Source organism: Ips typographus, linkage group LG11 (genome assembly GCF_016097725.1).
Source record: "Ips typographus isolate SLU linkage group LG11, UJ_Ityp_2.0, whole genome shotgun sequence".
In the NCBI taxonomy this organism is placed as follows: Eukaryota; Metazoa; Arthropoda; class Insecta; order Coleoptera; family Curculionidae; genus Ips; species Ips typographus.
The window spans coordinates 6,180,532-6,324,710 of NC_138432.1; the positions used below are offsets into that span (position 1 = coordinate 6,180,532).

The window sequence follows — 144,179 nt, forward strand, 5'->3', positions numbered from 1 at the left end:
TTTTGATCTATTTTATGAAATTAACATAAAACTGAAAATGTTTAGTTTAAAAAACGATTTAGATTTTTATTGTATCACAAAGTAGTTAATACAATAAATCGGGTGCATATTGCCATCTATAAATGACTAATCCAACTTGCACTGTTCCTTTTAGCAGTTTCTTCAGTAAAACCGACTTTTTAATTTTATTTCAAAACTAAGTGTATTAACGTCAAATTAGAAGATTTGGCATTTTTTTGTTCAAAGGGTTCAGACCCCTCTGGCAACTCAAGATGGCTTCCAGAGGCATCTGGCAGCATTACAACAGTCTTAAAACAGCTCAGAAGCCTCTAGCAAATCCAACTGGCTTCTAGAAGTATCTGGCAACTCAAAATGGCTTCTAGAGGCCTCTGGCAACTTTAAAATAGTTTTAAATGAGTTCAGAAGCCTCAGGCAACTCAAGGTGGCTTCCAGACGCAGCTGGCAACATCAAAAAAATCTTATAAGACTTCAGAAGCATCTGGCAGCTTTAAAACAGTATTAAAAAAGTTCAGAAGCCTCTAGCAAATCCAATTGGCTTCTAGAAGTATCTGGCAACTCAAAATGGCTTCTAGAGGTCTCTGGCAACTTTAAAACAGTTTTAAATGAGTTCAGAAGCCTCAGGCAACTCAAGGTGGCTTCCAGACGCAGCTGGCAACATCAAAAAAATCTTATAAGAGTTCAGAAGCATCTGGCAGCTTTAAAACAGTATTAAAAAATTTCAGAAGCCTCTGGCAACTCAAGATGGCTTCCAGAGATATCTGGCAGCTTTAAATCACTTTTAAAAGAATTCAGAAGCTTCTGGCAACTCAAGATGGCTTCCATAGAAAACTAGGAGCTTTAAAACAGTCTTATAAGAGTTAAGAACCGCTGGAAAATCCAAATGGATTCTAGAGGACTCTGACAGCTTTAAATCAGTCTTAAAAGGGTTCAGAGGCCTTTGGCAACTCAAGTTGGCTTCCAGAGTTTAAACAGTCTTAAAAAAGATCAGAAACCTTTGGAAACTCAAGATGGCTTCCAGAGAAAAGTAGCAGCTTTAAAAAGCAAAACACTTGACCACTTCATATTAAACCATTAACTTAAAAGCTTCTTAATACTGTGGTGAATGCCTTATATGACCAAAAATTATTTCAAATAAAACCACATAATAAATAACAATAGAAAACATATATTTAGATGTGACACAAAGTGTTCAGAAACAAGCACAATAAAAACTAACAAAAACACGACGTAAAATTACACCGAGGCTACACTAGAAACAGTAATAAACCAGAAATAGAGAAGAAATGAGCATTTTAGGAACAAACAATCATTAAAGGAACTACAAATTTGAGTTCCAAAGTCCTTACAGAATTCACCTTTTAAACAGTGATTTCCTGATCCAAGTCACATTTTTAACGATCAAGGAAGGCGATTCAGACACTTCACTTTTATTATCAGCATCTTCGCCCTCTTTTGTCACATCACCGTTACTATTAGCGCCATTGTTGTTTTCAGATTCAGCATTGTTAATATCCACCACCAAACTTTGTCTGCATAGCGTGCTTACCACTTTCTTGTCCTTGTCTTTGCTTTTACGCATTTTCACTTTTCGAAATTTGCTTGCTATGCTTGAAAATGGTGAAGGTTTGCTGGGTTTGGTTTTGTTGTTGATCTGACGGGGTAAACTGACGTAACCCTCTATACAGATTGTTTTTGTTTGAGTGTTTTTTTAATTGAGTGAGACTTACCTGGTCGGAATTCAGGGTCTATCCTATGGTAAACGTCAGGTTCTACATTGATCATACCGGCTGAAGCTGATTTGATTAGTGCAGGTGATATGATGCAGCCTGAATCACTTTCAACGCTAATTTGACTCAATCTACAAACCAATTTACATTGGTGGGAACCGTGATTTTGGTTTTTCGAAATTCTTTACCGATTTCTTTTAGGGAATTCCAGCTCTTGTTTTTTGCCAGTAGCAAAACACGGTGCAGACACTGGAGTTCTTAAAAACTCCTCTTTGGCTTGTTGCAGTTTCCTCATTCGCACTTCCGTCTGCGCTAAAGTTATATCAACTTTTAAACTTTCAGGTCTCATTTGGATTGGTGGTAAGTTCACAGGAGTGATCAATGGTTTAGTTTGTACTGAAATCAAGTTTTAACTGCCACGATTCAATAAAGGATCAAAATAATCACCTGATGATAGTTGTGTAGGTTTTACATCAGTATCTTCTCTCCCTCTTCTTTCAGAGACTGGTGATTTCCAAGCAATAGGAGAGTTAGAGCCACTAGAGCCTCCAGCAGAGTGGTCCACGTTCTGATTGTACTTGGCAATTATCATCTTTATGTTAGGAGACACGTCTCTGTACACCTATATGCTGAGCATTTTTAGTCTGGGTCTTATAACTTTAATGCCAAACTTACTTTACGTTGAGGTACTGGTGAAGGTGGCAGGGGAGGTAATGTACTCAAAACGTTAGGTTTAGGCTCCAGCACTACACTGTCTGGATTAGAGCTGCTATCGCTTTCACCCACAGAAACAACCTTTCCTAAAGAAGCTTCCACAATTGGAGTAAACAGTTTTCTGGTGGTTTTTACAAAAAGCGTCACAGCTGATCCTGTAAGCACTTCAGGGCTGGGACTTCGGTCCTCGTAACTTGCACTTGGTTGCAGAAGCTTTACAGGAGTGTCACCTTCAGAAATCGACCTAGTCCGCGTGAGTTTTCGATGAAGTTTTACTGCAGGTCTCTCTTGATCTTCTTCATCTGAATCAGGCTGGTTTATAGTGATTTGTCGACGAGAGATTCGTTTTTTTACTGCACCAGTGCTAACTGACATATTGATGGTTCCTGCATGATCATATGGGATAATAAGTTACTAGCTCGAAAGAAAAAATAATAAGAATTACCTTCAGATTTTATAAAGTGCCTCTCTATTTCTGGAGACTTTTTTGGAGTAGTATGTTCCAGAACCTCTTGAGTAACTTCACAAGGTACTTTAGTAGATAGTTTCCTATTTATTGTTGCTCGATCACCAGCTGTGCAAACCTGACTCAAATGCCGTCGCAGCTCAGAAATCTTACTCCTAACCTTCCTGATTTGCTCAAACACCGGATCTTTGTAATCATACGGTCCTTGCAACCTTTCTGAGATTGTATCGTGCATTTTCCCCACCTGTAAAACGACTATGTAAGCATGTACACTCCTAAAAACTGTAGTAAGTTATACTTGCTGTCTCATGTAAACTGATGATTCGTGGATAGCCTCCATGGTATCACAATTTCGGTTTTCTTTCCCCAGGCTTTTTGTCAGAGAGTGGTTAGCTTCCTCCAAGCTTTGAACTGTGTCGGTTAATGTTTGGGCTGATTGGTTTTGCAGCTGATTTAAAAACTGCAACAACACCATCTTAACTAATAACCAAATAGATTATGCAAACCACTGTAATTACCTTAAAAGTTTTCAAGTTGGATTCTTCCAGAAAGTTCTTGGACTCTGCCAAAGCCCTAATCTCATCCTCAGTCACTTGGAGCTCTGTGAGTAACTTGGACACTGTTTCCATAAGATCATAGTTGACTTGAGCTTTCGCTGACTCAGATCTTCTCACTTTGGGTACTGCTATGGTCTCACTTTCGCTGTAACCTGCCAGCTTTTACCATAATCCCACCAAAAATTAACTACTCCCTACCACAAAGGTTTAAACTCCTCACGTTGGTAAACTGGAAGTTGATGTTTTTCAATACAAGAAATATGCAAAGGTTCGGTGGTTTCTTCTTCATAGTCCTCGACTTCTACAAGAACAGCTTCCGGCTCATCAGTTTCTGGATTGGTGTCGTCAAGAGTATCGTCCAAATCCAAATCTTGCAAAGATGAGTTTTTCGAGTCTAGAAGACTTTTCTCCAAATCATCCATATCGTTCAGAGATAGAGATGATGGCTGTCCTGAGAGTACAGGACGTGCTAAGTTTGGTATACTGTCCACTGACTTGGAGCGAGAAATGGAAGACGATGTCTGAGAATCTGAAACTGTTCTCTAGAGTTGTGCAAAAGAGATTTGTTTGAAGCAGTATTAACCTAAAGTTTTGTCGTTGGGCTCCACATTTTTAGGGAGTGTTGAAGTGGAGAGTAACGCAAAAGTTGAAGCTTCTGGGGCTATACCCTGAGACTTTTCCCATTCATACAGCTTCTGGGTGAACTTTCTGGATATTCCTTCAAATCTGTGGAAACCAGATTGGGTGTGCACTAGAATTTCTTTTTTCTGGGGATTACCTAGCATCGAATGGCGTAGTTTTGACAATCTAATACAAAAAGTTGTTGGTATTTAGTGCTGATAATGAAACTAGACCAACAAATAAACCTCTCTTCTCGTTCTATGTATTTGTGTCTCTCCCTCTCCAAACGTTGCTTTTCCTTTTCAATTTTACCCAACTCCTTCTCAAACCAGTGCAGTTCCTTGTGATGGTCTTTCCTCTTTTTGCTCTGCTTTTGAGAGCTTTTTCTGCTAAGTTTAGGACTGGGAGTTTTGTCTTTTTTCTTCTGCTCTGCATAGGCTGATGGTCCGCCAGCAGCTTTGATTTGCTTCCACTCATCCAATTTTTTCCGGAAATCGTCTGATATAGCCGGATATTCAAAGACTGGAGAGTGGTCTGAAGACCTTCAATTTAAATCACTCAAACAACCACGTAGATCTTGAATTGGTTTTAACTTACCTTGGTCCTCCTAAGCTTTTCCATTTGGTGATTTCGCCCAATTTTTTGCGATTTCTAGTGCTGCTTCTTGTACTGCGCTTTTTGATTTTTTCCCATTCTTGGAGCTTCTTTTTAAAGTCGTCTGGTAAGTCTTTTTCTCGAGTTACTGATATATGCCTGTGTATAAAATTATTTCAAAATAAGTGGTACTAAAAACGTTAAGTGTACCTTCGTAAATCATGAGGAGACTGCATTTGAAACTCTTCCATTCTTTTCATATACAAAGGATTGCGAGTTTCTTCAGAAAAGCTGAACATTGTCGGTGAATTGGGAGCTCCAGGGGAGTTCTGCAAGCATTAATCACATAAACCACACTCGTTTCTATAATAACCTTTCACACCTGTTTCATTCTCTCCCATTCGGAAATCTTTTCTTGAAACTCCAAACTCAGCTTCTTTTGCAAGTTTTTATAGTTTTTCTGTATTTCATCTTGAACTGTTGGTCTTCCTCGAGTTAAGCCAGAGCTTAGTTGGTTTGGAGAGGTTTTTCTTACACGATGAAAGTCATGTTCTCTGGCCAGAAAAGCTTTACGAACTCGTGCCCATCGGGTTGATTTTGGGTCCAAATCAGCCTGCTATATCAGATGATTTAAATGTTTTTGATTTGATAGGAAATACGGAAATACCTGGGTAAAGTCTTCTTTTAGTGCTCTTTGGTATCTTTCTACAACATCTGCAGGGATGTCACAACAACTTGGACTGTTGCTTGATACGCTACTGTAGACATTGGGTGAAGGAGATAGGGATATGTTTGTACCTACAAAAAAGTGTTAATGTAGCTGTCTCTGACATGGATTAACGCGTACTTTTGTTTCCAGTATCGTCAGTTTCAAAAACATCTTCATTGTCACTGCAAAATTCCACGTCTATTTGAATATCATCACTGGCAGCGGATAATCGATGCTTTTTCTTCAGACTGTTTCTAGGATGGTTAATGATGTTCTTCATTTTAGCCCAGGGGGTTCTGTGGTACTTGTGATGTGGTTTCTGACAAAGGAATAGTTATTTGGGTGATTTTTTAAAGGTTTGTGATAGTTACCTTAGTATACTGTTGAGGGTTTTCATCATCTGAACTTCGGAAACCATCATTAGGATGAATTTCTGGAATAAAATAAAAACAGCATGAAAAAGTGAGTAAAGGTATATTAATTGATCTAAATAAATCACAAATCAAAGTTAATTTTCTTCAGCTTTTCTCATTTCTTCATAAGCAGCATACAGCTGAGGTTGCGGTTGGTATTCTTGGTAAAACGTCAAAAACTTTCGGTTTGTAGGATTGATGAGCAAATCAGTCAATTCGCCTTGTTTTTGACACTTAATCCAATTTCTAGTTAGTACAATATCAGTTCTTTGAAAGGCTGCAATAGTACAGAAGGTCATCCAAGCACAGTCGAGCAATATCAAAGCAACTATCGGATTAACTCCGTAATGTTTAATGTAGAAAGATGGCCTGAAGAAGTTGTTCTGCAAGTGTAACGCTGATTAGAAAGTGATTAAGAATAGTTTTTTTCTGGAAAGCTTACCGGTGAGTCCCATTCTCTATTAAATTCCCACCAGCTTTTTAAACGAGAAGGTTTCAGTTTGACCATATTTGGAGACTAGAAATTTGTAATGTTTTGGAAACCAAAAAGTGTGTTAAGTTTGACTGATGAATTTCGGAAAAGTGACCGACATTGACGTGAATTGTTATACGCTTGGTGACATGTAATAATGGAAACTACCTTGGATAGTTTATGCAGTTTTTGCGTATTGCCATTAAACCCAATTCCGGAAATAATTTCGAAATTTAAGCAGTTACGGACCTGAAATTTACAGTGTAAGCACACCTATTTTGTAATAAAATCTTATGCACAGTTAAGATTGGTGATAACCAACCAGATAGTAAAAAAACGACATTAACTAACATGAAATTGTGTTTAAAAAGATAATTTCTGAATTTAATGGGTTATAGAACTGAATTTTGTAGGAAAGACTATTAGAAAATCTAGCCTTAAATTTCAGAAACGTACTGCACATTTCCTAAAAAAATCTCGTGAAAACTGAAAAAGAAACATTTCATTGTTGTTAAGCAAATTCAAGTTTTTATTTTGAAATTAAGCAGTTACGGCCCTGAAATTTACAAATTTAGCACACAATTGTTCGGACATTACAGAACCGTATTGCATATTTTTGTTGGAGTAAAAGTGGATTTTCCATTAAACACAATTCAAAACCAAAACCATAACTTATATTGCCATTTAAAACAGACAGCAATTTCCTTTGCACTGAACATAAAATTGAAAGGAATCAAATAACGTAAAAAAGTCAATCTAAAAGCTTTCAGCAAGGTTTTGCCATTTTCAGTAAACATTATAAAACGCCATAACTTTTAAATTTAGATTTTTCATTGATTTTATTGTAGATATAATGGTAGTATAAGCTGTATTACACATAAAATGACTGAAATAATATCAGATAAACTACTTTAGTATCATCTTCTACTACATAAGAAATACAGGATATTCTTTTCAATACAAGAAGGCAAGATTAGAGTATTAAAAGGATTTAGCAAGAAATTGTGACTAATTGTACCACAAATCATAAAAACAGTACAAAAGTTTTTAGATAATGTTTATATAAAAATGTTATGATTTCAGAATTTTCTATGGTTTTACACTGGAAGCAAATATAGCCTTGTTTTTGGTCTCAAATAGTTACTAAATCTAAATTTGCTTTGCTGCTCCCATATAGAAAGAATTTCTACATTTACATGAAATGTGATCTAACAAGCATAAAATAAGGAGTGCTTTCCTAGAAAGAATAAAGAAGAAGTTTGAGTTTGAACACAAAGTTTACTTGTAATCCTTCCTTATTAACTTAACTTATAAACTGATGTGGTTTTTTATAGTACAAAACATGTTAAATCCATGAAAAGTCTTTCCTGAATTCAACACGTCAGTCATCAAGTCAATCCAATGACGACATATTTTTATCAGCAGGCTCTCCCAGAACGGAAAACATACTTTTCGGGTAATCACAAGTTTCATCACTCTGAATATTCCACTTTTCTCCGAAATATTTATTTTAGATCTTTGATTTCGCGGTCTATATTTAACGAGAGACTTTATATTTACAACTAAATGTCTTGGAAAATTTTGTTTATACCGGAACGATTTACAAATTTAATCTACAATATCAATAACCTGGTGGTGGTTTTGAGTGGCTGCAACAAAGTTTATGAAATATCAAGACGAATTATTGTGTTTTTGGTTCGGCTTTCAATTTAATGTTACAGTTTACATTCGACCGGCTTAAAATTCAAGTAGTTTCGTGTAAACGAAACTTAAAAATAACATGTGGCCAATTAAAATTTATGTGTTTTTGTCCCAGACCGCAACTTTGTTAAAGTTGTTGTTTAAAAAAAGAAACAATCAAACTTTTAGTGGCTGCACTGTATACAAATTTGTTGCCAAGTCCAGATACCAAGGTCGCTGTTCATAAACCAATATCAACTTCTTATGCAGCGTTTCGCAAAAAAGATCAAAAATATTTACAGAAACCTTTTCGCGGCATGCAAACTAAACTAATAAAGTTTTCATAAACGGGAATATGTATGCTTTATATGTTTTTATAACAGAATGGGGTCAGGCATAAACACAAGCCGTCTATAATTAGAGAATATTCTCAATCAAAAAGTTACTTCTTACCCAATCTGAGTTCGTCGTTGGAGGACGCCGAACTGATAGTACCGGGAGTGGAAACTCCTGCTCCGGAATCACCAGCACTGTGTCCCATTTCGTCACTTGTTGATGGTACTCGAAGGTATCGAGCTACTTCACAATTTAATGGAACGTGAATTCCACTATCTTGAGACTTTCCCGTGGAATCTTCCACATTTGAAGCTTTTTCCCATCTGGTTAATTCAAACACTTGTTTTTTAACAGATGTTCAACTTACAATGTCCAGGTTATGGAAATAATAGTAAACTTACCTGAAAGCAGCCTTAACCTTAGTCCATTTGGAAACTTTAGATCCTTTTTTAGATGAAGTAGCTTCGTTGTTTTTTATTGGTGCGTGTTTAGCTGCCACTCCGCAGCTTCTTTTCTCTTTCAAAAACTCCTAAAATATTAAAGTCAAATTATGTTGTGAAAACCCAACTATTACAGAAATATGTTAAAAATAAATGCATGTTTCATCAATTCACTGAATTGACCCTAGTTGATTTAGTCATCAACTCCTTCCAGGTTTTATTAACACTCTAAATATTTTGGACATCCAATCTTCTTTCAAACAAATTAAACATGTTCATCCACTTTAGAAACAATTTATACAATTTGACCTAAAACTAGGAATTTAAGAAGCAACAAACAATAAATAAATCTAGAAACTGAAATAAACGCTGCAAAAAAAAATAGAAATTGTACACCACACTTCAAAAAGAAAAGGATTTGGATTGATCGCCAAAGACAAATGAGTAAACAGTATGCCAATAAAATGCCAGGCAGTGATTGATGCAAAGTAAACGGTGATTGAACTCATCATGATTAAATATAAATTCACTATTGTTGTATTGTTATTTTTTTTAAATCTGAAAGTATTGTAAACTGCACACAAACCTTATTTCTGATATCCTGAAGAATGGATTCTAAAAGAGCTTCTGATATTGCTTCATCTTTTTCCTCTAACTCTTGCTGTTCTTCAGCTTCCGCTTGGCCTTGTTGGTTTTTCAAGTATTCCAAATCTCGTATCCTATACCATATTTTATGAGAAAAAAACACTTAAAGTTTTTATTGTAAAATTACCTTTTCTGTAGCTTGAAGTTCTGTTGCTTTAACTCCAAAACCCTTTCAACGAGTTTATAAAATTTCTCAATGTAATCAAAGGTGTTTTCGGTGATTAGAGCCTCGACAGAGCTAGAGTCCAAGTCTTTCTGAAGTGACTCTATATACTCAAACATTTCTCTATCTTTCTCACTGACCGCACTCAGTGATCTTTGAGTTTTTCGTTCCGGTTTCCCTCCGTCATCGGGGTTGTCCAGGTCGGCTGGGGGAGTGGTTTTCAGGAAGTTGTCACACCCTTCTGGAGGGGGAAGGTTAAGGTTTTTGGGTTTCTTGGGAGGTTTCCTCGTTGGGTCACTGGTAGATGAGTGTCCGCTGTCGTTCATTTTGCAATGTTACGGCGTTGCCATTTAAGTAAATTTAGGTCATCTTGAACCAGGAAGTAGGAAGTTAAGTGTCACGCCTTCGTACTCAGTTACGCCACGACGAAACGTACATTTGCCATAATTTTTTTCTTATTCTTAATTTTACCGAGCACGTTGTTCTTTTTGGTCCAGTAAATATATTGGAAATTTTTTAAGTGTTCTATTTTCGTCGGTTTGTTTTTCTAAGTCGGAGTGTTTCGAACATGTTGAACGTCCGTATTAAAATATACGGCGTCGCGACGCGCGTCTTACCAGTGACTAACCGACTAACCGACGTCCAGCGTCGGTTTTACCACTTCTCCGCGGCTCTAGACATATGTCGGCTTTAATTAGCGGCCGCACTTAGAGCGAAATAAAACGAAAATATTTATATATCGGCCGTTTTCTATATGACCCGACTGGATTTTCTATCTTATATGTGTTTGTAACAACCTACTGATTTCCAGAAGAAGTTCTGGAACAACAACAACAACTCCTGGAAATCATCATGACGTCTGAATTACATATTTTCAATCTTGGAATATATAATAAATTGAAAAAATAAGCCTTACCATTTTTGGTAAATTATAAACTTCAAAAGTTTTACATTTACGTTTATAACTTTACAAGGTAATCAATTAAAACTTGTATAGCTCCACGTTCTGCCTGAGGCTAATTTTGAACAGTTATGACGTGGTTGACAACTGCCACGTGACATTAAGACACTTTTTAACTAGATTGTGACGTCACAACTGTCAAACACCCGTCCATAAAGTCCATAAAGTACATTTCGTCCAGCAGAATTCATAACTTTTATTTTATATGTTCCTGTTTGAGACTAATTTTGGTCAGTTGGGACGTCATTGACAGCTGTCACGTTACTAGAGGACAATTTTTACCCTAATTGTGATGTTAAAACTGTCAAACATTTGCCCATAAAGCTGTAAAGTTCATTTCATTCAACGGAAATTAAAACTGTCACTTTTACAGTTCCATATGTTCCTGTTTGAAGCTAATTTTGAACAGTTGTGACGTAGTTGACAAGTGACATTAAGACATTTTTTAACGTGACGTCACAACTGTCAAACACTTTTTATATTTTTTCAAATAACCGAGTTACGCTTGGTTGAATTTGTTTATCAGTGCTTTTACAACCTTTTTACCTGCTTTGGCACAGTTTTTAGAAATTATTTTCCTAAGGAGGCCCTTTAGGGCAAAAAATACCTTAATTGCAATCTTGTAGAGGATTAAATTCCCTACATAGGTCCATTGACACATTTCTTTCACCAATGGATTTCCAGAAAATGTTAGAAAGTGTAATTTCTGGTATTTGTTTGCCACTTTTCTATAACAAAATTTTCTATTCTGTTTAAATTTACTGAACGTATAATTTATTTAATAGTAATTAGCTTACCATAAATAGGCAGATATATTTTATTTTAAAATAAACATCACATTCGACGTAATTATATACGTACAGGGTGCTGCATTTTCGATGGTTTTACGGGGTACAGAGAAAACGGTAATAGATAGAAAAAAAGTAGCATACGCGTTCTGATCTCATTTTCCGAGCTGAGATGACTGGCGAAGAGTGGGCTGCGCAAACTTCTTTTGTTTCAAAGATACGGGGGGTTTTTGAAAAATGGTCATTTTTCAACCTCCTCTGTATTTCATTTGCTATAAAAGTTATTAAAAAAATAAAAACGGTATCTGGTACAACTTTTCACGTAGAATTCAATGACGTAGCCGGTTTTTTTCTATTACGTTTAGTTTTTGACATATGGCAGTAAGTTACATTTTTTTAAATGGAACACCCTATATATTTGTACGTCATTTAATTCTGTTCATTTTTACCTTTTCAACAGTGTATTACAACATATAAATTTGTAAAGGTTAATCGTCTTATTTAAAAAAAAAAGTCGTTTGCTGAGTCAAAAAAATGCCAATATCTAAAATACGAAACAAAAACAATCGGAAATCATATAAACTAACACATCATAAAATTCAATATTTTTAATAAATCCTATAATTAAAAAAAATCTAAATTACAAACAGTTCTACCGTCGCTTTAATAAGAAAAGTGGCCATTTCTATTTTCTACTATTTTTAAGGTAGAAGTTAAAAAAACTGTTTATAAACGACATGTAACATGTTAATATGAACATAGCCAGATTTTGTTTCGACTGTGGGTATTTTTATACATATTATTTAGCCCGTTTTTGTTAAAGAAACGCCTTTTTTCTAAATATCAAGATTAACATTTACAAACTTATATGTTTTAATACACCGTTGAAACAGTAAAAATCAACAGAATTAAATGACGTAAAAATATATAGGGTGTTCCATTTAAAAAAATATAACTTACTGTCATATGTCAGAAACTAAACGTAATAGAAAAAAACTGACTACGCCATTGGATTCTACGTCAAAACTTCTACCGGAAACCGTTTTTTCCTTTTTTGATAACTTTAATAGCAAATGAAATACAGAGGAGGTTCCAAAATGACCATTTCTCAAAAACCCCCCGTATCTTTGAAACAAAAGAAGTTTGCGCAGCGCACTCTTCGCCAGTCATTTCAGCTCGGAAAATGAGATCGGGACACGTATGCTACTTTTTTTCTATCTATTACCGTTTCCTCTGTACCCCGTAAAACCATCGAAAATGCAGCACCCTGTACAGTTTGTTTTGATGTGGTTAATTGCAGATTTTTTTAAATATTGATCGATGCAAAATATTAGTTTAGAAATTAAACAGATATTGGCCTGTTTGTTTTTGAGTGCAGCTTTCAATCATATTGACTCAACCTATTTTAAGACTTAAAATTATTATTATAATTTAATTTTGGTGATCAAATCTATGATGGTAAGTCCACAAGCGCAGTATTTGGGAAAATGACAGCACAGCTTGTAGTTGTGATTGGTCAAAAAAAAGCAGCAAGACCAACCACAAACTATCTATTGTGCTGAGATTTACCCAAATACTGCATTTGTGGACTTACTATCAAACTAAGTAAGTAAGTAAGTTTAGTGCAAAACTAATGCATCTCTATCCTGCTTCATTAGATGTTAGTGAAATGGTATGGCAATACACTGGTTTTGCACTAAACATGCCAATCAAAAATACCATCAATTTCACTATGTAGGTATTTAAGTGACATGCATACCTTTAAGCGTCAAAAATTGATAAGTGTTAACCAACTCTTGACACTCCAACATGGAGGTGCAGGCAACAGACCTTCATTTAGAAGATTTCTTGAAAGAGACCGGTAACCATTTTAAATTGTCTAAGTTGAGTAAAAGTAACAAGTAACAAGTAAGTTTCCAGGCTGGGGTCTTTTCTACAAATTCACTATAAGTATCGCCTGCCTCTGTCATATGATTCAGGGTGTGACTTTTGTGACGATGGCCTACACTGTAGCTCTTTCGAGCTGCACTGATCTGCAAATACCTGAAATCAACTCTTTGAGGATCTTTACTACCTATTTAATCGGTTGTTGTTACCATCAGGTTGTGGTGTTCTAGTATTGAAATATTGTATTTGAAGGAAGTGCTGTGGGAGGGCTGCTGGGAAATGCTTTTGCTGATAGATATGGCCGGAAACGTTCCTTGGTGAACAGTCTCATATGTATTTTTGCTGCTTCATTTACTGCTGCCTTTTCTTACAATATCTACGTAGTGATTGCAGCCAGTTTCATTCTAGGGACAGCGTAATTTTAGTGGTGTATCTCCTAATCCGTTATTTCCTCCTGTCTGATTTTAGACTAGAAATCAATTCCTTACAAGTCAAACTTTTAGTTGTGGAAGTTCTCGGGAAAGAGGATCGCGGATTTTGGATGGCATTTTGCAACCTTTTCTGGGCTGTTGGTTATGTGATAATCACTTGTAAATTACTTTCCACCTTTGTTAATTTTGTAACAACTTGCTTTTTTGTAGTATCAGTAGTGTTGTGTGAAACTGCCACTATTTTTGACTGGGACTGGAACACTCCAAAGCAACTGACTACGTGGAGGACATTGTTTGCTGTTTGTGGAGGAGCCAGTCTTGTATTAGCGTGTGCCTGCGCTCTATTGGAAGAGAGCCCCAGGTTCTACCTCTTGACAGGTCGAAATTATATGGCTTACTTGCTTTTAAAGCAACTGTATGCCATCAACAAATCCAATTTTGCAGACAACTTCAAGGTTGGTTTTCATTCTACTGCCAAAAAAATTATATTTTTCTTTAAACTTTTACAGGTCCAGGAAGACAACTTGACAAATTTGATACCAAAGTACGAGCTCAACTACCCAGAACCATCAAGTCTGTCAGAGAAAATCAAGTTTTTCTTCATCAGACTGTATAAAAGTGTTAAAGTCATTTTTTCTAAACCATTCAGACAGAGCACAGCTTTACTAATGGCACTAAAAACACCCCTTATTGTAATAGGGTAATCCCATTGCAACTACTTGAAAATGAGTTGCTGATCTGTATATCAGACTTTTTCAGTTAAACATCTGTTTGGCCAAGTTTCTCGTAGCCAATCCTCAACTGGAATTATCTGAAAAATTCAAAACTCTAGATTTTACATTGCCAGTTTTGGAACCAGAACTTAACTTGCCAGAAGAAAAGCTGAATAGTTCCACAAAAATGTGCACAAACACCCAAGCTAATATAACTTTCTATGGAACGGTTTTTATTTTAAGTTTGGCAGTGTTGCCTGGAGAAATCATTTCCATGATGCTGCTGGACAGAATGGGTAGAAAGCTGATAGCTTGTAAGTTTCCAGTTTGGGTAAAATTCAAAGTAGCAATTTTAAACAAAGTTTCAGGACTCCTAATTGCCAGCTCTTCCTTATTAGTGCTAGGATTTATCAATCAGATAGCAGTTCAGATGGTGACTATGTGTTTAGTTATGGCGTCTATGGGTGCTGTGGTGTCTACAGTGTCGTTGATCAATCTGGAAGTAGTACCAACAGCTGTCAGGTATGAAATTAAAGAGTTTTTACCTATTTTTACATTATTTTCCATCAGGAGTACGTGCAACACACTAAGCAATATTCCAGGATTTATAATAGGGGTATTATTCATAAACTTGATTGACATCGAGAGACAACTTTTCATTATAATATTGGGCATTATGTATTTTTGTAAGTGAAAAAAACTGTGTTTTTTATGATGAAATTTACCTTTTTTTGGCAGGTTTTTCAATTTTCACCTGTTTTCTGCAAGAAACGAAGAAAAAACCCATGGTGGAGTAGTCACAATCTGAATTAAAGTGTTTTCTAATTAATTATGTAATGAACTGAATAAATCTTTACTAGAACTAATTTTGAATAACTAGCACACAAAAAATACATTTTATCAAAATAAGTCTACCTTGAAATAACTATATGCAGGAATTTCCCATATTTTCATATCGATAAGAAGGAGTGCATTTTGTAGGTAACGCAATCGAAATAACCCTCTAGTGTGAAAATGAACAACATTCTCCTTGTAGTAGTGTTTTTACTGAAAATATGCTTTTCTGCAGACTCAAAATCAGGTAAACGTACACACTTTTTCTGCATTTTGCAAATATTTTACGATAATTGTAGATTTAGAATGCGGACGTCCGTTAGGCTCAAGTTTCATAACTCAAAGTAGTCGAATTGTGTCTGGATACGACGTGGGGTACTACCGGTACCCTTGGTACGCAGCTCTAATTCGTCATAAGCAAGTAGAGTGTGGAGGAGCTTTAATAGGGCCACGTTTAGTGGTCACTGCAGCCCATTGTTTTAAGGACGAACTTCAAAGTTCTAATAAGTACCAATTACCTAAGTAACGTTGAAGTTTTAGTAATGTTTTAGTAGTACTACAGGGATTAAACTGGAACAAATCTACACGGTACGACTAGGGATGTACAATGTTTGCAGAACTGAGAACACCACAGTAGACTTCCAAGTGGAAAAGGTTCAAGTGCATGAGCTGTATTTGAGCAAACAACCCTATTTTGATATTTGCCTTCTCACCCTTGCTAATAGTACCAAAGGTTTTGATCCTATTTGTCTACCAAGTGGAGGTATGTAATTTTCCAGTTCTATGCTTAAATTACTCAAACAATATGACTTAGTGGTAAATCCACGGCCACGAGATGGCACTGTACCAGGAATGGGTACTTTAAAATACGAGGGACCGATGCCTTGCACCCTTCACGAAGCACGACTTTTAATTTACTCTGACTCAGCGTGTGTTAAAATGATGAATGATGCTGGAAATAACGGCAGTGCAATTGTAAATGCGTTTTGTGCTGGATATTTAACGGGAGGGATTGACACTTGCCAGGTTTCCAGATTAGTTTAAAGTTTTATTTTCTCTTTAAAAATAGCCCTACATTTTTAGGGTGATAGTGGAGGACCATTCCAAATTTTAGACTCGCAAGGACGCTACACTATTTTAGGTGAATTTTAATTTCTTTTGGAACATAACTAACTGTATAATTTAAAGGGTTGGTGTCTTTCGGATATCATTGTGCTGTTCCAAACTATCTGGGCGTCTACACTGATGTTTCACGCTACATAAAGTGGATTAAAGAGAAGAGTGGATTGGATGATCTCGACTTTTTACAGTCCCTTGGGAATAGTAGTTCCGAAGAAAGTTCTAGTCACGAAAACGAGATAAACGACACAAATGGTATAAAATTGCAGTAAAAACCTTTTTATTGATTTTGCTCTACTTTTAATGAGATTACTATCAATTGGGGTCAATTAAATTGTCAGATCTAATAATAACGGTTTCTAGTTTCAGATAACAAGAAAAATAAAAGCCACTCTAATGGACATTCGCATAACCGTCCAATTACCATAATAATTTTGAGAAATGGGAAAAGTGCAAGGCAACCTATCAGGAAGGGCAAACATGCTAGACACAGGAAGCATAACTAGATGAAAATTGTATGTGTATATTATGTTAGTTAGTTAGTTAACCCCAAACCCAGCGTTAAATTAAAAAATCAGTAGAAAGTGAACAGATGTGAATTAACTTTTTGCTCAATGTCTTTTTTTCCCATTCCTACTTTTTGTCCCCTTTTTGCCCAGCTCTAGTAACCAGTCAAGTAATATTGCAACGTTGTCAGGATACCTAAATTGGTTTATTTACTAAATAATCTGAAACGTACACAACAACTAACTGAAATCTGCAGCAGTGGTTTAACATAAGAATCTCTCATACTGATACACAGTAACAGCTACTTATTTAAGCATATCATTCAAAATTTAAACATTTAATTTAATATGGTTGCATTTGGCAACATGGCAACGCAGCCAAATTCAAACCTGACAAGTGTCAAACGGACAGTGACAGAAAAACGTTTCTAACCTCAATCTTGCATGCAAGAAAATTTTAAATTTCAAATTTTAATACTTTTGGCTTGTTTTATAGATTTTTTCTTACATTTTTCATTTGAAGTTAGTGTAAAATGGCTGAGGGTACGTAGATTTACCTTAAAAACCCTAACACAAAAACATTCAGCGCATTTCCGTGCTAAACAGTGTAAAACTCTAAAAATCAATACTCCCAACAGCATTCCCAGATCAATCCCCTACATGTTCCAAGTCAGAGGACGAAGATTCGGATGGATGGGACGAAATGGAATTGGGGGGCGAACAGACAACGTGTCTGTTCTGTCCTTTACAATTTCACACCATTGCTGTGGCTCTAGATCACTGTCGAACAGCCCACAGCTTTGACTTACTAGCTTTGAAAAATAAATATAACATGGACTGTTACTCATACATTAAAATGATTAATTACATCAGACTGCAGAAACCGGAGCCCCAATTTCTGCTTGACACTCCTGTAGCTTTATGGGAAGATGACTGCTACTTGAAACCAGGAGAAATGGAACCCTGGCTGATGTATGGTTAGTTGTTTTTAGGATGTGATGAATGAAAGAAGTTTTTTACATGGTTTTTTAGATTTTGATGATTTGGGTAGTGCTCCATCAACACCACATTATGCAATTGATGGTAAAACTCCAATTAGTAATTTGAGTTTTGCAGATTTGCAAAGGCATATACATGATTTAAATTTACAGGTTGGTTTAGTTTCAATAAAAAATTAGATTGGTTGGTAGTTTATTTAAATTATTGATTAATAACTGATTTGTTGCAGTCTCTATATAACTTTTCATATTTTTAATTGTCTAAAGTCATTTTGCCCCCTAATAGTATTAAATAATGTGTAACTAACATGCTCTACTTCTGGTATTTTTGCCACCTTCAGATTTATATTAGCCTATTTTCTTTTATATTATGCCAGATTAAATAAGAAACTTCTTGACAATTGGTGAATGGTATTTTTATTATTTTTGAATCAGTACTGATAATGTATTGATTATAGTATTCACAAACACTAATTTGACTTATCTCACCTATTTGAAAAGTTACAATGCCTAGAAATATGTGATTTTCTCAAATTTATGTTCCAACTAAAGTTGTGTTTTTGATTAGTCAAGATTTCAATTCCAGTCACAATTTCTGGTCATTTTGGTTACAAAATTCAACTATAATAACAAGTTTAGGAACAGTTACTTTACTAATTTCAGGCTGCTTTTGAAAGAAAAGTAATTGAAAAAAATAATTGGAATTTAGTATGGTTTAATTCTGATTGTATTTGAAATATTTGAATTTTTATTTGAACTATTTTGTTTTTGATATTTTTGACATTTAGGTTCATAATTTTTATAGCTTTCAATGTGAATAAATACTGTGCTGTTTCAATTTAATAATTTATTAAAAACGTCACATGAAAACAACTTTTAATAAATTAGAATTAATAACGTTAATTGTGGTCCTTAAACAAATAAATTAGTTTGAGCAAAGATATAAAACAGAGTGCGTGTTATTTCGCAAGAAAGTGACACAAAAAGACATAAAAGGATAATAACAAGCAATGCATCTTTCTACTTATTGATTTCAGCACTTTACAATAAACTGACATTCACATTGAATTTTATGTTTGATAAAACCAATGCCGCCAGATTATTATCTTTATTCGTTTCTGCTTTTATTTTGTGTGGTAAAACCCATAAAAATAAAATTGGTATTGTATATAGAAAGATTTTGATTGAAGTTTATAGGAAGATTTTCAAAGTCCAACAAACTGTACCAAAACTGCTCAAATCAAATCCTTTTCCTAAGTTGTTTAGATTTGAAATACTTTTAAGTTTATAGAGTAGGTATTTAGTATTTACTCTGTTTCCAAATGTGTTCCAAACATGATCATCTCAAATTTACTTGAGGAACTATTAAAATGGGAAAACAAATTAGAAATTTGATAGTGCCACATTTTTGTGTCATATACTTAACTTACATCACAATGCCTGTTTCTTGACACAAATTTTAAGAACAACTTAAAAAAAGTTGAGGTTTGAATGTGACAGATCAGGTGCAAAATAACAGTCAAAATTAAACTTATCTAAGCTGTCTTTAAACTCGAATGTTGACAGACATAATTTGAATGTTTTTCAGCTTAAACAACGTGACATGTTAATTGACAGCTACCAGAAGGACATAGACAAAATGAAGCAGGTAACTAGAACTTTAGTGGTTGAAGGTGTGGAGGTGCAGTCATTAAGCACTGAAACGGTTGCCATTACTGAAAGTGGTGACTACTTTAACTCCTACTCCCACTTTGGAATTCACCATGAAATGCTCAATGTAAGTGATTTAATTAAAATTGTTCATATTGGGAGATGTGACGAATTTTAGGATAAAGTTCGCACTGAAAGTTACAGGGATGCAATTTTAAATAACTCTGACTATTTCAAAGATAAAATTGTTCTTGATGTGGGGTGTGGGACGGGGATTTTGTCTATGTTTTGTGCCAAAGCTGGCGCTAAATCTGTTATAGGTGTTGATCAGTCTGAAGTGGTTTACAAAGCTATGGGAATAATTCGGTTAGTGGAGTTTCATGGGTTTTGGGTTGAATTTTTGATTGAATTACTGTTATAGAGAAAACTCACTACAAGACACTATTCAGCTAATTAAAGGACAATTGGAAAAAACTAGTTTGCCTGTAGAAAAAGTTGATGTAATAGTATCAGAGTGGATGGGCTATTTTTTGTTATTTGAGGGCATGTTGGATAGCGTACTTTACGCTAGAGACCACTATCTCAATTCAGGGGGTTTCTTGTTGCCAAACAGGTGTACTATAAGTGTGGTGGGGGTTTCTGATCAAGGTAACTCACATTACTTCTCATAGAACAAAAAAGTTAAATATTAATTTGCAGAAAGATACGACAATCTAATAAACTTTTGGGACCAAGTGTATGGTTTCTCAATGAAATGTATGAAACCTGACATTCTACAAGAAGCTAACATTGAAACTGTACCCAGTGATAAGATTTTCACAAATGCTGTAGTGGTTGCCGACATTGACATAAACACGTGCACAACAACAGTTTGTAACTTTAAAAAAACATTCACACTGACAGCAACTAGGGCTGGACCATTGACAGCTATTGCCGGATATTTTGACACATTCTTTGACCTTCCTTGTAAAGTGAAGTTTTCTACTGGACCTGACAAACCTAAAACTCATTGGCAACAGACAGTATTCTATTTAAAAGATGTTAGAGAACTTAAAGATGGTATGTGTTATTTAGGGGGTTTTGGTTGTGTGTTAACAATTTGATTGCAGGGGAATCTATCAGTTGCTCAATTGAATGCTCCAGGTTAAGAAAAAATGTACGAGGTCTTGCTGTTACTTTAATGGTTGGTAAGTCTAAATACGACTATGTCATTGATTGAAATTAATAATATATTGACAATACCTAAGATTACCGTGTATGTTGAGCTTTTTTGTATAGATATTATGGTGCATAATCGTAATAAATATGTGGTTTAATAACGGTGGTTTTTCTCCAAAAAGCGGAATTATGAATGTAAAAACTTTTGTACTAACATTATTTTAATAAAAAAAATATACACAAGTACTTACAATCCTAAAAAATAATTTATTAAAGCATAAATTAAAAATTGTTTCTTATCCTAAACACTTGGTTGAGGGGGTTGTAGGGCGTTCTTTGTGTTGTGTAAAATGATACTCGTCGATCGTAATCCGCTTGGACGTCGGCCCTTAAGATTACTACTCCTGTAATAGAAACCAAATCATTAAAAATAGACTAATTTTCGGTACAGGGTGACACAAATTCTAGGGTGCACAGATAACACCTTGATTACTGTTATGTAAAATTGTGTCACAATAATAAATTACACTTAGATTATATTAGGGTTTGCTCAAGCTGGAATTAACCTATTGTGCGATTTATTCGCCAGCAAGATTGAGACATTTTGACTGCTGGGAATTGGGTTATTCTTGTATTGTCTCGTTCAAGTTTAAGTTGCCTTATCATTTAATATGCAAATTAATAGTCAACAAGAACAGGCCGGAAAAAACAAAGTGATTATATAAATTTTTGCAACTATGCTTCATAAAATGTTAATTATTGACGTTTTTTTATGTAAGAGAAAGCTTGCACATTCGTGTAATGATACACATAATAAAAGATCAGGGTTGTATGCGATTATTTTGTTATATGGTTGGTTGTTTGCATAATTAGTAAAGAAATTTAATGGGGATTCCATTTTGGTTACTTTGTAATTTTTAACTATATTAAGCGTTTCCAGTGATTTAACGTAACAGACTCTATTTAGTTATTACTGCCAAGGTAACCATTAGAATTAGAATTAAAGTTTTGGATATAATTGTTTTTAAGCATGCAATCTAACATCCGTTCTGGAAGCATTTTTCTCATTGAAGATCTTGTTAACACTTTTACTATTTAAGGTCATGTGTGCGTATTTCAGTTTGGGTACAGAATACGGAAATGTTACAACGTAGTAAGAGAAAGTAGTCTCTCTAATAACAAAGTTATGAAAGCATTAATAAACTGGATTTTATCAATCAACACCAGTGAATTTGAGTAATAGCGGTCGAGAAAACAACTTACCGGAAGGATTTACTTTAACTTTGATTTTTGTCTGCGGGGACAACACCCCATAGTCAACGTCTTCATACAGGTCCTGCAAAAATTTCAATTAACCACCCTTTTTTAAAAGTTTCACTATCAAAACTCACCTCCACCCTGTATCCTGTGGGTGACGTCAAACCTAATTCTTTCAACGTGACCGCCACATCTGAAGGAGTACCATCGGTACGCCTATTTACAAAAGCTATGGCATAGGAAAAGTAGTTTTGATATAATGGGGTGATAGGTCTGGACCAAATCTCAATGCCTTTGTGCTGAAAAAAACAGTATTTTTAACTTGCCGACTTAATCAAACATTTTTTTCACCTTGTAGATTCGTCTACCCTGAATCCCTAGAGGATCCTGGTCTACAGAAATAATTTTTTTATTCTGCAATATGGCTTTGTACTCTGGTCTAATAGTTCGGAGATCAACTGACATAAGTAGTGGGGCGGCTAATATAGCCCAGATGGCCATTTGGGTCTTGCTTTGCTCGTAGCTAAGTCCAAAATTTCCTATAATTAACTGTAAACAGAAAAAAAACGTTATCTTGCGGTTAAACTGGTATTTAGGTTTTTCTAGCATTTTAATGTAAATTCCGTTTGGGCAATTAACATTTTTTTAGTGTAACTTTTGCATATTTAATGAAAATTTGGCCTTCGTTTTAAGAATGTCTAGTTCAGGTTGTGTACAAGTCCTCCTACTATCTCATATTTAGCATACATTGTCAGTTTCATAATGCATTTGATTTCACCCACCGTTAATCATCATTATTAATTAGATAGAATTATTAACACCATTGTCGATTGTTTCTTTCACGATCTGTCGATCTCGTTTTGGATTTTGAACGCCTGCTAATATTTAATTTTAATATGCAATAATCAATTATGTAAGATCAGATGCATTTTAGTATTCTGATGTCCCATTTTGCTGTTCTTAATTATGCTGCCATCAATTTGTTAATACCTGTTACATTAACAAAGTTAATATTTATTTAAAATGGTTGGAGGAAAATGAATTGTGTGATGAAATCGCTGTCATTTGTCAGTGCCATATTTATCTCTCGATTGCTGTTAATAGTGAGATTTACTATAAGCAAAGACAGACAGGTTTCGCAAATTTGCATTAAAACTGTTTACAGTAACGTATATTTTTGTTTACAGAGCAACGGTACTGTTTAATTGTTTGTGTAACCCTGAAGGTCCCAAAGAGGTAATTTGTGTGAAGAAAGCTATAAATGTACATTTAATTGATTTGTCATTTACACTATTGTTTAATTCCAGGTTTGTTTTTCTAGGAATTAGTTTCACAGCATTGAGTTTTTTTTGGTGCATGGTTTGACAAGTATAGTTTGATTTAAAGTACAGGGATTTGCTGTCTATATATCCCATTCTCACTTTAAATTCCTTAATTCCAGTATAACCTGGTAATAAATAAGGATAGTTTTAACTGAATTACTGTAAAATCATATCGATTATATCACTTCAAGCATGATTAGACCGTAACCATAACTAAAGTGGCTTGGTGGTCATTCATAATTTTATTGGTAACATAATATAATACCTGAAGAAGGAACCAACAATGTAAAGACAAGGAATAGGAAATAACCTGAGTCATACATTCCTCACATTGATGAATAAGTGTCCAAACTTTTAACTGTGTTTGATAAAAAGCAAATTTGCATTTGTTTTGCTGATAAAATGCAAATTTAACCATTTTAAGACCGAGGATGCCTCAAACCAATATTTAATGCATATTCATGTTTTTTTTTTCGATAATTATAGAAAAGCTTGTAATAATAAAGTCTAAAATTCCTGTCAAATTGGAATAAGGGGTTTCTTGAACAGAAATATGTTTTTGAGATATCTTCGTTTGTTATCTTTTTAAAGTAGGAAAATTTCTTAAATAATTTTTACAGAAATTACATTATTTTTGTTTTGATTGGAGTCTGAATGTTATTGATTAATAAATATTGAGGTTTTAAACAGTTCATATTTACTGTGAGTTGTGCAGTGTGTATGGAGAGAAAGTGAAATAAATAATTACATATTTATTTACCTTCAAATTGCTATGCAAGGTGGTCTTTACAGAAATCAAGGTTAAAACTTATATAACCCACCATTTTGGTCTTCAAATAAATTCATTCGAATATCAGGAGTCAAGTGCCATAAATGCCAACGAATTCAGAACAAAATAAATTAAGTCAAGAACTGGACTTTAACAAACAGGACCGTATAAGTGAAAATTTTGTTGCTTACTGCTTTGGATAATACCCTGTATACAGAGTAGAACCTACACGTTTGTTGCATAATTTGAATTTAATTGCACTAACGTACATTGAAGATATACCAGGGTTAGGCAATGGTGCAACAACAACGATTTATGTACAGGTACCATATACCTACTTAAAAGTTGAATATTTCACCTTTTGGCATATTTTAGGATGTTATGTTGCAAAATTATTTTATGTTTGGTGTTTAAATAACTTGTAGCTCAAAATAGTTACATTCATGCCAAAAATGTAGCACGAATGTTCATGTTCTGAAAACAAATCAATATTTGTCATCTTCACTTTTGGATAACGAGATTATTACTATACTTACACATACTCACTAATTTATTATACCAAAGAAACGTCCCAGTACAACCAAATTTTATAAAAAAAACTGTTAATTTCCTGTATATCCGTATCAAAGCAGTTAGATGATTTTTTTGGGAAAACCTTCCATAACACTTTCATCAATTATTCATTTTGGAAAATTCAGCATTTAGGATAAATAAATAAAATACCCTTGTCTACTAGCCAATAATGTACCGCTTATGTAATCTAGATATACAGGTAAAATTACGTATACTTTCCCTACCAAGAAGAAAAATGTACAGGGTTACCCAAAATCATATTGCAGCACCTCGTGCTTCATTTTTAACTCTTTTGATTACCAATCTACATACTCGGTTTTATATCATGAGTTACTTGCCCATAAAACACACTTTACAACATTCGAAGCATGCAATACTGAAGAATAAACCGTAACAGAGCTAATTAAATGTATTTTCAGGAAGCCGATCGACTTACATGCGTAAGCAAAACACGATTACCTTGTAACCTATCAAAGGCCTTTTGCAAGTAATGTAACGTGATGTAAGTGTTGAATTTATATTATTGTAACTTAAATCGGTATGTTGCATATGATAAAGATATGTTGGGCAATGTATAATGGGACAGACAAATTTATAGAAAGCTGATAATTGATCATAATAAGGCGGTACTTTTTTATGTGACACTTTGCTTTGAATTGTTGTCATTATTAGATATGATTTGTACTGTTGGTGCCCTCTTTTGCTCAATTGCTTGTTAGTATATTAGACACAAAAGAATGGCGTGTTTTACGACCAAGCCCACGATGAGTTTACTTTAGTCTGGTATAAAGCAAAACTGGATTGAATATAGAAAGTAGTTTGTTTTACTCTTTAGTAATAAGCTATCAATAAAGTTGCCTTTTACCTTACAAAGCCAGCCGAGAGATAACATTCATTTTTGTCATGGAGAAATTGTAAAATTGCTCTGCCGTATTAAGATGTGTAAATAAAAAAAGTGCGTTAAACTATGGCTGTAAAGTAATTAATTACTCTTGTGAAAAAAACAACAATGACTAGCAATATTGGTCAATGAAAGTGATAGTAAGTTAAAGGCCTATTTTCATAATAATTCAAGGCAAATCATACGTTTTTCAGTATAGTCTGTTTCACCAGAAGATAAATGGAGGAATTAAGCTGGAGTCAAGATCTATAGCCATTACCACACTGTTAATACATAACTCAGTGCGTTTCTTGTTTATTTATTTTATTTACAGAATCAAACAGAAAGCTGTAAGTTGATATAGGTTTTTATATACTCTGTAACACCTTCAATATTAAACATCATGGGAAAACACAGTTTTTGTCTAATTTCTTTTCTAAATTAGTTTTAAAATTAATTGACACTATGACAACCACAATGTTAATTAATTATTCCAAACATTTCATCATATTAAGGCTATTCATATTTCATTTATGATGAAGCGGTAAAAGCTAAATCGTTAATATGACAGACCCATTAATCCGATAAATTTGTTATTGGGTTTTATATTAATAAAAATGTCTTTACAGGTTAATTTTAGTATACAACTTTTGGTTCATATTGCTTACATGTTGCAACCCTCTTTTTTTTTAGTTATGCTAATCAGTTTTTGAACGCAATTATTCAGATACGTTGCTTTGTTAATATGGTTACCACTTTCACTCCAAACTATATCATAACAATAAACTAATTATTTTTTACTGTTGTAAGTGCTCATAACCACCATAAGATGCAGATCACTTTTACGTGGAACCACTGAATTTGGCTGTTAAATTTACTGTAAAAAGTAACCCAGATTGCTATCACCATAATTTTGGCAGTTAAAAATGAAAATTAGGTCTTATATTCTACGATCCGCCACTGGAAGTAAACGTTTAACTTTCACTAAGTTGCCCAGATTTGTCGTCTTGAATTATCTACTTCCCATCGGTAAATAGCCACCGACAGTTGCAAATTGTTATGCAACGTCCTGCTGACATATTTGCAACATTAATTTTACGTAATGACACTTCTACATTAATTTAGCCAATTTGAATGAGTTTGAAAAGTGAAGACTTACCATATCTGGATCGTTCCAGTGTCCAGGACCAGCGTTAGGAACAATCACATCCTGATTATTTCCATAGTAATCTATGATACTTTCCACGCTGGCCCAAGAATCTTGAATGTCATCAAAATTCCTCCACACGTTGCAGCTTTGGATAATTGAGGTAAAGTTGGGTGACATACCTGTTGTAAAAACAGAATTAAGATTTTTTTCATTATTTACCCAGTATTAGTAAAGGGTACAACAAAAAGTCCACAAGGTTGACTAGTGTTAATGAATGCAATTAGTTCATTTAATATTAAGAACCAACCTGCATAAATTTGATAAACTGGCCAGCTGCAACTGTAAATCATGGGTCTGCCAGTACGGTTCATGTAGTACCCAAATTCAGGGTATCCTCGATCCATTTCGCTTGGGTGTGCATAACACCCATCCAGTTTAACATAATCCACATCCCAAGAGGCAAAAGTCTCAGCATCCTGTTGCAAATTGTGAATCACCCCAGGATATCCTGCACAGGTGTAGTTGCCGAAATCTTCGTAAATGCCAAACTTCAGACCTTTGGAATGCACCTGGAGGTATTTGGGGTGCTTAACTTTTCTTGTTCTAATTTGTTTTAGGCTATATAAAATGAGCCCACAAGATTGCTCTAAGTGTGCTTACGTAGTCAGATAGAGATTTCATTCCTCTAGGAAATCGGGAACGGTCAGCAACAAGCTCACCATATTGGTTACGCTCCTTTTCCAACCAGCAATCATCGACGTTGATGTATTCGTAGCCTACGTTGGCGTAACCTTCGCTTACGACGATATCTGCCATGGTTCTGAAGAGGTTTTCACTGTAATTGATACAGAAAAAAATAAATTATATGGTGTGTGAATTCAGGTGTTCAATTTTAGTGCTAATGTTGTTAAGACGTGATTGTACTCTATTTTTATTCAAACAAATTCATGGTGCCACTCATTCAATTTCTTACACAAAGATTTCTGGTAACTGGTGGTTAAATAAATGTGTAATTTACCCGGAAACTTAATATTTCTCACTTATTTGTAAAATACTGACAGAGTCCTTGACTGTCAGTCATTCACCTAGCAAAATTAATTATTGTCTAAAACTTCTGTCCATTAGAACTTAATACAAAAAAATGAGTGAACCATAGACATCTAAAACTGATTAGTTCCTTGTTCCTAATTGATTTTTTGAGTATTCATGTCCTTGATAGTTATGGATTCACAATAAAAATTTACTACAGCAATGTCGTCAATCAAGATATTAAACACCTTAATCCGACAAGTCTGTGATTCGCTAAACACAGGTAAGCCAATAATAATTAATAAAATAACACATGTTCTTCGCGCTTTTTTTATGAATAATTACCGTCATTATGGTAGCGTTTACGTTACTTAATACAAACCGACTTGACCTATTTTTATTTGAAAATTTCACCGAAACATAAACAAGCCTTTTTCATGTTACTTGTAAACTGGTTTTACTAGTGCATCATTAATTTTTCTATGGCTGTACTTGAAATTTTAGCAGTCTATAAATTCTCAGCTATTAGGGAAGGTCCATAAATAATGCGTTTAAAGCACGGATAAAGACGATTATTGGGCTAAGCTTGACATTTCCTTCATACTCATGTAGGTCACAATATGTCAATAATATAAAAATACTGTTAATGTTTAGTGTGTATATTCTATTAGTCGGTCATGAGTACTCTGTGGTAGGAAAGTTATGAAAGGTACAATTTAATAACTGACTATTGAATATGACTTAATATTGTCATCCAAATCTGTTGAATCCTTTATAAGTTACGAAAGATTTATCATTCTTTCTCAAAAAGAAAAACAGCAGTTAAGATTGCCTGTGATTTCTATTTGATATTCAATTCATCACCTAAGGATTTGAGTATTTGAAATTATTCAGTACTAGTAGTGGTTACAATTCCGTTATTACTGCATGTTGAACGAAAAAAATACTGTGTTTCTCGGTAAAACTAATGATTTCAATCTCATCTACTGCAATTATAAGTGTCGTAAACACCTCCAACCTAGCACGTTTGTGAGCAATAATAATAGCGGTTCACATTACTAAATTACAATTTAAAGAAGATTAACATTAATCTCGCAATGTTTCCTACATGTTCGCTAACCGGGTCAAGTTTGCGAGATCGCATAATAGATAATCCAAAAAAGATCGTGTAGCGGTAATCGCGTGTAGAGTACACGCGATTACTCAAAAGAAAAAAGCGACCAATCAAACTGTTTTGATTGCTGACGATGCCATTTTTTGTTTACTCACCTTATACAGTTGTCAGGGTCGTTTTTGCAATCAGTGTTGCACCGGAATCGCTCCCACGCCAACCAACCCATGGGTGGAGTTCTTGCTAACCCATTTTCGAGACCCACTGCTCCACTAATAAGGACAGCTATAAACGCGCCAAGGGTCCTCCATGTTTTGACCATTTCACTTTGTAATTTAACCTGAAAGAAATGTCATTTTGATTGGTTACAGTAGTTAAAAACAGTATTTCACATGGTTGATGAAAACTGCACATTCTGCTGAACTGAAGAGAAAATGTGGAAATATAAAAACTTTTTTGGTGTTATATTTTTAGAGAGAAGATTACAAAGGTTTCTTTTCATTACTGTATTTGTTTTTCTTTGTTGCACTTACTTACACTTAAAAAAAAAACGAATAATTATGTAATTGAGCAATATTTACCTAATGAGAATGAAATTATACAACTCAACAGATGGTGTGGAGTGATATTTATCATCTTTTCTGACAAAATAAGGAGGCACTTTTAGTTGTTGTGAATGAAGTAATTACAGTAATTATGAAAGTATGAAGTATGTCCAAAGAACTGATTTAATAATATGGCTGCAATAGGATGATCATCAATAATGGAAATTGTTTTATAATTAAACTAAAATAAGCAAATACAGTACAAGACAGACAAGAATATTTAAACTGGTTTCCGGAATAATTGTAAATTAATAGATTTAGCAGAAAAAGCAGCTCTTTTACAACCATCTATAAACGTTCATTCATTACGATTATCTTAAATACACTTATTTGTAGTACCTAGAATATGTTTAAATAACTAACCAGTACACAGTACCAGTTCTGTGTATACATCCTGGCTGTGAAGCCTTTAACCCATTTTCACTAAAAGTAAACAGGACATTCGTTTTTGCATTTTAAAATGCAATACTCATGTAATTTATGGGCATTTAACTAAAATTAAATTCAAACTTTAAAAAAGTGCACATACTGTAATTACAATAATTATTATTCCAATTTTGTACAAGTATATCCGATCGTTGACATTTAATCCATTCCGTAATTGGTGCTACAAAACACATTCCATGCTTATTACCAAATTAACATTTCATATGACAGTGATCCATTTAGACCTCAAGCAGTACATACCTTAGAATAGATTTATTATGCAGAATGGTATTTGTAGTGTCTAGTCAAATTGCATTATTGGCTATGTTGGCAACTTGAATGATTGATCTTTTATCATTTAAATTGTACTATAATTTAACCTATTTCCAACTTTTATATCCCTCCATTATTATTTTATGTCTGTTGTTGCAAGATAATTGAATTCAGTTTTTCTACTCAACTTGGGGTTTTCTACATTGTACCAGTGAAAGAGTAGTTAGTATTCATGATACGGTTTCTAATAAATTGCTACTTGATACTGCAAAATATAATTATTTTACCGGATAAATGATTCAGCATACTAAATTATCTAATATTTTCAGTTTAATATGGAGATAACAGAATGACAAACAGGTGTCCAGTAACGTGAACTCCCGGATGTATTTGCCATTCTGTTGTTAGACATTTTTCTACTTCAAACAAGTGACAACATGCAAAACTGCATATAGAAATTATTTTAAAGCATCAATTTTTGTTTAAAATAATATAGTAGTGATAGGTAAATTACCGCTATAAAGTAAATATTTTACTTTACCACAAAAATTTTACAGGAAGTCTTACAGTTTTCAAAACAAGACCTGTTTCTGAGATTTATTACAGTTATTTTGACAATTATTGTCAATAAATTACTGGTAAATTACAAAATGTTTAAATAATAACATCATCAGATACACGTCATTTTTCTCATCTCTAAAACTTATTATTTGTCATAATTTGACTACTATATACTTTTTCATACAAAAGTTATAAGATTACTGTTACTCATGCTCATTTGGTGCAAGAATCACTTTGGCAGAAAAGTGTTATTTCATAAATAGTAGAATAATTACAGATTATTATGATTTTTTTTTGTTTTGAAGTAAAAATTAAATGACAATTATTATGTTACTGCCAAGTACTTTCTTTTGCTCAAAGTCAATGAAAGTTTAAAATATCGTTAGCTTACAAGTACAAGAACTAGTTCTGCAACTTACGAGTGGGTTTCTTGTAGTAATCTAGTAAAACGGTGTTACAGTAATTTTTAGTACAATGTGGTTAATGGTTGAATGACAAAAGAGAAATATGTGTGTTTATTCCTTTGGTCGACTTAATGCAGTTTAGTTGATATAAAGTGTAGCTAAAAATGTTCATTTAATTGTTCAAAGGCAACATCAATTAAGACAAATATAAACAGATGGATAAACAGTGGAGATAAAAAGGTTTACTTTACTTTCAGTGCACAATAAAGTCTAGAAAGTCACATTTACTAAACTTTTGCAATGTAATAACATCCAGGAAACCATAAAAACCAATGAGAGAATTAAGAAACCTAAGGAAAGCTACAAATCAGCACTAGTAAAACCAATGATGGAGAGAAATTTTTAAATCTTCTTAACAATTAAAAATTAAAAACTATTGAATTGTTTATAAGGTTTTAAAAGGGTAAATTACATCATAATATGTTGCCCATAAACAACTCAAAAGCAACAAGCACTCTAGAAATGCAATTCATGGCCCCATTACAAGAAGTAGTTGTTACGATTGTTTTCTTTTGTTTGTAACGTTTAAGTATGTGGTAACAACTTCCGTTAAAGACATGTATGAAAAGTTAAAAAACCAGAAGCGATAATAAGTGAAAGTGCTCGCTATTAGAATAGAACAATACAGGAAATCTGCATATTAAGATCATTTATAGTTAGACATTAAGAAATAAATTGATATACTGAGAAGTGTTATTTAGGTAAAAACAACTATTTTGGCTTTTTTATCGCAGAATCTAGAACAACCACTGGTGTGTACTGGTCAAAAATCCGAAATCGGCCTTTTAAAAAAAGTAGTTCAAAACACTTGTTACCTTATTTGTAAATATTTTTCGGCACCGTTTTCTCTCCCGGTTCACGGTCACTTTACGGTGGTACCCAAACGAAGGTAAAAGTGAAATGTTACGGACCAGTTCGCGGTAACTGTCGTTTTACGTCCATTCGCGATGGAAGTTAAAGTGCGAATACTCGATGCAATCGGCCAGAAGACCGAAGAGATTGGCGACGGTTCAACTGGTACTGCTTCTTTTGGATTTCGGTACCCGGGTACCGTCCCGGGACTGGATTTACCATTGGAGGTGGTACCAGTTTAGCCTTATCAATTTGATCATTACCATAATTCAATCAATAAAGGGTGGGTACCGCTTTTAGACTTATATAACAATTTTTGGGTGAAATTTTTCTCATTCATAGTGAGAACATATTCTTTTACCAAGAGAAGTGAAGTTAGATTTTCAGTAATTCTTCACTGTACGAAAAAAGGCACTAATTTTTGAACATGATACTGAAAAGAGTTTAAGCTTGTCAATTTAAGATAATTGATGCTTATTTCCAGTTTGCAAACTTTCTTTTTCACTTTTCAATGCCATTTTCTGTAAAAATTATGTATTTTAGAGTTTTCTCTATAATAGAAGTCACTATAGTTACTTCATTTATTAAAATCCTAGAAGAATTAGAAATGACAAGTAAATGTAGGGGCAATATAATGATGAGGATTTTATTGACTTTGGGAATAGAAATTCTATTACAACTAATGGGGTTGTCTACCATAGTGGAATTTAAGGTTCAAAATATAAAGTTAATACAGTTTTTATGCCTTACAGATTGCAAATCATTATCCATTCTTTGCAATCTAGGCATTGTTGCCAAAGTTATTAACATTTGCCTTATAATGTCTTGTACCTAATCAACTAATTTTTGTAAATTTGGGTTAGACCTAAAAAGAAGAAACTGCAAAAATATTTTTTTTACTGTGGTGTGTTTAATTTAAATCGGTGAAACTATAAAACATTCTGTATTTTAAAGTGAATATGGCAACCTGCCACCTGCAACGACATTAGACATATACGTCCATACATATTTTGTTTCGCTCAGTTCGCTAAAGCAGAAGAGAGACGGGCAACTGGCCTTTTCTACGTCACATAGGACTTTTTCGTATATGGTGTACCAAATAAGTGTGGTTTTTACTAACGTTTTTTTTAATGTAGTTGTGGCTTGAAGAGAACATATCTCAATAATTGTGAGGGTTTAATTTGAATTACCCTATACATTCCTGGTGAAGAACAGCCTTATTTATGTAATTCCACCTATTTACGAGGTTCTCAACCTTGCTCTTCGTCTAATAGTAATCGATAATCATCTTCGTTTATGCATTTTATTCAGAATAAAAGGATTCCACTAATTAATGACACTTATACCGATCAGACCTTGGCTTTCAAATTTTTCGCAGGTTTTGCGTTATTTTATGTTTGTCGTTAGACAGGTTAATCATCGATAAAGATACGTGTATAAAATGGAAAAACATAAATTCTTGACCCACTCTGAACATTTAAATCCTGAATCAAACGGCAGTGACGTAATTCCTCCTCCGGTTAAAACGTTCGTAATGTGTATCAATTAAATCAGATCAGGTTTGTTCGTAAAACGTGAGCCGTAACCAATCGAGATTAAAATGTTTTGTTACGAAATCGAATGGCTGTTTTGATACATTATTAGGTAATGAAGATTACCTTCCATTTTTGTTTGATTCGCTAAATTTTGGTCCGACGACCTTTGATTGTTTAATACAAAATTACGTCCGCTCCCCTAAAATTGACCATTTATATGCGGTTACAAAGCGTTCAATAAATAATGATTTACTATTATAAATTTTGTAGTCTATGACCTGAAACGCAAACAAAAGTTTTCGGAATATTTTGGCAAAAACCTGTGAAACTTAAAGGTGATCTACCAAATGCGAAATACAAGAAAACTACATCTCTGAAACTTTGCATTGCATTGCATTTTTTCTAATTCTATCATAATTAGAAAGTAAAACTTTTTTGTTTAGTAGCTTGTCGCTTTAAAACCCATCTCTACTAAAATCTCAGCTCTAATGCTTGAAGCACTATCAACTATCAACTGTCTTCCGTCAAAAATCAAAAACTGACGTTTAAATGGAAAGAAACTGAAACTTCAAATCTGACAGTTCTGCGTAGTTGCTCATAAGAAATTTTTTAATAAATAGTTTTTCAAAACCTTTGGAGCAGCTGGAAAACATCAAAACGCGTTCAGACAAGGCGTAAAAATTGGAAAATCGAGTCAAAAACCTTGCCCCTTGTGCATCGAGTTCCTGGTGCAGAATCGACGGCCACAATCTTGGCAAATGATCAAAACGATCCGGAAGTGAAGTTTGGGTAAGTCAAGATTTTCATTGTTACACATTTTTAGAAAGTTTAGGCTTTTTTTCCGCGAATCTACAGAACGTTCAGCCTTTTCATTGTTGTCGTACAGCCCCCAACAAAATTACCAGAGTCTGTGCTTGTATCAGTATGTACTCCCATCCTTTAGCCAAAATTCCACTTATGCCTGGTCCAACTGAGGATGAGTTAAAGAAAAAGTTGGGATTAAAAAAGGTGACTTGTGTGGTTTCCAAACTGCGTTTTGTAATTGCACGATTTGCTTTTCTTTATGTCGCTTTTTCCAGAAGGTCAACAGCTGCTTTAGGCCTGTATTGGCAATGACTGTTTGATTTTTTAAACAAAAAGTTCTATTTATAGTATCCAACCACCTTGTGTTTTTTTTTTAATAAAAATAATCACTTTGCTATGAGTGATGTCACTTACTCACTAACCAGTTGTTTTGTCATGGGTTAATTGGTATTAACACTATCAAGAATGAGTTGAACTTTGAGGGGTTTAGGTATCCTTGATTTGTGAACAAATTTGGAGCAAAGCTCCAAGATAAATGACCTAAATTCCTGATTATCTGGAACATACAGGACAGTTTTATGTTTATAGGAACTAGATACAATCATTTCAGTTATGAGACAGGCTGCTTTTTTTTAACTCTTCTATTCAGCTCTTCATTGTTTATGTACTAACTGTATTTGTCATAATTATAGAAGATGGAGGAAACAGTTGATGTGGAAATGCATCAAGAGCCACCAACGGCTCAGGAAATAACTTCAGAGTGGTTTGATGCATTCAATAGTGACCCTGCCAATTTTGGAGCTGTGTTCAAATATTGGGATGTTTGGGTTCCTAAAATCTATAGCCCTACCTTGGATAACAATTGTCTTAATTGGCAATTTAATGAAGATCTGGCTAAGGAGGTGAGTTGAGTGTGTAACTAAACTGTTTGTATTGCCTGAGTAATTTGCTTTAAGTTGTTTTTTTTTATGTTATTTACATTACCAAGTGTGTAGGTTAATTTAAATTACTGTATATTGGGGTTCAGCATACTTAGTAACATAATTCACAAATTGACAAAAACTTAGTACTAGTAAAAGTAATGTGGATGTTGAAAATAACATTAACCATACATTTTAGCACAAAACCACTTAGACTCTCCCATTATCTTTAGGGTGCTTAAAAATGATAAATCTTAAAGCTCTGGAGAAAGATGATTTGTCAACAATATTGTTATTATTATTATATGATATTTTGATAGCATGACTAGACCCTTTTTCTCCATTTTAAATTGAGGTATAAGGAAATGGCAATTTACAGCCAAACTTATTGGAGTTGTTCCAAAGATGCAAAAATAGAACATAGTTTTGATAAAATATTAGTATACACATAATTTTGGAAAAACTGCTGAGTTTTGTTTGTTTTGACCTATAGCCATTCACCTAAAAAAAATTAAATATTTTTAGCTGCTCCTTATCTGTAGGACACTTAGTTTTTCAAACATTTTAATTGATATGTTTAAATACCTAGTAATTTCAAGTATGTGATTTGATATCTTTAGTGCAATTTTATCCTCGTTAATGTTTATTTAATCGACTAGTCAGGTATCAAAACAGCAAATTAAGTCAATCCAAACATTTTATGTTCAAATAAAAAAAACTATATCAATTAAAATTAATCATTGAAACAAAAACAATAGAGAATTAGAGATAGACTAAATTAGGGATTGTTTCAAAGTACATTTGTTTCCATTGTTTATTTAATACAGTTGTGTTATCTATGTCATATCAATTTCTGTGTTGCACTTTTGCTAGTCACATGTGTTTAGTCTAGGACAGTGTTAGTCTAATGTAACATTAATATAACTGTCTTAAATACTCAACTGTTCTTTTTTATTTGAGTTTTAATTTAACATTACTACCTACAAAGTACACTATAGTCTATTATTCTACGTTTTTAGAAGGTTGTCAGTAGCATTTAGAGGGTTTTGGTACATTCAAAAGGGTTGTAGGGGTCTCTGACAATTTAAAACAACTCTGGGAAAGTTTAAGACACTTGTAGAGGCCTCTGGCACTTTTTAGAAGGTTGTCAATAGCATTTGGAGGTCTATGGAACTTTCAAAATGGTCTTAGAGGCCTCTGGCAGTTTAAAACAGTTATGGGAAAGTTCAAGACAGTTGTAGGGGGCTCTGGAACTTTTCAGAAAGTTCCCACTAGCATTTAGAGGTCTTTGACACATTAAAAACGGTCCTAAAGGCGTCTGACAATTTAAAACAACTCTGGGAAGGCTTAAGACATTTTTAGAACCCTCTGGCACCTTTAAGAAGGTTTTCAATAGCGTTTAGAAGTCTATGGAACTTTCAAAACGGTCGTAGAGGTCTCTTACAATTTAAAACAACTCTGGGAAGGTTTAAGACACTTGTAGAGAGCCTCTGGAACTTTTTAGAAGGGTCTCAATAGCATTTAGAAGTCTATGGTACTATCAAAATGGTCCTAGAGGCCTCTGGCAATTTAGAACAGTTCTGGGAAAGTTTAAGACAGTTGTAGAGGGCTCTGGAACATTTCAGAACGTTCTCAGTAGCATTTAGCGGTCTTTGGCACATTCAAAACGGTCCTAAAGGCCTCTGACAATTTTAAACTTAGTGTATGACCAACCAATCGAAGTTTATATAACGTTGGAAAGCTCATTTTGCTAGTTTGTTTTTTAAATCTTTCAGCTTATTTACACCGTTTAGGCTTAGACTTCGTAGATGAGATTTCGAAATGCTAAAAGCATCTGAAACTCTCTTTAAAATGTGACTTCAGTGGCAAAACCGACCGAACCTGCCGAAACCAAATCTAGTTTCGGCCTCCATCTCTACTAAAAACAGCGTTTAGCGATAATAATGTAAATAATAACCGTCAAACTACACGACAATAGCTGGTAGTATGATGTAATAAAACATAATGTTTAATGAATCAAAGTGTTATCATAAGTATTTTACTGGAATTGTTGTTAAATAATTATTAATTCGGTGTGTCATGTGGAGATATCAAAATGAGTTTTTCAATAATTAGCCATTGTTAACTTTAACTGAAATTAATGTTACAAAAATGGTATCTATACTATTATAAACTACGATTATTAGTAGTTAGTCTATAAAAGAAATGTTTTTTCCAGATTTTATTTAATCCCTTGGAAATATTCATCTGTAAAGGCGACACTCTAGAAAATTTAAAACAAACTTTTCAATCTACTGACCGTCCTACAGTATGCGGCCGTTATTTCAAAAGCGGCGAACCTACGTACTGTTGTCGCGAATGCGGAATGGACAAAACCTGCGTCTTGTGCGTGGAATGTTTCAAGAACTCCAGTCATAGATTCCACAAGTATAGAATGGGCGCATCGTCAGGTGGTGGCTGTTGTGACTGTGGCGATGTAGAAGCCTGGAAACGTGATCCATTTTGCAAAATCCACCAGGTTCAACCGCCTGAAAATGACGATGGAAAAGGCAACTGGCCTGTTGATTTGATTGAAAGAACCAGAGCAGTTTTTAGGCAGGTTTTGTGGTACGCTTTCAACCGTTTGACTGTGGACGCCGTAACTAGTTTGAACACTGACGAGTTTGATTTCGATGTTTTTTGTACTATTTTGTATAATGATGAGATACACACGTTTGAACAGGTGATTAACACCTTAAGCAGGGTGCTGAAATGTAATCAAAAAACCTCTACCGAATTTGTTACCAATATAGATAAAGAAGGACGGACAATTGTTAAGTGTTCAGAGTTCAAGGTGAGTTAGGGTTGTCTGGGTTTGAGATTAAGGCTTAATCAAGTTTGTATGGTAGGTTTGCCAAGACTTAAAGCACGAAATAGAAAAGTACACCTCCAGGAACGGTAGCAAACCGCTGAAAGTGTCAGTCAGCCACGCTTACGTTGTGGCGCATCAAATTTTTGCACAAAAACTTCTTTTATGGCTAGAAAAGCTCTTAGGACATGGAAAAGGGTTCAGAGCAGTCTTCTCTGAATGTATGGCCGAGTTGCGTCCAAACTATCGACAACATTTGCTCTCTGAAGTTATGATTAACGACTCGGCTTTGTGGAAGAGCGCTAGGATTCAGTGGCATCGTTTGCTTATTGCTGGAATGCTGCTAGAGTATGACAACAAGAAAACTTTGGCAAAAGTGTTTACTAAAAATTACGGACAAATTATGAAGGTGAGTGAAAAATGGTTTTAGTTGCCTTAAAGTTAAGTTGCCTTAAGTACACAGATTTGACTTAAATTTTGAAAAATCCTACAGACTGGTAAAAATATCTTTTCGAAATACATTCAAACGACAGAACAAATCACCTTGAGACTAATTACAAAAATTCGGCACCCAGAAAATCCTCTTTTCAACCCATCTAATGATCTGCTGTATGAACGGACTAACTTAATTAAAATAACGGACCGACATCAAAAAATACAAACAAAATGGAAAAACAAAAAAGACAACTGGACAATAATTAATAAGTTATGCCTCACCCGACAGACCCGAACCTCACGATACCTGACGCCAAACACAACTTTGACAGAACACTACCAAGACATACATTAACTCTAGATATAAGTACTGTATTATTGAAATTGTACATACATATAGATAGCTTATAAATAGTGTATATTATTAATCTCTAAATGATGTTATTACTATGGGCAGAAAGGCCACTAGGGCCGATAGCCTTTTCTTTTGGAGAATAAAGATTGTATATATATATATATATATCTTTTCGATTTAAAAAAAACTGTCTAAATTAATGTAGCCGTTGTACGTCATTGGGGGGTTAACGCGCTGAGTTGCCAGATGTTTTTCTTTATCTTCCAAACACGTTTTGTATTCTAAAACTGGCCATAGGAAAACTGTGTAGCTGACAGAGAAACATAGATAATTCCATGTGCAAAACAAAGACAGGTCGCCTAATAAAATAGTAGGCAAAAACTGCGGGGAAAGGTTGCCAGCAGCTAATGATTAGGAATGTTTGTTACAAAATTAATTTTGCAAGTAATCTAGTTGAGGAATTTAGGGAAATGTGATTTTTGGCTCTATGAAACCGGCGAATAACTTAAGTGAGCTCAGTGAATTTTGGATTTGTTATTCTGCATTAATATCTCATTAATTTACATCAAGAATGACGTCGATAGCCTTATTAGTTACAGAGATGTTCTAATTTAAGTAAAAGAAGTAATTTTCGGGGGTAATATCCCCAGTGCATGTAATTTTTCCATAGGAAAAATTGGATGATATGGATATTTGGTAAGATTATTTCCTGAGTTAAATAAACATTTTATTTTAATTAAAACAATAAGAACAATAATTAATAAGAACAATAACTTTCAAGCTAGAAATGGTAACACAATTTTTTATGTTGCTGTGAGTGAATCTTTTTCCGGAAAAACTGCTGACAGCTAAGTTGACAGTTGTTAAGTGATTTTTCCACTTAAAATTTACATTTGTTATACTAATTCTTGATAGCATGAAATTGATAGGAAGGAAATAATCACACTAAAAACTCGACAATCGCTGTTTTTGGCTCTGTGAAACCGGTGAGGAAATTACGTAAATTTTGAATATTAATAAATCTATATTCTGCGTTAAATTCTCATCCATAGACATAAAAAATGGCATTTATAACTCTACTGAGTGTTGAGATATTCTAATTTAAATAAAAATGTGTTTTTATGGATAAAGTGAGGTCACTATGTGCTTTGACAACTCATAACTTTGGTTCTATGACAGCTACAGGGTGGATTTTTTTACTAAAATCTAGCTAAAACCATGGTTTATTTTACCACCCTGTATAGTTTCACCAGAAAAATTTATAGCGACAGTGTCAGATGGAGAAACGTCAAAGTGACATCAAGGTAAAGTTTATAAAAACACTGCCTGCTTTGACTGCCCCTAACTTTAGTTCTATGGCAGCTACAGGGTGGATTTTTTTATCAAAATGTAGCCGAAACAATCCTTTATTTAACTAGCCTGTATAGTTTCACCAAAAAAATTTGTAGGCAGACGGATAAACGTTTGACAACATCGCAGCAAAATTTCCGTCTACTTGGACTTTTTTTAGGTTTTCTGTTTTTGTATCGCGCATGCAATTAGCTATTATCTACTCCAATAAATAATGACTATTTAGTGCAAATACACTTGAATAATTTAAAAGCAGTTTTCAGTTACAACAAAAACAGCAAACTATGCTAACAGGCAATCTGGCAACAATGCACACAACTCGTTAAAAATCGACTGACATTACACTATTTATATTAATTTTTGTCTTAATTTAAAATTACATAGAAATTGTGTTATGTGATAAATTACATGCGTAATACAGACACAAACCAGAATTAGTGATACGCAGAATTCTTTCCAGGATTTTATACGAGACGACCACGAACACTCTTGCTCTATTTCGTCCATATCAGTTCAACTGTTCACTGTCCCTACTCTGGCGCACCATCTTATAGCAAACGATGACGTATTATACATTTTGCTTCGCACTCTAATCTCTGAATATCACCCTAGATGCAACCGATTTGGAAAATTGGAATTTGACCGTAACGGTTCTCATCCGTCTTTTAAACGCACTCTTTACCTGCTCTGTGATTTAAAATATCTTATTACGTCCGTACCTGAAGTGTGGACTGATGATTTGAAAAGGAGTTTTTTGCACGGCTTCTCCGAGCTTGTGGGTCTTTTGGTGATGATGCAAGGAATGGACGCCGTTACGAGACAAGTTGGTCAACACATGGAGTTTGAACCGGAATGGGAGTCAGGCTTTAATCTTCACATTAAAGTAGCCTTTTGTATTTCGCAAATTATTGCGTGGTGCTCTACAGACAAAGTGGTTTTAGTAAAAACCTACAGATTGCTACTTAAAAAATTAGAAGAGAATCCGTGTTACGATCCGAACGAACCGCTTGAAGTTCGTGAATTGGCTGATCATAGTGTTGCTTGTCTTCACTACGACGTTTCGACCAATCCGGTCTCTATTCACATACCTTTAACGCGTTTACTAGCAGCTTTACACTTGCATCTAGAACGTCACAATTTACATTTTGACAGCCCGGAATTACAGTTATCAAAACCAACTCCCGTCCAGATTATTGAACCCGTTTTAAGGGCTGAAGTCATGATAGCCCAGGTGCACGCCGGCATGTGGCGTCGTAATGGATACGCTTTATTGCACACCATGTATTTCTACCATAACGTTAAGTGTAGATCCGAAATGCTGGATAGAGATGTTAATCTGCTCCAAATGGGTGCTTCTCTGATTGAAAGTAACGAATTCCTCATTCACGTCCTGAATAAATTCAACCTGATCAATTGGGCGTTGCCCGACTTTGAAATCAGCAGCCTTCGTTCCCCAGAAGAGGACAGTATGCGACAGACTATTAATTTAGTAGAAGAATTTCTATATTTAATGATTGTAATTATTGGAGAACGTCACATGCCCGGGGTTAGTCATTTAACGAACAAAGATAGGATTAAGAAGGATCTTTTGCATGCCTTGTGCATTAAGCAAGCTCCTCACTCTGAGCTAATAAAGTGTGTCTCGGATGATCTGGCCGATGAAGAGGATGATTTTGAGTCTGTAATTCATGAGATTGCACAGTTTAATAGACCACAGAAATCTACTAGTTCTAAAGGTAAGTTTTTTTATACGATTTCATTAAATATATGTTGAGTAAGTTTGCATTTTGCAGTTGTGAAGCTGCAAATTGTAAAGTCTCTTTAAAGATTATCAATATTGCTTCTGGTACATGTGATTAAACCTTGCCTACTTTCTCATAAATTATATTATTTCTCCCAATTTATTATTGTTTTCTTAAACAGACAAACTTTCTAAGCTATACAGAAAATCAAACTAAATTAGGATAACGTCACTTTCTTCCATGGCTGTTCCGAATTTTTTTTAGCTTATTCGATAGAAGAGTTCCAAAAATGTGCTTATAAAGGTACTCTGATCACTATAAGTGGGTTTTACAGACAATTTAGCCACAGACTGTCCTTTATTAAATCTCATTTGTACAGTTTTGACAGCGCTTTTTTCTCTATCTCGTCTACCATGAGACTTGTGACATTTTGAAAGTGACTCATTAGCAAAAGATTCTTGGAGGTTTGAGGAGTTTTGAAGAGTTCTAATGATTTTTAAAATGATTCTACGGGGACTTGACATTTATAATGAAATCTTGAGCAGTTTACCTTGTCTAGAGGCTGACTAGGTCTGACAATACTAAAAAGATCTTTAAAGTTTTTAGTTGATCCCTGATAGTTTTATAAGGATTCTGGGGATTTCTACCAACTATAATGGGGACTTTCTAAAATTTCTAAAGTGCATCTGGTAATATTCAAAAGAACGCAACAATGCAAATACTGACAGTCATAATTTGATTCTAGTTTTGTTTGATTTTTTGGTAGCAATTACTACTTAACCTTATTCAAAAAAAATAAAGCAAATTTTCTCAGGTACTTACGAGTTACTTCCCCAATTTTACAACGAGTTCAACGTTTTCTTCTACCACTACACTCGCGAAGAAATGTCTAAAGCTGAAGAAGCGCAAAGAAAACGGCGCAAGGATAACGGTGAAATTGAGTGCTGTCCCCCACCGCAATTACCCAAATTGTGCGAATCTTTCTCGATTTTGGTTAATCTATTACAATGTGACGTCATGTTGCATATTATCCAAACAGTTATGGAGCGCGGTCTTAACTTGCGCGCTAGAAGTTTTTCGGAGAATCAGTTTCATAAAGTACTTCACTTGGTAAGTGTTTGCTAGGAAGTAGAGGCAGTATAAGTAATACTGGACTGTGTAGGTTGGGTATGGTTTGCAAGAAGAAGAATCTGGAAATTATCCCTTTTTTAAATTTGTGGAAAAAGCCTCTAAATTTGGAATTTTTGATTTGATGGAAGAAATGTTAAAATCTTGCAAGAGAATAGACTCTCACCGAGGATTGTTGCAGTGGACATTACAGAAATACAACCAAGTAGCCAAGAGGAACATTGGTTAGTTCTGCGCTATCTGTGTTAGTGACAGTAATGCAGCTAGCTATGTTTCAGGTAATATGGAGTTGGAAACTTCACCGGCAGTCAATGAGGCAGTTGAAGACTCAAACGAAAAAGAACGAAGGTCAAAATTGGCTGCGGAACGGAGGGCAAAAATTTTAGCTCAAATGGCTGCACAGCAAAAGAGCTTTATTAAGGAAAACGCAAAGTTGTTTGAGCACATTGGGACTGAAATTGTGGCGGAACAAATGGATGAGTCACCGTGTCCGGACATGGACGTCACTGAAACTGAAATTGTCGCTTTAGGGCCTAGACAGTCTAATAAAATTGTCTCCGATAATACATTTAGGTGAGTAGACTTTACTTTCAACTATCGATGGTCCAAGGTTATTTATAATAATATCGAGAATTTTCTTTTATATTATACAAATGTTCTTGATTTCTTTCTTGTTAAATTCTTAGTAATTTACCGAGAATATTCTTTAACGCTTCTATTTTATTTCTTAGTTGTAAATAAATGTTTGCTTTTTACCACAATCAAAACATGAAATCTGAAACATTGTCTTTAAATTTAATTTGCACTGAAATATTATTTTGGTGAATACATTTCTGTTAACGAAATATTAACAAATATTCAAGGGCCGGTTGTGAAAAAATGTTAGTTTTTCAGACTCTAAAATATTTTTCCACATAAAAAAGCTTGAAAATTACATTTAAATCAACTTTGCCAGAGCCAAAACTCTTGATAGTCATTTTGGCAACGTCAAAAAGCTTTTCAATTGTGGAAAAACGTGGACCACTATGAATTGAACTAACTATGATGTTTAATGACAAGCTTATGTCCTGACAGCTGTCAAAACTCATTAAACATTATCGTGAAACTTTGAAATGTCTCTTTGATGATTGGCTGTCAAAAATCAGGCAGCTGTGACGTGAAATTACCAATCCACAATAGTTCTACCGCTTGGTTAAATCACACAGTTGTTGTTGTTGTATTAACAGTTTTATGGACCGAAACGACGTAAGTATCAAAGTGTTCCTTAACGTCAGAACTAACAAATTTGGCTTCATGGAGCTGTAAACACAACTGACAGAGCCATTTCTTAACGAAATACATCTATTTGACATTTTATACTTTCTCGTCACTGGTGAGTAAGTTTTGACAATGGGCCTGTCCCACAATTTTTTTTTATTTCATAATTACAAAGACGGATTGAAAATATTATACCCGTATTTTTTTGTTTTCAAAAATATTAAGTCTAAATAGAAAAAAAAATGATGATAAAAACTACATTAATCTCATGTTTAAAACGCCCGCCGCCGGTGACTTACTACACTATCAACCAATCAGCGACAAGAAGTGAAACAGACGGCGTGCAACAGCCAATAAAATCGCCCAGAATTACGTACGTCACATGCGCGCCAAAACAGATCTTTTAAATTTAATGGACAAATTCAAACTAATGTAGGAACATTTACGACCATAATTTTTTCTTCAAGAATATGAAAAATTAATTTTTTGATCCTATTCTTTCGATTCCAGTCATTAAAACAAAAATTTATGATATGTGGGATAGGCCCATTGTGGCGGCTGTCACGTGACCCAAGCAACGTATACAGGTGCTAAATTTGGCTCCGCTTAAATACAACAAGTGGGTTCCTTCAAGAAACATATCTACTTGGCATTTTATAATTTCCAAATAATCAAACTTTCATTCCCTGAATTGTTGCTTTTGATGTGCATTTATTAGCCTTTTCTTCATCACTCTCTTAAATTCTCCTAATTTTTTTTTAATTTCTCTTGGCATTTTTCTCAAAAATAAATGTCTGACAATTTTCCATGTTTAAATGATGAAATTGACTAGTTTACTAATGAAATTTGACAGTAGCAATGTCGACTTTAAACTTAGTTTAAATCAAGTTGAAGTGTGGTTCAGACTGTGATTTGATTTCATTTCTATTGTCACAGTCTGAATCACCCTTAACTTAAACTTGGTTTAAAGTATGCGGTTAGTATACCCCGTTAGTAAACAAAATTGACAGTGTAAATGATAAACATTTTTTCAGAAAATTCCATTGCTAAAATGTTGAAATCGACTAGTTTACTAATAAAATTTGTTAGTTTAAATTTTAAATGATGAAATTGATTAATTTAATATAAATTTGGCTCCATGGAGCTGTAAAGACTACTTAGGGTGTGGTTCGTCCAAGAAATACATCAACTGGTCATTTTATATTTTTCAAATTGCTTGAATTGTCGTTTTTAATGTGAATGTATTAGTTTTTCTTGTGTTTGACAATTGTATAATAAGATATTTAGGAAATGTAGTCGTTTTGAAACAATTTACTCTTTAGAGAGGAAAAATCCTAAAATCTACTGTTCTCGCGGTCTGAGTTTACCCGTGCGTCATCCCCCTGTGATTTAGAAGTAGACATGCATTATTGACTTCATCCTTGTTTATTGTTCACTTTCAGAAAGGGTAAACATCTAAGTGAATGTCTTCCAAAAAAAACATTTACTGATTAGCGCTTCTATTTCAGTCATTGTCAGTTTGACAACCATCGAAATTTATTTGATTTGTTTACTATTAATTCTTTTCCGTTTCTTTGTGTTGTTAATCATTTATAAAGTTTTCTATTTACCACACCACCACAGTTCTTTTAAGAGCTATTGTTTCTACGCTTTTAACATACTGTAAGTACTTTCATAATATTATTATTAATATTTTTATTTTTTTTATGTCGGCTGTCACGATCTAACCGAAATTGGCACAATTACTAACCTGTTTTGAAAAAAAAGTGGGAGTGTCTATTATGATTTTTATTTAGCCATTTGGTTTTTCCTAAATTCGGAATTACTTACTATTACAGTATTTTTTTAGAAAATGGCTGGAAAAATTCTCTACAGACAAGCCCAGCACTTAATTCTTAACCATTGTGAATATTTTGATTTGGAAAAAACTAATGGAGGACCTTTAGTTGTAGAAGCTTTATCATCTGTTCAGGAAGAAAATAAGAAATTTTAAGACCTTACATATTCTTACTGACGTATTTTTTGATACTAGAAGGTTGCAGCTGCTTTGAAAATTTCCCGCAAAACTGTTTATTCGATTCGGGAAAAGCAAGCAAGTAATCTTATTATTTCCTCACCTAGAAAACCTAAATTGAGACGTTATCGACGGGTCAAGACCACTGATTTATCTGAAAGCACTAAAATGGATGTTCGAAATACATTATATGATATGTACAACGATAGTATGTTAATAATAGTAAAATATATCTACTTTTGTAAGAAACATCTATTAACATTTCATTGTTTCCAGAGACTGAGATTTTTGGGTTGCATTATAGATTTTTCATAAAAATTTCTTCAAACATATTAATAATAAACTCATAGAAAAAATAAAATAAGCGTCTAAAATGTTTTCCAGCGGCTTTAAAATAAAATTAGTGAACCTGAAAATGAAATATGAGATACTACAGCATCACTCAGAATGTCTTATTGAATTTTTAATTTGTTGTATTTATTTTAGAGAAACATGTAACCATCCAGAACCTAAATCAAGAGCTAAAACTTAAAGAAATACTACATATTGGTGATACATCTCTGCGAATTTTGGTAAATAAATTCGGTTTCAAATTTAGACGGAATTCTATGATCCAAACGGAGACTTCTCATAAATAAAAAATGTTATTTCGGTCAAGATATTTTTGATTTGCTTTGGTATAAGGTTGTTTTAGTGCAAATTTGCAGCCAAAGATCTCTACTTTCTGAGTGACAATACATGCAAAATTTTAAACGTGACGAAGCTTTAGACACGCCCTTTTCTATAATATGAACACAACAGGTTTGTTGACGAAAACTTGATTTGATTCATATGATTATAAATGACGTAGCCTTCGTGACGCACGGATAAACTCACTCCGCGAGAACAGTAGATTAAGTTGTCCCTAAACTTATTAAATATCTTGCAACCAACAAATTTCAGACTTTCATAGTAGGTTGCAATGTTTCTTTTCTATTTTCAGGTGTATTCTTTGCCAAGAAGGTGAAAGAATCACTCCTCAAGGACCCACCATGGTTCTAGCAGCTTTCGTTCAACCTGCAACCGTCTTAAATCGAAATCCGCGAAACTTTAAAGCAAACGTGGATCCGCAAAACAACAACCCTTTGTACCTCAGCTCGAATTTAAGCCCGGCACCGCATACCAGCACTTGCGGTCACGTGATGCACAGCCAATGCTGGCAAAAGTTCTTTGACAATGTTATGATGCGCGAACATAGAAGACCGTATCGCTTACGTCATCCGACTAGTTTCGACGTGGACAAACAGGAATTTCTGTGTCCCTTGTGCGAATGTTTGAGTAATACCGTATTGCCCATGGCCCCATCTTTAAGCAAATTGCAACAAGTGGAAACTGATAATGTTCCGGATACTACCAGCGAGTTAAGTTTTGACGAGTTTCTTAAAGGAATGAATTACATCATGCAAAACAAAAATAAAGTGTGTCACGGGATTTTTAAGTGTAACACCGAAGAGTGCAGCAATATTCATTGTACGGCTTGCATTGACGCTGCTAGTGGCACAACCATAGATCAGGATTCTACTTATGAAGAGTGCGATGTAGATTGTGTTTTGCAACCTCATCAAGTGTTCTACGCCACACCTTTGGATAAAAGCGATGCCACATTAGGAAGAAGCTTTACTGACATGTTTCTTAGCGAGATAGAGGTGGATTTGAATCCCCAACTGCAAGAAATGATCCAAGTGTTTGCACAAATCACTTATACAAGAGGATTAAGTGTGTCACCACACCCTTCTGATAAAAGATTGGTTCCTATGGCTTGGAAATCGTTGGCTTATTCAACGCGGGTCGTGGAAACTGTGACCGCTTATCAAGGCAAGCCATTGTTAGGTGCTCTTACAAGTCGGCAAAGGGATTTGTTGGATAATTTAGTGAAAGAAGTGGCGCTTTTAGGGAGTACCTGGGCCAAGAATGAAGTCATTAAGAGTCACGCTTTAAATCTACTCAGCATTCTACTAGAACATCACGATTCTGATGACACTTCGGTGTTGGACTTTGACTCCTTTGGCTGTTTAGTGTCTTTAACCTTCTCGTTACCTAGTATTTTTGTTCAAACCAGTCAAACTCCAGTTCCCTCTGGTAAATGTTTAGAGTGGCATACTTTAAGGCTGATGTTTGTGTTAAATATTGTTAAATTTCTTCTTGATCTTGGGTCTCCCTTGGATACTTGGTTTGATGATGGCAGTGGTGGACAAGAAGTGGATGAAGAAGTTATTGGTAAACTTCTACAAGCAGTATTCAGACGGAATCCGCCCACAAGAGAGATTGCAGCACATAAAGTCTGGGAGTTCATTAAAGAACAATCAAAATCGTTTTTAAGGTGCTGCGTGCTCTTTTACCACTATTTGACCGAAGTTCCAGCTTCTAGCTGCCTTCAAGAAGTCGACGGGGACACTTTTGAAAATATGTGTGCTTACTTAGACTTACCTACTGCACCTGAGAAGCTTTTCGGTAGCGAATTAGTGCAAGCTTTAATTGAAAAATGGACTAGTCATCCTGAAGTGTTACGATACAACCCTCCAGCACGATTATTAACCGCTCCCAGATTAGTAGATCTTCCAGAAGACTACAGCGAACTGATTAACCAAGTTCCCAGCTACATTTGTCCTAACAGCGAAGAAGAATACAGAAATCCTACAATGTGTTTGGTATGTGGTACAGTGCTATGCTCTTTAAGTTACTGCTGTCAAACTGACTACAAGAAAATCGCAATAGGAGCCTGTAATACTCATGCAATAGTATGCGGCGCGGGTGTTGGTATATTTTTGAGAATTCGCGATTGTGAATTATTGCTCCTTGCCACTCCGCACAGAGGTTGTTTTTTGCCTGCTCCCTACCTGGACGAGCACGGCGAGACTGATCAAGGTTTAAGGCGTGGTAATCCCTTAAAACTAAACCAGGAACGGTACGAAAAGCTACATATGATGTGGCTGAATCACACTATACACGAGGAGATTGCACGCCAGATTGAAACCACCAATCACATTGTCGCCACCCAGTGGAATTTGCTGTGAATAACGTGCTCATTGCAGTCTAAATTTGTATTAATTAAACCTGAAATTGTAACCTGTTCTTAAGTTTTATTTTGTTTGATACGGAAACGCTTTGCTCGATTTAGGTCTGAGTGACTACTGAAACTTGTTTTTAGAGTGATTTTTAAATTATATTGAAGTTGGATGACTAAAAGAATGATCTAATCTTGTACATATTCCTAGGATAAATGCAAAGTTTTTTGTTCAAACTCTGTAGTTTTATTTTTGTGTACTTATAACTTGAAGATCGTAGCTATAACAAAATCATAATAATTTATTAATTCTAAGAATAATTTCTATGGAAATCGTAAAATTGGCTGCTATTGGTCAATTTTGTTATTTCTATAGGAATTATTCTTACAATAAATTTATCCTGAGAGGAAAATATTGGTCCTTAGAATTGTCAAGCATCTGTACAGGGTGTCTCATAAGTAATGTTAAACATCCATCCATCCAATGGCGCTACAACCCAAATCGGGTTTTGGTCTCCTCTATTTTCTTCCTCCAACCATCCCTGTTCTCCGCCTTTCTCCAGTTTGGAGTTCCGAGCATGAATCGAGCGTCCTCTTGGATTTTGTCTGCCCATCTCGCCCCTGGTCTTCCAACCGGTCTTTTACCTTCCAGTTTTTGGTTGAAAATCCTCTTGAAATTTAAGTCTGTAATCTTATTGTTGTTGCCAGGTCTGCTTCTGCGAAGACCTTGAAGATCTCGTGGTTGTATCTTACTCTCCACTGTTCGTTTTCTTGAACCGGTCCATATATTCTGCGTAAGATCTTTCTTTCGAATGCGTTCACTATTATTTCCGCTCTTTGTGAGAGTGTCGTAGAGTTGAATACACATCAAAGACATATTCCCAGCATTTCTCTAGAACTTGTTTTAGTGCGCATAATTGGTCTGTGGTTGATCTTCCTGGTCTAAAACCCGCTTGGTATTGTATTCTATCGAGTTCAGTGATTGTATGCGACAAGTTGCTCTTTCTCTCTTATTTTTTCTGGAATAAATTGTACGGAACTAAAATAAATATCCAGGGTGTCGAAAGGTAGCGAGTGTAAAATATAGCGAGTGGCCTCTACCAGTGTCCTAGAAGAATTTTTTAAAACTTCCAGAAAGCCTCTAAGCATTATAGAAAAGCTAACAAAATCTGTCATACAACTCAGAAACCTTTTATCGTACAGAAAACAGCAATTGTAATCACAGAAATTAAACGTTCCTTGTTTTTGTCATATTTTTTAGGCTATTTCTGATAAAGACATTGTAATGTTTAAACGTCAAATAAAAATGATTTTATAATCTTTAAAGACGTATCATACATTGACCTAAAACCAAGAACTATCCACATAAAACATATATCTAAACACTGGGTCAAAAGACCAAAAAAACCGAACTACAATAAATATTTATATATTTGAACTTCTCTTAGGTAATATCCGCAAATTGCTGAAACGGACAATATAATAATAATAATTAAATAATGTGATACGCAAACTAGCGCAAAACTAAATGAATGTTATTCCCCGTTTAAAATTATCCTTGACATGGAAATTAAAATTCCGGAGCAATTAATTCAGCGAAATACATTAAACATTAATTGTGAACAGGAAAAAGTTAATAAATATCCCGGCACTTGCCCGAATTTTGCATGCTAAAAGTTGGAATATATAAAAATAAACTAGCCATTTATAGGCCGATTTTTATGAGTCAGGAACCGGAAATACATTTTTTTGGGGGTTTTGTTAAGTGAATTAACATTCAAAAAGCACAGTTGTATTCATTGTGTTTTGTCTGGCATTTAAACGCAAATATGTATTGATAATCCTTATTTATACCGTTTTTAATTAACCTAATTCCCTGATGATGTTTTCATCATCATTTCCATATGAGAAAATCAATTTTTCTTCGTTGATGTAAAATTGCCGCTCATCGGAAAATTAATCGCCTCTTGCAGTAAATTAATTGACTTTCTATTTTAATTTTGTTTGCCTTGCTATTGCAAACTATACCCTGAGATTCGTGATGCTTCCCTCTAATGGCTCTAGATATATAATAGTTTTACTAATGGACTCGCGACAGTAATGGCTATTAAATTGCCCCCTCATAACATTATTAAAAAAAAGTTCAAATGTAAACCTTTCATTAAATGATCACATAGCTTTTACAGTTAATGAGAGAGTGTAATTTGAACAAAATGTGTAATAACCACTTTAACCTTGATCTGATTATATGCACATGTTCAATCTATTATCTGGAAATTATATTTTTGAATCGACAAAAATCAAAGGCACGTTTCCTTTAATCCAACGTTTATTTATTAAAAACCCCAGCGTTAATATGATTTCAAACTTCAATCATTTCTGGCGATTGAATGTTAGTTATTAGCTGATGGTTTTACTATCCTGCGATTTTTTAAATACCCTTTAACTTTAAAGCAGTAATCGGTTAAAATACGCATATACTCCGGGATCACTTCGGATATAAAGGAGTTTGTCCATGAGGGCGCCAGAGTAAGACAAACTCCGAGCAGAATGAAGGGCCAAATCATGGAAAGGACGAACTGAATCACTTTCGTTACTACGACCCATGTTCCTATGAAGCAAATTCCTGCTAAGATGAGGGCCTGCGTTTCTCTATCGGCCAAGGATGCGGGAATTATTCTGGCTAAAACTTCCGTCATGTTCAATTTCGAAAAGGTGCTAACAGAAACTGGGAATTTTCTTGAATTGATTAGTGACAATTGGAAAACCAAGATGACACAAAAAGGTTATTATTATGTCAAATAAGCTCGAGAAGATCATGCAAGGGTTACATTATTTGAACCAGACATTTTCTTGTGTAGTTTCTTTTTGTTTTGCGTGTCTTTCGTTATCTATCTACTAGTATACTTGTAGTGTTAGAGGTTCTTTTTTTGGTATTGTCAAGTCACGATTGATATTATAGTATAGCCATATACATAATGATAAATTTTAAGTAATTTTGGCATGCTTTACATTTAAAGCAAATAATTTTCTGTTTCCCATATCAAATAATTGATTGCCCTAAATATTGATTTTAATTAAATTTAGCTCATTATAGTAGGATTATGTTATTTAATAATATATCATTTAAATTTTGTTTGAGTGATATTAGGCAAATATTGTACCTATAGTTTATTTTGCTAGTAAGTTAATTAATTAATTAATTTACAGTAATACTTTCAAATTAAGAACCCACCAAACCTATATTTTAAAAGCGAACTGCTGCATAAATTGTTTTATTTCCACTCTCGCAATTAACTGAATTGCAAATTTATTGGTAAAACAATCAATAGTAGGAAAAGTGAGTTTTTAATTGAAAAATGCCTTAGACGAGGACTAATCGAGTAATTAATAAGAGTATGAAAAAGCTTTAAGACTATTTTAAATACTACTAACTTTCATTAATTGTGCTGAACAAAAATTCTTAAGCATCGGTTTTCTGTCGGGATAAAAAGGTATTACCGCTCTATAAATGAAATAAATTTCTTTACCCTTAGGTTGACCAGTTTTTGGCCTGTTGGGATAGTTTGACTAAGGAGTTGATGATTGGATCATAATTCAACGACGAGCCTTAACAATTTACGAATTATCCCAAGTTTGAGCCCAATCAGTCAACATTAGACTATGGGATGATGGGTCATAGGATTACACTATTTGAGTTATTTAATGAAATTATATTCAAAAAATAAAAAATCTTGTGGTTGGGAAAAAAGTTTGCGAAAATACTAGCTGAATATATTTTAAAATTATGACTTGAAAACTATGGTCTTATGGTCTTTTTGCAAATAAGTCTGTAAAAGTTCAATTCCAAAAAACACCACTTCTTATAGGTATTGATATTTTTGAAACTATGCTGTAGCTCTTCAGAAGGTTGGTTTTTACATAGCCCTTAGGACCGGATCATTTCTTATGAAGTAAATTAGTAAAAAAATAAAAACTAATTTTCAAAATTTCGTTTTTTTTTTTCGGATAATTCCCCAAGTACTAAGAATTTTAAAATTTTTAAAGCGGCATTTTATTCGACTCCTAATTGCTCAATTGTGCCTAAATTTAAACTTCCTTGTATCTCTTTAAATAACTGATATCTCCATGACTCCATGGTGAGGCTCGTAAAACGGGCACCCTGTATAGTTACTTTAAATAAGAGAGCTAATACAATAATTATTAACTCCAGAAAACATTTTGGAAACTAAGGAAGGACTATAATAAATAAGAGTTAGACACTAGTTTAGTAAAAACCTCATAAAGAACTACAAATTTAGTGTCTTGTATGTTGTTTTAAGGTTGGATAAGTGAAAAACTTGAAAACCCTGCTGAAGGTGTAGGTACCAAAATGTTAAATTCAGTTAAAATTTTGAATCTTTTTTTGAACTCAAACTATATTGAATAAAATATACGTTAGTTTATAAGTTCAAATTGAAATATTGTGTAGTTTTTGCTGTCGTTTAAAATGTTAAATATGGTGAGTAAATATCACCTCCTCTGTTGCTATTCCAGTGTATACAAAAGCGTCGAAAGTTGCTAATTCCGGCTAAGCAAATTTCAGTTTGGAAGAAACCATTCGATTTTCTAGACATTAGTTTATAATACTTAAAGCAGTCTAGCATGTAGCAATATTGCCATCAAAAGTTTTTTTTGCAAAAAAAGTGATTGACATTCACTTAAGGAACGTCTTGTATATTGTGGTTTTATAAAATATTTGGCACACAATTAAGCTTTTCCATCTTTCAATTTTCAAACTTTTCCAGTAAATTCAGAAACACGCCGCAAAGTAAACTGTTCATAATCCCCTCCTTTTGCTGTTGGAAAGTATTTACCCTGTTCGTTTCGAGAAAACTACAGACCCAGAAAATGATTAATTTGCCTGTCGAAAATCAATTGTTATAAATCCGCGAGACCTCTCCGTGGCTTCGACAGGAGGTGAGAAGCAGCAGGTTCTTGCTGCATAGGGTTGGGCGGGCGCATCTCTCGATCCACGACGACGACGCCGACGCAACAAATACGGCGTCTCTGAAAGCTGCGGATGAAAATCATAGTGCGACGAACCGGCGTTTTGTGTATTCGCGTGTTTTTATTCCGGAAAATTTACGCTCGGGACTTCGTCGAAGAGTTTACCTAGTGCAACTATGATGCTATAAGCGTCGAAGATGATGCGAAGCGAAACCGTGTGGCGATTAAAATGATTGACTTTAGGAGATGGCTATCGTTTGTTTCTTGGTGCTGACTTTAGCCTCAGCAGTTTTTGCGGCTCCAGACTGGACGGACTGTCCGACGCCGTGTCATTGCAAATGGATTTCCGGCAAAAGAACTGCTTTTTGCAAAAAACAAGGTTTGACGACAGTTCCTGCTTATCTGGACGAGGGTATGCAAGTTCTGGACTTATCCAACAATGCTATAGCAAGTCTACCCAAAGCCGCTTTTCAGTCAGTTGGACTAATCAATTTGCAAAGAATTTACTTGGTGAATAGTGGTATTAGTGAAGTGCATCCTGAAGCGTTCAAAGACTTGATCATCTTGGTGGAAATTGACTTATCGCACAATAATATCAAGCGTCTGCATCCTGATACGTTTTATGGAAATGAACGTTTGCGTGTGCTATACCTGAACGGGAATCCTTTAATCCGATTGATTCAGGCTCAATTTCCTGTCTTGCCGCATCTAAAGGATCTGCAGCTGGAGGCTTGCCAGCTGGAATTCGTTCATAAAGATGCGTTTGTGCATCTCAGTGCTTTGGAAACGTTGAACCTTCAACACAATTTATTGAGCAACCTATCCGAAGCGACTTTTATGAGCTTTTCCCATTTGAAAACTCTACAGCTGGAAGGCAATCCTTGGAAGTGCGATTGTAATCTTCGTGGTTTTCGCAACTGGTTTACGTCAAGTAATTTGTATTCAGTGTCTTTAACGTGTTATGAACCGGAAATTTTGAGCGAACAACGGTGGGAATATGTTGATCCTTCAATGTTTGCGTGTGCACCCCAAGTGTTTGCGTTTCCCCAACAGCAAGTTCAAGCAGAAGCTGGTGGTAATGTTAGTTTTGGGTGTCGCGTAATTGGTGATCCAGAACCTAAAGTATCGTGGCTTTTTGAAGGACACAACATCAACCACACCTGGTTGGTGATCGAAGCTGAGGAAGGAGTTCTGGAAAAGTGGGTCAACATCACTGTTTATAATGTTAGCGAAGTGGATGTGGGATACTACACTTGTGTGGCCAAAAATATTCTAGACTCAGCTGAAGTGAATGTGAGTTTAGTGTTGCCTGAAGTTGTGACCGCCACAACACTCAGCAAAACTGATTCGGCAGTGGTGTGGTGGGGTTTGATAGCTTTAGGAGCTGTTCTGACCCTCTCGGCTGTGATAACTGTAGCGTCGGTGTGTTGTGTCAGAAAAAGAAACTCAGTGCGCGGTAAAAACATGGCGGCAAGTGTCAGTTTCACCGACCAAGAAAAGAAGCTGCTAGACGTCAGCATTGCTACCACCACGGACCGCGGCACCGGAAGCTCCGAAGCCATCGGACCTGACATGGACATCATGGAGCCCCCAGTGCATATCACGATAGAACGCGAGCCCCTTCCTATGGTTGTGTTTCCTCCACCTCCCGAATTCTCCACTAGTACCTTACCAGCAGGGGCATATGGCAACATTTTCATTTCGGTGTCACTAAGTCGAGACCCTAATATGGTGGACGTGGCCAGGTGTCCAGATCTACTCGACCTACCCCACCGAACCAAACCGGTTTATCACGGAATGGCAACATTACCAAGACGACCTGCGCCTGCGCCGGTTCCACACTACGACAACATGGGGCCACGCGTAACCGCGGGGGGTAGTTCAACCCTTTCGTTACCTGATGCCACCGATGCTGCCGCCCCCGTCTCCACCGAACTATCAGTTGCTGCTAAGGGTCCGTTTTGCATCCCTCGTGCTCCTGAATTTGTCTCTCTCTAACCCCTTTTATATGGATAATCTTCAATTAGTGCCTTTGCTCAAATCAATTGAGTTCTCGTTTTGTCTTGTCTAGCAGCGCTGGTTTCAGTTAAACCAGTTACTCCAGTTATGCCAAAAGACCCTTAAAACCATATTTAGATTGTACAGTTTTGTACAGGAATATCCAAAAGTGAAGGTTTTAAGAGTAGAGATTTGAATATCGGGCCAAAAAACCAAAATGTACAAGAAAATTCAAATTATAATTTTTTTTTTCGTAATTAACTTTTGGATATTCCTTTGTACATAACGTGATTAATAGTTGCCATTTCGACTTTGTTTGGCTGTACAGTATATACGGACCAAAATATTTTTCTGCAAAAAATCATAAAAGCATTCCATTTCTCCCTTTTTCCAAGCGGCTGCTCTACGGGGCTCAAACCTTTCGTTTCGTTTTAGTGTGCGTGCGTGTAAATGTGAATGAAAGTTTCCTAAAATTTTGTTTGGGATATTACGTATATCACTTGGACCTACCATTAAAACGAGAGTAAGACTTTGGATTGCACTACCGTTTAACAGTTACAGTAAAAGGGATGTGTATGCAATTTAACCGGTTAAGGGTCAGTTTACTACGCTCCATTAACTTAGGGTGTGTAAATTGGCGTGGGACTGGTCAATACACTTCCTGTGATACGCCTTTTCCACTCCCTGATTAAATTTGTTCATTAACCTGTAAAAGAAATTTAATGTAGATAAAACTTTATTTTTGTGATAATATGTTAATTTTGTTTAAAAAGTTTATTCCGGCAAATTGAATGTATTTACTATTCAGTGGTATTCAATGTAAGATAGGTATTAATATTACAGAGAGTGGAAAAGTATTCTTCATTTTTATTACTTATCTGTATTGTTATTACTATAGAAAATAATGAATGAATAATAAATTAATCTTTTTAAAAAGAAAATGCTTTTAATTTTGACGTAATTTCTGGTGGAAAAGTAATTAACTGGCTAAATGTTGAATGACTCTTAATTACCAAATTTTAAGAAAACAGGAACATTCTAGTTCAGTTTTTTTTAATATAAACTAACTTGTTTTGATTGACAAAAGCTCGAAACAAAGAAAAAATATAAAAACAAACACTGAACAAAATATTAAACTAAGTTTATCTAAAATGATAATAAATTTTTAATTTTACTCTATAAACTATTGTTTTCTAAAATAAAAAACAAATAGTAAATAATGATTTTTTTATCTTTATTAATAGTAATGAACTAAGTAATTAACTTTAAATGAAACTTAAACTTCTCTTAATTAAATTTCTAAAATAGGAAATTAAACTCATAATTCTAAACCATAAAAATGGAATGAATAATAAATTAATCTTTTTCAGATGGGAACTTAAATTCGTCTTTAAAAATGAAATAACTACGTTACCAGACCAATGCATAAATGACTTTTAAAGTTCAACTATAACTTTCATAACAATACACACTTTTAAAATAGGAAATTGAAACGGAAAATGTCGTTTAAATGTAAATGAAGGCTCTTAATATGAAAATGTATCGAAATACAGAACTGGGTTAATCCGTTTACGAAAATTGATTTTCTACTTCAGCTGCATATAAACGTCTTTCCTTTAAGTCGTTGTCATTTTAATGTAACAATAATAACGCAAAATCACCCCCGATTTCCAAGTTTAGGAAAACAGATATAAAAACAAATTCATAAAATCTTTCCCGTTTACGAATTTCCCCGCTGAGATTTGTCGGAAGTTTAAAATTAAATTTTAATTCTGTTTCCTGGTAGGTTGATGACTTTGTGATTACCGGAATTTCCCGTCAAAAAGTGCTAATAATTTTTTGAGGATTTACATAAAAAGTAACCGAAGAACGGCTTAAACATCTGGAAATTGTGATAAAGCCTAAATTTAGGTCGAAGTGTAACGAATTCCAGGCAGTCTGTTAAACGTCCGCATCCGCGTCTAAATTGGTTGAAATCGTTCGTTTGGGGTTATTTAATTCCAAAGTGGTTATTTTCAGAGCTCTTTTCGAAAGCTACGTAAAAGTAGGATGAAGACGCCTATTAGAAGAAAGTTTTGTTAAAGCTAGAATCTTAAAAATGTAGTTTTTGATGCAGTACAACGATAAAAAGTGTATTAAATAAATAAGAGAGAGTTTCCCAAAATGTATGTTAATTCCTATGCTCCACTCTTTTAGTATTCATACAGGTTTAACAGGGTTTTGCACTGCAAGAAACTTAATACTGCACATTTTGAGGTAGACTGATATAGTTGCCAGATGTTTTTTTAAATCTTCTAAACACGGGATTTTCATAAGTTTTGTAAAACTGTTCATAGGAACACTGTGTATCTTCTTATAGTCACCAAATTAATTTTGCATCCTATCGACGAATTCAGAGAGATGTGAACTCAAGATAGCTCTGTAAATTTGGATATGATATTCTGCATTAAATTCTCATTAATTCACATCAAGAATGACGTCAATAGCTCTATTGTTTACAGAAATATTTTAATTTAAGTAAAAAAGGTGATTTTTACACTTAAAACTTGACAATTGTGGTTTTTGGTTCTGTGAAACCGGTGAAGAAGTTATATGAATTTAGTGAATTTTGGATATTAATTAATTCAGATTCTGCATTAAATTCTCATCAATTTACATCAAAAATGGCGTCGATAACTCGACTGGGTGTTGTGTTATTCTAATTTAAATAGAAATTGGTTTTTATGGATAAAGTAAGGTCACTATGTGCTTTGACAGCTCATAACTTTGGTTCCATAATATCTACAGGGTGGATTTTTTTACTAAAATGTAGCAAAATAATAGTTTATTTCACCACCTTGTACAGTTTCACTCGAAAAATTTGTGGTGGCAGCGCCAGGCGGTAAAACGTCAAAGTAAAATGAAGTCAAAATTCAAAAAACCACTGCTTGCTTTGACAGTCCCCAAATTTGGTTCCATAATATCTACAGGGTGGATTATTTTTTTAATTAAAATGTAGCTATAATAATGGTTTATTTAACCACCCTGTACAGGTTTACCAGAAAAATGTGTGGTGATAGCGGCAGACGAAGAGGAGTCAAAGTAAAATGAAGTCAAAGTTCAAAAAAGCACTGCTTGGTTTGACAGTCCCTAACTTTGGTTCCATGATAGCTACAGGGTGGATTTTTTTACTAAAATGTAGCTAAAATAATGATTTATTTAAACACCCTGTCACTAGAGAAATTTGCGGTGGCAGCGCCAGGCGGTGAAACGTCAAAGTAAAATGAAGTCAAAGTTCAAAAAACCACTGTTTGCTTTGACAGTCCCTAACTTTGGTTCCATGATAGCTACAGAAAATGTAGCTAAAATAATGGTTTATTTAACCACTCTGTACAGTTTTACCAGAAAAATGTGTGGTGGCAGCGGAAGACGAAGAAAAGTCAAAGTAAAATGAAGTCAAAGTTCAAAAAAGCACTGCTTGCTTTGACAGTCCCTAACTTTGGTTCCATGACACCTACAGGGTGAATTTTTTTACTAAAATGTAGCTAAACCAATTCTTTATTCCATCACCCTGCACAGTTTTACGGGAAAAATTTGTGATGGCAGCGCCAAGCGGAGAAACGTCAAAGTGAAATCAAACTAAAGCTGAAAAAGTCACTGCTGTGAGAGTCTGCTTAGACCGCCCCTAACTTTAGTTCTAACGCAGCTACAGGGTGGATTTTTTTACCAGATTGTAGCAAAAACGTCAAAATCTATATATCTATAAAGGTTTTTAACATGGTGGTGGATAAACTAGAGCAATTTCAGAGCTTCCTTAAAAGTTTCCCTTTGATGAATTAAAATTGGTGCTTGGTTTCTAACTGCAACAAATATTATGATATATTTGGTATCATGTCCCTTAAACTTGCAAGTATGCAGGTAAGTTATTTAGTTACTTTTAAATGCTTTTACCCAATATGAAGTAATTTTTTTGCTAAGAAATTATATGGGTGTACCCAGGAGTTTTTAGGTGGAAAGTAAGCTGCGTTAATGGAAGCTCTAAACGATTTATATTACCTTTCCATGTAGCTGATTACAACCTGTTTCTCTCGAACCGGCATCGTTTATCTCCCCCGTTCGGCAATTTATCGGGAGGTAGGGCATAAGGGCAATATCTAGGTCAGTAAAAGACGCGTTTTCCTTAACCGAAGGAAAAGAAAAAGTCATTAATGTCGGAACAAATAAAGGACTTCATAAGTTCGACGGGATTGAGTTAGAAAAACAGATATACTATTGTGTCTCGGAGGGCCGAAGCGAGATTAAATAAAATTGTTGCCGAATTCTTTTGATGATGAAATATGCTTTTGGTACTGAGGGAGAGACCACTCAAAAAACCCAGCATCTGTCCGTTGTTTAAACGAGTTTCGTGAAGTTTTTTTCGCATTTTGATTTATACTCGCTTTCTGGATCATTCGAAACGAGAATCGGGGCAAAACAATAGCCCAATTAATTTTACATAAGACCCTACCAGTAGCATTAACAAAATGGGCGAGATATTGTCAAAACTCCCCGAAATTCTACTTTAAATGAGTTTTACTAGTGTGTTTACGTCGTTGGTTTCCTTTTGCCAACTGAACAATAAATCTTGCTTCGCATTCAAAGCACGCACGAGAAACGTAATTTAAAGCAAACATGATGATAATTATCTTTGCTCGCCTATATTACATTACGAAATCCGCTATATTTAAGAGCCCGGGAGTCTTGTTTTAAGTTGTATTCGCCCTATCAGCTATTTATTGGGAGGCGCCGTAATTAACTTAAATGTGATGTCACTGTTATAAATATAATATAAGGAAGAAACGTCAGAAACAGACGAGGGGATCTTTTCCATGAGTTGCTGAATAATTGGTAACTGACATGAAAATTGAAATTAAACAACCAGATGAATTCTAAATGTCAACGTTTTATCAGTTTGAGTTAAGGATCATACGGTTGGTTTTGGTTGGGAGTTTTCTAATTTTACCAACACTATGACAAACTGTCAGTGAAGTAAAGATCTCAATGTTAAACAGCATTCTCAGTTAACCTTTTCTTCTTGCATAAATAACAATTAATCGATAAGTTTATTTTTGGATTTATGGACGTATTTAAAGTTGTATACGTCTGGCACGTTTGTTTTAGCTTTCCAAATGTACTGTTTTTGTGTGCTTTAAGTAAAATTGCTCTTACCTGAGACTGACAACCAAATCTTAACTCCTTGTCTATTAGCATACAACGAATTCCAAACTTTCCAAGCTTTTTCAGCAAAACCAACTGCAGATCTATTACTGACAAACTATTCTTTTGGTATCAAGTTATAACTGGCAAAATTAAGTGTTGTTACGTTATTCGCAGAAACTTTCGGAATGCGTTTTCAAAACCGTTTTAAAATTGTTTTATACTCTCGAGGGACTCGAAAGTTTTACCAAGTTTGAGTGTATCATCTAGCTGAGAATAGGAGTTTCTAAAAGGAAGAGATGACAGAAATCCAGTTAAGGCAATAGATAAAACTTATTTAGTTTTTTACATTTAAACATTGCAAAAATATCATTTAATTTTTAAAAGAAAACAATACTGTTGTTTTGAAATGTCCAGTTTACAAGTCATTTTTATGAATTTCATGTAAATTTTCAGTTGACAAATCATGTATCTGACGTCTATTTTTAGTTTGTAAGTAAGTTTCATGAATTTGACGTAGTTTTCTTGATTTTCATATCAATTTCAACTTTTCAGGTCAATTTTGTTTTAAAATTTAACGAACTAGAGAAAATCCAATTATCAAGTCAGTTTTTTTTAGATTTAACGTCAATTTTCATGAATTTAATATATCAATTTCTAGATTACAAGTTGATTTTCATTACTTTGACGTCAATTTTCAAAAATTTGACCAGTTTGCAATTTTTAAGTCAATTTTGATAAGTTTGACGTCAATTTACAGTTTTCAGCTTTGAAAATTTACTGTACTCTAGAAATCTAATTATAAAGTCAGTTTTTGATAAGTGTAACTCCAGTTTGCAGTTTTTAAGCCAATTTTTATGAATTTTATGTAAATTTTCAATTCAATTTTCATTAATTTGAAGCCAATTTGCAGTTTGTGTCAATTTTCATGAATTTGTCGTCAATTTGTAGTTTGAAAATGAATTTTTATCAGTTTGTCAATTTCCAGTTTTTTAAGTAAATTTTCTTGTTTTCAGGTCAATTATCATGTTGCATAATGAACAACTTTACGACTTGGAAAATTCAACGAAATGTAACGTTTCGAGTAATCAATGTAAAAAAAGTGCAATTTTATATGGAAAATCTTTCCTGAGAGCAATTGAAAAAAGTATTAAAAGTTCAAAGGATGAGAAGTATAGTTAAAAGGTTATGATGGAGACTGTTTATGATTTTTGGTGAAATTCACAAACTCCCTCACCCCCCCCCTTCTGAAAGAAGGTTAGGGGGGGTGTGAGGGGGTTTGTGAATTCAGATAACATTTTTTTCAAATATTTAATTTTCATTAGGGTCAAATTTGCTTCAAAAAATACTACTATCCTAATGAGGTTTACGTTCATTTTGAACCATTAAAACAAGCAAAATTCGACTTCTGTTGCAAATTTGTTTAAAAATTTTGAAAATTGACTTGACAAGAGGAATTTAAATTATTAAGTTAGTTTTTTATAAATTGAAATTTTTTAATAAAAATGTTCATACATTTGACGTACATTTCCAGTTCACAAGTCAATTTTAATTAATTTGATGTCAATTTGCAGTTTTTTAAGTCAAATTTCATGATTTTTATATCAATTTCCAATTTTCAGGCTAATTATCAAGTTTAATACTCGGAAGTAAGTTTTAAAATCATGAAAATTGACTTAACTTAGAAAATTTGAGCTATCAAATTAGTTTTACATTAATTTAACATGAGTTTGCAGTTTGTAAATCAATTTTCATGATTTTTATGTAAATTTTCAGTTTTTAAGTAAATTATCAAGTTTCTCATTAAGGAATTTGTTTTGAATTTTTTTGACTAGAGAAATTCCAATTATCAACTCAGTTTATCATAAATTTAACGTCAGTTTGCATTTTGTGTCGCTATTCTTGGGATTGACTTCAATTTACATGAGTTTGACATCAATTTGCAGTGTGTAAGTCAATTTTCCTGAATCTGACGTCAATTTGCAGTTTGTAAGACCTTTTTCATGAGTTTGATGTTAATTTACAGTTTGTAAGCCCATTTTCCTGATTTTTATGTCAATTTCCAAGGTCCTTTTTATGTCCATTTTAAGGTCAATTATCAAGTTTCAATACTCTAAAATTTGTTTTAAAATTTTGGAAATTTACTGGACTAAAGAAATTATAATTATCAAGTCGTTTAATGTGTGTGTGACGAATTTGGCGTCAATTTGATGAATTTGATATAAATTTCCAGTTCACAAGTAAATTTTTATGATTTTTATGACAAATTCCTTTTGATGAATCCGGACTAAAACAAACAAAGCTTGGTTTTAGTCTGGAAAGCCAAGTTTGAGTGTATCATCTTCAAGCTGAGAATAGGTGTTTCTACAAGGAAGAGTTGAAAAAAACTCAGTTAAGGCAATAGATAAAACTTATTAGTCTTTTACATTTAAACATTGCAAAAATAACAATACTTTTGAATTTAAGGAGCATCATTTTGGCACCAAACTTGTTGGTTAAAGATCCGCAAAGTGATCTCCAGTATTCAAAGAGCCTGTAAACACACTGAAGGGCGGACAACGACATTTTTAAGGGCCTATTTGAAATCTGAATCCCCTCATAACCAATCCTGTCGAAATCAAATATGCGCGACAAGTATTTCCCTTGACTTTTATCTCCGATTTTTCCTTCCACAGCTGGGAATTATGCTAAGCGAAGCCGGTGGATTTGTATAAATTTTTAATCCATGAATACGTTTATCGGGTTTTGTTCCTGCTAAAAACTTTATTGGGCGCACCAAACGCCCTCCCATTATTCGCCAATGCATTACCTACACGCCGGACATGTATTATGCAGACTTATGCTTTAAATATGAAAGCTTTTCCTGGTTTCTTCCTTAAACTAGTTCAAATTGGGAATATCCGGTTCGTTTAGGGCGGATTACGCCAAGTTAATAACCCCGAATAATGCTGCGCCACCACCCTTGGGGAGTCATTCTTTATTTTAACGATCCCATACGTCTCTAATAATTACAGGTGCGCCCCTGTGTAATAGTCTGGTAAACGTTGGCATAATTGGTATCTTAGTTGAAGCTTTTAAGCCATTTTAATCACAAAAAAAAACGTACGCAGACACAAGTCATTGTTTGCAGACGAAGGCAAAAATAAACTAAGAAGCAAATAAACAAGACTCTATTTCCGAACTTGCTCAGTTGCAGATAACCCGCATAATTTATCGTCTACTTATTTACAGCGCCCACTAAAAATAGGCCCGATCCAGAAATAAATTGAACGGTAATGTAGGAAGAAGGGCGTCCGATCTGACAAGACTTGAACACTATTGATTTATGAAATTGGGTTGAGTGAGTTGTGATGTTTTTCGTTTAAATGGGGTTTAATTTGCTTTTTTAGATAATGAGGTTGGATTCCAAGGAGTGTTAATAGTCCAGTAATTAAGACAATTATTTTATCCATATGCGTCTGAGATAACTAATTAGAAAAATTTACAGTTTTAGTGGTAATATTGCAGTCCCTAAGGCTTTTCCTTCTAGTCGTCTTTGCAGAATATTGAGGAACTCTCATAAACTTGTTAACAGTCTAAAACCTGAAAATTCCATGTTAATAAGTTTACATAGCACACACACATGAGTTTACATAAGAAGCAGTTTATAAAGCTGTTAGCTTAGCTTTAACGATTTTCAAAAGTTTATAAAACTATTAAAATAATTAAAACATTCTTATATTAGCTCTGAATCCATAAAACTAGCCAGTAAGTGATTCCAGACTAGTTTTCTTTAAATAAATTTTGATGATGATTGATAATATCACTCATCTTTCAAGGTAAAGGCTCCTTATATTTAGACAACCTATATTTTCTCGAAATGAAATCATAACTTAGAAAATTAAACTTTACTCGGAAAAGATGCCACTAATGTTATGGAAAGCTCCATTTTTCAAATTAATATTATTGCAGTTGCATTTTTCGATCAGACTTTGAAAGGACAAACATTAGCTATGATTGGTTATGATCAGCTAACTACTACTTTAATAAACAAAGACATTATTTAATTCAGTGGTTTTGAGAAAATCAAACACAGCTTCTTGACAGGATGTTTATTAACTTACAGATATGATAAAGTACAACAGTGACCCCAAAGTAGGTAACTAAATAGTAGTGATGGGTAAATATTCTACTTTACCAGGTTAATTTTACTGGTAAATTACTGATAAATTTCAGTTCAAAATTTGACACCGCTATTCTCCCTGACTGTACCAAATCTTGTAGTAGTTTTTTTAGGTTATGGAATAAGAAATTTAATAAGGATTTCATAAATGTGCTTAAAACAGTAATTTTCTTACTCCAAATGGGTTTTACCAGCAATTTTGTGCTTTCAAACTGTGTTTCTGGCAGTCCAAATTTTGACACCGCTTTTCTCCCTGACTGTACCAAATCTTGTAATGGTTTTTTAGGTTATTGGATATGAAATTTAATGAGGATTCCGAAAATGTACTTAAAATAGTCATTTTCTCACTCCAAGTGGGTTTTACAAGCGATTTTGTCCCTGACTGTCCTTTTAAACTATGTCTCTGGCAGTCCAAATTTTGACACCGCTTTTCTCCCTGACTGTACCAAATCTTGTAATGGTTTTTTAGGTTATTGGATATAAAATTTAATGAGGATTCCGAAAATGTACTTAAAACAGTCAATTGCTCACTCCAAGTGGGTTTTAGAAGCAATTTTGTCCCTGACTGTCCTTTTAAACTATGTTTCTGGAAGTCCAAATTTTGACACCGCTTTTTTCACTGACTGTACCAAATCTTGTAATGGTTTTTTAGGTTATTGGATATAAAATTTAATGAGGATTCCGAAAATGTACTTAAAATAGTCATTTTCTCACTCCAAGTGGGTTTTACAAGCGATTTTGGTCCTGACTGTCCTTTTAAACTATGTTTCTGGCAGTCCAAATTTTGACACCGCTTTTTTCCCTGACTGCACTAAATCTGGTAGTGTTTTTTCATGTTCTTTGATAAGAAATTTAATGAGGATTCCGAAAATGTACTTAAAATAGTCATTTTCTCACTCCAAGTGGGTTTTACAAGCGATTTTGTCCCTGACTGTCCTTTTAAACTGTGTTTCTGGCAGTCCAAATTTTGACACCGTTTTTCTCCCTGACTGTATCAAATCTTGTAATGGTTTTTTTGGTTATTGGATATAAAATTTAATGAGGATTCCGAAAATGTACTTAAAACAGTCAATTTCTCACTCCAAGTGGGTTTTAGAAGCAATTTTGTCCCTGACTGTCCTTTTAAACTGTGTTTCTGGCAGTCCAAATTTTGACACCGCTTTTCTCCCTGACTGTATCAAATCTTGTAGTGTTTTTTCATGTTTTTTGATAAGAAATTTAATGAGGATTCCGAAAATGTGCTTAAAACAGTAATTTTTTCACGCCAAGTGTGTTTGACAAACAATTTTGTCCCTGACTGTCAAACTGTGCTCAAAGTTGCAAAAATCAGGGTTTAGAAAAGTTTTCTTGCAGTATTCGATAAAAAACGCGTTTCTGAGACAGTTATTTTGACAGTAGTAACGTGACTGCCTAGCTAAATTATCTTTCAAAAATTACGTGATACTGTCGGTAAAGTCAAAACTGTGAAAATTTGACTAGAATTTGCAAGAATTATAGTTTTTGAAACAAGATGTGTTGCTGAGATTTAATGACAGTTTATTTGATTGTAAATGTAAATTACAAATTGTTTAAATAATAATATCTTCGGATTCGCGACTTATTTCTCATCTCAAAAACATATTATTTATCATAATTTAAACATGAGGAATTAAATAAAAATGATAAAAGCTGAAAATGCTATTTTTTAGAAAATGTTACTTATCCATAAGAAAGCTGTAAGACTGGAACTTACTTGGTACAAGAATCACTTTGTCAGGAAAGTTTTACTTCATTAATTTTTTTATTGATAAGCCAAAATCTCTGAAACAATAAATAACAAATCAAAACCTTTAATTCAGTCTATAATTTTCAGTATTTTATTGTGACAAAAATTGACCGAAAATTACTTTAATGAAATTAATGACAGCGATGACAAGAAAATGATATCTTTCAAGCAAACTTCATTTTGATCAGTAAATTTACTGATCAAATAGTAACCAAATGTTCCATTATTTGACATTGTTAATACTGTCCTTATAAGAATAAGAATTTCCACAAAATATTTGATTTAATCAACAAACATCTGTGACATTATCTGTTATTTAGCTTGAAAAACACCAACATCTTTATTCCTAGTAAGATCCCTCGATTAATAATGCCACCAACACTTAATTGATTTTATTTTCTTGTCATTTACCGTGTAATTAATATGGAAACTCTACTCCATTATGAATGGCTGATCAAGTTATACAATTTCACTGTTACGCAGGAAAACGCCTTAGTTCTGACATTGACTGATTAATTTTCTTGACGCGATTACTTTGTAGGTATTTCAGTTCTACGTAGATTTCCGTTTAATTACTTAGGTAGTTTGTTTTAAGTCATACAACAGTGTCTTTTATAAAGAAAAGTATTTTATTCTAGTAATAGTGAAAAACTTTATTTTGCTAATTAAATTAATCCTGATAATAGTGCCCTAGATGGAAGACAACATGTTCAGTTTGTTAAGTGGTAGTGTTTTATTGGGTGATTGATTTTTAATAAAACAATGTGTATATTATGTAATTTTAAATTCCACTCAAATTTAAACATGAAAAACTTAACCAATTTTTTAATAAAAGGTTTATACAAAACACACTTATAATACTTGTTCTTGCTTTAACGTAGTTCAGCAACTTCAAGAGCTACATTGTGCACTCAAACTAAAATTACTTTTATGCTTCCAGAAAGTACTTACACAAAAAATTAGAGAAGAAAATGTAAGTTACATTGTTTCAAAACTCCCAGCCGCAATCGCTTTGATATCACAATCTGTTTGTGTGCGAATTCTGAGTGGTAAAATGATCTTTTGGACATTCCCATTGTTGTTAGCGATTAATCCGACGTGTACAAAACTGAAAGCAAATTAGTGTTACTGTAAACAAATAAACAACACATCGTGTTGTGAATGAATTTAATCCGAACTAAAACCAATATCAGCAACTTAATTTTACCGATTGCCACTATTGGCAGATGCGACTGCTAATATTTGACTTTCATAATTGAGCAGTTGGGTTGACGTTTTCAATTAGTCTGGGCTATTCCGAGTTCGGATCAACGTAATTTTTGCGGTTTTGGCATTTCGACTAAAGCAATTCCCTCGTTTATACACGTTGCCTGTTAATATTAAACGCATTGGGAATGGCCAAAGCAATAATATTTCATATAATCTGTACAATTATCAGCTGTAGGGTTGATTTATTTGGTCGTTTAATGCGCAACAAGCCAAAATGTACAAATATGTATCTTTCCCAATTGATTAAATTGAAAATAGGCTGGTACCCATCATACCCGTGCCCTGCATTTTAAACTGAAAACGATATTTTCAATGCGATATTATATTTACGTTCAATATCCGTTTCAAAATATCCTTTTACCCATGTTTACAAATCGAATCTCAGTTTGCCGGTGCTGTAGCTACAGCCTATATTATTCGATATGAATATTCCAATATATGCATTACTTTCCAATGATTCAAAGTAAATCAGTAGCTTTGATGCAGGAAGAACTTATCAATAATGTTCAGTGATCAAGACATTCGCACTCGATTGTTTGTTTTCCACTATTGTGGCTTGCTCCAATTCCTTTTATTGTGCGAACCGTAGGTCAATAGACTTTTATTTATTCCCTAATAAAATGTAGTAGCTTTGGTTTTATATCTTTTTTATTGGGTTTCCGGGCACCGCATTCGGCTCTGGATCTCAGATAATCCGTTTCCACATCTCAGCACTCTTAAACAGAATTGAAAGCCTCTAGTTTTCCGGTTTGTTGAAGTTTTAATTACTCGACGTTTGATTTGGTATAAGCCTTTGCTGAATAAAATGGTTTTTGATTTGCTAAAAGCATTAGAATACCTACTAGACGCATCATATCCATTAATAAAACAAAATTTTGAACTGCCACTGGTTGTTACGACCGCTAAATTGAATGATAGATGGATGGACATTAACTGTAAAAAAAATCTGGACAGCGTTTCAGTTGTGTCCAACAGCGAAACTCAATAAAGCCGATATTATCGTCTTTTGACATTCGCTGGGAAAACAATTTCAGCGGAAATTGAATCAGTCACCGGGCTGTGTCATCCCCGAACCCCTTCCGGTAGATTAGTTAGGAATATGTCATTTTATGTCGGATAAATGTGTCCCAATGTTATGTCATCGATTTGCCCTTGTTTTTTGATTGAGTCCGGTACGAGTCATTGCTTATTAACACCGTACATGGTAGGAGGGTAATTAAAACGTAGTTGGACAGCTCGAATCTCTATGGAGTAGGAGAATTTATAAATAGAAGGCATCTCTACTACCGTTTATCGCAAAAACCTTCCGGAAATTTATTGCGCCCTTTACCACGGCAAAACTGCCGATATCTCTGTTCCTGCTATATCCCATAAACTTCAGGAAGAAGAGTGCATTCCTATTGGACGGTTTTAAGAAAGGAGGAAAGCAATTTACGTCACACGTCTTAAGTATCTCAGAAAAGTTTGATAGGTGTGGTATCAATTTCCTTTTAAAACCGTTTTACTAATTTTGAGATAAGCTATGTAATATGGTCATGTCTCCGATACGATGACGTTGATTAATGTTTTGCATGCCCGAAATCGAAGGTCTTCGGTGCAACAAATGCAAAATTGGGCAAAGTTTATGTCACTAGTTGGCTGGAAAAATAAAGTGGCCTTAAACGATTCCATATCAGGAAATTCGAAATGCCGCTGGGACCGATAAATATCCGGCTTGGAGGTTTAAATCAATAGTGTGCCCTTTTTACCACAGCAGGAAGAAAAATCGTCATGTTGCTAGTTAGAACCAGGAACTATTCTTGAGCTTTTAAGGGGTATTAATTTTGTCTAAAGCAGTGAAAAGGCTTAATGGTTACTGGGCAGTTTTTCAACCCCATTGATTGATATTTGCTTATAACTCATAATGTTTAATCTAATCCTTCCTACAGCGGTGCATAAAATTGAAAAATACCTAATATAGAAGGTAAAGAAGTATAACCTGACCAAATACATGTTACAAGTGCTTAGGCACTTAAAATTATTCTAACTTGCTATTAACCTGATTAATTTTAATTTCAGAAATTTTTAAGGAAAGCCACTGTTCAGGCTTGCTGAGTCTACACCATTTCCAAATGTAGTTCAGAAGAGGCCAAGTGAGATACAGAAAAGGTCAAGCGTAACTCAATATAAATTCAGAAACCATCAAATGAAATTCAGAACATTCAAAGAAAATTCCATAAAATACATTATCTGTGAATAAAATTACCACAGCTGAAAACCCAAGGCACTTTAATAAATTAATATACTTTATAATACAATGAATGTTATGAAAAACAACACAATTTAGGCTAAAAATTAAACTGAATTACACTTTACGATTTCTGAATTTCAGTTGCATATTCTGAATTACTCTTGACATTTTCTGAATTGAAATTAACTATTCTAAATTACTCTTGACTCTCTGAATTTTAAATGACTATTTTGAATTTCACTTTGGCTCTTTCTGAATTACAGTTAGAAATGGTGTAGTGTTGTGTGACTCAACAAAATTTGCCACAAAATGCAGGTCCTTCACTTGAAATTCCACAATTTAAACCCTAACTAAACATAGGGACAATGAAACTCACTAAATTTCCTTAAAACATCATAAATCAGTTTACGTTTGGTTAATTCTGCTTAATTTCAAGAACAGTTTTCATACAGTTGAAAACCTGTAATTTTTAGGGAATATAGCTATTTGCTGCAAAAAGTCTTCATGTGGTTTCACTTCAAGTGGTCTTCAAATAATAATTATAATAAATGGGACACCCTGTACATTTTAGGCTGCTTCCATACTGCTGATAATGATCTATTATGTGGTGGATTGAAAGTGTACGGTTTTTGAGATATTTACAGTCAAAATTGTTCTTAGTTTTTAATTTTTTTTTTTTGATATGACAATTAATTTTATGATTTTTTGACAAAAATGACAAAACTCGATTTGCGTTTTTTACAGAAAGTCTTTTTTTCTCCACAAATAATTTCTGACTGAAATGACTTTTGACGAGTTGTTTGACAGAAACCATATTTTACAGGTTCATGTTTATTTGATAGAAATAACATTTAACCTTTGAATTTTTTCTTTTTTTTTCTTGACAGAACTTACATTTAGTATTTTTGACACAAAACGATTTTTGTCAGAAACGACATTAGTCTTTTTTTGACAAGAAATCCTGAAATTATTAGAAAGTTCTTTTTCCTTTGTCAAGTAGTCATTAGGAATGGCTTTCAGGGTAAAGGTTAGTTTAACCGGATGATTAACAAACACATAAATTAACCTCTCTATGTAGTCGACAGTAACGTCCAGTTAAACGTAACCGTGCAGTGCAAAATTGCACCTAAACTCTTTTTCTTAAAAACTCAAAAGTTTGTGGATGACAATTTGAATAGGAAGATGTGTGCCGAAAACTGTTTTATGCTAAGTAATCCGCAATTTTCAGTGCAGTAATGAAAAAAGCAAGTAATTTCTTATACTTGTGAGTAATTTGAACATCAAGTATAGTAACAATTTTCTGTTTTTCCACAAAGTGTGCCCAAACGGTTTTCTGCTAAGGAATAATGTTAATACACAAAAAGTTACATTCGCAAAAGCCTTCATGTGGTTGGTAATGATTTATTAGTAATTTTTATAACTGCGTACTTAAATTAGAAAGTTAGTTTAGGTTAGTGTTTTTCATGGCTTGAAGGAAACTTAAATAAAAGCAAACATTTAAGTTTTCAATATAATTGTAAGTTGGGTGTACTTAACCTAAACACACTTCCAAGTTGTCCTTACAATGCCTTCTTCCTGATATTTACTTAAAAATTTCCTTTACGACCGAAATTGCTTCCCGCTAAACCAATTTGACACATCCACTAACTGTACCGTAAAGTTATTACAGATTTGTTACTAAATGTTAACTAATTTTGAATTAGACAGAAAAGTATTTGCCTCGTATAGTTTATTACAGGGCTTGAGGCATTATTCCCAGGCATGGAACTGTAATGCTGAGTTTTCAATTAAACTCACTGGCAATTAATTCAGTTATTGAAACTTTTAAGAAGCTTCCGTAATCCTCTTAACTCGTCAATTACAGCAAATTAAGCACAAAAGTTTAAGTAAACTCAAATACTGTCCGAAATGTAATTCGAAAAGTTTACTCAGTAGGCAAAACTAGCAGTTTAAATATTTACTTTCACAGCGTGAAAATTCCTTCGGAAAGATTGAAAGTCACTTTTTGAAGGGGGTCTGAAAGCAAACTACTAACGCGTTTTCGAGCAAACTTTCCAACTTAACAAATAGCGACCATTAATAAAACATTCCGGAACCTTATCGCGATACTTACGACTTTTGCAACAAGATTCGTTGCGTGCCTGGGACCGGAAGTGGTGACCTGAAATATCGATATCTCATAAACCACCCCAAACTAACCTTATTTCTCATCACCAAACAAAAAATTACCTTTTTGCAGGAGTGGTCTCTGTCGAATATTATCTGTCCTCACGAAAGAAGGATCGAAAGCCATTTTTCCGTTGGATATTTTCGGTCTCTCGCCCAAAATTAGGTATTTTATTTCGCGGTATAAACGGTCAGATATAAATTAGTGACATTTATTTGCTCGCTGCACTTTGGATGAGGTTGCAAATGCCGCTTAATCTTGTCAAGGTTTCCAAATGGCTTTATCAGATTAAATGTTTGCAACGCTATCCCGTTCAGCTTTTTCCCTCGTGCGTTAAAGTCTTGTTACGTCCAAAGCTACACCAGGATTGTGTTTTATGTGCGCGATAATTTTCTATTCAACCACCGAGGATTACTTAGTAAACATGTTTTATACAGAGTTTCTTAAAAGCTATGAGATGCTGCCTGTATAGCGTTAGAAACTATCAAAGTTGGAATTTATTCGGTAACCCCTGAGGATGTTCGTGTAAGTTCAGGAATAGTTAGCAGGTTTTCTTATAGCATATTTCATTAGTTCGTCAGTGTATTAGTAGTGATAGAACAGGGAAGAAGGGCATCTTCTCTTTCGGTATTACGTATATGTCTTTTTGTAGGAAAACACAAATTATGATGGACGATATAAACGCCAAGAGTTAATTTGACTCTCCCCAATTCTAGAAGAGACAGTGTTGTTTATTAGCCCTTTTTTTGTCTCATCAACATGCAATTATTTATTAATTTTAATACAAAAATTCCAAAACTCTCCAATGTTACTTAAGAACATGACTAAAAAATATTGTAGTTAGTTTTGTTCACTAATAAATAACCCATTTTGCCAATGAAATGCGCTATTAGTGTTCTTACTAGTTAAGGATTTATTACTTACAGGATTTATGCTTGACCTATACTTTTTTTGTTTTTTGGCCATAAACGAATGTAAAAATTAAAAACATGTTTATTAATGTTCCATCTGGAAACATTTCCGACACTGTAGATTTAACGGTATCAGAGTGATGAAGGCTACGAGTTTTCTCGAGAAATTTTGAAATTTTTCAGCACTTCATAGATTTTTTCGGATTCGAGACACTTTGGGCTATATTCTGTAAAAAATTAAGCTTCTAACACAAAAACTAAATTGTGATGAATTGTCAATTTACGGTATCAGAGTGATGAAGGCTACGAGTTTTCTCGAGAACTTGACATTTTTCACCACTTTATAGATTTTTTCGGATTCGAGACACTTTGTTTGGCTATATTCTATAATGAAGCTTCTAACACAGAAACTAAATTTGTGATGAATTGTCAAAATTTCAGTTCAAACTATTAAAAATCAACATTGAAAAATTTTTCTTTGTTGCATTTTCACGCTTTAAACTTTTTTGTTTTTCAAACCTTAAAATTAACAAACATAAATTTGAAACATTTTTCTTCAAGTCTAGCCTTTCTCTAGGCACTAGTGGAAATTCTTAATCTAAGATATAAATTCAACCTGGTTCTGGCCGTCATATTGTATTATTGCGGTTTTTGCGGGGTAGGGGGTTACAGTTTAACGACCCAGCTGGACCAAGATTTATGTTTCGGTATTGAATAGTCGGTGCAGTCGTCATTTTGCGCCACCATTTTTTTTCCTAGCCAATGACACTTCGCTAGTACGACAGGCTTAATGGCTCTTATTGCAAATTTGCGCTTGACAAAGGGGTTGTCGGGTGAGTTATTGCTTTGCGGTCGTGGTTTAGAGCGGTTTTGCTGCATCGAAATTTTAATTCACTCGATTTCTCAGTCTGCAATGGAGTTTTTGATGGTTTAAAAGTAGGTTAAATTACCCTACTAAGTAACAGAACAGTTTGTGTTTAGTTGTTGTTACTCTCCCATGAAAAGAAGGAGTTTGACCCTAAAATTGCGTTTAGTTAACCCTCTTAAATTAAATTAATAAATAATATCTCTGAGTAAATTGTGGCAATCACGCAACGCTTTTCCAGTCTGACATTTGTAATGGATGGACAGAGTATCGTACTTAAGACTTTTTGAAATAAGTAAATCATATAAATTGTATTTCTTACAGATTAAAAAGGTTCTGATAAATCCTGAATTATTATGAAAACAATATTTCATCAAGTAGAAAATCTCAGTTTTAAAAACAGGCAGAATAAGGTCATCCGTATATTTCTTAAACCTTTCATTTTCCAGAACATCATAATTTTTCGAGATTTAATTCCCTGCCTTGTTTTGTTTGAATCGAGAGCTTGTAAAGTTTTTAAACCCGAATGGATTTGCAGACACAAAAGGATTTGGATTTTCTCAACTTTGCTTTAGCGGTGATGATTTATAGGAGAGGCTTTGGCATTTTCTATTAAAGTTTATCTATACACGCCGGCTGGAAAGTCCGCGAGTTTTCCAAACATAAAAGAATGGATGTTTCGCTGATTCTATTATCCTACTGTTCCACTCCCATTTATCCTACTTTTCCTAAGTTGCAACGAAATTGAATCATCAGTTTGAGATATTTACACTGTGAATTATTCACTAAGGCCATGAATGTTGTGCGATAGATTGCATAATGTTAGCAAGATATTTATCATCGTCAACTAACACGTTAAGCGCCACAGTGGTTTCTTGTAAAACGTCGCTCTGGGCCAAGATGTTTTTTTGGTGGAATTTTATTTCTACTGACTATATTAATACATATTTATAACATTTTCTTTTTAAACTTTTGATTTGGTATAATTATTGCAAAAAAAGATCTGCGGTCCTTAGGGACCGCAATGGCCCAGAAATATGAATTTCTTGTGCCGGGCCATAGCGGTCCGTATTTGCGGTTCAGGCAAGTCGAAACAGGAAATTGTATCGTCGCTAAAATGTAACAAAAATCATATCAGTATAAACGATGTTGTCGGACCGCTAGTACACAGACACTCTGCTTGACCGCATAATTCAAATTATTATGCTCTCTTATATGATTCATATGTCGAACTGGTGACAACTGAAATGAAATCCCAGTTATGCGCATCGCTTCGTCCAAGCCATTGCGAGCCCATAAGCACATCAAACAAACAGTAAATGCGGTCCCCTGGCCCCAAGAACAATACAAATTTAAAGAGCGAGTGCGGCCCCTAGGGACCGCACTGGCCCTGTGAAGAAGTAACCTATGCAGTCCCTAGGGACCGCTGTGGCGCTTAACGTGCTAACATCAAAACCGATATATTCAAATATTTCCAACTAGGCGTTGATAACGGTTGTTTCACTTTTTAACTGTACGGTCGCGACAGGTGTCAGAAAAGTTAATGGTTAACTTATTCCAGGCATTTGCCAGTGATTTATGGAGGCAAGTTTCCAGGCACGTGTAGCTGGAATAACGTAGTTCCAGGCAGAGATTGTGCAGTTCAAAGCTGTGCTCTAGATGAAGTAATTAAGTGATACTAGTTCAAAAATGTATGGTTTTTAACTGTCTTAAAGTGAATATTTTAATTTGACCGGTTACTTGGTTTGGTAATTACTGGTAAATTACAAATACTCTTTCTGGCAGTTTTACATAGCTTTTTTCCCTGACTGTACCAAATTTTGTAGGGTTTATTTAGGTTATTGAATAGGAAATTTAATGACGATTCCAAAATTGTGCTTATAACTGTCTTTTTCTCACTCCAAGTGGGTTTTACAGGCGATTTTGTCCTTGACTGTTTTTTCAAACTGTGTTTCTGACAGTTCAAACTTTGACACCGTTTTTCTTGCTGACTGTACCAAATCTTGTACTGTTTTTTTAGGTGATTGGACAGGAAATTTAATTAAGACTCTAAAATTGTTATTAAAACAGTCAGATTTTCACTCCAAGTGGGTTTTACAGGCGATTTTGTCCTTGACTGTCTTTACAAACTGTGTTTCTGGCAGTTCAAACTTTGACACCGCCTTTCTCCCGGACTGTACCAAACTTTGTAGTGTTTTTCAGGTTATTAAATGGCAAATTTAATGAGGATTCCAAAAATGTCCTTAAAACAGTCATTTTATTACTGCAAGTGAGTTTAACAGGCGATTTTGTCCCTAACTGTCTTTTCAAACTGTGTTTCTGGCAGTTCAAACTTTGACACCGTTTTTCTTGCTGACTGTACCAAATCTTGTACTGTTTTTTTAGGTTATTGGATAGGAAATTTAATTAAGACTCTAAAATTGTGATTAAAACAGTCAGATTTTCACTCCAAATGGGTTTTACAGGCGATTTTGTCGTTGACTGTCTTTACAAACTGTGTTTCTGGCAGTTCAAACTTTGACACCGCCTTTCTCTCGGACTGTACCAAACTTTGTAGTGTTTTTCAGGTTATTAAATGGCAAATTTAATGAGGATTCCAAAAATGTCCTTAAAACAGTCATTTTATTACTGCAAGTGAGTTTAACAGGCGATTTTGTCCCTAACTGTCTTTTCAAACTGTGTTTCTGGCAGTTCAAACTTTGACACCGTTTTTCTTGCTGACTGTACCAAATCTTGTACTGTTTTTTTAGGTTATTGGATAGGAAATTTAATTAAGACTCTAAAATTGTGATTAAAACAGTCAGATTTTCACTCCAAGTGGGTTTTACAGGCGATTTTGTCTTTGACTGTCTTTACAAACTGTGTTTCTGGCCGTTCAAACTTTGACACCGTTTTTTTTGCTGACTGTACCAAATCTTGTACTGTTTTTTTTGGGTTATTGGATAGGAAATTGAATAAGGATTTCAAAAATGTGCTTAAAGCTGTCATTTCTTCAATCCAAGTGGGTTTCACAGCAATTTTGTCTGACCGTCAAACTATTCTCAAAAGTTGCAAAAATCAGGTTTTAGAAAATTTGCTCTGCAGTATTCGATACCAAACATGTTTCTGAGACTTATGACAGTTTTTTGACAGTTGTCACGTGACTGCCTAGCTAAATTATCCTTCAAAAACCACGTGATATCCAGTAATAACCGGTCAATAGAAGTATCAGTAACATGTTCTTTAATAATATTTTTCTAAAGCGATGTAGGTCAGACATTTTCTAATATTCAAAAGTTTTCTTATCTGAACCGTCCCGGGTTCACATATATACGTTTAATTTATTTTTCGTGGCAATTTACATAAAATTATTCGGTTTCGCTGTGTTATCATTATTTCGGTAGGAAGGGAATGAATTACCGTATTTTGCAGGAGTTTTACTTTTAGGCTCCGTTTGGTCGCGCGTTTTCGCTGAAAATAATGGAAAAGATAAAATCGGAATGGCTGCCATTCTTCAAGTTTCTCGCTTTTGATTGCTCCGTCGCTGCGTTAAGGGCCGATTTAAAATTTGTTTGTTGCCGGGCTGAGAATGTTTAATAAGTAGCAAAATTTAATATTGCCCCAAGGTATTTTCAGTTTGGACCGCAGCAACTGGTACGTTGGAAAAGTTGGTTTATGTTGCAGAAAAAGTGCACTTAATTAAAAATTTCTAGGGCTGCGCTTGACATCGACCGCCGCTTCTGTATCTGTTGCAGCATTTTGAAACCGCTCGCATTTTAATGCCAGGTAGACTTCGTGATTTATATTTCGCAATTGGAACCGATAAAATCAGTTTAGTGCGCAGCCAGTTCCACCTAGATATCGCAATCCAAAATTCCACAATAAATAATGTTAGCAGACATTCAAATGAGTGTTCTCTTCCTCTCTTCGAAAACGTTTTTAACTGAAATTATCACCACCGCAAGCCGAATACCATCTGAGACTTGATTTATAGTAACAACTTACTACACACCCAATAAATTTCATTTCCTATTGCTTCTTGCAATAAAGCAGCAATCCTTTGAATAATTTCTTCATAATCTCAACACTGGCTGTTATGGCAAACCTTTGAATATTCAGTTGGTTCTGCGGACCTGGAAGCTAAAGTCCAATTTGGTTAATGACGAAAATAGCTGCGATAAATTTAAGGCGCCTTTACTTAACGACAATATCTTCACCCCGAATTCCCGAAGGCGAGGGTGTTGAAAATGATGAAGTGTTAGCGGTGTGCCCCCCACGCGATTTAAGATTTGCTATTTTACGCCGATCCGGTTAATAAATTTCGTCTGGGTAAGTGATAAAATCAATGAACAAAATTGCTTTAAGTTAAAAATGCCTTCAAGATTTAAATTAATAAAAAAGTGCTGTTAATGTCATAATAATTAAACCCTTACATTCTTTATTATTATTGTAGTTTTTTATAAGAAAAATTTTTGTATAGTAAATATTTTATATTTTAAGCAACGAACTATAATTCAGGATATTCCAGATAAATATCAGTAAAAGCAAAAGAACAATAAATAAGATTAACAACACTACAAAATTTGGAATTGATAGTACAACTGTGTTTTTTATGTTTTTGTTTTATAAATTTGTATTTTATTTTATTCTTCTTTGTGATGGGTTTACTTATAAAAAAAAGTTATAAGTACCTAAAAGATTCTCACAAAACTGCTTATTTTAAATGAAACACATCCAAATGCAACACAAGGTTCAAATAGTCAGGTAACCGTATTTAATGTCAAAATGTTGTTCTGAAGGTTGCGTGATCATTTTTACTATTTAAAGACATTTCTAAAACTCACGTGACCGTTTTCAACTATCAAATTCCGCTATTAAGGTCACGTGACTATTTGCAAGCGTCGAATGGAATCTTGCTCTACTGAAGGTGAAACAGGTATCCTGGCAGTCACCTGACCATATTGAATATCAAAATGTTGTTCTTAAGGTCACGTGATGGTTTTCAACTATCAAATTCAGCTATTAAGGTCACGTGACTATTTGCAAGCGTCGAATGGAATCTTGCTCTACTTAAGGTGAAACAAGTATCCTGGCAGTCACCTGACCATATTGAATATCAAAATGTTGTTCTTAAGGTCACGTGACTATTTTAAAGCGGCGAATGGAATCTTTAAGACTACCTAGTATCCTTGCAGTGACATTATCATATCTAATGTCAAAATTTTGTTCTGAAGGTCACGTGATCATTTTTACGATTGATAGGAATTTACAAAAGTCACGGGATTATGTTCAACTATCAAATTTACTTAGTAAGGTCACGTGACTATTTTCAAGCGTCCCATGAAATCTTGAACTTGTTACTTGACCCTTAGTATGATATTATGGCACGAAACTCAAACTATTATTTTATTTTGACTGTAAAATACTTCACAAATTACTTTATATAAAATCGTGCAAAAAAGTACACTTTTTTTAATGATTTTTAGTGCAAAAAGTCCTTTTTTGCACTTGTTGCATAAATAACTATATTTTATTTTACATTAATATACTGTGTAAACTAGGCAAATTTAGCTACTAAGGCAAGATATACTTATATTAATTCAACCACTCACAAATCATAGAACTGTTTGAAGATACGTTATATAATGTCCTTAATCAATTACAAGGAAATAACAACAATAAATGAATACAAAAAATACGTATTAGAGAGTAAAAAAAACTAAATCTACCATCTTGACTTTGCACTCTAAAAAAATTCAATTAACTTCTGCAGACAAGTTTAATAAACTGCAGAAGAAAAATGTGGTTTTAAAAATCATTCTAATATGGGAATAAAGGAATGGGAAACGTTAAGTAATTCCAAATATTTCATATTATTGTGAATTATAATATACCCGCAATAAAAACAAGATTTATGACCCATACTTAGCATGAAGTCAGTTTTTTGTGTAGTGCTTGTAAAGCTGACAAACTTAATAAATGCCTTTTTTACTACTTATATTCAACTTACATTATGCAAATATATTAATGTCTCTTGATGGTGGCGTTTTAAATGGTTTATAAGGAGAATAACTTCCAGAATTTTTAGTAAAATTATAAATTCTGAACCTACGCTAGTTTAAAAGCCATTAAGACTAGAAATTCTTTTCAGCTGAAATGCAGGAAAGTTTTTAATGGCCGATTTGTTTTAAGAAAAGTGTTGTGTTCCAATAAAGAAAGTAACAACTCAATTTTCTCATGACATCAGAATTAAATTACCCCCCAAGTGTACTCTACAGAAGCGTGAAAAATTGTCCACATTTCTTGCATAGTACGTGCATCAAATCCAAATAAGCTTTTTCCGTTTAGATCGTGGAATTAAATCAGTCTGGAATGTAGATGCCATTATTTGCGTTTCAAGGTAAATTTCATGATTTCCCTCGTCTATTAAGCGATACCATGGAATTTCCTTTAAAATGCTAAATATTCATTTACATAAATATTTCATTTGGTTGGATCGTATTCCCATTGCAGGCACGAAAGAAACACTTTTGTCGCTTTATTAAAGCTAGGAAATATGGAAATCTGTCTAAGACTGTCGGTATGCAATAATAGTGGTCCCGAGGGGGGTACTCGTAAATTATTAGACAATTCTGCTAAAAAGTTTCCGCGAATAGCTGGAATAGCAGCAATTTATACGTTGCACTGCTTAAGCAGCCTAATGTGCATAATTTTTACTTCAGCTCAAGTGCACTTAAACCAAATTGCTGCGGTCTTTAAGGGAGAACAAAATGCTGGTTGTATTAAGTCCCTTTAAATTATGCAGTGACAGCTCCCAGAATGGCGTTAAATCAATTTAATCCCCGGGATGCATACGTAACGCATTTGCAAACACTATCCGCAAATACCCGTGGTAGCTTACAACGCCCAGCTTATAAATGCAAACACAATATATACGCCAGTTGCTACTAACACAACCTCCACGATTCCACAAAGGCGTAGTAGAGTCATTTGTACGCCAATTTTTGGCCTCCAAAACAAGGAAACAATAACTCCAATTTCTACCCGGTCGAGTTGTAAAGTAAACTTTGTTGTCTTGTATTAATTAAATCCGCACTAAAACAATTACTCAGTCGGAAGTTTAATTTTCTGTTACGAAGCTGTCTATCGAAGTTTATAGTAGGAGCAAGTTCCGGGATAGGATGTAATTATGCTCAATTTACTGGAGAAATGAAACAAGTTAGGACTCAAAGACAAATGCAGCTAGAGTAGTTTGAAGTATATTGGTCTTCTAATTCTGTTAACCGATTAAAAAAAAAGTTTGGTAAATTGTTTTACACCAACAGATTAAAAAACGTTAAAATAAGAAAATCTACAGATAGCAAAGTTTTGAAAATTTGATAACATAGGAAAGTCAGCATGCCTAATTCAACTAAAATATTTTCAATGTTATGACACCTCCAGCCATACCGAAATTAGGTACTTATTTTTAACCGAACATCCTGTATATTATTAAATTTTTTAATACTTGTATTGATTTCAAATATTTTTCATGTATCAGAACCTATGCAACGGTTTTCGAGATACTGATGTTTGAAATATGCCATTTTCAGATTTTGGAGTCATAGCTCCCAGCAAAATGGTTTTTCTTATTATTAACTTTTTGAGGTCTATTTGGTAACATTTTTTATTTTGACAGGCGTCACACCTTTTGACACCTGTCAAATTTTCTAATGACCATGAAAGTCGTTTTGCTATATCACATTCTGGTTAGGAGCTGTGACACTCATCAATCATATAAATTGACTTACAAAACAAATTTTAAGCCTGAAAGTAGAGTTTCATAGATTTGATGCCAACTTTCCACACTAAAGTCTTGTAAGTTAACTGAAAATCATGTAAATTCAATTAAAAGACAACATTTTAAGCCTCCAAGTCGCTTTTTATGTTTGGAAGTCAATTTTTCACACTAAAGTCTTGTAAGTTAACTGAAAATCATGTAAATTCACTTAAAAGATAAATTTTAAGCTTCCAAGTCACTTTTCATGTTTGGAAATCAATTTTCCACACTAAAGTCTTGTAAGTTTACTGAAAATCATATAAACTGACTTAAATGACACATTTTAAGCCTTCAAGATAGCTTTCATGGTTTTGAAGCCAATTTTCAACACTAGAGTCTTGTAAGTTAACTGAAAATCATGTAAATTCACTTAAAAGACAAATTTTAAGCTTCCAAGTCACTTTTCATGTTTGGAGGTCAATTTTCCACACTAAAGTCTTGTAAGTTTACTGAAAATCATGTAAATTGACTTAAATGACACAGTATAAGCCTCCAAATCACTTTTCATGTTTGGAGGTCAATTTTCCACACTAAAGTCTTGTAAGTTAACTGAAAATCATGTAAATTCACTTAAAAGACAAATTTTAAGCCTGCAAACTACTTTTCATGTTTGGAGGTCAATTTTCCACACTAAAGTCTTGTAAGTTTACTGAAAATCATATAAACTGACTTAAATGACACATTTTAAGCCTTCAAGATAGCTTTCATGGTTTTGAAGCCAATTTTCAACACTAGAGTCTTGTAAGTTAACTGAAAATCATGTAAATTCACTTAAAAGACAAATTTTAAGCCTTCAAGTCACTTTTCACGTTTGGAAGTCAATTTTTCAAACCTAAGGTCTTGTAAGTTTACTGAAAATCATATAAACTGACTTAAATGACACATTTTAAGCCTTTAAGTCAAGTTTCATGGTTTTGAAGCCAATTTACAACACTAAAGTCTTGTAAGTTAACTTACATTCATGTAAACTGACTTAAAAGACAAAATTTAAGCCTTCAATAATGACAGGTTATTATACCTAAAAAACCATTGAAATCAATATAGGTATTCAAAAATATAATAATATACAGTGTGTTCCATTTAAAATGAGCAATTACCTTCTTCCGGTATAACCGGAGGTGTCATAATGTTATAATAACATATACAAATTTTAGTATGATATTAAATTTTTAAAAAATATTCTTTCCTTTTGTATTTTTTCTTATATCTATGTATGTTTCTTGTCTTTGAGTTTTTCTTAATAGTAGTAGAGTTTTCTGTTTTTTTTTGCTGGGCCTTTGTAAATTAGCGCTATTATTAATCTTCCATGGTTTTTGGTTTATTCCCTACGTTTTTAAGATAATTGTTTGCTATCAAATTGACCCACAGACTATTAATATTCTGTTGCCAGTATTGTTTATTACTTAGATTAAAAATGTTTTCGACAAATTCGACTACAATATTAATTTAAAAAACGACCTGAACTAGTTGTTTTGTTGATAAAAGTCCAAGTTGATTTGTAATTCAATTAACTGTTTATTTGAATTTCAACTGTAAATTTAAAGTTGGATCAATGATTTTAAGGTGAAATCGGAATGTCATAAACACAATGTTTTTTGGAAATGCAATTAGGGTATCATCAAAATAAACAAATAAAAAATTAAGGCAAAAGTTCAGATTTGAAAATGCCAATTCTGTTACTAATATTGGACTTTTTTCACATACTAAGTGGCTTCCTCACTAATTAAAATAATCTACAATGTAATTGATTTAATTATAAGATATGACTGAAATGTAATTTTCAAAGATTTGATAAAACATCAAAATTTCAAACTTATTTACGTGGCCATGTAACTAACCGAACAAAATCCAATTCCAATTAGCAAAAGCCACCTGACCAAGCCTCTCACGGTCCCGAAACCTATGTCTCCGGTTTACAAAACAAGCTTAAACCATTCTCATCCGGATCCTCCGGAGAGCAATCGATTTAACTTCATAGGAACATTTCGGTAATTTACCTTAATTGCATCGTGCAGTAAATCTTGTTACGATCCGCCGGTCTATATACAGAGTGTAGATTAAATCTGCTATAGATTCGGTAATGGTTTGCTTCGAATCTGTCAGGTGCCATCATCGATTTTTAGGCGCAATTTGTGGTGATTAATGGGGTCGGCTGTCGCCTAGGCAACTTTCAAAGAGAAACAAAATAGATTTTTCAGGCTGTTTTAGAGAAACACCAAAATCCACTTTAGTCCTGTTTATGAAACCGATCACTTTTTGAATTATTAAAAGCTGGCTCGATTAACACTCAGGGACAACGCCATATACAATTCAATCTCAAAGTTTACCCGGAAGTTTTAAAAAGGCTTCTGAGAGTCATTTTGTGTTATAAGCTACTTAGGTACCTTTTACAAAACTTTTCGTAAACTGTGTGTGTCGAGATCTTGTCACTTCTGCTGAAAGACTCTCCGGGGTAATAGTATTTCAAATGGAAACGACAAGTTAACAAGTCGATAATAATTTTCTCAAAGACTGAGTAGGGGAGAATTAGGGGATTTTAAGCTGTGGGTCCTTTGTGCTACAAGACCCTCACGTATTAAATTGTCCCTGTAATATTTTGTCGTAAACTTTCGGAGAACTACCTATAAAGCTAAGACGTTTTGAGAGCCTGCGACATTACGCTTGAAGGCTGAAGACCAGTTTAAACGTGCCAAGTGTCCTTTTAAAAACTAAGTACCAATTAAATTTTTAATCAAAGAAATGTGAAGTGCCGATTGTATTTTATGCCTAAGGGAGGCTGGAATACAATGACTGAAAATTTTCAAGTACCATCAAGAAAAAAGTAAACATATTTGCACAGTAAAAAATGCAAATAAACTGTTCGTTCAGAGTTGGCAATTCTCTTTGGTTTTCCATCTAAAGTCGTTCATTTCGGATGCAGTAAGTCTTTTAGAATAATTAGATTTTGTTCCCAAACTTTTTCGGGGGAATTCCGTTTAGTTTAAAGTTTGTGCCGCCTCCGGAACGATGAGTCTCGAATTCTGCAACGGCAAGCTAAGTCGTTATTCTTCTTTCAGGCTCGATTGCATTATTAATGTCTGAGGAACTTTTTGAGCGTCGAATTACACAAAAGCCCCTTTCCATAATTCCAGTATGGTTTGAACGGACCCTCGATATATAAGAGAATCGATACAGATTAATGCTGAACCTTGTTGGAATATCATGATTCATGGTTAAAGTTTCCCGATTGCAGCGCTGTTCTTCAATAACCATTCGTTTTCCCACTTTTCCATTAACAGCTTAATGAAATAGTGTTAATGGACTTCTAATGGTTTTGCTAATTAGCTTCGTCTGGAAAAGTGCTTTCTTCGAAAGGCTTATCCTCTGCCGACGGCCAATAACAAAAGGTGCAAACCAATTAATTCTGGAGTGGTTGTTAGTTCTTTCAAATTAAGTTTATTAAAAGTTAGGATATCCTAATTATTGATTCTATAATATCAACCAGTTGAGCAAGCAAAATAATGATTTTGTAGTGTTTTTGAATCTGAGCTTCCCTATTGATTTATTTTTATATTATATTATACGTTTGGGATTTTGAAAACACTTTTGAAAGCTCAAGAAATTCCTTTCAGAAATCACTCAAAAGATTAATTTTGCATTTTACTTACTTTTCAGTTGCTACTTTAAACAGCTTTACTTGTTAACATTTGAAAAAAAAATCAATTTACTTAACAAAGTAATAGCTCCGTAACTGAGGGTGTGGGTTTTAGTGTAACGAAAGAAAAAAGTAATCTTATTTGTGCCTTAACGACATGGAAAAACCCTCGGTAATAAAATCCATTCGAAAACAACAACCACAAATCGATTCCCGATTGGAGAAGTAAAGTTCTAGTAGGCAACTTTGCAACACTCCCAGTTCGAATTTAACTTTCCTGGACGATAAATTATAAAGTTTAACCAGGCGAACGGGTCATTAATATAATGCAATGAGGGCAAAAATAATTTCATTTAATATATTTTAATAAATTTACGGACTACGCTTAAGCTCAGACCGCCATTAGCCGACGTCGGCTTAATAATCTGTGAAGTTTCCCAGTTCTCTTTGTTGCCACATAATTTTTAGAAGTATGACACTCTCGTTATTTTTTGTAGCTTTTAAGAGTTGTTATTCATCACTTTTTAGGTTATAATAGTTTTTTTACTAGTTTTATTATGATTATTTGTAGCACAAGCTCATCATAACTTAAAATTGAAAATGGTTCTCTAATTTCTGAGATATTTACAGTCAAAGTTGTCTTCCGCAAGAAATTGCACTGTAAGTGCGACGTCAATGCGTTCAAAATCACAAATTCCCAGTATTTTAAATGGGACACCCTGTATACTCGATACTGCTAGTCAAGCTACATAATGATCTACTATGCGGTGTATTGAAAGTGTACGGTTTTTGAGATATTTACAGTCAAAAATCTTTTTAGTTATAAATTGATTTTTTTGACATCACAATTAATTTTATGATTTTTTGACAAAAATGACAAATTTTGACTGAAATGACGAGTTGTTTGACAGAAAGCACATCCTACAGGTTCATGTTTATTTGATAGAAATGACAGTCGACGTTTGAATTTAGTTTTTTCCTGAAACTGTTAAAAAGTTTTTTTTCCTGTGTCAAGCAGTTATTAGGAATGATTTTCTGGGTGAAGGTTAGCTTAACCGGATTATTAACACATCATTTAAGCTTTTTATGTAGTCGACAGAAACGTCCAGTTAAATGCAACCGGGCAGTGCAAAATTGAACCTACACTTTTTTCTTAAAAACTTTTAAAGTTTGTGACAGTTTTCATTGCAGTAATGAAAAAAGTAGTAATTGGAACACCCAGTCTAGTCACAGTTTCCTGTTTTTCTGAAGTCTATTGCAAGTTTGTAAATGTTAAATTGTATATAGAATAGAGATGAGTAGATCTTATTTGTATATAGATGTAAATAGTGTGCAGGAAAGTGTTTTTTGCTAAGTAATGTACACTTTTCAGTGCAGTAATGAAAAAAGCAGAAAAATTACTATAACGTGGGAGTAATTTGAACTTCCGTTCTAGTCACGTTCTCTTGTTTTTCCACAAAGTGTCTCACAAGTTTGTAGAAGAAAATTTAAATTTAAAAAGTATACAGAAACGATTTTATGCTAAGGAATTCATAATTTTTAGTACAGTAGGTAATAAAAAAAGCAAGTAATTTACTATATTTGTGAATAATTTGAACATCCAGTGTAGTAAAAAAGTCCTGTTTTTCTAAAAAGTCTATTGCAAGTTTTGTGGATGTGAAATTGTATAGTAGCAAGTGTTTTCTGTTAAGTAATATACAATTTTCAGTGCCGTAATAAAAAAAGCAGAAAATTTACTCACAGTCTCTTGTTTTTCCACAAAGTAAATTGCAAGTTTATGGATGACAATTTGATTTGAAAGCAGTGTACCGAAAACTCTTTTCTGCTAAGGAATCCACAATTTCCACTTCAGTAATGAAAAAAGGCAAGTAATTTACTGTAGTTGTGAGTAATTCATCCAGTTTAGTCACAGTCTTTTATTTTGCCAGAAACTGTATTACAACTTTCTGGATGACAATTTGAATTGATAGGAATGTGCTGAAAAGCCATAAAAGTAATTTACCTCAGGACATATATCTCAAGTCATTATACAAAGACAAAGTTACGACTAATATTTAATCTGTGTTAACATGATCCCCCAACTTTACCCCAATGTGGGAAAATCCTATATAATCTCCTAATATTTGCATATCAGAAACATTTAAATTTGGTTAAAACGGTCAAAAAGGTGGAATGATGGAATTAGTAGATGGATAAAAGACTAAAATGTTACTAGATATTTTAAAATATATTTTAGTGAGAATACTAGTTTGTGATGAGGAGAAATATCAGTGTTTAGAGCAACACGTGCTGCTAAAGGGTCGAATAAATATCCTCAACAATCCCTTTATATTAAAAGGATATTAAAGGTAATGCCGAAACCTTAACAATTACGGTTAGTATAACGACCCAATGGACTATCAAGAATGCAAATTAGTGTAGGGCGGTAAACGTTGTGGCATAAAGTCCCTTTTAGCTTTTGCATAAGACAAATTTATTTTGGTAGGGAAAATAATAAGGGATAATGGCCACACACTCTTTTTGCACCTCTGTGATATTTCTTCCTAATTCGCTTGTCAGCCTTGGAAAGACTACCCTCCGCTTTTTTTATTAAATAAGTGGACCCTGGCACTTTGAAACGGAAGACAGAAAAGCTGTATTATTTACAGTTATTAGAGTAATGTGTTCGTGTAAGCACAAGCGAAACAAAGTAAAATCGATAGGTTGCATCGGGGTTTAATAGTTAATGCCGTAAATAGTACATCGTTAAATTATTGGTGTGCTTTGCACGAAATAATCGCTGTAAAACCCCACTGCCGTGTCATTCATAATGAATGAAATCCCCCAGATAAACATGGCTTATTAAATATTTGTATCCCCAGTCTGACTAACTATTTTAAATATCGAAGTTAGGTTCGATAAAGCTTTGCCGCAATACAAATTCTCGAGATCTGTCGGCAAAACCGTTACAACTGGTAAGCACCTAAAAACTTTCCCAACTTAAATGACTTCCATAAAGGGCGTTTCCTGACATTATCGCATAAGCCACGTCCTCTCAGCGCCCGTAAAGTTGCCAAAGTACCCTGTAACTTAACAACTGAAACCGAATGTCATTCATAAAAAGAGCCGTAAAAACAACTTTGGAAATTCCAGAGCAGTAGTTCCGCATTAACTTTTCGCTGGGAGTTACAGAACCCCGGTATCAAAATTGTTGAAAAGCTGAATTAGAGCTGAGGCTTTCGAGGTTCGCGGTCTTTTAAGGTTTCGAGCTCACTTGCGATTAAGTTGGAAGCCTTTAGTAGGTTTCTTGGACGGCTTTTACCCACTTTTTTAAGCCAAAATGAACGAAGTAAGAAATTATCATTGAGCAGTTCTAAAAATAGAGGTTTTACAAATTTACTCTACTTTGTTAATGCAAGCATTGAAAATTGAAAACTCTTGTTAGGAAATTGGATCGTAGTCTTAAATAAGCCTCGGAAAACATGTAAAGACATCGTCGTTAGCTGAGAAAGTTTGAATACCGAAACTAAGGGTCGTTAAGTAATTAGTGAAGGGCTTAAGGATAAGATGTGAAACAAGTTGATGGAAAACTTTGTTGGGAAATTATTTAGTAATTTGGAAAAATAATTACAATACAATGTCTCCAAACTGTTAAATTGAAGCTAGAAGATGTTGAAAAGTTTTATAATTACCAAATAAAACCAGGACAGGTTTTATACCGTCCTTTGATTGTTAAAACTGTGATTTTTTTATCCCCAAACTGTCTGAAAAATCTTCAGTTTTTACTGTTTTCCGTTTGTCAAAAATGTTGCTTGAAAGCTTTGTTACTGTCCCCAAACCGTTAAATCAGAAGATTATAGTGCCTTAGAATTGAAAAATAAAACCAGAACGGTTCTCACTATCTTTCAGCTGTCAAAATTGCTGTTTTAAAACTGTTTTACTGTCTTCAAACTGTCAAAATGAAGCCAAAAGAATTTTGGTTGTCAAATTTGCTGTTTGAAAGCTGTTTTACTATCTCCAAACAGTCAAATTGAAGCCAGAAGATATCAGGAAGTCTTAGAATTGTCAAATAAAACCAGAACGGTTTTTACTGTTTTCCGGTTGTCAAAAATGTTGCTTGAAAGCTTTGTTATTGTCCCCAAACCGTTAAATTAAAACCAGAAGACTTTCTAGTGTCTTAGAATTTCTAAATAAAACCAGGGCGGTTCTCACTGTCTTCCAGTTGTCAAAATTGCTGTTTTAAAAGTGTTTTACTGTCTCCAAACTGTCAAAATGAAGCCAAAAGAATTTTGGTTGTCAAATTTGCTGTTTGAAAGCTGTTTTACTATCTCCAAACCGTCAAACTAAAGCCAGAAGATATCAGGAAATCTGAAAATTGTCATATAAGACCAGGACGGTTTTTACTATTTTCCGGTTGTCAAAAATGTTGCTTGAAAGCTTTGTTATTGTCCCCAAACCGTTAAATTAAAACCAGAAGACTTTCTAGTGTCTTAGAATTTCTAAATAAAACCAGGACGGTTCTCACTCTCTTCCAGTTGTCAAAATTGCTGTTTTAAAAGTGTTTTACTGTCTTCAAACTGTCAAATTGAAGCCAAAAGACTTTCTGATGTTTCGGAATTGCAAAGTAAGATCAGGACTGTTTTTCTTCTTAGTTGTCAAACCTTGGCGGATTTTAATGTCTTCTGGTTGTCAAAGATGCTGTGTGAAATCTATGTCTAATTTCAATTTTCGCTTTTTTAAAAAGTACATTTTTGGAAATAGTGCCAGTAATAGTTTTTGTTTGTTTCTGGTTTCTTGAGAAAAGTGGAAAATAAGTCTCAAAACTTTATTTAAAGATTTTCTTTAAAATAAGTTTGATATATTAATTTTTCGTTTTAAAGAAAAATGATTGTTAGACACCTGTTACAACATTGTACAGATTGATATAGGAAAGGATTTGAGTAATATTTAATATACCACAAGAACACAAATACTTTTGTGTGAGTTAATAATTGCTAACCAAAATGTTGATGAAGGTTTAACTGAAAAGTTTAAGGAATTAAATAAGAAATTTTTGAAACACATTATTTAAGCATTTTTGTTTTCTTTTTATATGTACTTATGTAAATAGTCTTGATTTTTTCCTCTACAAACAGAATAAGTTTTTAATAACATTATTTGTACTTACTACAACTAACAATGTTTAGTTGCTATCTAAAATTGCTTTTTTATATCAACGAAAGATACCCCAAGATTGGTTTTTCAGACCTAAATTTACGACTCGTTTGAAAACCGCCAATCGACTAACAAATTGAGCTTACCGTGGTCGTATTATGTAAAAGAGGATTTGGCGGTTATGTAATCATCTTTTACGTTTTTGCCTTTTTCCCAGTTTCTTCTACTCTTGGGCTCGAGAAAAAATTTACTTGAACTTAAACAGGCATTTACCTAATAAACCACTACTTCGACAAGCAATCAATTAAAAAAAGAGTCCTTGAAGCTCATTTTTATGCTAATTCGTTTAGGTCTAATAAAAAAGCTCCTCGCCAATGATGCACGTTCGTTTTAATAGTACAGAAATTTATTTCATTATGGGTGAAAGGATCTTGAAATCCGGGCTAATTGAACCAGGGAGATTTTCAAGAAATAAAATCGCCCTTACAGTCAAACATAATTGCCTCATAAATCTGATTAAGAAGGTGAGGGGTGAGGAGTCATTAACGCTATATAATTACGTTTATGCCCCATTTACTTTTTACTCCCACAATTTCACCGCAATCTTGTTGTTGTTGTTTTAGGACAGGATTTTCACTTTTTTCCTGCACCGTTGCTGCAGTGTGCTAATGGAAGTTCGTGTCTGCTTTTTGTATGTTGTGTTATCACTTATTCTATAGTAATACTCTTCAAACTACATTGCGTTCACCCACTAAATTTTATACATAACTTCATTATGAATTCTAATTTTAATCTTAAAAAAGTCACGTGGCTTTTCAAATACGATTTTGTCATTTAAAGCAGTCACATGATTTTTAGGATTCCATTTTGACGTTAAAACGAGTTACTAGACATTTTTTTTCTAGAATTGAATGATTGAAAATATTTACTGTTTGCACCTTAAAAGGCAATTTAAACTGAAAAACCGTTACGTGACAGTTCAAATAATATTTTGTCTTTACAGTCACGTAACCTTCAGGATTCCGTTTTGTGATTCGAAAAAAGAGTCACGTCACATTTCCAATAACATTTTGACATTGAAAACTGTCGCCTGACATTATAAAATCCATTTTTAAACTCAAAAGAGACACGTAAATTTTGAAATTAAAATTGATTATTGAAAATCGTTATGTGACTTTTAAGATTTTGTTTTTGCGTTAAAAAAGAGTCATGTGACCGCTAAAAATAAAAACTTTCAATGTAATATAGTTGAGTTGTGACATTTTTTGTCATGTTCTACATTCTAAGAGGCCTAGTGAGAAATATTACTCTGTTACTGTTTCCGGATGATTTATGGTATATTTGTGCTTTTTCGCTTTTTACCGCCGGAAGCTTTTAGTACTACTAAAATTACGGCCTTAAATCACATCAAAAACATAAATATGGGTGTTATTTCCGGATCTGACACACCTAATTACATCCAACAGAGAATATTAAATTTAAGTAAAATTTATTATGGTTTCACAACTTAAAGGCGTATGATTGTCATTTTCCCAAATTGAACCGCACACTCGTAAAATCGCTCAAACGTGGGGTTTCCCCACGGAATTTCTCTCACCTTTTAGAAAAGTTTACGGATCCAAAACAGTGAGAAGTGAAATAATGATCCCCAGTAAACTATCGGGCCGGAATATTTAATTAGATTAAACCCAGCCCCGTGTTCATATTACCCTCGGGGGAAATTGCGGCAGAGCATTAGGTGCGAGAAAAATTTCCATGACGTCCCCTTAGAAAATTAATTTTGCTCGACATTTATGGATGTTACCTGGTGGTTTTTAAGTTTCATCTCTTTGGTTAGTTACAGGGTTTTAACCTAAAAAAATGATATCGAATCTCCAGTTAATTTCTAGAGTATCAAATAACCTGATCACATTCGACGATTTCAAACTGATTTCCATGAAATAGAAAGCGATCGCTCGTGCACGAAACTGTTCAGGTAGCAGTCGAAGAAAACGTTGTTCGCTATCTGCAAACGTGCTTATACAACTCCGTGACGGTTTTACGAAAACTTCCGTATTTGTACAAAAAGTTTCTCGGATCGAAAAAGGCAAGTTAACAAAAGGGAAGCTGTTTCCATTTAACCAATTAATCCTCCAAACAACTTAATCGTTAAATCCCCAACCATTTAAATTCACCATAGTAGGAAAGTTTTTGGTGATCGAACTTTCGAGCACAGAAACCCAGCGGAGTTTTTCTAATTGAATGTCTCGTTTAAATTGTTGAAGGGTTTCGTAAATTTGCGGTCAATACTTGGTTTCAGTTGCAAAAACACACGTTTGATTAAAAATTTACTGGAAACCTTGAAAAATTAAATCGACAAGCGGAAAAATTTAATAAATTATTTGCGTCGAATTTTTTTATAAGCGCCCTTTAAAAGATGTGTACGATAGCAATATTAAAAATGCTTTGGAACGATTTTAAAATATTACTTTAATTTTGTTCAGATCCGGTTTTAACGAGACTGAAATATTTCTGGAATAACAAATACGTATATAAACAGGTCACGTAGTCACGAATGTACATGGACCATTTAGGGTATTTTCTGCAGGCTTGAGACGATTTCTTAACTGCCAATTTCAAACAGTCGCAGACAAAGAATCATTGTTTTGATGATTATTTTTATTATAGCTCGAGTGTCTTTTATGGTACTTCTTATAATAACCTGTTTTTTTTCTGAAACTTAAAAAAAAAATACAATTTTGCTATTTAATATTTTGTGTTGTGTTCGGGCGTCTACCTACGTTAAATCTCGCAAATGACTTTTAAAACTTTTAAAGCCTTGAATATATAAAGCCTTAACTGAATGACTGCCTAGGAGCCCCTTCAGGATTAAATCTGGAAATAAGTTTCTAGATTCGTTTTTTGTTTATTCGAATTACGGAAGGCTGAGCCGTTAATCCTCTTTATGCTAAAAACCTTAAAAGCTTTCTTTTCAGAACGAGGTTGGTTTTAGTAGATAGCTGGGAAAGGACAACTGTACTTTATTGTCTCAATAACCTGACTATTGCAGCTTCTAAGAACGATGGTTAACAAGTAAAAATCCAGTAAATCAGAGTTTATTGCTTTGATACAATCAGCAGAATTTTTAATTCGTTTTTTGATTAAATTTGCAATAAAAACGTTTTTTAGTTGATGTTTAACATTTTTTCAATAGTTTAATAAAGCTCTGTGCGATGTTTGGCTATGCAATTTAATCAGAATCTACTGTACTCATTTTGATTAATTTTGCACATTCACACTGATTGAAAAATTTATTAAAAGCTTGTTTTAGTCAACCAGAAAAAGTATAATTCAAATCAGCTGCAAAAATTTCCCTAGTTATTCTCATATAGCAAAATTTCAATATGTAACTTAACACATGCAATTTTAAAGGTCTTCCCTATTTCATCCACTCCTCGCGAAATTGAATTTATCATTCACCAAACTGAAGGATACATCCAAGAAGTAATCCCGCGAACTATATTTTCAAGTTCCATATATTCATACAGAAGATGGGGTTATTCACCTAGTTCCTGTTGCTTTGGCCCGGCTTCTTTCAAATTACTTTCCTACGTGTTAAGCATTCGTCTTCTCCGTTCTGAAATAGTAAAAAGCAGACAGAGAATAATCCCGCAAAGCGACGTTGCACCTAATAGAAATTCAATTTTGGTAGATAACTAAAAGCTGAAAGTATGTTTTACTAATTTTACTAGATCAACAAACAAATCTGAGATAATTATGTTTGGAACATATTTAGAAACTATGACACAGTACTATAGTCATGACACTCAGAGTTATTTGACAGTTCCCATGGTTGTTTCAGTAGTTCACCTCAATGGGCAGTTTACTTCTGAACTGTCATGAAATTAGCACTCTTTAACATCGAATCTGAAGATCATAATAGCTGCATTTATAAGATATAACATCTATTACACTAGCTAGACAATTTTCTTCTGAATGTACTGAAATAAGTCGATTACTAATCAAAAAAGCATTACTTAAACGTCATTATGCTCATCGAATTTACAATCCGATTTTTCAACTGGTAATCGATTTGTTCTTATGAATGTGGCCAATATTATCTTCAAGAATAATTTGTAATTTACCAGTAATTTAATGACAATTGTCAAAATAACTGTCATACATTTTCAGAAACACGTTTCGTATCGAATACTGCAAGAAAACTTTTCTAAACCCTGATTTGCAAATTTTGACCACAGTTTGACAATCAGGAACAAAACTTGTCTTGTCACTTAAAGTGAGAAAATGGCAGTTTTAAGCACATTTTTAGAATCCTTATTAAATTCCCTATCGAACAACCTGAAAAAACTCTACAAAATTTGAAACAGTTTGAACGGACAGAAATACAGTTTGAAAAAACTGTCAGAGGCACAATCGCTTTTAAAACCCGCTTTGAGTGAGAAAATTACTGTTTTAAGCACATTTTTGTGATCCTGATCAAATTTCCCATCCAATAACGTCGAAAACACTACAAAATTTGGTAAAATCAGGGAGAAAAGCGGTGTAAAAGTTTAAACTGACAGAAACACAGTTTGAAAGAACAGTCAGGGACCAAATCGCTTGTAAAACCCACTTGGAGTGAAAAAATTACTGTTTTAAGTACATTTTTAGAATCCCTATTAAATTCCCTATTGAACAACCTGAAAAAACTCTACAAAATTTGAAACAGTTAAGGAAAAAAGCAGTGTCAAATTTTGAACGCACAGAAACACAGTTTGGAAAAACTGTCAGAGACAAAATCGCGTGTAAAACCCACTTTGAGTGAGAAAATTACTGTTTTAAGCACATTTTTGTGATCCTTATCAAATTTCCCATCCAATAACGTCAAAAACACTACAAAATTTGGTAAAATCAGGGAGAAAAGCGGTGTAAAAGTTTAAACTGACAGAAACACAGTTTGAAAGAACATTCAGGACAAAATTGCCTGTAAAACCCACTTGGAGCGAGAAAATAACAGTTTTAAACACATTTTTAGAATCCTCATTAAACTTCCTATTCAATAACCTAAAACAACACTACAAAATTTGGTACAGTCAGGGAGAAAAGCGATGTCAAAATTTGAACTGCCAGAAAGGCTATTTTCTATGATTTTCTTAAAATCTGTTTAATACGTTAGTTCAAGTTTAGATATTAACTTACTGACTTGACTTAACAAAACTTGACTTAATTAATTGAAAGACACAATTTTAGTTTCTTCTAAGTATTCTGCTGGTAAAATAAAATATCGTATCCTCTTAAATAATTGAAAATGTTTTTTTTTACACCAGAACACGTCTATTTTAATAATTTGTTATTCGTGGCAAATCAATATGGTTTGGTCGAATTGTAGTAAAATAACTGAAATTATTAATGAGTTTTTACAAACAATAGAGTTTATTCAAATAATATTTGTATTGAAATATAATGTATTTTAAACAATAAACTAGAGAAATAGCATTTTTCTGGTTCACACTGGGTTGGAATAAATTTCAATAAATATTTAATGCATGTAGGACGTAAAGAAAATAAATATACAAAAAACAAGTTCAGAACCTTAATGGTTTAACTTTGTAAGATTTATTGTCATGAAAAACTTATTTATATCTGCGATAACAAAGATATAAATCGTCTTAACGTTTAAGGTACAAACGTGGTTTAAGAACTGGTTTAGTTAAACTATGATTGAATTCTTTTATATGCAAAAAGCATTGCTGTCATAGTGACTTTACTCATCTAAACCAAGTTTAAAAGCTGCTATTGTACTTACTGAATAACATTAATTCTTCACAAATTATTGCATTCCTACGTGATCAAAGTTTTACCAACCTGTCAGTAATACTAAAGAGACAATTTGAGAGTTAATTATATTATTAATTTAAAAGTGTTTTCAACCAGATTTTGTAACTGTAATTTGCCTGTACTTAGTCAAACTTTTGAGTAATTTTTGTTAAAACTTAACGTAAATTTATTGAAATTTTAGACATAATAGTATCATAAAGAATGTAGTCTAGGCTTTCGCTGTAAAGTTTTTGTAGTGCGCTGCCATAAAATTAGAAAAACTTTGTGGAAATTAATGCGGTAATTGCAGTTTGGAAAGTCAGTTCCAGTTTAACTCACTGTGTCTCCTCAAATGCCATATAACTCGGCGTTAATAACAAAGTTGCCACTACGAAATTGTCTCATTATGTCGGTAATATCTTCCAATTATCGCCAAAAACTTTGCCGCTTACAAGCGGGAGCTTTGCGCAAATTACTCATTAGCATGAATCTTTTGACTTTCGTTCCGGTACAGACTCGTTTTTCCCAAATTGAGGCTGCATACACAAACTAAGCCACTCGGCACCTTTATTGCCTTGTTCATAGTTTGAACGGACGGAAAATGTGTTTTTCCCAAGCAAACAAGTTTCATAATTAATTCAGACTCTATATAGTGTTGGTGATTTTCATCCTATTGGAGCAACTTTGTTATGCACTTGCTGAAATTTAGAGAAAAAATTAATTTGATCCAACTTTTCCCAGAGCGTCAATAACAGGGTCGTTTAACATTTGTGCTCTTTTTTTCTGTTTAATGCAGGTTATTGCATTTTACTCTGTTTGCATGATTCGAATTAAAAAAGGGCTTCGTTCCGGTGATGAATATCCCCCTAATGAAACAGCGTACCATGACTGAAGTAATACGATTTTCCGCCCTCATATTTCGGCCGGAATTTCGTTTGCCCGTTTAATTTTTTCTGCAGGTTAAGCTTGATGATAATGAGCCTTGCATACCGGTTAACTCTAATAACGAATTAAAGCTGGACCCTTTCTGGTACGTCGCAAAAGTGGCAACGCTGCTCTTGCAAAAGCCATTTTAAATGTAATTAAAAATGCAGGGCACGGAGCCAGCTTAAAAAAAAAAAATTAAATCACTTTTATGAACAGGATAATATCTAGCCCAATAAAATTAGCAAAATAGCGGCACCAACTCACTTTTGCCTTAATGAAAGTCTCTTCTTAAATATTCAGAGCATGTTGCTGCCCCAGATGATTAATCAGCTTTTTTTCTCTCATTAACGGTAAAATTGTACAGATATTCAAACTTATACTGTTGATTAATTAACCAAAACTTTCAGAAGGAGCAAATTGCTTTATAATTCGCTAAGTACAAATTGGATGGAGATTTTTATATATTGCCTTGCCGTTGAGGCGATTTGTCTAAGGTGAGCCACAGCGAAAAACTTTGTTTATTGTTGGAAACTTTTCCGATTAGGAGACTCAACTTGTTCCATTAGTGGAGTCTTGAGAGATGAATTTCTTGCTTAAAGTATTAACTTCATAACAGTCATATAATAATAACTTATTATACATTCAATACACAGATTTTGACTTTTAGTTAAGTAGTACTTTTTAAATTGGTACTAAATTTGGAATGGAAAATTTTGATTTTGTTTAGTGGAATTAGTCAACCATTAAGTTTTAATTATTCTGTCTATGATATGGGATTACTATTGTTTTTGTGCATTAAATCTAGTACACGATATAGGTCCAAACTAAACAGTTTTGACAGCTTTCTGACCATGAGAAAGGTGTTAGTTTAAATTGCTTTTTAGCAGGTCAGTTTAGTTTTACTTGTGCTTTACATGAACTTGATTTAGAGCCAGAGCCACTACATACCAACTTTCTGTGAATAGAAGGAAGAAACCTTTTTATTATTTGTGTACACAATCATTTTCCTGATTACCATCACTTACAAAACCTGTAGCATTGCAAATTTATGGTATATACATATAATCAAGTCTGAGCACTTTGTACTATTTAGAGCTATTAGAGTCTCGTGAAAAAATCCTGCAAAGTATATGATTAAACAGGTTGGACACTTCCTTACAACCAAAGAAAAAACGGTCCTAACCTAGAGACACTTGTAGAAGCTTTTGACACTTTCTATAAGGTTCTCAGTAGCATTTAGAGGTTTATGGAACTTTCAGAATGGTCATAGAGGCCTCTGGCATTTTAAAACACTTCTGGGACAGTTTAAGACAGTTGTAGAGGTCTCTGGCAATTTGTGGAAGGTCCTCAATAGCATTTATAAGTCTATGGAACTTTCAAAATGGTCCTAGATGCCTCTGGTAAATTAAAACAGTTCTGGAGAAGTTTAAGACAATTGTAAAGGGCTCTGGAACTTTTCAGAAAGATGTTAGTAGCATTTAGAGGTCTATGGAACTTTCAAAATGGTCCTCTGGTAATTTAAACCAGTTCTGGAAAAGTTTAAGACAGTTGTAGAGGGATCTGGAACTTTTCAGAAAGATCTTAGTAGCATTTAGAGGTTTATGGAACTTTCAAAATGGTCCTAAAGGCCTCTGGTCATTTAAAACAATTCTGGGAAAGTTTAAGACCGTTGTAGAAGACTCTGGACCTTTTTAGAAGGTTGTCAGTAGCAGTTAGAGGTTTCTCGCAGATTCAAAGTGGTTCTGGAGGCCTCTGCCAATTTAAAATAACTTTGGGAAAGTTTAATCCACTTGTAGGAACTTCTGGCACTTTTTAGAAGGTTCTCAATAGCATTTAGAGGTCTATGGAAATTTACCTAAAGGTCCTAAAGGTCCTAAAGGCCTCTAGTAATTGTAAACACTTTAAGGCAGTTGTAGAGGGATCTGGAACTTTTCAGAAAGACCTTATTAGCATTTAGAGGTCTATGGAACTTTCAAAATGGTCCTAAAGTCCTCTGGTAATTTAAAACAGTTTTAGGAAAGTTTAAGACAGTTTTCTGTCTCTACTGAGAACTTTCTGAAAAGTTCCAAATAGCATTGAAAGGTGTTTGGCACATTCAAAACCTAGAGACTTCTGTCAATTTTAAACAACTCTGGGAAGGTTTAAGAGCTTTGTAAAAGCTTCTGGCACTTTTTGGAAGGTTGTGAGTTTAGAGGTAAAATCATTTGTTGCTTCAAATCATTTGTTGCAAAATCATCTTAAAAGCTGTAAAACGTTAATAACGTGTAGAAACATTACCTTAGGCATTTTTTTTCTTTGAATTAGCCATCTCTGGGAAGGAAAATGCATTAATAGGAACTGATAGTTCGTTTCACAAATTGTGTTTTTTTCTTGATACTCATATCGTTGCTTCTACTTTTGCACTAACTTTTTTTACTACCAACTACAAAGAATCATAACAAGAAAAAATCTTGTATAGACTTATCAAAAAGTTTACAGCAAACGGTTTAAATAAAAAAGAACTTCGAGCAAAAGCTTCATTTTTATTCACGAGGACCATTGTTTTCAAAATATTCCACACTTGATCATACTGTAAAGATAGTGCAGTATCGACCTCTCCTTACCAGAGAAGAGAAGTATTTTCAATTTGTATTAAGTAATAAAAATGTAATGAAAATAGTGGTGCAAGACTATTATTTGGCAATTAGCAATATATTCACATCGTCGAAAAACCACTATCAGATAAAACGCAGGTAAGTAATTGGAAAAGTTGAATCATGAATCATGATATTGTTACAAATCCGACCATTAATCTAGATCGATTCGCTCGGCGAAGCGAGCAAAGTTCAACGTAAGCTATTACCAACTAGTTAAGGCCTCTGTGTAATTTGTCTTATTAGTGCAAAAACAAGCTTGAAGTGGCAGCAACGTAGCAATTTCCCACCTTATAGCACAGCGACGGGTAATTTAGTTTCGGGATGGACACAATTATGTTTTAAACGAGCGTCAGAATATTCCAGGCTCTTTCATAAGATATGGAATTTTGAAAATCCAGCAGCGCTCCAAAACATGAGAGCAACCGTCATTTTAATTTAAATTTCCATATATAAATGTGTCACTCTCCTTTCCTAGTTTTAATGAAAACTTTCATGGCGTCGACCCCTGTAATTTTAATAAAAACATTCCGTAAATGTAGAAATGTGTGAAATTGCGAAATTCTTCGGAACAATCTCAGTTAATAAAGCCTAAATTTTAATTGAGTTGTTTTGCGTTTATTAAAAAGGTCGTCTCAAATAATTAACTATAGACACCTGAACAAACGTAAACTCTTAACAAAAATTAATTAATCAGCACAGCGAACGTAAAGTTAATGAACAAACAGCGAGAGGTATAGCGCAGCTCTAAATTAGAAATAAAGTTTTAATGTTTGTAATTTACCCACTCTACAAATGAAGAATTATCGTTGCGACTACACCATTTTACTGAACGAAACAAGACATTGGTATAAACCTTATAAAAGCAAGGAAACAGAACAAGCCCTTCAAACCATAAAGTCGACATGACGTCGCACTGGTCGAAAACAACAGGCGCTTTATTGAGTTTTATAAAGTTTCGCCAACGACGATAAACTTTCAACTTAATAACGTTGAATATTTCATAAATAGGACTATGAAATGATGTTTCCTTCAACAAAACCGTGTATTAAACTTTATGGCGTCTTTGACGTTTTACGATCATGCAAAAGGTGCCAGTTCATTATATTGTCAGCTGTAAACTTAAGAAACACGGATGGTATTTACACTTAATTCTCAACGTGATCCAATGTAATTCTTATTTTATTATATGCTGTTATTTGCATTCTATTTGTTCAAATTTTTGCTTAAATGAATTAAAATGAAGTACATTTTCAAATATGACAACAGTCAAAATTCTCTCCATAATGCTAAAACCACAAAAAACACTAAAATCCAGTAAATTCAGTGTAAGCAGAATCAAACGACATTTGATCTTTTGCTCTGTTTAAAACTGCCAAATTCAATCCCATAAGGGTACAAAACAAGAAAACATATTTAAAAAGCAACAAAACCTGTGGTCTTTGGTTAAATGCAATTTATACCTTCATCAGTGCGTTTTTGGTATTTGTAACATTTGGTTGTCTGTTTCTGACTTAATTTTAGTCTGTTTTTAAATATACGAACCGTCATAATCCTCTTTATAAAGCTGTGTTATAAAGCGAATATTTTACACACATTTAGAAAAGTTTTAATTAAACACAGAACATTTTCGCAAATTCACATCACTAAATTACCAACTTTTCCTCAAGCAGTTGCGTTTCGTTAAGTGCTGGCGCAAAATTGGAACTGCATTCCCATGCTCTCTAAACCAGTTAGTTAAACATTTAACTGGTTAACAGGTTTAAAATGTCATTATAACCTGTAAGTTTTTCCGTATCCTAAAAGGCTTTACGTGTAGCCCTTTCAGGTAAAAACTACTGCACTTTACCCTCTTCGTGGGGGGATTTTTATCCAGTTATTAGGGTCGATTAAGGGAGGGTCTCATATCTTAATTGTCGATTAGTCCTCCATTCTGATTAGGCTACCCTGGGGACAGGTCGACTGGGGAAAAAACCTGTTAACGTGGGAAGAATGATAAGAGACCAGAGACCGAGAACATTACTATGGAACAATAGCTATTTATGTAACCAGTTACGAAAAGTTCGAATTTGAATGAGTTACACAATAAGACATTTTCGAAACGTGTTGCATACATAATTTTTTCTAATTTTGACCAAAAAGCTGTGAAAACCACCTTTTAAAGTGATTTAACACAAATATTCACTTTCATAGCACCTTGTATAAACTGTGACGACATGTTATGAAGGATGTAGCCCATATGTTTCTACGGAAATGCATAAAAACAGGAAGTGATGAAATGAACTTTTCATAACTAGTTACATAAAGTGATACTTTTCGTAACTTTATATGCTAAAATTAGAAAAATGTAATTATCCACGTACTAGCTAAATATAAACTACAGGCATATTTGATGTAAAAGTAAAGCTTTATTGAAAGAAAACCTGTCTTAAACTGTTCCCATTGTCTTGAGATAATATTGATATACTTCCTGGCAGGTCTAATACGTTTGCCGTTCCTTTCAGCAGCATTTGAAGCTGGTTAAATCAATCTTAACAAAGAGGGAATTTAAACGAGGCACCGGAATAGGATTACCATTAAATCAGCATTTTCCTGGGCGGTTTAAAACCACTCGGTGAATTTATATCAATTTCGAGCCGACTAATTTACAAAATATCCGATTAGCAAACAAAATTAGTCTCATTAGTATGTTAATATTTTAGATACGCCTTACAATTTTGTAACACCGGTAAACAGATTGAATTTCTCCACCCTTGTGATGCGGTTTCGAGTCTGGGAGTTTGCGTTTTAAAAATTTATCCGCTGCCTACGCCTACGGCAAGAAATAGGTTACTTTTTAGCACCAGGCTGAGATAAAAGCGACCGGCCTCTAAAAGCTCTCTAAATTATTAAGCGATGCCCAGACCCTTAATGTTCTCGTTAATTAGACACTGCCTACCTACTTAAGTCTATGGAAAATTACAGGGCTTATGTGAAAAAGGGGGGAAGACAAAAATTAGTTTCAATAAATCCTGTTTACTCGGCAACATATATCAGAAGAGTTAACTCCGTTTGTAGGGTATTAACCAAAGGGGAAAAAATGCAAACACCCGCGGATTTTTACCGGCTATAAATGGTTTTCTGCCCACTTTATCTCGAGCCTTTAAATTCAGTTTTGCATTTACGTTTTGCACGGCTCGTTATGCATTCGAATGTTTTCGAGCCATGGGCGCGGAACGTAAACATGCTTTTAGACAAAATCCTCTTCGTTGCAAGGTAATGAAAAATAAACACGCTTTACGAATGTATATATGAACGCGTTTTGCTTGTAATCTGGTTAATTTCCTGCACTTTTAAGCAATTAATCACACTTACATGAGTAAAAATTAACCCTAAACAGATTTTGGATACGTAAACAAACTTTCAAAAAGTCACGGTTTTGAAAACTTGTAATTATGTTACCAAAGATCAGAAGAAGCTAGTCTAAATTACACTTTTTCCAGTGAAAGTTTGTTTTTTTTTAAACATTTTTGTTAGACTAGTTGGTATAAATCAATGATCCTCAAACGTTTATCAAAACCTCAAAGTCAATTTAATATTAATGTTAAATATTATAGGCTTCTTGCATCAACTTTAACAATTTACAGACTGCAGGAAGGTATCAAATAGGAAAGTGTCAAAACAGTAAGAAGCCTTCAACATTAAAATGTGACATGTAAGAAAGCTTAAAATATCAGTTTTGACAATCTAAAGGCAACAGAAAGTGTGTCAAAACATCCATGAAATTTCAACAACAATTTTGACAATCCTAATATAGTAAGAACATGTCAAGATTATAAAAGTATTTCAGGACTTAGAGCATCAATTTTAACAACTTACAGACAGTAAGAATGTGTCAAGGTAGAAAGATATCAAGTATTGACAATCTGAAAGCAATAAAAGAGTGTCAAAACAGTAAGAAGACTTGAACATCAAAATTTGACATTTTGAAAGATGTAAGCAATCTTAAAGTATCAGTTTTGACAATCTAAACGCACTACAATGTGTGTCAAAACAGCCATGAAATTTCAACAACAATTTTGACAATCCTAATATAGTAAGAACATGTCAAGATAGTAAAAGTTTTTCAGAATTTTTAATAATTTGATCACAATAAGAAAACTTATTTATAGCATCAATTTTAACACTTTACAGACAGCAAGAATGTGTCAAGGCAGGAAGATATCAAGTATTGACAATCTGAAGGCAATAAGAGAGTGTCAAAACAGTAAAAGTCTTCAACATCAAAATTTGACATTCTTAGAGATGCAAAGAAGCTTAATATACCATTTTTGACAATTCTAGTACAGTGTCAGACTCTCTTAATAAAACTTTCTGAAGTGACTAATGTTTTTGGTTGATAGGAAAATCAGTGGAGTCAAATACTTTATATAAAAAGCCTTCAAACCATTCTCTACACTAAAACTTGGTTTATTCACTTAAAAGCATAATATATGTGTTAGTTGCAGTATTTTTGAAAGTCAAACAATTAAAATCAGTGGTTTTCAAACCGTACAGTTACTTTGCACCGCAAAAAAATCAGTAAACCTCAAACTGTTATACAACAGCTTTCTTTGACAGCAAATTTGACAGTTTAAATGATGAAATTGATCAATTTCTTCATAAAATTCCAGTGTTAAAAGTATGCTATTTGACACACGAATAATTTCACTACAAGTAGTAAACCATTCCAGATTGTCCCATCACCCTTAAAAATTAATGTTTAAATTCTGGTGCAAATTGAGTGCAGGTTTACATTTAAATAATATATTAATAAATTGTTAATAATTGGTAACAATTAGTTAATTAGGTGACTAGTTATATGGATTACATTATTTATAAATCAGTTGCAAAACAATTTAATGTGATACACAATAATTCATAACCACCATTTGTTTTATTACTTACTAAATAAATTACTTTAGTAGTCAATTTTTGAATAATAATAATTTCATTTGTCCAGTAATTTGAAACTGTGCCACTTAAAGGCAACTAAGTTGTGCGGCAACAAAATTAACGCCCGGTTGAAATTTTGTTTGCTAAACTTTAGGGTTGGTCGCTAATTACTGCTCAACTTGTATTAAGCCAACTAAATAATGTACGTGGTTGAATTTACGTCATCTAACCCAACGAATCGGTTCTTAGATCCCTATGTCAATGATAAAATGGCGTACATAATAAGCTTTCCTGCATAGACAATTCCCCCGCAAACACTATTATGCATAAAGCCTTCAAATAGCTTTCAAGAACCGTAAAGTTTCGCATCGCTATCGCGAATAGTTTCACCGCCTCAAATAGTGCCAAACAGCCAAGACCTCGTTTCTTTTATCTCGAAATACTCGAGTACCGTAAGTTTCTGGAACGTTGGGCTGAGTGTTTCAAAGTCAAAGCTGAACTGACTGTTTGACGTAAATGGGAAAACCAGCTCAAAAATATTCCTTGTTTACTTGCACAATACTCAGAACTTTTATTACGTAAATCTGTGTTTCATCTTTTACAATCAACCAGAAGATAAAGTTACAAGAAATTCCAGGAAAAGTGTAGATTTTTGTTCCAAGATCCCTAAAATATCAGTTTTTGCAAGTAGCTTGAAGGAATTGAAACTTGTATTTAATGAATAAACTAGAGGCGAGTATTTTGTCGTTCTTAAAACTCCAATTCCAGTTAAGTGAAAGTAAATATTACTGTGGGTATTTATTTTCTATTAAACGACAATCGACCAACATTTTATCAATTTTGTTTGTGTTTTTTTTACGTAGCTTTAATTAAAATTATTGAATTTTTTATCTTAGACTACTTACCTAATACTACCTACAAAACTTATGCAGAAATAACTTGTTTTGTTGAGTTATTAGCTTTAAAATGATTTACATATTACAGATGCTTCTTCATATTTTTCTCGTGTCTACACCTGGTTTACATCATTTGCCAAGTCATCCATCACATAATCGATTAAGTCCTGAATAATCTACAGGCAATTTGACTGTATAAACCAACAAAGTTTTATTTTGTTTGTTAGCTTAGTTTTTTCAGTTTATTTTATTTGAACTGGATGACCGAGTAAAATCAAAATCAAGAGACGAAAATCAAAATTACATATGCAAATAAGCGGAGAATCCCATTTCCGTCATCTCTCCAAATTTCTAATTCCCCGAAACAATTCGCAACCGAATAACTCCTCAATTTGAAGTGATCTAGCCGCAAATCTGATTTTGGCAGAGCGGCACTCAATTTCCTTTTCATACACCCAGAGAGTGCAATATTGCGCCCGCCATTAAGTCGTCTCAAACCACCTATTTCCCAAAGTCAACATGCACAAATTGGGCCATAAAAAAGGAGTGAGTAAGTAATTTAAAATGTTCTTTTTTTTGACAAACGAAATCTACTAGAACCGCGAAAGCTGTTAAACGGAAAACAATAGATAAAACTCGCACATTGTTAACACGCTACCAACAACTTAATAAAACTGAAATATGACTCCGCGTTTGTGTAATCTCTTCCAAGGAATAACTTTTGCCGCTTCCGAAGCTGAACACGCAGTTTAACGACAGCTAAATCCATTAGTTTCGTCGTGTTAAACTTATCAAGGGGTGTTTTTTTTTTGGGGAAAGTGCGTAGATGGGTCATTGTGTTCATGTTCCTGTCGTGAAAAGCCAAGTCGTTGGAGAATCAATTATGATAAGACTTTGAGAAGTGAAAAGACAAGAAAAATGTTTCCTGAGGAAGTTGTTAATTGCTGTTAAAAACACCATACTCTGAGAGAAAGAAGAAAAAAATACTAAAAAACGTTAGCAATAAATAGACAAACAATGTTTTGTATGAACTTCCAAAGAGCTCCGTGTTTTACAGGGTGGTCCAGTTTTAAATGTCTATAATTCACCATTCCATAGCCCAGTAAAAAGTAAGTTGACATGCATTATGTCATTTTCCTGAAAAATGCTTCCTAAGAAAAATACAGTCCTTCAAATTTCAATTTAAAAAATCGATTTTTTGTCATAAGTTGTAGAAATTTTGATCAAATTTAGAACAAGCACTTATGAAACTAATAAGTATTATGAATGACGTTTGCCAAAATTCTCCAGTAGCGTAGATACAGGAAGATGGTTTTAATTTTTCTGCCTGATTCTTAACGTCACTGGATATTTTTCAAAAATTTCAGTTTTTTTTACTTTACTTGTCCAATTTGACAAAATAAGTACCTCTTAAAAAATTCTGATTTGAAGCTTCGTTTACGAGATAATTAAGTTATTACGTTCAAAGACCCAAAACCAACCCAACTTAACTTAAAAATTGTCTTAAAAACAGTGAAAATTTACTTAAGAAGCTTAAAAAATGTCTTTGAAAAGGTGAAAATTGACTTGAGAGGTTTAAAAATTGTCTTTTGACCAGTTTTCACAAATTGAAAGATTTTAGCCTTGGAAACTGTGAAAATTGACTTGAAAGGCTTAAAAACTGTTTTTGTAGTCAGTCGTTATAGTTTTCAGATAAGTTGAAAAACTTTAGTAGTGAAAATTAGATGGTAGTCATGAAAAACTACTTTATCTACAATTTTTTACTACAAATTCACACATTTCTACTTTGAAAATGGACTTGGACACCAAAAAGTAACTCTAAACCAATGAAAAGTGACACCAAAAGCTTAGAATTTCCATTTGAAGTAAGTTTTCATAATTTGAAAATACATTCCAGTATTTTAGTCTTTAAAATAGTCTTAAATACAGGATATTGACATTAGATTGATAAAAATTGACTTGAAGACTAACTTTTCAGGTTTGTTTCCTTTGCTTTTCATTTTCTTAGAACTCTGGACTATTTTTAGGGCTTTAAAACTGCTTTCAGCTAGGAAAATCGAGTTTTAGGGTTATCTTCACCAAGTTTTTGACATAGGAGACTTAAAAAGCTATTTTTACATTTTCCATAGGTTTAAACATGCCATTTCACGCTTTGTCAGTATTAAATTGACTTCTAGACGTTTCACTTTGCTTTAAGACTGAAAAATCGATTTTAAACAATTTTTTCTAGTAAAACTTAAGTTTCAGACTCTTCATTGATGAAAGTAAACAATTTTGACATTAAATGCTACGATATTAGTCTTAAACACTAATTTTTTAAATTTTTTAATTTCCAAAAATCGTTATTTTGACTATTTTTAGTGTCAAAAATTGAAAAAAATTGAACCATTTTAAAGTAAAAAATACAATAACCCAAGTCGACATTTTTGTCAATTTTGAATAATATCCGGTGAGCGTAGAAAATAAAGACTATCCCCCTATATCGACGCATTTAAACCATTTTGAAGGACTGTGTGTGGAAAATGACATAATGCATGTCAACTTATTTTTTGATTGGCTATCCATTGGTGAAATATTGACATTTAAAACTGGACCACCCTGTATATTTAGCACATTTAATAACCAGGAATGGCATTGCAAATATTCTGGAATGGGAGGAATTAGAAAGCAACTTCTCTATGAAACGCGACTTTCTTTTTGTACTACAAAATAGTTTGGAAAGATAAAATAGGAATTCACTGATAAAATGGGGTAACAACTGATTTTCGGACACAACTTTCTTCTTAAAATCCAATTCTCTAGGCATGGTATAGGTTTGGCCGTTTAACCCTGACTCACCCTGTATGGTACAATTATCAATTTTCATTAAGCAAATATTTTCAGATTTTTGTGATGTCATACCTGTCAAACAATGACTGTTGAATGATGTTACTGTGGTAATTATAATATTTTCACGTTCACAAGTTAAAACACTTAAAATCCATGAATGTGCTGGACTTGCATTATTTTTCTATCACTATTTTGGATGGCTCCCGCGTTAAGTGAATATACTAGCCGACTGAAATTCTGATGGGTTTTTGGGGTTGCAAGAATATTAAGCGGAAACTTTGTTAAACCAGCCGATTTGTCGCTTAATTTATCCCTGGGAGCATGTTCAGGAATCGCGTTGTTAATTATTAAGTAAAAAAGGTTCCGGAGCTCGTCAGTCGCCTGGCTAATTAGTAATTTAGCTTGTCGAAAACCGCATTATCAAGGGAGCCTGGAATTATAATAACACAAGTAACATCTTAATCCTCTAGCGGCTGATTAAATACGTCTAATTAGTGTTTCGGTTTAATGACGGAGATTTTTAATTGAGCCTTCGGGAAGTTTGATACAAATTTCCTAGCAACAAATCTCTCTGGCAATAACCGAGGGATAAATTTACGTTGACAATGAACCGGTTGTTAATCGCCTCCGAGGCATGTTCGTCAGTTGCCATGAAGGGCCTGCTCTTGATTGTATTGTTAATTAAGATCGATTGGCTCTAGTTAACTGAACGAAAATACACTTCACGTGTTACGTCAATAACGTACCGCAATACACGGTGTTCGATTGCTGCTTCCACTATGAGCAAAAACCATAATTGAGTATGTTGGCATTTCTGATGCTTTTTACTCGCCACCATTAAAAGCATTAAACGATCGATTCGCGAATGGATTTTCATCGCAACTACGAACAATAGCTTTCGCAGGAGGACTTTTTGTTCACGCCATCCTAATAGATTAATCAAGTTTCAGGAAAATACTATCCGCAACGTAATGGAGTTTTCCCCTCAGGAACGCGCGCCACACCTCGATAATAATGAAAATGTATGGAGTAATTTTAGAGGACGGTAAAAATACGTTTCGTGCGCTGTTACCGGCGGTTTGTACTACAGTCTAGGGAATTTCTGGCCTGTTCGATGTTTAAGTTTACATCGAAATACCGATTTCACCATAACAATTTGTTAGGTTCACTGTATGGAGCTGAAATTCCTTTGCGGTGTGCATATAGAGACAATGTGACTGTACATGCTGACTCTGTACAACCAATGAAATGAGCGACAAAAGTTGATTGGATTGAAAGCGTCAAAGTTGCTGTACTCTTCCGTTCAATCTTAAATAACTTGTTTATTTATAACACTCTGTATAGATTTTTATATGTCCATGGAAAGCCAGTGAAATATACTTTTTATTGACGTATAAAAGTTGATGAGTTAGTGGTAGGTAGTGTTTCACTGCTAGAAGGCGTCGAAATTGATCTAAACATTTTTGGTACACTATTATTCGTTCCATATACATACAGGGTGTTACAAATTCGATGCATTTGCATCGCTATCTCAGAAACTATGACTAACAGAACTTTAGTTAAATGGAGGCAAAGTTCAAAAATCGGTTCAAAATCGGTTTCAAAATCGGCCGCCATTGTTGACAAAAAGTAAACAAAGAGCCATTTTTTATTTTTGATGTAAATTGTACAATATTTTAAGGAGTATTTGGATTTAACTTGTTTTTAACTGCGATACTACGTGTGAGACTAGATAATGTGTGTGTGTTTCGGTAGTCAGTTTTGAAAATGCCACCTTTTTAATACACTTTACAACTATCAAGGGGATTCTGTAGTAACTAGAGTTTGTAGAACCGAAAAGGAAGCCTTTTCTAATAGAAAACACTATCACAATGAAACAGCCCATATATTTACTTACTCCCAAGAAGAGTTTTTACAAGAACACTACAAAACCCAAGTTTATTCACGCCAGTGGTTCTCGAAGAGACATGGATATAGAGTAAAGGTGTATTTAGCAGAAACTGACAAGGTGATTTACCTAATACTATAAAAAAGACTCTGGTAGAGGTATTAATGAGCTGCTAATACTAAATAGCTTATGTTTTAGGTACCTTTATTTGCCTAATCTGGAGTTTGCTTATCATGCTTTGAAAGGGTCCAAATTAAAAAAGTCCCATTATCAATTGCTCTAAAAGACTCTAAACAAAAGGTGAAGCTATGGTTATAATGGTGTTGTCAAAATCCATATGCAGAGTGTTGAAAAAACAAATTTCTAATAAGTTTCAGGTAATATTAGAAAGATACAAGTTACTTAATACATAAATTTGATCAAATGCCATTATTTTGCAGAATTAGCCCTTATACATTTTGCTGTATCTTCTCTGGCTATAAGGCTAGAAACAGATGGTGCTACTGTTAAATACTTTTACATCAGATAGTAGGTTAAATTACTATTTTAATTGTATTATTTACACATTATGAAATATACAAATAAAATCTTTAAAAAGTACACTCAAGTTTCTTTTTTATCTAAGAAGTCTAGTTTTCTTCATAAACAATCATAAAATTAGATAATTTCTTTAACTGAGGTACCTACCTGCTCTTACAATAAATTGAACTAAAATTGAAAAAACATGTTAAATAAATCACACAACAAAACCAAATTGATATGTATTTAATGCTGGGTAAATTTACAAAAGGAAATAAATAAGCAATCTATATCACAAAACCAAGAAGCAAGTTCTTAAAACACCAACAATTCTGTTAATAAGTTAAAAGACTGCTTTAGGATTTAATAGTCCCCAGGATACACACATTGCCTTTCCTTTTTTGCAAATTTTATGAAATAATTCTTGAAACGTTGGTATTGGGCTGTTAATGACTCGTTTGAATGCACCTATCTGTTATGTTCTTTCCAGATAATTTAAATTGAATGTGGTTGTTGTTCCCAAGCCAAAGTTTGATTGGAACTTTCGGCCTTTGTTTACCACCAAATGTTGCTAGTTTTCCAGTTTGGTGAAGAAAAATCTTAAATTCTACGAAGGTCTCGCAATAACAACACTAATTAATAAACTTAAACAACCCTAAATTAAGTTTTTATTTCTTCTGTTTGTAGTTTTTGGTGTTTTTCAACTTTTTAAAATTCCTAACCTCAAAATGTTGTTTCGAATGTTTAGCCGACTGTCAGTTGGGACTGTGCCCAGGGTGTTACAAATTTGATGCATTTGCATTGCTATCTCAGAAACTATGATTAATAGAGCTTTAGTTAAATGGAGGCAAAGTTGCGCAAAAAACAACACTGTGGCAACTTTCAAAAAGATAATTTAGGTCATCAGAAAGAGAAAGAAAATACCTTTTAATCCTCAAAAAAATTATTAAAATCGAGTGAATCAATTTGAAGAAACAGCCGCTCAAAAAAGACTTAAACTTAAGAGAACTTAAACTAAATTTTTTTATCAGTTTATTAGCATATCCCATGGAAATGTTCTTTTACTTACTTCCAGTGCAATCATATTGAGACAGTGTAAGCCCTAAAATATCGAAAGTCTGAAGAAGGCCATTCCAGACTGGCGTGTGATATCCGTCTTCTCCAGCAAGATACACACCAACCTGGTGCATTTATATTCAGCTTTGTGGAAAACCGCGTCGCCTTTTAGATTAGAACTTCGCCGCGAACATCGGAGAAAGGTAAAAGTGCTCCCAGGGACATTTTTATCCGTAATGTATTCGGCGCTTTCTTTTAAGGGGTGCAATTTTTCACGCAAGGACCAATTTCAAAGGCAAAATTTGAATTAGGGCCTCCGGGGCTCCGCTTTATATTGCAAATATTTCGAGTTAGGCGGATTCCTTTTTGTTCCCTATGCGTTATTAAGACCCGGGATCTACTCACACTTGAACGACGTGTTCTGTTCATTATTGATGTACCGTCACGTGGAAAATTTTAGTCTCGTTAGCGAGAAGTACACTAAAGGTTAATTATATTTAACCTGAGTAGGTAACATACACTCAGTTTAATTACACTGATGTTTTATAAGTGATTCCACACACATGATAATTTTAACAACCTAATTCAGATTATAAACTTTTTGTAATTAACTATTTTAATAACGTATGAATAAAGCAGTAAACGAGGAGTTTATTTTTTCATTTACTGATCAAATAGGGATGGGTTAACATGATCCTTATTAGTAATACACAAGCTTTAGTTGGGAATTGGATTTTTTAAACCGGTTAATAAAGCCGGCGGACATTCAAAACAAAAATTCAATTTACCTGGGTGCCACGTTTGAAAACTGTTTAATAAATCAACGTGATAATTTTGCGAGTTTTAACCGCACATGTTCACTTAATATTCGGAATGAATTCACAGAGAATTCTTTTTTTGCTCGATTATGACCAATTTGTAGCCGTCTCGATGTCGATTCCGTTCACCCGTTAGAGCCAAAGCCTTATCTGAAAGTAATTTATTCCGACAAGATCCGTCCTCGAGAAAAAGTTAAGCCGGAATTCGAGTTTCCATTTTGATTATGGCTTTAAATAGCGGCACGATAATGATTTCTAAAGTCCTTTTACTGCGAAGTAATCGTGGAAGGATCTAGTCGAATCCTGAAAACCGACACTGCGAGTACTAGATAAATATTAAAATTTTCTTGAATCACTTGAAAAGTGTTTTTTGGATTGGACATTTTTTAAAATAATAAGATAAGTGTTTCTAGCGTTATTATAAAATTATCGTAATGTTAATCTGAATCAACAAAATTAGCTTATAAATTGTATAGACCAAAAATTCACTATCTGTTTTACTATACTGGATGATGACTGAGAGAAGTTAGTTTATCTAAAATTTCAAATACCTTAAATTACCAACATTTCACGCGTTGTGCTCCTTAACCCCCATAAAATAATAATAATGTAATTTTATATAGTTTCGTAATATTAAAAAATGATTAATATAAGAAAGCGTGATAAAATAACAATGTAACTTCTGGTTTTCTTCTCCAGTTAACTCTTGAAACTTGATTAACCCTATACTTGGTTTAGTCAAATCATAATATGTATAACATAAAATTGTGTTAATTTTTCCCACAAAAGTAAACAATATTTAAAAATCAGAATTTTACCAAGTTTTTTAAAGATTCACGCTTGAAGTTCAAAGTTTGGTTAAATAGTACTCTGTTCGAGTAAAAAAAATAATTTCAAATATGTATAGGTTACTACTTTGGTAAATAAAGCTAAAGTTATTAGTTATTGTAAATAAACTTATGGATTGAAAATGTTATATTTGTTATTATGGATTAACAAGCATGTACATACATATACTAATGAATAATATACTTTAAAACTTGTTGAGAACCACTATCAAATTTCATTATCAAGACTGGTCAATTTGATTATTTAAAGTTTGAAATTTCATTAGTAAACTAGTCGATTTCATCATTTTAGCAGTTGAATTTTCGGAAGAAAATGTTCAGTTTTGTAACTGTCAAATTTTATTATTAAAATAGTCAGTTTTTTATAACTGACAATTTAAAGTGTTTTTTAAGTTTAAAGTCGACATTTCCACTGTCAAATTTCATTATAAAATAGTCAGTTGAATCATTTAAACATAGAAAATTCTCAGAAATGCATTTTTGGTGAAATTGCCAAGAAAATTTAAACAAATTTAGGAGAATTTAAGAAAGAGATGAAATATACATATAAACACCACAATTCAGGAAATTTGGACTATTTGCTAATTTGGAAATAAAATGCCAAACAGGTATGTTTCTTGGTGGAACCACACTGTAAGTAGTTTTTACAGCTCCATGGAGCTAAATTTGACAGTTCGAACGTTAAGGAACACATTTATACTTTTCTTACGTCACGTGATAGCTGTCATAACGATGGAAAACCAGTGACCTGAAACTATAAAATTACAAATAGTTGCTAATTTGAGGAATTACACTGTAAGTTATGTTTATAGCTCCATGAAGCCAAATTTGACAGTCTTGCTTGCGTCACGTGACAGCTGTCACAATTGTCAAAACTCAGACAGAAGAAGGAAAGAAAAATAATTTCCAAACTATACATCTGTACTATTTATCTAGATAAAGTTTCTCTGAAGTCCAATTAACTTAGTAAACCAAAATGCTCAGTTCAAACAAAACATTAAAAGTTCTTTCTTTGTTAGAGTTACAGCGCAGAAAGAGACAGGTAGAAAATAGTATGTTGAGCATGTCTGATGTTTCAGTATGGGGATCTCAAAAACGGTAAGAGATACAGAGTTGGTTAAATGGAGGCAAAGTTGCGTAATTTGGAGTTTAATCTTATGTCGTTTTAACATTTAAAATACGAAATTTCGAAAAAAACGTTTTTATTTTATTGTAATTTTATTTGATGAGATAATTTAAATTTATTGACACTTTGTCATTGCAACTTTTTTTCCTCTAAAACCTGACATCGTCACATTTGAAATCCGACATTATTAATATTTGAAACCTAAAATTCAACAGATTAATCAAATGTTGCACGTCATTTAATTCAGAAAACAAAGCAGTTTCAAAATCTGCTTTAAAAAAAACAGAGTGACATTTAAAAAGTTGATGATGTCTGGCAAAAACCGAAACATCGGATTTCAAATGTGACGATGTCAGGTTTTAAAGGGAAAAAAGTTGTAACGACTGAACTACTAATTGGGCAACTTTGCCTCCATTTAACCAACTCTATATCTCTTACTGTTTTCGAGATTCCCATACTTATACACGGATTTGTGGCACCCTGTATAAACCCATACAAAATGGTTGCAAAACAACGCTTTTTACGCTCATTTTAAGTAAAATTCTTATTACTAATTTATTCAGAACACAGAAAAAATTAGAATCTAGGTCGTTGTGAATTAATGCTTTTCCGCAGAGCCTTTCCACGTAATTCATATAATTCCAAATTACGTTCCTTTTACTTTTTTCATTGAGGAATGAGTATCATTCGCCGTTTCTTTTTCAACATAAAGTCGGCGGTAATAAATTCCATTATTGTAACGGCGTTTTTAATCTTGTTTGAGCTCCCTAGTGGCGCCACTCCGCATCTGTAATTTGTCATAGCCCGTAAGAAACCACAATTTTACAGACTTTTTCACGTTTTTCCTCAGTTTAGAGGTGCAGTTTTAGCGCTTGACCCTGGCAAAACAACGTCGTATAAAGTTATGATTAAACACTGAAATTTTTGGGGTCCCGTCTAGAAACGTAAAATAAATAAGTACATATTTTGCCAGTAGTAAAAGTTTACGACAAGGTCCTTTATTATTAAATATGTTTTGCTTAAGGTTTATCGATCCGAATGATTGTCAAAAGCAGGGTGAATGTTTTATCTGGTGCAGTGTGGGGAATAACATTATCACAATGCAAATCAAAAATAATTCGATGCGTTTTAACGATAAATTGAAATATACAGGCGTTAGATGAGTTGTTGCCGCATGATTTTCCCCGTTCAATCCCATGTGTCAGAATAGATAAAATAAATTGACTCGTAAAATTAAAATTAATTCGAACCTATGTAGCTAAAAATGGGAATTTATGACTTTATAGTTTGCCATCCAGTTTTGATTAATTCACCAGAATTATCATCCAATTTAAATCTACTGATTTTCTGTAACATCTTGGTAAACCATCCCCCAGTTAAAACGTAATTTATTCCATGCCCAGGCTCTTAGCTGCGCAACCTTAATACTTGTAAATTATGTTAAGTGCCCTTATGAAATTACTAAATTTGGTTATCGCAGCAATTTAAACCACAACAGATTAACATAATTATCAACCATCATATGTCGTCTGTTTTGAGGCGATAACGTTGCTCTCGAAATGGGAATTCCTTTTAATTAGACCCTTTATCGGTGCAATTACGAAATAATTATCCGATATGCCAAGTATATTAAGGCCCAATAGGCCTGCGTAAATGGATGTAGTGCAATCCCTAACTCTATTAGCCTATATTACTACGTTAATCAATCATTTATGTTGCTGTTGAATCTAGTTGTGACATCCACATGATGAAACAGTGTAAAAGTTATAAAGGGACAGTTTATCTTTCGTATTTGTTATCCAGTGCTGTTGAAATTGACAAAATCACTGAAATGCAGCTTACTTAACAATAAAACTATTAGTAAAACATTAGTAATTGCAAAAAAGTCGACATAGAAGCGGAATTTTCTGTGGATTTTTTAAACGCAAAACAAATGCAATCTGCCAATCAATTTGCATTTTTAAAAATCCCCTACAGAAAATTCGCTTTTATAAACACTTGACCTAATTAAGCGTTCGTATGGTTTAAAAGAGGATAATTAAATGGACAGAGCTTTTAAAGAAATCAATACTGAAAATCTAGTTTTTAGTTTAACACGGTTTAATGGACCGACATAAATAATACAGCTGACCAAAAAGCTCTCTGTGTTTTTTCTATTGGTTTCCAATAGTTTTTTTAATATTAACATTTGTTGGTTTTTTAGTGCATTCAGTTTGCAATATTTATTTTGATTACCAAATGTACAAACTGAATTTCATATATGATTGTTTGTTATTTATACAGAAAGTGGTGTGGCACTACTACTCTTTCTAATTCGATAATTACATCTTAACTGTCAAAAATACCCTCCCATCTCCCATAAAGCAAGAAAGTTACTTTTTGAGTAACTAAAATATTCACTGCTTTATTGTAGCAAATTTTGACAGTTTTGGCAGATGTCACGTGACCCTAAGATCATTTTTAATCTGGCGGTTATGTCACAACTGTCAAAATTCCTTCCCATAAAGTTGCAAAATGCATTTTACCCTTAACAATACAAAACAAATTGAAACTTTCACTTTGATAGATCTACGTCCTGAATGAGGCCCAATTTGACAGCTGTGACGTAACACTGACAGTCTTCGATATGATGCCTACGTCACAACTGTCTACAAAATACTCCCATGAAGCTATAAAATTCATTTTATTCTTTACAATAAAAAAAAATATAACATTTACGTACTAATAACTCTACGTCCTGAATGAGGCTCAATTTGACAGTCACGTGACACTAAGACATTTTTGATATTATTTCTACGTCACAACTATCAAACACCACTTCCATAAGGCTTTAAAATTCTCTTATTTATACCTTTAGAAGTAATTAAATCCTTTTATAGCTCTACGTCCTAAACGAGGTAAATTTTAACTTTTTGTAATGTGGTAATGATACTTTTTAACGCGATGATTACGTCTTGACTGTCAACAATACCCTTCCATCAAGCTATAAAGTCAATTTGATTCTTTATCACTTTTTAAATATAACTAAAATTTTGACTGTTTTATTGAAGCAAATTTTGACTGTTGTCACGTGACACTAAGATATGTCACAACTGTCAAAAACTCCCTCCCATAAAGCTGCAAAGTGCATTTTATCTTTAACCAATTAATAGTTTTACTTTACTGAATAAAGCCCAATTTGACATTTGTGACGTACCTAAGAACTGTGGCGGGATACTATGCCATTTTTCGATATGATACCTCCCATGAAGCTATAAAGTGAATATGACCTTTTGACATACACTATAGAAAGATTTTAAGAGAAAAAAGGAGTGGTTTGTTTGATATTACATTTTAATTTATTAAAAAAGCAAAATTAATACATACATCATAAGGTTGTTTATTATTAATTTTGACAATTCTGGTAAAGGAACACAATAGTACAAATTATAGTTTCCAATGATTACATGATCCATAATTACACAACTTCTTGACCATAGAAATTAATTACTAATATATTATTTGAAATTTCTAGGTCAGTTTGTGTAGGTTAGCATTACTTTAAATAGGTTTCTACGATATTAATATGTGTTTATTAAGATAAAATAAAGACATTTTTTATGCAGAAAAAAAGTTCAGTTTTACTGACTTAAATCGGATGTAACTTTGTTATGAACTACCTCATAATTAAGCAAGTTTCAGGGTAATTTAGAGTCTGTTATTATTATAATATTTTAGTTTAAATTCATAACAAAGTTTGAAGACTTGCAGTTTGCAAGGGCATGCTTGGCGTGAATATTGATTCCCTTCAATAGGTTATCATATTTATTAAAAACCGTTAAAACTTTTACAAAAAAAACCTTAATTTTACGATATATTTTAGTAAACAGATAAACAGCTTGTCAGACTGAAAATTCGTTATTCTCTATTTTAGCTAGTGTACCAAACTCAGCTGGATTTCAGCATAATACAGAAATGATTTCAGGGAGTGAACATTTTCACGAATTTCGTATAATACAAACTGCTAAATGCAGTGCATATTAAAGCCTGTAGTTACCTACATAATAAGTAACTTAGATAACTAAATTGCCACATTAAGCATGATCGAAATCCGCACTGTGAAAGAATTTATTACCAGTAATGCGGCTGCATTAGGTTCAATATGTTTGGTAATGGTTTAATGCTTGTAATTTTCCGGATATTTACCTGGTTTTCCGTTAATTAATTACAGTTGTAGGTTGCAATATAGCTGTGGAGCTTTATCGTATAATTACAGCAGTAATTCAAAAGCACAGCTTGTACTGATGAACCAATCACGGAAAGCGGAATTGAAAGTTGGAGTTGCGAAACTCGAAGAGGATTTTAAATAAAACATGGCTGTACGTTGCTCAGTTTATCGTTGCGGTTTTGGTATAAAAACAGCAACGATACGAGGGGCCCCTTGCGACAAACAGATCGAATTCCATTCACGTAACAGAGGTAAACAGGCAATCCGAGATTATTCCCTTACTTGGAGCAAAGATAAACATATTCAAAGTGTTTCCGGTTTGAAGCTTTAAAACTTTTGTCCTCCCATAAATTCGATAGGGTGAAGTAATTCCCGGCGAAAGGTGAAAGGCGAGTAATCGACGGCCCCGATATCTCCAGCCAGATAAATAAAAATATATTGCCCTTAAATGGGAGAGATATACGTTTGGAAGGCTAATGCGAGGTCCTTTAAAGCCCTTTGCTTCATGAAAAATGGGACTGCGTCGAACGTCGAAGAGCAAGAGAAAAATTGCCATTAAAATTGTAGAAAAGCGCGAGAAACTGGGAAATTTTGATCTTTCGGGTTGTAATGAACGACGACGCTTTTTATATTTTGGGAATTAAATCTAAAATTGAATCTCCATTATAATGATTTTAGAGAGAATGCCCGTCCGGGTTGATTAAATATAGAAATCTTTTTATGTGGCGAATTTAACGGGAAAGAAGGAATAAATCTTCTTTTGCTTTGCTCCATTAAGGTTTATTAAGGTGTTTAATCTCCAAAACTGGCTCGATTAAATGTTTTAATGAAACGAAAGCTCTGTATTCACCCAATAATATCATCACTGGAAATATTATTTATTAAAGGCATTTCTAATAACCCATTTCCAAGCGACCCTCTCGGCATTTCGCTGTTTTGCCAGCAATTTATTAGTCAGAATAAACTTTTTGAGACGATTTCTCATCAAACGATTATCTTGAAATGAAAGCCATTTTTAATTTCGGTCCGTTCAAGCAAAATGTAAAGTTTCCGTTCCAATTTGTTTCAGTCAATTTATTTTTCAGCCGAAACTTGGAAACTTCATAATTCTTGAGAGTATGACATGCACTTTTTAATTTAACCTTACAAGTTAATGGTATTTATTAATTAGAACCCGGAAACTTTATCACTGTCATAAATTAGTTAATTTTGGACTCTTTGGAAGAGGAACACAGTTGCTAAAAAGTGTTTTCAAATGTTAACTAAAAAGTTCCCTACACTTTTATAATTAGAATTTCCTAACTATGGAGATTTAGAAAAATCTGTAAATTTGGAAATTTGTAAGGTTTTGCGATTTTTCAAATTAAAAAACGTTGTATTTTGAGTTATAATTATCATCATAGGGTGCATAAAATATAAAAAATGGTAAAGTATTACACGTATCTTACTACTTTTAAACGCATATTTTTTATGAAAAAAATTAGAAAAACAGGGTGTCCTAAAATGGAGATACGATCTTTTAAAGGAGAACCTCAATTTTTTGTAGCATTTATCGATTCTACGTAGAGTTCTTAGTATTTTTCAAGTAGCATACGTTATGCCGATTTTTTTACATTCCGGAGTGTCATACGTACAATACATAAAAGCAAAAAAAAAAATTATGGGCCAATGTTGCCAGATCTACCGTTAAAACGGTATATCTACAGGTCTTATGATTTTTCTACCGTTCTCCTGTTTTTTTTTATATATTATAATATAATCTACTGTTTTTAATAACATTGCCATTATGTCCTTAAAACAGTAATTTTTCCTCTCCAAGTGGGTTTTACCAGCGATTTTGTTCTTGACTATCCTTTCAAATTGTGTTTCTGGCAGTTCAAATTTTGGCGCCACTTTTCTCCCTGACTGTACTAAATTTTGTACGTTTTTTTCAGGTTATTAGATAGGAAATTCAATAAGGATTTCAAAAATGTGCTTAAAACAGTCATTTTCTTACTCCAAGTGGGTTTTAGAGGCGATTTTTTCCCTGACTGTCCTTTCAAACTGGGTTTGTGACAGTTCAAACTTTGACACCACTTTTCTATATGACTGTACCTAATATTGTAGTGTTTTTTTGAATAGAAAATTTAATGAGGATTACAAAAATGTGTCATTTTCTTATTCTAAGTGGGTCACGTGCTTGACGTGATTTATGACAGTTATTTTGACAATTGTGACCCTCTAGCTAAATAGTGAACTACGTGACAACTGTCACTAACGTCAAAACTGTGCTCAAAAGTTGCAAAAATTAGGGTGTAGAAAAGTTTTCTTGTAGTATTTGATTTAAAACGTTTTTCTGAGATTTACGATAGTTATTTTGACAGTAGTCACGTGACGGTTTAGCTAAATTATCTTCTAAAACCACGTGATATCTGTCACTAATGTCAAAACAATTGATGAAAAATTGAAAATCTGTATTAAGTATAGTTTATACATATAGCAAACTGACACTATTTTTCAATATAGAATCGATGATTAACATTTTTTGCAATCATTAAAAAAACACCCTGTATAATAATGTAAAATAAAATTAATTTTAATGTACCGTTTTTTTGACTGATTATTCTACAGTTTTTAAATATTTTGCTGATTTTGGCACTAAATTGGACAGAAGTAGAGAATTTGATTAAAGTAGCAAGTTATTGTTTTTTTGATCTAGTACACCTTTTGACAGCTTTCATTTGTGGTATAACAATAAAAGACAATTTTGAAAACTTTGTCGCCTTTATTAATTAGTCAAGCCTATTTAATGTGTTAAATCTCAAAAACTGTTACTCTAATTAAGCTTAAATTCCTGACAGTCATCTATCTAAACTATCATCACAACTGTACAAAAATTTGACAGGTGTCACTTTGCTGTAAGTGAAAATTTGTCACAATTGACACTAGGAAGGTTTAATGAATGATATCTCAGAAACGACAGCATCTTTTTTATTATTTTACTAAACGTTTCAACTTAAGCTAAGCAAATCCATTATATACTTCTGGAAATTGATTGGTTTAATTAAAATGTAGCATTTTTAACAAAAAATTTAAAAATATTATATTATTAGTATATTGCAAGTACTCACATTTTCTGGTGGTTTGTATAAATGTGATTTCACAGTTAAAATTGATATTACCTAACTAAAAAAAATCAGTATGTTTTCTCCAAAAACGATTTCAAATCCACGTTATATGGAATTAAACATAAACAAGCCCTGTTTACGTTTTGGCACGCAAGCAGAAACTCCTTGGGGACATGAATATTCTGCAGCGCGAGAAACCTTACCCCAAACAGGATCAGATTGTCTTTCTCGGGGACAAATTGCTGAAAATAATACTTTCGCTTCGGTTCGGTGACGTATTTGGCCTGCAATCTAAACCGACGTAACCTGATACAAAACGACCCTTCTGTCTTCGCACTTTGTCGAAGACAAGAACAAACACACTAGCCAATTGAGACACTTTTGCACGTTTTTAAGTGCCATTTGGAGAACCGGAATTTTCGACGGCAATTACGGCTAAAGTTTACAGCCACTCGAGGACTTTACTAGTCATACGGAACAAAGTTTGAACTATGCCATTCCTCTAGATTATTCCAGTTTACAAAGCCGTGCAATAAACAGGAGAATAGTCGCGCCACTTGGAATAATACAAAGCTATTGTAGCGGGATCTTGAGGGTGTAAACAACAAAGTTGACCCATATGGTGGTAGGTGTGAACTTCGAGGATTAAACGAGCCATTAAGTTTGCGTTATGGATAAATCTTGGCGATGTAACACATTTTAGGACGATATATTATTAAACCGAGGTAATCAATTTACTTTCCAATAGCCAATCTGAATTTTACGCGATGCCATTATCTTCGAAACATCGATTCAGTACACGGTCGCTTTAAACGTATTATGCAAACTGCGGAAAATTACCGTTTCAGAATTCACTAGGGCTATAAAAATACAGAGCTGATAGCACTGAAATCAAAAGGGTTAATATTTATAGAACTGCGGGCGTTGATGTTAATATACCTCAAAACCATTGCTTTTATGATCCAGTAACACCAATACAAAAAAAAAAACAGGTTTTCCCTAAAAATTCGTAACAATATTTGTCGCTCGATCACTTTTAAGTTGGTATTTCCCTACCCAAGTTTTGGGTGTGGAATAAATGGCGCGTCAAGAGTTGAGCTTTTCGTATACTTTCTTTACACTCTCCAATAATCCGGAAAAAGAAACAGTGACTTTTTGCGGAATTGAATTTACCGGGGCTGCACGGCATCTTAAGGAAATACTCTTCCGAATGATTGCACTAGATTTGCGAATTACCGTTTGTGTCCTTTGAGGCACTGAAATTTAATTTATTCTTGAGTGCAGTATTTTGCATTATTTACTGCATCCCTGAGTTGAATCTGCATGTGTAATGGTATTTTAGTATCAGACTGTCAAGCGTTAAATAGTTATTTGCGTTATAAACAAGGAAAGTACCACTTTTGCTCTCGCAAACAAAGTAAGCGCAGCATGTTATGTTTTATGAAAAAAAGATGCAGTTAAATACTATATGTTAATGTTTGTTACAAATGCTATGTTTGTCATTTTTATTTTTATTTTACGTTTACTCAAACGATTGAGAAAAGTTCTATGTAGAAAAAACATATTATATTAAGTTAATTTGTAACTATTGTTCTGGAAGAGTTCCTATTGAAATAATATATTTGAGTTTAATCATTACTTCACCATCCAAAAGTTACTTTTTATTAAAAAACAAACAAAAAGCAACTTTACTGATCTTCAACGTACATTGTATGAGTTTTTTTTGAAGCAATCCAATCTCAATATTGGTTTTTGAAAAAAATGTGACACTAATAAACGTAAGCTTAATGAAATAAGTGGCAGCAGTCAAGTTTTTTCCCTCTATTCGTTTTCCAATAATCCCAAAGGAGACTGTAACTTTTCCAATTGAATTTACGGGGGTCGTTTTAAAACTTACCCGAAATACACCTAGCAAGTGATCACTTTAGGTCTGGGAAATTTGCAGGATTGTCTGTCTAGTAGCGTGACGGGAATTTTCAATTTTTAGCCTTGCTGACGGGCATTTTTATAAGGTGCAATTTTCTGCACATGACATTGGATTTACATGGAAAACGTACCGGATTTATAGGACTGGTCTAAGAAGCTTAACGTGAATATTTAAATGGAAAGAAGTATGAAAAACCTTGTTGTTTCAGAGAGAAATCTTGAATTTCTAAATGCCTTTTGTAATGTCGTTGCTTTTAGGTAGAAATTATTTAAGTTAAGAACTCTTTTAGAAAGATTATTTATTTGCAGTGTTGAAAATAGAAGCTTTAATAGAGATGATTAAAACACTTTTAAATTTTTATCATTAGACCATTAGGATTAGTATGCTAGCTTTTTAGGTATTTTCTGAAATATTAATAAAGTCGCTTTTGTTCTTAATTTGAAATGGCTTTTTTTTGTTGTATTTGGTTATAAAACAGAAATGTGCAAACTCCAGAAAATGCATTTTCAGCTGATCGCTTTAGATATTGCAAATTGGAGTTGGAATCTCCTCAGCGAACTTGAATATTACAACCTTATGTGCGATTGTCTATTCACTCCACTCTCGCTGTGAGAATTTCATATTCTAAAATGATACACATTTGAACGATGTACGGCAAAAGAAAGTATCTGGGGCAGAGTAATTTGCATAGTGCAGATACCACAGATAAAAATTGCTATAGAAACATCGTGACGATTTAACAGTTTTCAAAAATCTGCTAAAAATGTAATGTAGGACATAATTCAAATTTGTAATATTACTTAAATATACAGGGTGTTTCTATATGGTGAAGGTGAAGATCCAGTAAATCAGTTTCTATTGAATTTGATTGCTTTTCAATGTTTTTATCTGGAAAATTGACTATAATGACTGCACATGGTCTAGTAAGTACATTTCGTTTGAATTTTACTGTTTTTTAAACGTTTTGACTTTTAAAATTGAGGAAAATGACTGCAAATGGTTCAGTAAATAAATTTGCTTGCTTGTAATCTTTGACGGTGTTTCAACGTTTTGGCCTTTCAAAGTTAGCTAAAATGACTGCAAATCGCCCATTAAGTAAATTTTTATGAGATTTGACTGTTTCTCAACGTGTTGGCCTGGAAAACTAACTAGATTGACTCCGAAATGGTCCATTAAGACAATTGTCATGAAAGTTGACGGTTTTCCCTAGTTTTGGCTTTAACAATTGACTGGAATGACTGCAAATTCAGATCCAGTAAGTCACTATTCATGAAACTTGAGTGTGTTTCAACGTTTTGACCCTGAAAATTGTCCAAAAATGACTCCAAAAGTTCTGTGTTGAAAACATTTTGTTTGTATTGGGACGGATTTTAAAAGATTCTGACTGCTTTTACAGAAGTTCTGGAAGGTTTCATAAACTTTCAAAATGTGCTGGAAAGTTTCTGGAAGTTTTTCAAAATTTTTAGAAATTCTAAAAAATTCTAGAAACAGTTAAAATGTTTCGGTAAGTTTTGAGAAGCTTCTAGATATTCTGGGCAGTTTTAGACACAGCTGGACTATTTTGAAACGGGTTTTGAAAGGTTTCAAATGCTTTTCAGAGCTTAAGGAAGTTTTGAAGAAGTTCCAGAATCTTTTTGAAGCTCCTAGTTTCTAATTTTAGAAACAGCTGAAATGTTTTAAAAGGATTTTGGAAAGTTCTGAAAATGTTTTGCAAGATTATAGAAATTCTGGAAGCTTTCAGAAACTTTTGAAATGTGCTGGAAAGTTTTGGAAGCTTTTTGAAACTTTTAGATATTCTGGAAAGTTTTTGGATTGGAACAATTTTGGATTGTTCTGAAACCTTTTTGAAGCTCTTAGAAATTTGGAAAGATTTCAGAAGTTTTGGGAAGGATTTTAAAAGGTTCTGACCGCTTTTTAGAGCTTCTGGAAGTTTTCAGAAACTTTCGGAATGCTCTGGAAAGTTCTAGAAGTTTTGAAAAAAGCGATTTGAAAGAAAGGAAATGGACCGAACAGAACTTTTTAGGTCATATTGAATTTTACATGGATTTTAGTTAGTTGGACGTTTTAGGGCTGTAAACAAAAGACGATATTTCAGGCTACAAATTGGTAAAAAGAATCACCCTGTAGCTGCCAAAGTAACTGGGAAAATTAACTGTCAATTGATAGGATTGAACTGAATAGATTTATATAGCTTGATGAGCAGGATTTTGTTGTGACATTAAAAAACTATATTGAGTTGTTGTAAATTTGGCAACCCTGTCAAAATTTCGTCCATCAAGCTATAAAACTATAGAAAACCTTCTTGTAAAGTGGGAAAGAGTAAAAATTAAATGAATTGTATGGCAATATGGCAACCCTGTCAAAATCCAGTCCATCAAGAATTAAAACTATAAACAACTTTGTTGTAAACCGGAAAAAATTTAATGAATTGCATTTTATAGCTTGATGGGTAGGATTTTCACAGTGATAACGTTTCAAAAATATTTTGATGTCCTTTATAGTTTAAAGTATTAGTTTATTTATTTTTTCAGGTTATTTGTAGTTGTACGAGCTTAGAAATGAAAAAAGTAGGAAATTACTTCAGATATGCAAACTGTATCTAATAGTCTTGTTAACTATAACTTTAGTGATTTGTCTGCACTTCAAATCTTTCTAAAAATCAAAAGCAATCTAAAAATTTTCAATCATTAGAAAATGTGTCACTTATGAATCTTCCAGATACAAGAAAATTAACAAAGTAGTAAACTTTCTCTAAAATCACAATACAGGTAGCAAACTCCTTCAAACTAAACTCTTCTTCTTAAATTAACTTAACATATAACAAGAGCATTTAAACTGTTTGCAACTATCACACTTGAGTATTATTGTTTAAAACAAAAGTTTTACTGAAACTGCTGCTCTTTACTATACTTACAAGTTTCAGTAAAACAATTAGAACTTAATGAAGCAAATAGAGTTAATAGCATAATTAACCTAATTTAGCAAAATATTTTATAGTGTTTTAAGCTGATCAACTTGCATGAATGTCGTAGAGAGTTGTTACAAAAGTGTGTCAAACACATGTAAAATGCATTTACTGGTGTTGTGGTGACCTTAAGGAATAATGCTTTTATTTGAGTCTGAAAAGAGCAAAAACGTGTTGTCCTTAGTAAGAAGGAAAATCTCGCACTCCATTTACACCTGTATTTATCCGTAAGAGCATCAAAAGTAGCAAAAATTGCAATTTTATGTAGCGTGCAACCGAGCAAACTGAATTTTCCGGGCGGAATCAGCATAAACGAGATATTTTGCATTTCTCTGTTACATTTCTATTCGTACGGAAGCGGGCTCTTTGCAGTTCAGGTCTGATGTGACCCGCAAAAATCTTCGCGGACTTATTCTAAATGGGGCGCACCAAAATGTTGTACATCCTAGACGATTTATACTTGAGGAGATAAGTTGCCTGGAACGTGCTGGGTGTTTTAACCCTCGAGGAACGTCTGGGCAGATAGTGGTAAGGGTGCATTCAAAAGGCGTCGTTTTAAAGCGGATGTGACAAAACTGCCAGTATTAACTTTGCAACTACTTGAATAGCTCGGTTACTTTGTCAGCGGCTATTTGAACGGATTGAGTCGATAGGGACCCTAGAGAAAAAGTTAGAAAAGGTTAAAGGATTTATATCCCGCTGTTTGTTTTCTTTATAAAGAAAACTTCAAAACATCAAAGAAATGTTTATAAACATCACTAGTTACGGTACAAAGTCAAGAACAATACAGTTTACTTAAATTGTACCAGTCTGACATATTTTATTTAAAATGTTTTTAATTTTATGCGTTCACACAATTGCGCATATTAATTAGGGATTAAATTTCTGTTTAATGTCTGGATAAATGAATGCAAATTAACAAGCTCCAAACTTTCTCTAACTCCTAACAAAAAGTTTCAGAATCAAGTAATAGTATTTGCCGAGCAAACTAAAAGCAATCTATAAACAAACTTTAGATGTGTTTCTGTCAGAATTTTCCTGATTCTAGTTGAATTTCGAACAGAGTCATTTCATGTGCTGCGTGACTCACATTCTAGACATGTCGTTTCTAGTAATGATCAGCTGCTACTGAAAACAACACATCCTATAATGCAATAGCACACTTGAATAAATTTAATAGCGAACATAGCGGCCGTATTGTTTCCTCGATGCGGCAGCTTATCGATACTAATAAATATCGATTCAAACCCAACCTGCGGTCGTCTGGGGAAATTCGCCATTTGTTCTAATTGAATCTCATATGTTGCCGGTTTATTGAATGGTCCCATAGAATATCCATAAATCCGACAAACGGGCCTTTGGAGCGGCACTTGGTGCAGTTCCGATTTAACGACTTCAGTGTTGGGGCGGACGAATTTTCCTTTAAGGTTGTGCAGCATTTGCTAAATGTTAAAGCGATCAGGGAAACGAGTTTTCTCTTCAAATTCAGGTTTGAACGTTGCGTTTTTAAATTTCAAGTTCACGTTACACCGAACCTGTCCTTGTTTATTAAGGTTTTATTTGTCATTGATTAAACACTTTTCTATGTTTGCTAATTTGTTAGCGTGAGAACATTGTCAGATGGCCCGATTTGATATAAATATCGTGTTAATGGAATTAGAAATTAATTCTATGGTAACATTTAAAAAGTCTGCTCGACAGACTGTTAAACCAGGTTATTATAATTTTCTAAATTTAGTAAATATCATAACCACAAAAAATTAAAATCAATGCAAAGGTTAACGTTTTTGTAGCTAAATTAATTGAAAACCTTCTTCTTAAAAAAAAAACATAATAAAAATGCTATTGTACCTAATTACATGCACATTTTAGTTACAAGTTTAAACAAATTTAATAAGCTCCAAGTGGTTTTTGATTAGTTATTGTGAAGGATTCTAAGAAAGTAAAAATATTGAACAGAATGTTCTTTTGTTAGAGGTGAGACACGTGTTGTTACATTATTTTCTCGGATATCGTATTTGTACATGTTTGAACACATTTTTAGGAAAACCGGGGCGCAATAAAATAACTGTTTACTCTGTCCTGTTTGAATTGAACAATGTAGATAGTAAAGATTATGGTTAATAAATAAAAACATTTTTCCGAAATAATGTTTTTTTATATGAAAAGTGGATTTGACAAATTGCGTAAGCTTATAATCTGCCGCTTTACTCACATCCAATTCAAAAGACATATTATGATCCTGTTAATTGACCTGTATCAATATGTAGGCATGTGTGTAACTGGATATAAGCAGTTTATAGCAAATATTAGCAAAGAAGGGCGGTAATAATACATAACTTGTGAGTAAATACTGTTTGAGCTTTAGAACCAACTTGTTTATAAAATATATTTAATAATACTGCTCTGTAAGAATTAATATCAAGTCACATGTGGAAAATACTGCGGCGTTTAAGTACAATATAGTAATTTGCCACAGACTGTGTGTAATTTACAGCAATTTATCCACGATTGTAATTTAAAAAACTGAAAATTTCAGAGTGCTGTTACTATTACAAAGTTTGTTTATAATCTTTGAAACTGATTTGACTGGAACGCTTTTGATAATAGTAGTAATGGACGTAAATTTACAGTGAGTGGTAAGGTAAACTAAAATTGGAAAAGCAAAGTTTAGTGTGACAGGAAAATTTACTGATTTTACTAACTTTACTAATTTTTCGTGAAAAAGTAGCCTTTTCTAAAAGATAGCATTTTCAGCTTTTTGTCTTTATTATCTCATGTTTAAATTATGATAAATAATATGTTTTTGAGATGAGAAAAATGACGCGAATCTGAAGATATTATTATTTAAACAATTTATAATTTGCCAGTTATTTACTAACAATTGTTAAAATAACTGTCAACACGTCTTGTTTCGAAAATTGTAAGAAAATTCTGTTAAACTGTAATTATTGCAAACTTTGACAGTTTAGAGTGATAGACAACACGTGGTTTTAGGAGGATAATTTATATAAACAGTCACGTGACCAGTGTCAAAATAACTGTCATAAATCTCAGAAACACACTGTGTATCGAATAATACAAAAAATCCTTTCTAAACCCTGAATTTGGCAACTTTAGAACACCGTTTGACGGCCACCGACAAAATTGCTTGTCAAACCCACTTGGAGTGAGAAAATGAACGTTTGAAGCACATTTTTGGAATCGTCATTAAGTTTCCTATTCAATAACATAAAAAAAACAACACAAAGTTGGGTACAACCAGCGAGAAAAGCTGAACTGAACGTTTGAACTGAGAGAAACACAGTTCGAAAGGACAGTAGGGACAAAATCGTCTGTAAAACCAACTTGGAGTAAGAAAATATCTATTTTAAGCACATTTATAAAATGCTCATTAAATTTCCTATCTAATAACCTGAAAAAATACTACCAAATTTGGTATAGTCAGGGAGAAAAGCGGTGTCAAAATTTGAACTACCGGAAACGAGGAAGGATTGTCAGGGACAAAATCGCTTGTAAAACTCACTTGGAGTAAGAAAATGATTCTTATAAGCACATTTTTGGAATCCTCATTAAATTTCGTATTAAATAACCTGAAAAACACTACAAAATTTGGTACAGTCAGGTAGAAAAGCGGTGTCAAAGTTAGAACTGACAGAAACACAGTTTGAAAGAACAGTCACAGAACTGTAAAACCTACTTGGAATGAGAAAATGACTGTTTTAAATACTTATTTGGAATCCTGATTAAATTTCCTATTCAATAACATAAAAAAAAACACTACAAAGTTACAGTCACGGAGAAAAGTGATGAACTGCCAGAAAAACTGTATTTGTAATTTACCGGTCATTTTCCTGGTAGAGTAAAATATTTATCCGGTAATTTACAGATTACTAGAGAGTAGTATAAGAATTACTTTCATTGTAAAACGGATTTTCATAGGAAATCCACCTCAAAAAGAAGCTATTTGAAACGTAAATGCCAATTCCTAAATCCGTTTCGAAGTATAAAACTTAATTAACGTAAAAAGCGTTACGCTTCCAGTCGTTAAGCTCTGGAAATGATTATTTCACAGACTATATTACCAATTTTAGTTTTAGAAGGATTTAAAGTCGACCGAAAATACAGCTTAAACCGACTTAGGGTAAATATTTTAATTGGGTTAAGTATATAATTTCCTCTTTATCTTACTCTAGCTAATTCATTAATTGAAACATGATGAAAATTCCATTATAGATTGCTGCTGATCTTTGATTACCAAAGTTATACCAGTGGATACCAACAAAATATCTTTGCTGGTTCAATTTTGGTTTATTCAGTTGTGGAAAAATTCAAGTAGTTTCCAGACTTTATGACAAAATTCAGCATTAGTTTAAAATGAGTAAAGGTCTCTAATCTCTGTTTCGGACGCATTTAACTTGTTAGAAAAACATAAGTTAAAAGCAACTTCGTTGAATAACTAGCTTTTCTATGCTTTTAGCTTCAAGTGGCGGGATAAAAACCGCAAATGGCTGTCGTACGTGAGGCCGCGTTTTTAAACTGCCACGCTCCAGATAATATTGCGACAGTGAAAGAAAATGGCAATTTAATTACTTATGTTTTTCGTTCGGTTTCGGGCACGTTTAAAGGCCGGAGAGTTAATGGCTTCGACTTTTCAAACAAAATAAAATAAATTGCAAAGACTCGGGGCGCAAACGGAAATTTCCTGTTTATGAAAGGAACCGTGCTTTCAATAATTAATTAATTTTTACTGGCCTAAAAGGCAGATTGAAAAGTTAAATTGGGTAAAAGTAGGGTTTAAAGATTTGGTCAGCAATTAACTTTAATAATAAATTCTATAGTTTTGTAAAACAAAACAGTTTGATGTAAACTATCATACAGTCCCTACGGGGTCGTGACAGCCTGCCAGATAATCCTTTTTTCCGCGTGTTAACGTTTTTAATAAAGTGGTTTTTTAAAAACTCATTAAAACTGTGTATATACGGCTCAGCGTTTTCTCTATGCCCTATTTTTCCCGACTTTAAATAGCATTTTTATTCATGGTCAAAGAGGAAACTGTCACTAAAATCCGCTTCGAATTTTGGACATGCACTTCCATGATTCTGCAGCAGGGAATATTTTATATTATTTAAATTTACGCAAATATAGATAGTCATTTTACTATTTATCTGCAAATAGTTTATGTTTAATTAGATGTTAATTATATTTCCGAATTAATCGGAAACGTATACTAAAATCAGTTCAAATTTAAATTGTTAAATTTCAATGCAAATTATTGCATTGCATTTATTTCAGTGAAAGGAAATAATAACCCACTGATATTTTATAGATATAAGGTTGGAAAAAAAAACAAATAAATTTAATTTAACAATGAGTAACTGTTGCGTACTGAAACGCTAGTTTTCTTGAATTACACTTTATTGAAAGACAAACTGACATTAACTGGTCAAAAAATGGTGCAATAGCACGACAATGTGCGGAGCGTAAAGAAAGGCGACCGCTCACAACGCTGTCTTTCTAAAAAGCGCACACACGTTTCGTCTCGGGTCTCGACGACGCAGCCGCTTCTTCGTCCCCGGCATCTGCTTCGGCATGGTTGCCAAGTTTCTCCGGTACATCGCCGCCCACCTTGAAAGCCTCCAGTCTTTCAACATCTGACGGCTGACTTTCCTCAGGTAAAACACAGAGCTTGGTAGCTGGCCTCTTGAAAAGTCCATTGGAAGTCCTAATGACGGCAGCTCTTACAACGTCGTCTGCTCCATAGCACAGTTTTACCACTCGTCCGAGCTTCCATTTCAACGGAGGGGTATTATCTTCCTTCACGAGGACCAGCTTGTCCAACTTAAGTAGTTGTGGCATTGATGTTTTCCACTTGCATCTAGTCTGGAGCTCACCCACATATTCTTTCATCCAGCGTTTCCAGAAATGTTGAGCTATTTGCTGACAATGTTGGTAATGTGATAGGCGGTTTTTCTTCACATAAGTGAGGTCATCTTCGGGCATACTTAACAACGGTTCTCCAATCAAAAAGTGCGCTGGAGTTAGGGGTTGCATATCGGAAGGATCACAGGATAGAGGGGAAAGAGGTCTGGAATTGAGACAGGCCTCCACCTGACATAGTACTGTGGTTAATTGCTCAAACGTAAGTGGAGTTTCCCCTATGACTCTTTTTAAGTGATGTTTCACGGATTTTACCCCCGCTTCCCAAAGTCCGCCGAAGTGCGGTGCACGGGGAGGAATAAAATTCCAATCCACAAATTGATTATTTAGTTCCAATATAAAATCACGAGAATTATTTTTTAAAAAACGTGCAAGTTCCGACTTTGCACCCTGAAAGGTTGTTCCATTATCGGAATAAATCGATTTAGAAAGTCCACGCCTAGAGAAGAATCTCCGCAATGCAGCTAAGAATGCCTCCGTCGTAAGATCAGACACCAATTCGAGGTGGATGGCCTTAGTGACGAAACAAATGAATAGGCAAATATAGCATTTAGTCAACTTGAAATTTCTAGTTTTTCGGTCCTTGATTAGAAATGGACCAGCATAATCACATCCTGAAATTAAAAATGGCCTCGAAGGGGTTAATCGAGTTTCGGGCAAGTCAGCCATCAAATATTTCTGACCTTGGGCAGCAAATCTAAAACATTTTAGGCAATCGTGTACAGTTTTTCGCGCTAGGTTTCGCCCAGATATTGGCCAAAACCTTTCTCTGATCGAGGACAGCAATAAATTGGGCGGAGCATGTAGGAGCCTGAGGTGTTCATACTTAAAAAGAAGCTTAGTAAAATTGTGTTTAGCCGGCAAAATTATTGGATGAATTTTGTCGAACCGATAATTGGATCGACCAAGCCGTCCACCTACTCTTATAACCCGTCCATCAAAAAAGGGGTTTAAGGGTAAAAGTTTGCTTTTCGGATGCAATGCCCTATCTGAACCAAGACAATCATATTCATTGCAAAATGATGTTCTTTGTACTATAGACACTAAACGTTCTAAAGATTGTCTGAGTTCAAGAGATTGTAAATGCCCGACTCGTCGGTTTGATTTAAATTCACGTCTCAAACTTGAATTGTGAATAAATCGTAACATGAATGCTGTTACCCTAAGTAGTTTAGAAAACGAAGAGAATCTTTCAAATAAATTAAAATCTGTATCACAGGTCACAGCTAACGATGAAATGGTAATTGCTTTGGCCTTTTTATCAGGAAGTTCGTCAAGTAAGACTGTGTCATATCTTGGCCAACACTGCTCACGTTGAGCAAGCCATGAAGGGCCAAACCACCACAGATCATGCTCCAAAAGAGCTTTCGGACTCATACCTCTGGAAATCGCATCTGCAGGATTTTGGGAGGTGTGCACATAATTCCATTCCTTAGGGTCAGTTAATTCTTGAATTCTGGATACTCGATTAGAAACGAACGTCTTCCAATTGTTCGAAGGAGATCTAATCCATGACAATACAATTTTTGAATCACTATAATAGTAAGTTTTATTAGGCACTAGATTAAGTGCAATCCTAGACTTATCGGCAATCTCTGCAAGCAATACCGCTGCGCACAACTCGAGCCGTGGTATAGTTTGCGTCTTCAAAGGAGCAACTCTACTTTTAGAGCATAAAAGTCTGCTAGAAATCTTATCATCCTTGTCTATAGTTCTCAAATATAAACAAGCGCCGTATCCAAGCTCGGAAGCGTCTGCAAACCCATGGAACTCCGTGTAAACCTTTTGTTTGCATGTAGCTTGCCTAGTAATTGACAAATTATTAATATTATTTAAATCTTGACGAAAAGTAAGCCATTGAGTGTGCAAATCCAATGGAATAGACTCGTCCCACTGAACTCCTCTCTGCCACAGTCTTTGTAAAATCATCTTCGGAATTATTATTGCTGGACTTAAAAGTCCCAATGGGTCAAACAATTGAGCGGTAGCCGATAAAATGGCTCGTTTTGTGACTCGCTCAGAATTGTATGAACCGACTTTAAAGCTAAATTCATCACTTTCTGATAACCAACGCAGACCCAAAGTCGCGGCCGAATGGTTATCTCCTGTGTTGATGTTAAAGTTGGCTTGAGTTTCAGAAGTATTCTCTAATATTCGTCTATCGTTCGAGTTCCATTTTCGAAGCTCAAAACCACCTTTCTTCAAGATGTTGATTACATCATTCTTTATCTCCAAGACTTCGTCAACACTATTTCCACCAAATAATAAGTCGTCGACGTAAAAGTTTTTCAAAATCAGTTCACTCGTTTTTGGATGTGTATCTTTGCATTCAAATGCAAGTTGCGAAAGGCATCTTATCGCTAGGAAAGCAGCTGCTGCTGTCCCATAAGTGACAGTGTGTAGTTTATAAGCTTGAATTAAATCTGAAGGATGATCACGCCATAATATCTTTTGCAACCTTTGTTGAGACTCATCGACTAGCACCTGCCGATACATTTTGGCAATATCGGCAGTGGCAACAATATCATGCAGTCTGAACCGCAATATAATGGAGAATATATCGTCCTGTATGGTTGGCCCTACCATCATGATGTCATTCAGTGATTTACCAGTAGAACTTTTGGCGGAGGCATCGAACACAACTCTCAATCGAGTGGTTGTGCTGGATTCCTTATAAACATCATGATGGGGCAAGTAATAATCACCCTGTTCATCACTGTCAGCTAATGACATGTGACCTAGCTGCAAATATTCGTCAATAAATGACTTATATTCATTATATAAATCAACATTTTTATGCAGTTTTCTTTCTATACTATAGAAACGTTTCAAAGCTTTATCTTTAGTGTACCCTAAACAGTCCAATGATTCCTTGAAAGGCAGCTGAACGATAAATCGCCCTTCAATAGAACGTTTGGTGGTAGAAACAAAATGATTTTCACATAATTGTTCTTCAGTTGATAAGATTTTTGTTCTGGGGTAATCTTCTATCTCCCAAAATTTTGATAAAGAATTATCCAAATCTGACAATGATAAATTACACAAAAGTGAATGAGATCGTAAAGGCAAAGGTCCAGATATCACCCATCCAAAATGAGTTTTCTGTAGAGTTGGCAAGTCATTTCCCAATTTAATTTGACCTGCGCAAAGAAGATCCCAGAAAATTTGGGCGCCAATCAAAATTTGAATATTACCTGATTCGTTAAAATTAGGATCAGCAAGAAAGCAATTTTTAGGAATATTCAGCTTGCTGGCATCAAAAGAAACATGAGGTATGTTATTAGTAATGCGTTTTATTACTAAGCAAGGAATATTAATCTTGAACGCGTTTAGTCTTGATTCCATTTGTACCGACGCTCTATGAATTATTCTAGAAGTGACCTGACCTATACCATTTATTGTTATATTGGTACTATGTTTTAAAAGTTTTAATGTATCACAGAGGTCTTCTGTAATAAAGTTGGATTCTGACCCACTGTCCAACAATGCTCTGCATTCATGAATTTGACCATTGACATCTGATACTTGAACCAATACAGTGGATAATAGTGTATTGACATGATCATCTCTGCGTGAATGTAAAGAGTTATTAGAAACATTAGCATTTTCAGAGCTTGGGCATTCCTGGGGATCAGAAACCACTTCGTTTCTAGTATTTGAGAAATGCAATAAGGTATTATGTCGCCTTTGACATTTAGAACAAGGTTGGCATTTACAATCCTTAAGGTGATGTCCCCTACGCAAGCAATTTAAACACAATTTTAGTTTAATGACTTCTGCTGATCTATCTTTGGGGTTAAGTTTTAAAAAATCTTTACAATTATATATTAGGTGATCATTTTTGCAAAAGCTACACTTCAATGCTTGACCTGTCGCAGTATACGAACCTCTTGGTCGCCCACGACCTGTTGGCTTAGACGTTTCAGACATACCCAAGGCTTCAAGCAAACGACACTTTTCTTGAAGAAAATCTAGAAACTGCTTAAATGTGGGAAGCTCATTACTGCTATTCGCCGTTTCCCAATCACGCCTGGATGCTGCATCCAACTTATTACTAATTATATGTATTAACAGCGTATCCCAATGGATCACAGGTTGACCTAGAGATTGAAGTGCACGAGTATGTTGTATAACTCCGTCTAATAACTGACGTATGCCTACCTGAGACTCCTCATGCAGACTTTGTAGGTTAAATATAGAACGTACATGATTGCTTACCAATAACGCTTTATTTTCATATCTGGTTTTAAGTAAATCCCAGGCCATTTCATAATTGGCAGCTGACATACCTAAACTTTGCACAACTTGCAAAGCATCTCCCTTTAAAGAAAGTCTTAAATAATGTAATTTCTGAATTTTATCTAAGTTAGAATTTTGGTTAATGATAGAATCAAAACTATCTCGGAAAAACAACCAATCATTATAATTTCCATTAAAACTGGGTAAGCTTAAAGGAGGAAGCTTCAGTGAAACACTTTCATTAGAACCAGTAGATTGTTCAACTGAAGCATTACCTGCATTTACAGGATTATTAATAATATTTGTATTTACTATGTTACTTTCCAAAATGCTATTTGCCGTACCTAGAGCATAATAGTATGTACTTTCAAATGTTTCCGTTTCCGAGTCCATTTCCGACTCGAATTCTTCACTTGAATCAACAAGCATGCAAATTTTAACTTGAATTTCTTCGAATTTTTGTAACAAATCATTAATTTGAGACATTCGAACCCGCAATTGCGCTAAATCACTACTTTCATCAGACATTTGATTGTCCACAAACTTTTGAAAACGAGTCAATGACGATTTAATTTGTTTTTTCTGAGCTTTTAATGCCTTTAACTCGGCCATTGCAAAGAAAACCTGGATTACCTGCCAGAACTAAATAAACAACCACAAAATTTTTTGGCTTAGCTTTTACTAAACACCACAGTACCAAATCAAGCACAGGTACCGTCACAAATTGGAATAATATAAGGAAAAGTGGTAAAAAGGAACGCACTCACCGAACTGCCTCATAAACTCCGGCCGAAACTCCGTATAGTAGGCTGTCTGCGCGCCTGACGTCGGTCGACCTCGACTTGAAATTACGCCGGCGCCGTGCTGATTTACCTTGACTAGTTTTCAGCTCTTAAAATCCACTTCTTTCTGGTTATTTGGCTACGAAGGACCATATGTTGCGTACTGAAACGCTAGTTTTCTTGAATTACACTTTATTGAAAGACAAACTGACATTAACTGGTCAAAAAATGGTGCAATAGCACGACAATGTGCGGAGCGTAAAGAAAGGCGACCGCTCACAACGCTGTCTTTCTAAAAAGCGCACACACGTTTCGTCTCGGGTCTCGACGACGCAGCCGCTTCTTCGTCCCCGGCATCTGCTTCGGCATGGTTGCCAAGTTTCTCCGGTACAGTAACCTTTGATATTATAAAAAGCGGTTTGCTTGGTTTTGCTGTAGGTTTGCAATAATTAATCCAATACAGATTCTTAAAAAAAAAATGTTCTTTTATCTTCCGAAATTCCTCAAAAAGAGCCATCTTTCCTTAATATCCAAGTAAGTCGGCTTAAAATAAATTTGGGGATTCTCTATATACGAAACAAAATCCCACTAGAGGATCGCAATAATATTCCGCACCCCATACTAAACTTTAAACATCGGCCGACTTAAATTCCGCTTTGTTCAGCATAAACGGTCGGAATCTCTGCAGAAAATAATACTTTGCCCAATCAGATCTTATTCGAGTCTTCCAAATCGTTTTAAGGGCTCTTAATGCACTTGAAAGTTTTCCGTGACGCGGGCCTCTTACGTTTCTTATTAACCCAAAACGCTGACAAAGCGCTAACAAAGCGCTAACTTTGAATATTACGGTAGACCAAAAAAAGGTATTTAATGATTTTCCTTAAATTAGTAGCAATTCGTCACTGTGAGTGTTTTAAAGTACAAAAAAAGTGGATAAACAATTAAAAAAGTACTTATAAACTCACCAATTAAGTTATTGACATACTAGAAGTCACGTGGCAATTTTTAAGGTCACAATAGAATGCTAAAGGTCACATGACCATTTTTAAGAATAATACGTTATCGTACATATTACGGGACAGTTTTCAATCATCAAATCCCATTCAAGGTTAAAATGACATACTTAGGGACGCGACCATTTTTAAGGTCACAATGGAATGCTAATGGTCACATGTTTTTAAAGATACAATGACATTCCTACGTCACGTGACGGTTTTTAACGTTAAAATATAATCCTGAAGTTCACGTGGTTCTTTTTTATGGTTAACAGAATTTTTTGCCAAAATGGTATTTAAAAGGTTGCATGACCATTTTTATGTTGATGCTGATATTCTAAAGTGTTAGGTAGTATTTTCAATTAGATAAGCACGTGACTCTATTTGACGTTAAAATGACATTCCTAAAGCCCCGTGACAGATCTCAATCATCAAATCCAATTTTAAAAGCCATGCGATTATTTTTAAGGTTAAAATGACATAGTTAGTGTCACAAGACTATTTTTAAAGTTATAATATGTTGCTAAAAGTCACGTGACTGTTTTTAAAAATAAAATGATATTTCTAGAGTCACGTGACGGTTTTTAACGTTAAAATGGAATCCTGAAGATCACGTGGTTCTTTTTTAAGGTTAAAATTACATTCCAAGAACATTTTTTGCCAAAATGGTATTTAAAAGGTTGCGTGACCGTTTTTATGTTGATGCTGATATTCTAAAGTGTTAGGTACTATTTTCAATCATCAAATTGCAATCAGATAAGCACGTGACTCTATTTGACGTTAAAATGACATTCCTAAAGTCCCGTGACAGTTTTCAATCATCAAATCCACTTTTAAAAGCCATGTGATTATTTTTAAGGTTAAAATGACATAGTTAGTGTCACAAGACTATTTTTAAAGTTATAATATTATGCTAAAAGTCACGTGACTGTTTTTAAGATTAAAATGATATTCCTCGAGTCACGTGGCGGTTTTTAACGTTCAAATGGAATCCTGAAGATCACGTGGTTCTTTTTAAAGGTTAAAATTACATTCCAAGAACATTTCTTGCCAAAATGGTATTTAAAAGTTTGCGTGACCGTTTTTATGTTGATGCTGATATTCTAAAGTGTTAGGTACTATTTTCAATCATCAAATTGCAATCAGATAAGCACGTGACTCTATTTGACGTTAAAATGACATTCCTAAAGCCCCGTGACATCAAATCCACTTTTAAAAGCCACGTGATCATTTTCAAGGTTAAAATGACATACTTATTGTCACCAGACCATTTTTAAGGTTACAATATAATGCCAAAGGTCACGTGACTGTTTTTCAGAATAAAATGATATTCATAGGGTCACATGACTTTTTACGGTTCGAATGGAATCTTGAAGATCACGTGGTTCTTTTTTAAAAGTTGAAATTACAGTCCACGAGAATTTTTGCTGCTAAAACTGGGTGTTAAAGCTTGTAAAGGTCACCTGACTGTTCAAAATAAATTTTTGGAATTCTCATGACTAATCTTAAAGTTAAAAATTATTGTTCATGTAACGGACTATTTTAAAGAATTAAATATAAATTATAAGGATTTTGTGTCCATTTTTAAAGTCGCAGTGACATTGTAAGCGTCATTTGACTGTTTTTAATGTCAAAATAGTATTTAAAAGGTCACGGGGCGATTTTTAAAGTTAAAATAACCATATTAAAGTCAGGTGACTGTTTTCAATGCGAAATTGGACGCCTGAAAGTTAAAATTACTTGACTTAAAAATTAGTTGACACCTACAAGTTTTATAATCATTACTGCAGCCATTTTAAAAAATTAAATTTATTCATATATTTTTTTTCAAACTTGTCAAATCAGTGAGTAAGTAAATCTGGGAAGGATTTAAGGAAAACCTTTTGAAGAACTGGTTGTTAGAGAAAAGGAAGAGAATAATAATAGAAGAACTTTTATTTGAAATACATTTTAATTTTTAACACAGACATTTTTTAGATTTTTTATACCTTTTTTATTATTTATAGTCACACAACTTTTCAGTTTAATTTTATTTTTTAAAACTTGCCGGAATTTACTAGGCTATTTTTTAGGGTCACGTTATTGTTTAACCATGTAGAGATATTTATCATTATAAAAAGGAATACAGATACAAAATTTATGAAAAAACGTTGCAAAATTAGAAAAGAAAAAGTATTACAGAATTTATTTGTACATAATTTTCATCGTGTTTATCGAATCAAAATTAAATAACCAGCAACAATTACTATAATTAAACGAACAGAGTGAATAACAATATGGTTTTTCATACAATTTGAGTCTATTTAAGCTATTTGTGTAATAGCCGTAACACTGGGAATAATATGGAAATATTTACAGAATTTAGTGCTGAGTTTTGTTATCCTTAAACCACAATATCGCTAATTACATGAATGTTGAAAATAATACAATAAAATACACGTACAATTCAAATTTATTTACGAATAAATATACAACGAAACTTATACCATAGTGTGCGTAAGTCAAATTACATATTTTTTGCGTAAATTGTGTGATAAGTGATTAATCAATCACAGAACGCTAATTCAAAATTTTGGTATTGTTAGTTGTTTAATTACACATCAAATTCCATAAATCAACGTAAAACTATTAATTTTTATAGTTATCTTGCACATCACAGATCACATAATATTAATAAAGCTGCACATGTAAATTTACCCTTTAGAATCAAACAAGCAAAAGCAACTAAAATACATTTACCTATGTATACGTTGATATTATGGAACTTGGTGTGTAATAAAATAACTAACAAAACCACAATTTGGAATTAGCTTCCTGTACTGAAAATCTCCAACATTCCTTTTGTGAAAGAATGTTGGAGGAGTAGAATTGCTATTTTGCGTTAATCAGAAACATACTAATTAAATTCCGTTTTTGTATCTGCATGCTTAAAATAACTCCGCGTTTTCAGTTTATTAGGCAAAGTAGTTATTTTCCAGAATATGGGTAATTTTCCGCAAGGTTTTCAACATCTAAAGCAGATATAGAATTTAATGGGTTTAAAATTATGATAATTTAATAAATAATTCACTAGTAAAACATAGCAGTTTTCAGCTGACATTAATTTAAAATGTTTATTAAAGCACAATTCCAGTAAACTCGCTTTAAAGTTTCGCAATGGAACGTTGTCTTTTTTTATATAAAAAGTTGTGAAATTTCCATCTCGTTCGCATCCAAACTGGTACTCTTCATTAAGAATCCAAATCGGTGCCGCCTGCTTCCTAAAGACTAATTTGCAGGCACAAAGCTTCTTATTTGCCTTTTATTAATTTACAGCTACAAGAGGAGATCTCTGCTCTACTAAACTTCAGATAATTAATTGTTTTTCTTGGAAACAAAACTCAATTGTTTCGCGTGAAAATTTTGCTATAATCTCCGCTTAAGTCTTTAACGAGTGGACCGAGAAAAACAACCTCAATACGAATTGCCAGTCCCTAACGGGCAATAAAACCACCCCCGAATACATTCGTTTTTTCCGGGTGCGTTAGCCGTTAGGAAAACAATATCCAAAACCGCAGTAAAGGTAAAAAAAATCTACATAATGGACCCGTCCGAGACCGGGAAAAAGAAATTATGTTCTCCCGTGAAACAGTTTTATTGCTAATACGAATGAAACTTCTCAATAAAATATATCCCTGTTTTGTTTTGGGACCAAGAGTCGTTCCCTTGACGCCATCACGTATCGGAGCTTTATAGATTCCTTTCATGACCACTTCCGCTTTATTAAAATAGTTTGGAAACCTGTGCTGTTCCGGTTTGTTCTCTATAGGCTGGGGAAATTTACGATAAAGTTTTCAAAAACTGCTTAATTTTTGAAACAAACTGAATGAAACAAACATTGAATTGTTTTACTAACAGTTTATAAATATACAATACATTAAATCCTAGCCGATTATTAAGAGCCAAACTGTACATTATCCCCATGTCATATCTGACAAGGAACCTGGTTATTTATTTACGTTCAGCTTGTCTAAGCACGCAAATTGGTGGTGTTTGATGTTCAAGCTCGACCCCAACAGATTCATGGAACATTTTTTCTCGATTCAGCCCTTCCAAGTGAGTAATAAAACATTCTCCTAAAACCAAATAGTGCAACAGACTGTACGATTCTCAAACGAGATAACGCCCCTTTGACAAAACTACAAGCACCCTGACTATTTAGTGCACTTGTGGGTTATGATTTATTCATGGCTAGAAAATGTCCTTTCCGGTTTTCCTGCACGCAAATTCTTCCGTGTAACACACGGAAAAGTGGAAAACCGGTTTTTGGAATCCAGGCTTTTAACGTCGGGTGATAATCATTTTAAGGAGGACGGTCTTGTTTTG

General features: G+C 33.9%; 9 protein-coding genes and 1 long non-coding RNA gene across 13 annotated transcripts; 6 read left to right on the top strand and 4 right to left on the bottom strand.

Annotated features, from left to right (window-relative positions):
• Positions 1 to 1,166: 1,166 nt before the first annotated feature.
• Positions 1,167 to 10,196, bottom strand: LOC145735194 (uncharacterized). 2 transcript variants are annotated; one of them, XM_081988996.1, is made up of 21 exons: positions 9,523 to 10,196; positions 9,337 to 9,469; positions 8,712 to 8,839; positions 8,428 to 8,633; positions 5,781 to 5,842; positions 5,548 to 5,728; positions 5,368 to 5,498; positions 5,083 to 5,313; positions 4,911 to 5,029; positions 4,704 to 4,859; positions 4,352 to 4,648; positions 4,069 to 4,292; positions 3,684 to 4,014; positions 3,447 to 3,630; positions 3,227 to 3,388; positions 2,908 to 3,172; positions 2,424 to 2,848; positions 2,196 to 2,370; positions 1,937 to 2,144; positions 1,749 to 1,879; positions 1,167 to 1,698 (listed from the first exon to the last, which is right to left on the bottom strand). In XM_081988996.1, the coding sequence occupies exons 1-21, from the start codon at positions 9,882 to 9,884 to the stop codon at positions 1,373 to 1,375; spliced, it is 4,437 nt and encodes a 1,478-aa protein (XP_081845122.1). In that variant the 5' UTR covers positions 9,885 to 10,196; the 3' UTR covers positions 1,167 to 1,372. The 2 variants fall into 2 exon arrangements, with proteins under 2 accessions (XP_081845122.1, XP_081845121.1); XM_081988995.1 differs by having other exon boundaries at positions 5,083 to 5,316.
• LOC145735195 (uncharacterized) lies at positions 5,867 to 6,428 on the bottom strand. Its single transcript, XM_081988998.1, has 2 exons — positions 6,265 to 6,428; positions 5,867 to 6,205 (listed from the first exon to the last, which is right to left on the bottom strand). Exons 1-2 carry the CDS (start codon positions 6,328 to 6,330, stop codon positions 5,918 to 5,920), a joined length of 354 nt encoding a protein of 117 aa, XP_081845124.1. The 5' UTR covers positions 6,331 to 6,428; the 3' UTR covers positions 5,867 to 5,917.
• A 2,821-nt stretch (positions 10,197 to 13,017) lies between the features above and the next one.
• LOC145735599 (uncharacterized) lies at positions 13,018 to 15,200 on the top strand. Of its 3 annotated transcripts, none has more exons than XM_081989576.1 (10): positions 13,018 to 13,168; positions 13,228 to 13,392; positions 13,447 to 13,609; positions 13,663 to 13,784; positions 13,836 to 14,080; positions 14,135 to 14,325; positions 14,375 to 14,652; positions 14,701 to 14,860; positions 14,909 to 15,024; positions 15,077 to 15,200. In XM_081989576.1, exons 1-10 carry the CDS (start codon positions 13,117 to 13,119, stop codon positions 15,133 to 15,135), a joined length of 1,551 nt encoding a protein of 516 aa, XP_081845702.1. In that variant the 5' UTR covers positions 13,018 to 13,116; the 3' UTR covers positions 15,136 to 15,200. The 3 variants fall into 3 exon arrangements, with proteins under 3 accessions (XP_081845702.1, XP_081845703.1, XP_081845705.1); XM_081989577.1 differs by having other exon boundaries at positions 14,141 to 14,325; XM_081989579.1 differs by having other exon boundaries at positions 13,152 to 13,168; positions 13,221 to 13,392.
• A 99-nt stretch (positions 15,201 to 15,299) lies between these two features.
• On the top strand, positions 15,300 to 16,880 carry LOC145735304 (serine protease 33-like). The gene is made up of 7 exons (XM_081989150.1): positions 15,300 to 15,419; positions 15,472 to 15,679; positions 15,724 to 15,935; positions 15,987 to 16,198; positions 16,256 to 16,313; positions 16,361 to 16,546; positions 16,655 to 16,880. The coding sequence occupies exons 1-7, from the start codon at positions 15,353 to 15,355 to the stop codon at positions 16,795 to 16,797; spliced, it is 1,086 nt and encodes a 361-aa protein (XP_081845276.1). The 5' UTR covers positions 15,300 to 15,352; the 3' UTR covers positions 16,798 to 16,880.
• Positions 16,881 to 17,202: 322 nt separating this feature from the next.
• On the top strand, positions 17,203 to 20,764 carry Art3 (arginine methyltransferase 3). The gene is made up of 8 exons (XM_081988968.1): positions 17,203 to 17,340; positions 17,436 to 17,774; positions 17,830 to 17,948; positions 19,384 to 19,572; positions 19,624 to 19,811; positions 19,867 to 20,093; positions 20,145 to 20,504; positions 20,555 to 20,764. Exons 1-8 carry the CDS (start codon positions 17,331 to 17,333, stop codon positions 20,662 to 20,664), a joined length of 1,542 nt encoding a protein of 513 aa, XP_081845094.1. The 5' UTR covers positions 17,203 to 17,330; the 3' UTR covers positions 20,665 to 20,764.
• Positions 20,765 to 20,806: 42 nt separating this feature from the next.
• LOC145735179 (alpha-N-acetylgalactosaminidase) lies at positions 20,807 to 32,053 on the bottom strand. Its single transcript, XM_081988969.1, has 9 exons — positions 31,839 to 32,053; positions 28,853 to 29,034; positions 27,215 to 27,389; positions 26,862 to 27,123; positions 26,564 to 26,733; positions 22,212 to 22,409; positions 21,995 to 22,159; positions 21,867 to 21,939; positions 20,807 to 21,007 (listed from the first exon to the last, which is right to left on the bottom strand). Exons 2-9 carry the CDS (start codon positions 29,014 to 29,016, stop codon positions 20,886 to 20,888), a joined length of 1,329 nt encoding a protein of 442 aa, XP_081845095.1. The 5' UTR covers positions 29,017 to 29,034; positions 31,839 to 32,053; the 3' UTR covers positions 20,807 to 20,885.
• Positions 25,058 to 25,820, top strand: LOC145735180 (uncharacterized). The gene is made up of 2 exons (XR_014179598.1): positions 25,058 to 25,565; positions 25,620 to 25,820. It is a non-coding gene; the product is annotated as an uncharacterized LOC145735180 (long non-coding RNA).
• A 1,923-nt stretch (positions 32,054 to 33,976) lies between the features above and the next one.
• On the top strand, positions 33,977 to 49,543 carry Ubr1 (Ubr1 ubiquitin ligase). Its single transcript, XM_081990368.1, has 10 exons — positions 33,977 to 34,199; positions 34,266 to 34,418; positions 34,907 to 35,116; positions 37,353 to 37,967; positions 38,023 to 38,391; positions 40,583 to 41,858; positions 42,679 to 42,974; positions 43,027 to 43,216; positions 43,271 to 43,565; positions 47,246 to 49,543. The coding sequence occupies exons 2-10, from the start codon at positions 34,335 to 34,337 to the stop codon at positions 49,314 to 49,316; spliced, it is 5,406 nt and encodes a 1,801-aa protein (XP_081846494.1). The 5' UTR covers positions 33,977 to 34,199; positions 34,266 to 34,334; the 3' UTR covers positions 49,317 to 49,543.
• A 140-nt stretch (positions 49,544 to 49,683) lies between these two features.
• LOC145736119 (leucine-rich repeat and fibronectin type III domain-containing protein 1-like protein) lies at positions 49,684 to 57,234 on the top strand. The gene has a single exon (XM_081990369.1). The coding sequence runs from the start codon at positions 54,542 to 54,544 to the stop codon at positions 56,291 to 56,293; it is 1,752 nt and encodes a 583-aa protein (XP_081846495.1). The 5' UTR covers positions 49,684 to 54,541; the 3' UTR covers positions 56,294 to 57,234.
• A 76,141-nt stretch (positions 57,235 to 133,375) lies between these two features.
• LOC145736099 (uncharacterized) lies at positions 133,376 to 138,649 on the bottom strand. The gene is made up of 4 exons (XM_081990350.1): positions 138,382 to 138,649; positions 138,088 to 138,312; positions 137,686 to 137,898; positions 133,376 to 137,610 (listed from the first exon to the last, which is right to left on the bottom strand). The coding sequence occupies exons 1-4, from the start codon at positions 138,647 to 138,649 to the stop codon at positions 133,376 to 133,378; spliced, it is 4,941 nt and encodes a 1,646-aa protein (XP_081846476.1).
• Positions 138,650 to 144,179: the final 5,530 nt, after the last annotated feature.

What these genes read in the sequence shown, in the direction of transcription:
- LOC145735195 (XM_081988998.1), bottom strand. Translation starts at nt 6,330, where the DNA reads ATGGTCAAACTGAAACCTTCTCGTTTAAAAAGCTGGTGGGAATTTAAT. An exon ending in ATAGAGAATGGGACTCACCG is followed by an intron (nt 6,206 to 6,264) that starts GTAAGCTTTCCA and finishes TTACACTTGCAG; the next exon opens with AACAACTTCTTCAGGCCATC.
- LOC145735194 (XM_081988995.1), bottom strand. Translation starts at nt 9,884, where the DNA reads ATGAACGACAGCGGACACTCATCTACCAGTGACCCAACGAGGAAACCT. An exon ending in CAGTTTACATGAGACAGCAA is followed by an intron (nt 3,173 to 3,226) that starts GTATAACTTACT and finishes GTCGTTTTACAG; the next exon opens with GTGGGGAAAATGCACGATAC. An exon ending in AGACCCTGAATTCCGACCAG is followed by an intron (nt 1,699 to 1,748) that starts GTAAGTCTCACT and finishes CAATCTGTATAG; the next exon opens with AGGGTTACGTCAGTTTACCC.
- LOC145735599 (XM_081989576.1), top strand. Translation starts at nt 13,117, where the DNA reads ATGGAGGTGCAGGCAACAGACCTTCATTTAGAAGATTTCTTGAAAGAG. An exon ending in AGTTTCATTCTAGGGACAGC is followed by an intron (nt 13,610 to 13,662) that starts GTAATTTTAGTG and finishes GTCTGATTTTAG; the next exon opens with ACTAGAAATCAATTCCTTAC. An exon ending in ATTTTGCAGACAACTTCAAG is followed by an intron (nt 14,081 to 14,134) that starts GTTGGTTTTCAT and finishes AAACTTTTACAG; the next exon opens with GTCCAGGAAGACAACTTGAC.
- LOC145735304 (XM_081989150.1), top strand. Translation starts at nt 15,353, where the DNA reads ATGAACAACATTCTCCTTGTAGTAGTGTTTTTACTGAAAATATGCTTT. An exon ending in GAGGGATTGACACTTGCCAG is followed by an intron (nt 16,199 to 16,255) that starts GTTTCCAGATTA and finishes CTACATTTTTAG; the next exon opens with GGTGATAGTGGAGGACCATT. An exon ending in AGGACGCTACACTATTTTAG is followed by an intron (nt 16,314 to 16,360) that starts GTGAATTTTAAT and finishes TATAATTTAAAG; the next exon opens with GGTTGGTGTCTTTCGGATAT.
- Art3 (XM_081988968.1), top strand. An exon ending in GGAACCCTGGCTGATGTATG is followed by an intron (nt 17,775 to 17,829) that starts GTTAGTTGTTTT and finishes ATGGTTTTTTAG; the next exon opens with ATTTTGATGATTTGGGTAGT. An exon ending in AAAGCTATGGGAATAATTCG is followed by an intron (nt 19,812 to 19,866) that starts GTTAGTGGAGTT and finishes TTACTGTTATAG; the next exon opens with AGAAAACTCACTACAAGACA.
- LOC145735179 (XM_081988969.1), bottom strand. Translation starts at nt 29,016, where the DNA reads ATGGTCAAAACATGGAGGACCCTTGGCGCGTTTATAGCTGTCCTTATT. An exon ending in TGAAATCTCTATCTGACTAC is followed by an intron (nt 27,124 to 27,214) that starts GTAAGCACACTT and finishes AAATACCTCCAG; the next exon opens with GTGCATTCCAAAGGTCTGAA. An exon ending in AGTTAAAGTAAATCCTTCCG is followed by an intron (nt 21,008 to 21,866) that starts GTAAGTTGTTTT and finishes TTTCTATTACAG; the next exon opens with GAGTAGTAATCTTAAGGGCC.
- Ubr1 (XM_081990368.1), top strand. Translation starts at nt 34,335, where the DNA reads ATGTACTCCCATCCTTTAGCCAAAATTCCACTTATGCCTGGTCCAACT. An exon ending in AGTAGCCAAGAGGAACATTG is followed by an intron (nt 43,217 to 43,270) that starts GTTAGTTCTGCG and finishes GCTATGTTTCAG; the next exon opens with GTAATATGGAGTTGGAAACT. An exon ending in GTCTCCGATAATACATTTAG is followed by an intron (nt 43,566 to 47,245) that starts GTGAGTAGACTT and finishes TTCTATTTTCAG; the next exon opens with GTGTATTCTTTGCCAAGAAG.
- LOC145736119 (XM_081990369.1), top strand. Translation starts at nt 54,542, where the DNA reads ATGGCTATCGTTTGTTTCTTGGTGCTGACTTTAGCCTCAGCAGTTTTT.
- LOC145736099 (XM_081990350.1), bottom strand. Translation starts at nt 138,649, where the DNA reads ATGGCCGAGTTAAAGGCATTAAAAGCTCAGAAAAAACAAATTAAATCG. An exon ending in TACATACTATTATGCTCTAG is followed by an intron (nt 138,313 to 138,381) that starts GTACGGCAAATA and finishes CTGTAAATGCAG; the next exon opens with GTAATGCTTCAGTTGAACAA. An exon ending in GCAAGTTGTGCAAAGTTTAG is followed by an intron (nt 137,899 to 138,087) that starts GTATGTCAGCTG and finishes TTCAATCTCTAG; the next exon opens with GTCAACCTGTGATCCATTGG.